The sequence below is a fragment of the Haliotis asinina genome, unplaced genomic scaffold, assembly GCF_037392515.1.
Source record: "Haliotis asinina isolate JCU_RB_2024 unplaced genomic scaffold, JCU_Hal_asi_v2 scaffold_17, whole genome shotgun sequence".
Classification (NCBI taxonomy): Eukaryota; Metazoa; Mollusca; class Gastropoda; order Lepetellida; family Haliotidae; genus Haliotis; species Haliotis asinina.
The window spans coordinates 819,203-963,381 of record NW_027133889.1 but is presented as its reverse complement, the minus strand read 5'-3'; the positions used below and the strand labels follow the sequence as shown (position 1 = coordinate 963,381).

At 39.6% G+C, this 144,179-nt stretch overlaps 4 protein-coding genes across 5 annotated transcripts; all 4 read left to right on the top strand.

The window, feature by feature from the left end:
• Positions 1-34,859: 34,859 nt before the first annotated feature.
• LOC137269773 (uncharacterized) lies at positions 34,860-69,876 on the top strand. Of its 2 annotated transcripts, none has more exons than XM_067803601.1 (3): positions 34,860-34,998; positions 68,253-68,365; positions 68,786-69,876. In XM_067803601.1, exons 2-3 carry the CDS (start codon positions 68,323-68,325, stop codon positions 69,874-69,876), a joined length of 1,134 nt encoding a protein of 377 aa, XP_067659702.1. In that variant the 5' UTR covers positions 34,860-34,998; positions 68,253-68,322. The 2 variants fall into 2 exon arrangements, with proteins under 2 accessions (XP_067659702.1, XP_067659701.1); XM_067803600.1 differs by lacking the exon at positions 34,860-34,998 and adding an exon at positions 57,958-58,109.
• A 12-nt stretch (positions 69,877-69,888) lies between these two features.
• LOC137269771 (uncharacterized) lies at positions 69,889-89,397 on the top strand. Its single transcript, XM_067803598.1, has 12 exons — positions 69,889-70,048; positions 70,134-70,217; positions 71,310-71,878; positions 72,275-72,443; positions 77,006-77,045; positions 77,948-78,975; positions 80,599-80,657; positions 81,437-81,532; positions 81,908-82,003; positions 83,028-83,088; positions 83,903-83,971; positions 85,875-89,397. The coding sequence occupies exons 1-12, from the start codon at positions 69,889-69,891 to the stop codon at positions 86,528-86,530; spliced, it is 3,087 nt and encodes a 1,028-aa protein (XP_067659699.1). The 3' UTR covers positions 86,531-89,397.
• Positions 89,398-92,232: 2,835 nt separating this feature from the next.
• LOC137269795 (uncharacterized) lies at positions 92,233-110,935 on the top strand. Its single transcript, XM_067803633.1, has 5 exons — positions 92,233-92,366; positions 108,424-108,522; positions 108,824-110,079; positions 110,165-110,254; positions 110,755-110,935. The coding sequence occupies exons 2-3, from the start codon at positions 108,483-108,485 to the stop codon at positions 109,921-109,923; spliced, it is 1,140 nt and encodes a 379-aa protein (XP_067659734.1). The 5' UTR covers positions 92,233-92,366; positions 108,424-108,482; the 3' UTR covers positions 109,924-110,079; positions 110,165-110,254; positions 110,755-110,935.
• A 15,052-nt stretch (positions 110,936-125,987) lies between these two features.
• Positions 125,988-137,613, top strand: LOC137269791 (uncharacterized). Its single transcript, XM_067803630.1, has 5 exons — positions 125,988-127,018; positions 127,359-127,417; positions 130,095-130,155; positions 132,009-132,077; positions 136,874-137,613. Exons 1-5 carry the CDS (start codon positions 126,109-126,111, stop codon positions 137,527-137,529), a joined length of 1,755 nt encoding a protein of 584 aa, XP_067659731.1. The 5' UTR covers positions 125,988-126,108; the 3' UTR covers positions 137,530-137,613.
• The last annotated feature ends 6,566 nt before the right edge of the window (positions 137,614-144,179 follow it).

The following is a 144,179-nucleotide window of genomic DNA, read 5'->3' as shown; positions in this document are numbered from 1 at the left end:
GAATGCTGATGGTGTAAGGTCTTGGACTAATAGGTGAAGCTCATTAAGATTAGTCGTTAGGCCCCTGCAATTCCACTGAATAATATATGAAGAAACTATTTCTTTGGGGGATTTATTGGGGATCTACCCCTTGATTTCCTAGAGGGCGACAAGCTATGTGCCCTACTTTGGATGTTTTCGGACATATCCATGTTTTCTAAGGATCCAAACTTATTAAAAAGTTTGATGGTGTCATTTGAACCTTTGGAGGTTCTGCTACTTTGACATTTTTGTATGTCATTTTTGATTTTGATTTTATTTTTGGTAATATCTTTCCCATTATTTTGTGATTGAGGCTTAGGCATAGGCTGTGATGATGAGGACGATTGTTCTTGAGAAGATGACCGTGATTGAAATGGAGCAAGTGTTTTTGGAAGTGATTTAGTGGTCTGGGTCGACTGGTTGGGTGTGTATATTTCAGGTTTCTCTGTATCCACCCATGTCAGATCAGTTTGGCACTCCATTGACGAAGTGGATACATTTGCTTTGTGACAGACGGCAGAGGGTATTCTCGTAACTGAGGCATAAGAAGTGGTCTGGTCTGTTGGGGAAAGAACAAGTTTCTTGGCATCAGCAAAACTAACATTTTGCGTGAACTTAATTTTGTTTATTTCCATTTGTTGAATCCAGATGGGACATTGTTTCGAGAAAGATGAATGTGTCCCAGAGCAGTTTGCACATTTTTTAATGTTGTTATTGCAATCCTCAGTAACATGAGTTTTCTCACTGCAATGAGCGCATGTTACCGAGTTAGTACATGTAGTGACACCGTGTCCATACTTTTGACATTTGAAACATCTCAGTGGATTGGGAATATAGGTATCAACACTGAGATTGCAATATCCTGCTCTAACTGATTTTGGAATGGTTGGTGAAGAAAAATGGAAAAGATAAATATTAGTAGGTTTTGTTTCAGAGTTTATTCGTGTTGTAAATCTTTTGACAAAAATCACTCCTTGCTCTTTCATTTCTGCAGCTATATCAAGTTCTGGCATATCAGAAAACAGTCGATCTCTGTCTCTGACAATCCCTTTGCTCGTATTCAGCGTCCTGTGAGGGGAAATTGAGACTGGAACTCCAACGAACAACTCGGTAGACATCATGTTGGTGGATTGCTGTTTCCGATTACACTCTATAAGGAGAGAGCCTGAACGTAATCGCCTGACATTTCTGACCTCACCCGCAATACCATGTATACCTTTTGATACTGCAAAAGGATTTAATTTAATAGGTGATTTGTCAAGAGTTTCCATAACGAGAAATCGTGGCCAATATTCGATTGAGCTGGACGGTCGAGGTTCATCATCATCATCATAGTCAAGGTGACGTTTGTTTCTTTTCAGGGGGGGTTGTGTAAGCCATGAGTAATTTAGTATGGTTCATCATCTGAGCTCCCCACCCACCACGGAGTATCACAAGGACAATGCTAAAAACAAGTGGGCCTCCGACTTGCAGCACCAAGGATACTCAGATGATATACTCCAGCAGAAGAATTATAAATAATTGATCTACCAGATTGGCCCATGAGCCACCGCCTTCGGGCATAAGACTCTAGGCAAAGTTTAAATACATATTAACATTTTTCCAATTCCAAATCATTGCACTGTAATAATAAGTCCAAGTCCGAAATCAAACAATTCCAAATACAATGTGTGCATTGACATGTAAACAGTCCATACACAGGACTTGGCATGACCAGCCGATTGGTTGAACCGGGCCCATTCAACCACCCGTCTAGGTGAAGTAAGGGTTGAAGGGGTGTGTTGAGCAAAGGGAACGCGCTTACAGGTCCCCAGTGCTCTCAACCCCCAGACTCCCGTCCTCCACCGACACAGGGCCGCAACCCACGGCAAACGGGTTGGTGGACCAAATATCCCCCCGGGTCCACTACGGGGGTGTCGGCGAGCTCTTGGCGTTACCCAGCACCCACCACGAGGAGGTGGCTCGCCACGGGTGCCTATAGCTGTTTGAACAACTTCACCTGATACGTGACTAATAGTCTGAGAGGCAGACGTTGTAAAAAAGCCCTGACTGCCAGAAGTACTATTCACATGAACAGGTTTCTCAGAAGCCACCCAGGTCAAATACGTTTGACACGAAGAAGATATTGTTTCTGGTCGTCGTGAGACAGCAGCAGAGTATGTCACTGTGGGAGAGGGATTATGTTGATTCTGGATAAGGACTTTGTTTTTAGCCTCCATGAAGGAAATATTTGTTTCATACTTTAATTTAAGTATCTTAGATTCCATTTGCCATTCAGGACAACATTTAGAAGATGAAAGATGACTGCTTCCACAATTGGCACATTTAATATCATTGCTGCAGTCAGAGTCCTGATGATGTTCACTACAACGATGACAACGAGGAGTGTTTCGACAGGACTTAGACCCGTGTCCAAACTTCTGACAGGAATAGCAGCGGAGTGGAGTGGGGATATACACCTCCACTCCGATATTGAAATAGCCGGCCTTGATTGATTTTGGCAGAGTGCACGATGAAAAGGTAAACATGTAAGTGAGGCCAGGTACAATGCTACCATCCTGCTTCTTAACAGGAAAGCGTTTCACGGAAGTTACATTCTGTTCCTTAAGTTCAGACACTATTTCATCCTCGGACATGTCCGCCAGACAATGGGCTCTATCCCTAACAATGCCTCTACTTGAGTTCAGAGATCTGTGAGCTGAGATAGCAACACTGCTGTTGGCAAATTGATGTTGTTGCAATAAATTTATGCATTGATGTCGTCGCGCACACTCAACAAGAAGTGTACCTCCTCTGAGACGTGAAACGTTCTTAACCTCTCCACAAATAGATTGTATTGTGTTTGAGACTAGAAATGGATTGATCTTGAGTGGTTCACCATTGGTAGATTCAATAACTATGAATTTTGGCCAAGGTTCTTGGTGTGGTGGACCTGAAACATCTTCATTACAAGAAAGATGATCAGCCTCTAAACGTCTTTTTTGTCATTTCTCGTGGAACCAGAAAGGGTGATTGACATGGTGATGATTATAGATTCAGCACTCCCGCTCCCCACCCGCCACCCGCCACCGAGTGTCAACGAGGACAGTGTTGTAATGCAGTGGAACTCCAGCCTGCAAACACTAGGGATACAGGAGTGGTATACTCCAGTAAATACGACATGAGTAGCTACATTTGTCTACCAATTCAAATGCTAGGCTGGTTCGGCTACTAACAAGAAATTGGAGACATATAGAACACAGAGGTCGACATCACCAGATAGGCCCATGAGCCACCGCCTTCTGGCATAGGACTCTAGGCAAGTAGGTATAGCAAAAAGGTATTACACACTAGACATCAAAAATGACAGATGCCCAATAAATCAAATGTGCGAAAATACTTTCTATGCACAGGGCATGGCGTGACCAGCCGATTGATAGAATCGGGCCGATTCTACCACCCGTCTAGGTGAAGTAAGGGCCGAAGTGGTGTGTTGAGCAATAGGAGCAAAATGGTTCAGTCTCCTGCTGCCCTCAACCACCAGGATCCCGTCCTCCACCGACACGGGACGCAACCCACGGCAAACAGGTTGCCCAATTTAGTCGCCTCTTACGACAAGCAATGGGGTGCTGTGGACACATTCTGTCCTGGGTCCACACGGGATGTTGTATATAAAGGACCCCATTCTTAATTTGTAAATAAAATATGATCATCATAAATCAAAATATATTTTCGATATATTCTCTCCTGAATATGCCGATTTTTTGTTTTTGATTTTAGTTTGGGGGATTTTTTTCTGCTTCCTACGGAGTAGACATGATAAGATTCCAGATCTTTGTCTAAGTCACCTGATTAAAATACCTGAATACGTCTCAGTCTGTTGGGGTACGGTCAAGATGTAATCAGTTTGAATGATTTGTATGTTTTCTTTCTTCTGCTTAGGTGAACAAAAGAACTCTATACCGGCAGTATGGCATTATGTTCGTGGTGTAGGTGCCTTTTCTACATAGATACGCATATGAGCAAGATATACGTTTGCGTAAGTTCAGTGTGTACATTCTTTTTTGGGCGGAGCTGATGTCAGCGTGTAAGGACAAAGGAGCCAGCGCACGGCAACAGTCTTGACTAGGGTACATGTGTCTGTGTGATGTTTGATGAACGGTTTTCAAGGATTACTACTGCAGTTTCAACCTAAAACAAAGTTGCTACCATAGAAAAAATTCATATGAAACAATACATTTTACAAAAATACACGCCTGTGCAAAGAAAAGAAAAGAAAAATACTGGTTAACCACATTCTCGAGCCAACATTTTCAAGGTCTGCTCCGAAACGACATCTGGAGTGAGTTAAGTGAGTGAGTTAATATTTAACGTCACATCGGCAATATTGCAGCCATATTGTGACGTGAACATGTTACATATTGAAATGAAGAGGAGCATATAGTAAAAACCTGTCAACGAAGGACAGTAAAATGACTAGATTATCACATTGAGAATATGAAACTAGCGTCGAAATCTAAAAAATAATAGAACAATACAAAACAATTTGGACATCACAATGTAAAATTGGGCTATAGATTGCTAACAACTGAAGGTAGATCACCATACTAGGGACCATGGGGACTTACAGTACCTCAGCTTCCTGCATGGACCCTAGCTGGATTTACACCATCCCTTCAGCCATTAGCAATTTGGACAATGCTAGCCATACATTAAAATAACAAATATACTACGATTAAAAACTGTTGGTAAATTTAAATTGACAATGAAAGTATCGGGACTTACGTACCTTCTCCGGGGGACAATAATTTTACACTGCTTCAACCCCCTTTGAGGGTACAGCCACAAACAATCAAAGTTACTAACATAAACTACCAAGCATTAAAATACAACTATATACAGAACATATTAATCAAAATTAATGATTAAAGGATAATTAACTGTGCTAAAAAGATCATGAAGTGTGTTCACATTGAAATATTTATCCCTTGTGATGGATAGTTCAACACAGTCAAGCAGGATATGCTTGACTGTAACTCTCTCATCACAAGGGATACAAAACGGAGGATCTTCACCTTTCAACAGGTACGCATGGGTATACCTTGTGTGGCCAATACGACATCGTCGCATGATGACCTCTTCAAATCTCGACTGACAACCCAAGTGGGTATATCCAATATACGGTTTTATGGCGTGTAATTTATTTCTTCCCACTTGGGTGTCCCACTTTTTCTGCATCAGATCACGGATGTAAGTTCTAATGCAAGCTTTGAAATCAGAGTAAGGGATAAGAAGTGGTGTAATAGATTTGTTGAGTGCTGCCTTGGCAGCAAGATCGGCCATTGTATTTCCAGAAATGCCCACGTGGCTGGGCAACCAACAAAAGACGATGTCGCATTGGCCAGTAGCAAGATCATTATACAATTCAATAATCTCAATTAAAGGTGGATGTTTACAAGACACATTTTTTATAGCCTGAAGGCAAGAAAGAGAATCAGAATAGATTACACACTGTTTATGTTTAGGAAGTTGTTGAATATGCTTAAGAGCCGTTAATATCGCGTTTGCTTCTGCAGTAAAAATAGAGCTTTTATCTGGTATTCTAGAAGATATTGTCCTGGATCCAATGACTGTGGCACAAGCCACTGTGCCACCGTCCTTGGATCCATCTGTAAATATGAATTTGTAATTGGTATATTTGTTTTTAAGTTGATAATATTCTTGTTTATATTGTAAGCCATTGGTTTCTGATTTTTTAAATGAGGTCAATGTTAGGTCGACTTGTGGTTTCACCAAGTGCCATGGAGGAGAAGAAAGAAGTCTGGAAGGAGCTATATTGTCCAGCTCAATACCAGCAGCAGCAACAAATGGCTTAATTCTGAGCCCAAGAGGCGGGACAAGAGAAGACTTTCTGTTATACAAATCCTCATAAAGAGAGTTAAAGACACAGTTAAATGCAGGATTTGACTCAGTAGAACATAATTTTGTAATATATTGTAAAGAGAGCTTTATACGGCGGTGGTTAAGAGACGGTTCATCGGCCTCAACGTACAGACTGTCAACAGGAGAAGTTCGAAAAGACCCAAGACAAAGTCTTAGGCCCTGGTGGTGGACGGAATCAAGTAATTTTAGGTTGATCTGACAAGCTCCACCATAGACGATGGAGCCATAATCAAGTTTCGATCGTACCAACGATCTATATAAGTGAAGGAGGGTAGTTTGATCCCCTCCCCATTTTGAATTAGAAACAACCATTAATAAATCTAGTGCCTTCATGCATTTTGCTTTTAGATATTCAATATGAGGCAAAAACGTCAAATGTGAATCGAAAATGAGACCTAAGAACTTAGCTTCCTTGACAACTTTGATGGGGGTGCCACTTAAAAACAGTTCTGGATCTTTATGGGGTTTGTATTGACGGCAAAAGTGTATACTATTGGTTTTTGATTTAGAAAATTTAAAGCCGTTTTCAAGACACCACTTATCTATTTTATTTAAACACATCTGCAGTTGCCGCTCAATAGTATGCATATTTTTTCCGCGACAAGAAATATTAAAATCATCCACGAAGAGTGATCCATCTATTGAATCATTTAAAACCTTGGATAAACTATTGATCTTTATACTAAACAATGTGACAGACAAAATACTACCTTGCGGGACACCCTGATCCTGACTGTAATAATCAGACAGGGTAGAGCCCACGCGGACTTGAAATTGCCTGTCATTTAAAAAGTTGGAGATAAATTGAGGCAAACGGCCTCTTAAACCAAAATCGTGTAAATCCTTGAGAATGCCATGCTTCCAAGTTGTATCGTAGGCTTTTTCGAGATCAAAGAATATCGATACTGCATGTTGTTTATTTATGAGAGCATTCTTAACAAAGGATTCTAATCGTACCAAATGATCAATGGTACTACGATGTTTCCTAAAGCCACATTGAATATCTGTGATAAGTTGATTGGTTTCAAGATACCAAGTTAATCGATTATTTACCATTCGCTCCATGGTTTTACACACACAACTCGTTAAAGAGATTGGTCTGTAATTAGATGGATCAGTATGATCTCGGCCAGGTTTTGGAATCGGGACGACAATGGCATTACGCCAGGAAGATGGGAAATTCCCTGAAGTCCATTTTGAATCAAAAATATTTAAAAGTGTTTCCAAACATGATTCCGGTAAATGTTTCAAGAGTTGATAGTGTATGTTATCGGCTCCTGCTGCTGTATCATGAGCTTGCTCAAGGGCAGTGTGGAGCTCATGTAATGAGAATAATTCATTATAGTCCTCACCATTGTCTGAGGTAAAATTTATTTTCTTCTTCTCCTGTTGTTTCAGATATTTTTGGAATTCCGGTACGTAATTAGACGAGGAAGAATGTTTGGAGAGAGTGTCACCAAGCTTGTTGGCAATGTCCTGTTTATCAGTTAAGTAACTGTCACCATCCCGCAGATGATGGACAGTAGATTTGGAACCTTTGCCTTTTATTCGTTGAATCATGTTCCACACCTTTGAAATAGGTGTACGTGAATTAATGTTAGAAATATAGTTCCTCCAAGACTGACGCTTATTTAGTTTAAACGTGCGTCGAGCCTTGGCATTTACAATTTTTACTTTATCTAAATTATGAACTGTAGGAAAATATTTTTCTGCTTTCTTCCTACTCTTCCTGGCCTGTTTGCAGTCATTAGTAAACCATGGTTTACGAATATGTGGAATTACAGAGGATTGGGGTATCGTTTGGTCAGCAATGGCATTGATTATATCGGAAAACAATTGTATAGGATCTTCGCTGTTCACAAATGCGTCATGTTTTAAGTTTTCAATACACATGGCCTCAAATGATAACCAGTCAGCCCTGGCAAAGTTTCTTCTTGACGAAGGTGGATCATCACGAGGGTTAATTGTTTTAAGAATGGTGGGGAAGTGGTCACTCCCACAGAGGTCATCATGAACCATCCATTCAAATTCATTATATAAGTTGGAATCAGAGAATGACAGATCCAGGGAAGAATATGCTCCCGTAGCTGGATGTAAATAAGTGGCTGAATCATCGTTAAATATACACAGGTTATTATCTGAAATAAAGTCTTCAAGAATTTTACCTTTGCTATTAGTATGGACACTTCCCCATAGCGGGTTGTGTCCGTTAAGATCACCCATGATGAGACATGGCTTCGGAAGCTGATCGTACAGATTTTGAAGATCTCTTAGTTGAATATTGGAAGAGGGAGGAATATACAAGCTGCACAGTGTCAGAGCAATGTGCAGTGTCAGACGAATAGCAACAGCTTGAAGATCCGTATTTAGGGTAACGAGGCTGTGAATGACACTCTGATGTACCAAAATAGAAGCACCTCCAGTGGCTTTAGTGCCAGGAGGAGAGAAGGAATGGTAATCACTAAATCGTCTTAAGGTGAAGGTATCAGTATTTTTAAGATATGTCTCTTGAGTGAGTGAGTGAGTTAACATTTAACGTCACATCGGCAATATTTCAGCCATATCGTGACGAGAACCATTAATGTCATACATAATAGAGAATGGTAAAAAATCTGTCAACAAAGGACAGTAAAACAACTAGACTATCACAGGAAAATATTTAAAACTAGTAATGAAATCTAAAACAATTCAACTATAGAGGACGATACAATATAAAAACAGGCTATAGACCGCCGACAACTGAAGGTAGATCACCATACCAGGGTCCATGGGGTCTTACAGTACCTTTGCTACCTGCATGGACCTTAGTTGGATTTACACCATCCCTTCAGCCGCTGGCGATTGTACGAATGTTTAGCCAACTTTTAAAAGAACAAATATACTACGTTTAAAATCGGGTAAGCGGAAATTAAACTGTGAAAGTTTTGGGACTTACGTACCCTCTCAGGAGGACAATAATTTTACGATACTTTAACCCCCTTTGAGGATACAGCCACTAACAATACCAGTTGCTAATTTACACTACCAATCATTAAAATATATCTATCTACAACAGTTATTAATCAAAATTCAATCATGAAATCAATTTCTTTTAAAAAACCAATAAGTAAATGAGAACTAACACTATTAAAAAGATCCTTGATGGTTTTGACATTGAAATATTTCTCCCTTGTGATGGAGAATTCAACACAGTCAAGCAGGATATGCTTGACCGTGACTCTCTCATCACAAGGGATACAAAACGGAAGATCTTCACCTTTTAACAGGTATGTATGAGTATATCTGGTATGGCCAATACGACATCGTCGCAAAATGACCTCTTGAAATCTTGACTGACAGCCCAAGTAGGTGTAACCAATATAGGGTTTTATTTCATGTAATTTATTTATACCTACTTGGGTGTCCCACCTCTTTTGCATAAGGTCACGGATGTAAGATCTAATACTAGCTTTGTAATCAGGATAAGGAATGAGAAGTGGTGTCACAGATTTGTTAAGTGCTGCCTTGGCGGCACGATCGGCCATTGCGTTCCCTGAAATTCCTACATGGCTGGGTAACCAACAAAAGACAATGTCGTATTGGCCAGTAGCAAGATCATTATACAATTCAATTATTTCTATTAAAAGTGGATGCTTGCAAGAAATGTTTTTAATCGCCTGAAGACAAGAAAGGGAGTCGGAATAGATTATATATTGTTTATGTTTGGGGTGTCTTTCAATATATTTAAGAGCGGTTAAGAGAGCGTTTGACTCTGCTGTGAAAATAGAGCTGTCAGCCGGTAATCTGGAAGAGATTGTCTTAGACCCAATGACTGTGGCACAAGCCACTGCCCCACCATCCTTGGATCCATCTGTGAATAAGGATTTATAGGTATTGTATTTACTTTTTAATTGATGGTATTCTTGTTTATATTGTGATTCATTAGTTTCTGATTTTTTAAATGTTGTCAGTGTAAGGTCAACTTGTGGCCTAACCAATTGCCAAGGAGGAGAAGAAAGTAAACGAGAAGGAGCTATATTTTCTAGCTCAATGCCAGCAGCAGAAAGGAAAGGTTTCACTCTGATACCAAGAGGCGGAACAAGTGAAGACTTCCTGCTGTACAAATCCTCATACAAGGGATGAAATACACAGTTATATGCAAGGTTTGATTCGTTGGAATATAATTTTGTTACATACTGTAAGGTCAATTTGGCACGGCGTTGGGTAAGAGATGGCTCATCAGCCTCGACATAGAGGCTGTCGACAGGTGATGTTCGAAAGGAGCCAAGGCAAAGTCTGAGACCTTGGTGGTGAACAGAATCCAAAAGTGTTAGGTTGCTCTTACAGGCTCCACCATATACAATTGAACCGTAATCAAGTTTCGAACGGATCAATGATCGATAGAGTTGTAGGAGGGTAGCTTGATCCCCTCCCCACTTACAATTTGAAACGACCTTCAACAGGTCAAGTGCCTTCAGGCATTTAGTTTTGAGGGATTTGATATGGGTAGAAACGTTAAATGTGAGTCAAAAATTAATCCCAAAAATTTGGCCTCCTTGACAACTTTGATGGGAGATCCATTTAGAAACAGTTCAGGATCTTTATGCGGTTTATATTTTCTACAAAAATGTATACAATTAGTCTTGGATTTAGAAAACCTAAAACCGTTTTCGAGACACCATTTATCAATTTTATTTGAACACAATTGTAGTTGCCGTTCAATAGTACGCATGTGTTTTCCACGACAAGAAATATTAAAATCATCCACAAAAAGAGATCCATCAAGTGAATCGCTTAAAACCTTTGACAAACTATTGATCTTAACACTAAACAATGTGACGGACAAAATACTGCCTTGTGGGACACCCTGATCCTGACTGTAATGATCAGACAGGGTAGACCCCACTCGGACTTGAAATTGTCTATCTTCTAAAAATTGTGATATCAAAAGGGGTAAACGACCCCTTAAACCAAAATCATGGAGATCTTTCAAAATGCCATACTTCCATGTAGTATCATATGCCTTTTCAAGATCGAAAAATATTGATACAGTATGTTGTTTATTTAGCATGGAATCTTTAATGAAAGATTCTAAGCGTACCAAATGATCGATCGTACTACGATTATTCCGGAAACCACATTGAATGTCAGTGATGAGGTTGTTGGTTTCCAGGTACTAGACTAGACGATTATTAACCATACGTTCCATTGTCTTGCAAACACAGCTAGTTAAAGAAATTGGTCTGTAATTAGATGGATCGGTATGATCTCGGCCAGGTTTAGGAATCGGGACGACAATGGCATTACGCCAGGAAGATGGGAAATTCCCTGAAGTCCATTTTGAATCAAAAATATTTAAAAGTGTTTCCAAACATGATTCCGGTAAATGTTTCAAGAGTTGATAGTGTATGTTATCGGCTCCTGCTGCTGTATCATGAGCTTGCTCAAGGGCAGTGTGGAGCTCATGTAATGAGAATAATTCATTATAGTCCTCACCATTGTCTGAGGTAAAATTTATTTTCTTCTTCTCCTGTTGTTTCAGATATTTTTGGAATTCCGGTACGTAATTAGACGAGGAAGAATGTTTGGAGAGAGTGTCACCAAGCTTGTTGGCAATGTCCTGTTTATCAGTTAAGTAACTGTCACCATCCCGCAGATGATGGACAGTAGATTTGGAACCTTTGCCTTTTATTCGTTGAATCATGTTCCACACCTTTGAAATAGGTGTACGTGAATTAATGTTAGAAATATAGTTCCTCCAAGACTGACGCTTATTTAGTTTAAACGTGCGTCGAGCCTTGGCATTTACAATTTTTACTTTATCTAAATTATGAACTGTAGGAAAATATTTTTCTGCTTTCTTCCTACTCTTCCTGGCCTGTTTGCAGTCATTAGTAAACCATGGTTTACGAATATGTGGAATTACAGAGGATTGGGGTATCGTTTGGTCAGCAATGGCATTGATTATATCGGAAAACAATTGTATAGGATCTTCGCTGTTCACAAATGCGTCATGTTTTAAGTTTTCAATACACATGGCCTCAAATGATAACCAGTCAGCCCTGGCAAAGTTTCTTCTTGACGAAGGTGGATCATCACGAGGGTTAATTGTTTTAAGAATGGTGGGGAAGTGGTCACTCCCACAGAGGTCATCATGAACCATCCATTCAAATTCATTATATAAGTTGGAATCAGAGAATGACAGATCCAGGGAAGAATATGCTCCCGTAGCTGGATGTAAATAAGTGGCTGAATCATCGTTAAATATACACAGGTTATTATCTGAAATAAAGTCTTCAAGAATTTTACCTTTGCTATTAGTATGGACACTTCCCCATAGCGGGTTGTGTCCGTTAAGATCACCCATGATGAGACATGGCTTCGGAAGCTGATCGTACAGATTTTGAAGATCTCTTAGTTGAATATTGGAAGAGGGAGGAATATACAAGCTGCACAGTGTCAGAGCAATGTGCAGTGTCAGACGAATAGCAACAGCTTGAAGATCCGTATTTAGGGTAACGAGGCTGTGAATGACACTCTGATGTACCAAAATAGAAGCACCTCCAGTGGCTTTAGTGCCAGGAGGAGAGAAGGAATGGTAATCACTAAATCGTCTTAAGGTGAAGGTATCAGTATTTTTAAGATATGTCTCTTGAGTGAGTGAGTGAGTTAACATTTAACGTCACATCGGCAATATTTCAGCCATATCGTGACGAGAACCATTAATGTCATACATAATAGAGAATGGTAAAAAATCTGTCAACGAAGGACAGTAAAACAACTAGACTATCACAGGAAAATATTTAAAACTAGTAATGAAATCTAAAACAATTCAACTATAGAGGACGATACAATATAAAAACAGGCTATAGACCGCCGACAACTGAAGGTGGATCACCATACCAGGGTCCATGGGGTCTTACAGTACCTTTGCTACCTGCATGGACCTTAGTTGGATTTACACCATCCCTTCAGCCGCTGGCGATTGTACGAATGTTTAGCCAACTTTTAAAAGAACAAATATACTACGTTTAAAATCGGGTAAGCGGAAATTAAACTGTGAAAGTTTTGGGACTTACGTACCCTCTCAGGAGGACAATAATTTTACGATACTTTAACCCCCTTTGAGGATACAGCCACTAACAATACCAGTTGCTAATTTACACTACCAATCATTAAAATATATCTATCTACAACAGTTATTAATCAAAATTCAATCATGAAATCAATTTCTTTTAAAAAACCAATAAGTAAATGAGAACTAACACTATTAAAAAGATCCTTGATGGTTTTGACATTGAAATATTTCTCCCTTGTGATGGAGAATTCAACACAGTCAAGCAGGATATGCTTGACCGTGACTCTCTCATCACAAGGGATACAAAACGGAAGATCTTCACCTTTTAACAGGTATGTATGAGTATATCTGGTATGGCCAATACGACATCGTCGCAAAATGACCTCTTGAAATCTGGACTGACAGCCCAAGTAGGTGTAACCAATATAGGGTTTTATTTCATGTAATTTATTTATACCTACTTGGGTGTCCCACCTCTTTTGCATAAGGTCACGGATGTAAGATCTAATACTAGCTTTGTAATCAGGATAAGGAATGAGAAGTGGTGTCACAGATTTGTTAAGTGCTGCCTTGGCGGCACGATCGGCCATTGCGTTCCCTGAAATTCCTACATGGCTGGGTAACCAACAAAAGACAATGTCGTATTGGCCAGTAGCAAGATCATTATACAATTCAATTATTTCTATTAAAAGTGGATGCTTGCAAGAAATGTTTTTAATCGCCTGAAGACAAGAAAGGGAGTCGGAATAGATTATATATTGTTTATGTTTGGGGTGTCTTTCAATATATTTAAGAGCGGTTAAGAGAGCGTTTGCTTCTGCTGTGAAAATAGAGCTGTCAGCCGGTAATCTGGAAGAGATTGTCTTAGACCCAATGACTGTGGCACAAGCCACTGCCCCACCATCCTTGGATCCATCTGTGAATAAGGATTTATAGGTATTGTATTTACTTTTTAATTGATGGTATTCTTGTTTATATTGTGATTCATTAGTTTCTGATTTTTTAAATGTTGTCAGTGTAAGGTCAACTTGTGGCCTAACCAATTGCCAAGGAGGAGAAGAAAGTAAACGAGAAGGAGCTATATTTTCTAGCTCAATGCCAGCAGCAGAAAGGAAAGGTTTCACTCTGATACCAAGAGGCGGAACAAGTGAAGACTTCCTGCTGTACAAATCCTCATACAAGGGATGAAATACACAGTTATATGCAAGGTTTGATTCGTTGGAATATAATTTTGTTACATACTGTAAGGTCAATTTGGCACGGCGTTGGGTAAGAGATGGCTCATCAGCCTCGACATAGAGGCTGTCGACAGGTGATGTTCGAAAGGAGCCAAGGCAAAGTCTGAGACCTTGGTGGTGAACAGAATCCAAAAGTGTTAGGTTGCTCTTACAGGCTCCACCATATACAATTGAACCGTAATCAAGTTTCGAACGGATCAATGATCGATAGAGTTGTAGGAGGGTAGCTTGATCCCCTCCCCACTTACAATTTGAAACGACCTTCAACAGGTCAAGTGCCTTCAGGCATTTAGTTTTGAGGGATTTGATATGGGTAGAAACGTTAAATGTGAGTCAAAAATTAATCCCAAAAATTTGGCCTCCTTGACAACTTTGATGGGAGATCCATTTAGAAACAGTTCAGGATCTTTATGCGGTTTATATTTTCTACAAAAATGTATACAATTAGTCTTGGATTTAGAAAACCTAAAACCGTTTTCGAGACACCATTTATCAATTTTATTTGAACACAATTGTAGTTGCCGTTCAATAGTACGCATGTGTTTTCCACGACAAGAAATATTAAAATCATCCACAAAAAGAGATCCATCAAGTGAATCGCTTAAAACCTTTGACAAACTATTGATCTTAACACTAAACAATGTGACGGACAAAAATACTGCCTTGTGGGACACCCTGATCCTGACTGTAATGATCAGACAGGGTAGACCCCACTCGGACTTGAAATTGTCTATCTTCTAAAAATTGTGATATCAAAAGGGGTAAACGACCCCTTAAACCAAAATCATGGAGATCTTTCAAAATGCCATACTTCCATGTAGTATCATATGCCTTTTCAAGATCGAAAAATATTGATACAGTATGTTGTTTATTTAGCATGGAATCTTTAATGAAAGATTCTAAGCGTACCAAATGATCGATCGTACTACGATTTTTCCGGAAACCACATTGAATGTCAGTGATGAGGTTGTTGGTTTCCAGGTACTAGACTAGACGATTATTAACCATACGTTCCATTGTCTTGCAAACACAGCTAGTTAAAGAAATTGGTCTGTAATTAGATGGATCGGTATGATCCCGGCCAGGTTTAGGAATAGGAATGATTATGGCATTGCGCCATGATGGTGGGAAGTTGCCAGATGTCCAGATACTGTCAAAGATATTCAATAATGTTTCTAAACACGATTCAGGGAGATGCTTTAGGAGCTGATAATGAATATTATCGGGTCCTGAAGCAGTGTCATGAGCTTGCCCAAGAGCAGCATTGAGCTCATGAATAGAAAATAGTTCATTATAATCCTCCCCATTATCTGAATTAAAATTAATAGTCTTTCTTTCTTGATGGTTTTTATATTTCTGAAAAGTCGGTGAATAATTGGATGAGGAGGAATGTTTAGCTAACGTTTCACCTAGTTTATTTGCAATATCAGCTTTTTCGGTTAAAAGAGTGTCACCCTCCTGAAGATGGTGCACACTACATTTGGAACCTTTACCTTTTTTCTTCTTCACCATATTCCATACCTTAGAAATAGGTGTTCGTGAGTAAATTCTGGAAACATAATTTCGCCATGACTGTCGTTTACTTTGTTTAAATGTACGACGAGCCTGGGCGTTTGAAATTTTAAACTGGTTTAAGTTATGGACGGTTGGATGTCGACGGAAATATTTTTCCGCCTTTTTTCTAGCCCTTCTAGCCTGTTTGCAATCAATAGTAAACCATGGCTTCCGAATATGTGGAACCATAGAGGACTTGGGAATACAATCATCGGCAATCATGTTTAATTCATCTGAAAACATTTGAATAGGATCAGACACATTGAGAAAGAATTCTGGTTTTAGTCTGTTAGTGCATAAGGTCTCGAATAAAGACCAATCTGCCTTGTTAAAGTTCCATCTAGTGGACGGTGCAGCGTCACTGGATAGATAGATAGATAGATAATTTAAGTTTTAATAGGTGTTCGGGCAACTAGGCCCATTTACACCTTGCCCATCACAAAGGTTTGCTAATTTAACAAACGTTTATAAAGTATTAAAACTGCCACAAGCTTTAATATAAGCAAGAAGTGCATTCTGAACATCAGTGCGGGCGATATTCTGTGAACACAACAGTCCAGTCAAAGAGATTTCAATATTGAGTGATGTAAGTGATTCAATCATCGCCTTACGTTGAGTGACATATTTTTGGCAATGCAATAAATAATGGGCAACATTATCTAGCTGAAGACACACAGTGCAATTTGGAGAAGTATCTTTATCAAGAATATTTAGATAGGCCCCAAGACCACAGTGCCCAAGACGAAGTCTGGTTAATAGCACCTCTTCTCTACGGTTACCTCTGGATAATTTTGACTTCGTTATAAAAGGCTCAATGCCATAGAGATGGCGTCCTTTTAAGGATGAGGACCATCTCTGTTGCCATTTCGTCTGAACAGAGAACTTACTTAAGGTGCATAATTCAGCAGGAGAGGGCAGTATGGACTCATCCTGTTCCGATCCATCAAAATCTAATGCAGCTTTTGCCAATCTGTCAGCTTTTTCATTTCCAAAAATCCCAACATGAGCCGGTATCCATGAAAATTCAACGTCTAAAAGATCTTTACTTAAGTCATTAAAGAGTTCAAGTATAATATTGATCAAATCTTGCCTTGCTGAGGAGGAGCCTGTCCGAATTGCTTGTAAAGCACTGACGGAATCACTAAAAATGACCGCTGATACAGGCTTAAAAAATTTAATCCAGCACAAAGCTTCAATGATGGCCGCAAGTTCAGCAGAAAATACTGACAAGTGATCAGCTAATCGGAGAGAAATCTCTCTTTGATCAGTAGCTATGAAGATACCTGCACCAACATGACCGGACACTGGGCACTTAGATCCATCAGTGTAAATCTGCATAGCATTAGCCCACTGTAAACTACGGATATGTTCCTCAGCAAGAGCTTTGATACGAGGAACTGGATCAGATTTAGATGTTTGGTCCAGAACATCAAGATACACGGATGGATGTTCCAGCAGCCAAGGTGGCTTCTTAGGCAGAACACTGACATCATCTACTGCAACATCACGTACTTGATGATGAAAAGCAGTTCTCTGACAACGCATCCCATAAGGCCCCATACCGTCCTTCCAAGGATCGAGAAAATACTCAACACAATCTCCCAATACAGCTGACGTCGGGTGTTTCAACCCAAAAGATTTCAACTTCAGCATGTATCTAACTTCGAACAGTTCACGTCTGAGATCTAAAGGCATTTCACCCGATTCAACATGTAGAGCTTCAACAGAAGTAGTTCTAAATGCTCCAAGACAGATTCTGAGGGCCTTTGACTGAACAACATCTAGTCTTGCCTTTTGTGTTACACATGCAGATCCATAAGCTTGACAGCCGAAATCAAGTCGTGATCTAATGAGGGCACGATATAACAGCAATAAACACTGCCTGTCTGCACCCCATTTGGTACTGGAAATACTTCTCAGAAGGTTCAAGACTTTAGTGCACTTCTGAATCAAATAATCTATATGAGGTTTCCAGGTAAGCCTCCTATCAAACCAGAGTCCTAAAAACCTCACCTTATCCACAAACTCCAAGGGAGAACCGCACAAAACCAATTTTGAATTTTGAGGAATCCTCTTCCTAGTAAAAATGATTGCAGACGATTTTGAAGCTGAAATCTTAAAACCCCAATGTATACACCAAGCGTGTACAAGATCGAGAGATTGTTGAAGACCATTGAAAACAACGTCAAAATTACGGGACCGTTTCCACAACGCTCCATCATCAGCAAACTGCGATGTTTCGACCAGGACATTGATATTCTCAAACAGGTCATTAATCATCACATTAAATAATGTCGGACTGATTACACTACCTTGGGGAGTTCCATTTTCTAACTTGAATATATGCGACAGAGAAGTTCCAATGCGAACTTGTATACTTCTGTCCCTCAAAAAATCCTTTATCCAATCAAGCATGCGTCCACAAACTCCAAGCTTATACAGTTTTATCACCAAACCATCCCTCCATAGCATGTCATAGGCTTTTTCAATGTCCATGAAAACAGCCATCAGATATTCAGTGCTTCCTAGTGCCTTCTTAATTTCGGTTTCAAGTCTCACTAAATGATCAACACAAGATCTGTTTTTCCGAAATCCTGATTGAACACCTGAATACAGATTGTTCTTTTCCATGAAGTAAACTAGTCAGTTATTTACCATTCTCTCCATTATCTTACACATGTTGGAGGTAAGAGCAATGGGCCTGTAGGATGTGGCTTGAGTAGGATCTTTACCAGGCTTAGGAATAGGAATTACAAATGCCTTTTTCCAAGAGATGGGAAGTTTGCTTTCAAACCAAATGTGATTAAAAAGTAAAAGCATCGTTTCAAGACTGATAAGCGGCAGATGTTTGAACATATCATTACACAAGGAATCATCACCTGGGGAGGTATTTTTCCGTCCAGAAATGGCGTTCCTTAATTCCTGGAAACAAAATAAGGAGTTGTAGTCAGCGATATGATGTGTTGGACAATGTAAGATATCTGAATACTCTGATTCAAGTGACTCCTTAATAATTCGAAAGTCTGAATTAAAGTTGTCTGTACTAGAGATTCTCTGAAAGGACTCAGCCAATGCATTACTTTTGTCAGTATTTGTTGTTGCTGGTGCATCTTTACCGATAGATGGAATTGCACGGGTAGAACATGAACCACCAGAAATAACTTTCACTTTTCGCCATACCTGAGAAAGAGGTGTATTTCTGTTGATGGAACTTGTGTACTTAGACCAGGACAAACGTTTGGCTTCAGTGACCGTTCGTTTGAGGAAAGCGGAAGCGCGTCGAAATTCAATTAAATCAGACGGTAAGGCAGACTTTTCAACCCTTTTCTTGGCCCTCTTCCTAGCATCATGAGCTGATTGACATGCATCTGTCCACCAACAAACTGGCGGTTTAAGAGGACGTTTACCTGAACTTCTCCCTATGGTTTTATCAGCTGCAGCAATAATGTGAGAAACAAAGCAGCTATGAAACTGTTCAATATCCATCGAAATTATAGCTGGGGTGATAGTGTCGGAGCACAAAGAGGTATATGCAGACCAGTCGGCTTTAGAGAAAATCCACCGCTGAGCTGTTTCTCTTGATTCAGTTATCGGGTCAAGTTGGAGGCTGGTAAACACAGGATAATGATCACTACCAAACGAATCCTGAAAATACACTTCCCAATCACAGTGTGGAGCTAGTTGTGGACTGACAATGGTCAAATCCAGGGCTGAAAATGAAGCAGAGGCCAAGTCATGCCGGGTCATAGAACCATCATTCAGAAGGAAAAGATTCTGTTCATCAAGGAGTGTCTCAATGACTTTGCCGCCAGCATCCAGCTTAACGGCCCCCCACAGCGGATTATGGCTATTGAAATCACCACATAAGACTTTAAGCGTGTCAGATACATTCAAAAGAGAAGCATAATCATCACTTGAAGCAAAAGCATGATTGTAGATATTAAAAATCGAGACCGATCTCATATTTTTCAAATGGATAGTGACTGCATTTGCTTCAATTTCGGATTGTGGCAATCTAATTTCACTAAAGGACAACGAATCCTTTATAAGTATAGCACAACCTCCTCTAGACCCAAACGGACGGTCTTTACGTAAACAGACATACCCTTCCCAACGGAATCGATGCGTGGGATTCAAAAACGTCTCTTGAAGACACACAACATCCGGCATGGGATCAAGACTGTTAACAAAAACTTTAAAGCCTGGACCATTTGCATTAATAGATCTAGCATTCCACTGAAGTATTAAGAGAGCCATAAAAAGAATTATGACTTCCATTGTTGACCCTTAAGCATGCTCATCAGATCATCAGATGACAACTTTAGACCCAGTAGAGAATGTGCAGCTGATGCTATCATCTGTAGGCCATCAGATTTGAATGCACGATTGGATCCCAGGTTGGCAACTATGCATATAACAAAATTGAGAAAATCAGCTGGAGAGACATTGTTGAATAGAGACGTACAAGAGGTTTCATGGATAAGGTCAGTAAGAGAATCAGTCTGACATTCAACCTCTTGGGTGTCAGTCTGTGTACTTGCAGTCACCATGACAGGACGAGATACCACAACAGGAATGGGAACAACTGGAGACTGTGGTTGAGCAGCGGGTGGTGTGGCATGAACGTGTGGGTCCTTAACAACATGAGAATCCCCACGCACCTGTCGGACAGCCTGAGAATAGGAAAGTTTCCCCTCAACTCTAACTTTCTGGATTTGAACCGCTTCTTGATACTTAATACAACCTCTGTAGGCAGCAGAGTGAGCTTCACCACAGTTTTTACATTTAAGGGAACTTTCAGTGCACTCCTCATACTTGTGCTTCCCTCCACATTTAGCACAAATATGATGAGTGCTCCTACACTTAGCAGAGACATGTCCAAAGGACTGACATTTAAAACATCGCAATGCAGGGGGAACATATAACCTGATAGGAAATCTCTGGAAGAAAATATCCACATGATCTGGTAAGGACTGACCAGCAAATGTAAGCAAAACAGATTTAGGAGGGATTTTATCAGGTCCACGAGTCAGGCGCACAGCGGAGCATAGTAAAGGTAAAGCAGGTTTTAGTTCTTCCTCAATTTCATTCATCTCAACATCCAGTTCAAGACCATAGATAACCCCGCGGGATCTCATGAGTGATTCAGGCTCGTAAGTGGTAACATAATGATCACCAAGTTCTGTAATTTGCATAAGTTTTTGGGCAGCCTCAACGGTTTTTGCTGTAACACTAACATCCCCCCTGGCCATCCTCTTAACACTGACTATTTCAGTAGTAACCTTAGCCAATGCTCTCGCCAAGGCCCGCTGGGTCATAAGTTGACAAAGAGTTGTTGAAACGTCATCATCAACGTCTGCCTTAATGATGACAGTGGTTGACTTCACCTGAACTGGCTCATCATAAATAAAAGAAAGATCAGACCAAGCAGGAGTAGCAGCAGGTGATTGCTTCACAACACAAGCTTTCTTAGAAGTACCATCCGGAATGCGACCGATTCGCTTCCTCCCAGAGGACACCACCTTGAAGTCGCCTTCACAGTCCATGCTGTTTTCAGCCATTGCCGAGGAAAACCCCAACAACTGACTGATTAATCCACGAAAAGGAATACAAGTGAAGTTTCACTACACAACAAGCGTGGAGAAAATGTAAACAACAACAAAAGGAAAATACATAAACAACCAAGTATGCTAGGATACTGTTCAGTTTGCACACAAGCAAAGCACGTCCGCACTCGACGGCAGTCAAGACCGAACTCCAGCGTCACTGGGGTTTATGGCTGAAAGTATAGTGGGAAAATGGTCACTTCCACAAAGATCGTCGTGGACTGACCATTCAAATTCATTGTATAAACTGGAATCAGCAACAGATAAATCAAGAGAGGAGTACGAACCTGTCGCGGGATGAAGATATGTATGAGAATTATCATTGAAAATGCATAAATCAGTATTCGTGAAGAAATCCTCAAGAATTCTTCCTTTCCCATTGGTGTTACTGCTACCCCAAAGGGGGTAATGACCGTTTAAGTCTCCCATGATAATACAAGGTTTTGGGAGTTGGTCATAAAGGATCTGAAGATCGGATTGCTGCAGAGTCGATGATGGCGGAATATACAATGAACACAAGGTAACAACAATATGCAGAGTAACACGGACTGCAACTGCCTGAAGAGGGGTAGTGAGAGGAACAAGACTGTGGATAGTTTCCTGCTTCACCAAGATAGAAGATCCCCCTGTAGCTTTATTACCGGGAGGTGAGAAACAGTGGTATGAATCACATTGTCTGATATGAAAGTTATCCGTGGGTTTTAGATATGTTTCTTGCAAACATACTGCTGCTGGCTTGAAGTCTTGAATTAATAGTTGCAAATCAGTGAAATTGTTTTGAAGGCCTCTACAGTTCCACTGAAGGATATTGAATGAACAGCTCATGGAGGCTGAACTGGAGATCGGGATCTTGAGGAAGATCCTCTCCGTTGAGTTGTCGGAGATGGAGTGACTTCCATGTCTAGAGGTTCAAAGTTGTTATGAACCTCTACAGGGGATGTTACTGGGGAAGGCACCTCTACATGTTTGAGGGTCCTAGGTCCTTTCTTCTTTGATTGTTTCTTTTCCTTGTTAGTAAGTTTTACACTATTTTGTGAGTTTTCCACTGTCTCGGGCTCTCGAGCAAGCGGAGGTCCAGATTGAATAACAGTCTGTGAAGCCAACGTTGATGATTTGTTGTCTTCAGGAGTAATTGATTGTTTATCAGTGACCCAGCAGATGTCTGTCTGACATGCTCTGTCAACTTTGCTCTGTGAAGAGGTAACAATAGCAGAATAAGAGTGAGAAAGTGACTGAGTTGTATGAGTCTGAGCTGTCAGTAATTTTGTTGCCTCCGAAAAAGAAATATTATTTGTATACTTCAGTTTGATAATCTGGGATTGCTTCTGAAAGAATGGACAGGATTTTGAAGAAGAGAAGTGGTCACCATTGCAGTTAGCACACCTAATATCATCTGTACAGGTATCCATACCTTCATGAGTTTTGCTACAACGACAGCATGTTGGAGATTTATTGCAGGACCTGGCCCCATGTCCAAACTTCTGACAGTTATAACAACGGAGTGGAGTCGGTATATACACATCGACTCCAATGTTGAAATAACCTGCCTTAATTGATGGTGGTACTTTTGGTAAGGCAAATGTAAGAAGATACGTGGTCGTTTGAACAATCCTGTCTTGCTCCTTCCTAGTAAATCTCTTCACAGATGTTACTCCTTGAGACTTCAGCTCTATCGCTATCTCATCCTCAGACATGTCAGACAGACATCTAGCACGATCACGGATTACACCTCTACAAGAATTGAGATATTTGTGTACCGAGACAGAAATTTCAGTGGTTCCAAAATGGCTTGCTTTGAGTAAATTGATAGACTGTTGACGTCTTAAACATTCAACTAGCAGGGATCCATTTCGTAAACGCGATACGTTCTTAACGTCTCCACAAATCTCTTCAACAGCCTTAGAAACAACAAAAGGATTAATCTTAAGGGGTGTACCATTAATTCCATCGACCACCAGAAACCGCGGCCATGAGTCAGCAGTAACCTGTGAGACACTGTCATCATCAGATGAAATGATTTCTGTATCTAGATGCCGTCTTTTACTTTTCGATCGTGAACCAGTGTATTGTAAGGTTGCCATGATAAGGAAAAAGATTCAACATCCCTGCTCCCCACCCACCATGGAGTGTCAACAAGGACGGTGTCGAAGTGGAAGCCAACTACAAGCACCAGGGTTACAGGGATGCTATACTCCAGCAAAAGAGACACAGGTAGCTACAATAGTCAAACAGAGTGAAAGTAAGGCTGGTTCCGCCCTAGACATTTACCTGATGACAAGTAGAACCCGGAGGTCAATAATGCCAGATTGGCCCATGAGCCACCGCCTTCTGGCATAGGACTCTGGGCAAATTTATGTTGCAATCATTTGTATACTAGAAATCAAGATGACCAATACCCAATAAGATAAACGTGCAAAACATAATTGCTATGCACAGGGCATGGCGTGACCAGCCGATTGATAGAATCGGGCCGATTCTACCACCCGTCTAGGTGAAGTAAGGGCCAAAGTGGTGTGTTGAGCAACAGATATGTCTCTTGAAGACATAATGCTGACGGTTTAAGATCTTGAATGAGTAATTGTATTTCGTTGAAGTTACTCTTTAATCCTCTGCAATTCCATTGAATTATATCAGACAAGTGAGTCATGGTGGCTCAATTGGAGATCTCGCTCGTGAATGGGAGGAAGAGCTATTCCTCCGCTTGTCCTCTGTTTGTGAGGACAATGTGACCTCCATGTCGAGAGGTCCAAAGGGGTTCTCCAGAGGAAGCTCTGAAGGTAAAGGGACGGAAGGCGTTTCTTTTCTGTTTAATTTTTTTCCTTTCGTTTTTGATGAATTAACCGAAGCTTGCTGTTTGGTGACAGTTTTAGACTGTGTCTAAGGCTGTTTCTCAGTCTGAGAATCAGACGTAGTCTGAACGACTGGGCTAGACGGTTTCACTACTGAGACTGAAACATGAGGTTGCCCAGACTTGACTGTCTCTGACAGGCAACAGAGGACGTTGACACAGAGCGAGTGACAGCTGCAGAATAAGAAACATTTAACGTGCTTGAGGTGTGAGTTTGGAAAAGTTTCTTTGCTTCCAGGTAAGAAACGTTTTTTTCACATTTCAGTCTCATTATAGAATTTTCCTTCTGCCACACAGGACAGGATTTTGATGAAGCGCCATGTGGACCATGGCAGTTCGCACATTTCAACTCCTTGTCACAATCTCTGTTGTCGTGGCTCTCACTACAACGATGACATATCACAGAACCACGACAAGAGTTTGATCCATGACCGAACTTCTGGCACTTATAGCACCGGAGTGGACTGGGGACATACACGTCCACTGCGATATTTAAGTATCCTGCTTTAATGGATTGAGGTATGGATGAGCGAGAAAATGTCAAGAGATATGTGTTAGTTTTTACGATGATGCCTTCTTTCTTGACGGTGAAACGTTTTACACCTGTCACACCTTGATCTACGAGCTCTGCTGCAATGTCCTCTTCTGACATGTCCGACAGACAACGCGACCTGTCACGGATGACGCCTTGACAAGAATTCAAAGTTCTGTGTGCGGACACAGTCACCTCAATATTGGCAAATGTTTTGACAGATAACAAATTAATAGATTGCTGTCTCCGAGCACATTCAACCAGAAGTGAACCACTGCGGAGACGGGTGATATTCTTAACTTCACCACAGATCCCGGATACGGCCTTAGAAATGGCGAAAGGGTTTAATTTTATCGGGAGAAAGTCAACAGCCTCAACTAAAAGAAAACGAGGCCAGGCGTCATCATTTGGAGTAGTTTTTGAAGATTCGTCAACTGTGTCATAACGCCTCTTCTTTTCATTTCTAGATGAACCAGATAGTTGTTGTGACATGGTGAAAGGAAAAGTATTCAGCACCCGTGCTCCCCACCCACCACGGAGTGTCTACAAGGACGATGTCCATATGCACTGGATCTCCAAGATGCTGACACCAGGGATACACGGGTGTTATACTCCAGAGAATATGACATGAATAGCTGTATTCATCTACCAATTTAATGTCAGACTGGTTCGGCCCTAGACAAGAAATCGGAGACATGCATTATTCAGAGGTCAGCATCTCCAGATTGGCCCATGAGCCACCGCCTTCTGGCGTAGGACTCGAGGCAAATTGATATATAAATACTCTGTACATTGAAAATCAGAAAGTCCAAGACCCAACAATACAATATGTGCAAGTACAAAAACTACGCAGAGGGCTTTGCGTGACCAGCCGATTGATAGAACCGGGCCAGTTCTACCACCCGTCTAGGTGAAGTCGGGGCCAAAGTGGTGTGTTGAGCAACAGGAACACGGTCCAACGCTCCTGTTACCCTCAACCACCAGGATCCCTTCCTCCACCGACACAGGGCCGCAACCCACGGCAAACAAGTTGGTGGACCAAATATGCCTCCGGATCCACACGGAGGTGATGGCGAGCTCTTAGCATTACCCAGCACCCACCACGAGGAGGTAGCTCGCCACGGGTGCCACGACATCTGGAACGGACGGTCTCTTTCATGAGCGAGCGCGACATATTCGTCAGCATTTTCGTCGATTCTGAAGAGGGATAAATTCGATTTTTAAAAAATCTATTCTGAAATGCTGCTGATGTGACTATAAATCGTAATTTACTCACAGTCATACCATTCAACTTAAGGGAGGATAATAGAGTTTGTGGTCGAATGAAAGCATGTGGAAATGTGCTGTAAATTTGGCGGTGAAATGATGTCTCTCTTGCGATTGTCTGAAGTCCACTTTAGCAATAGGTTTCTCTTTCCCATCCCATTAACCTGTCTGAGTTGTTTGTCACTAACATCAATGACTATAAACATCTCTGTTTTTGCCCACGTTTGTTAACGAAGTTGTGTGGCTCTCTGTAGCTTGATTTGGATGTATTTTTCACATCTTTGACAGGGGTTAGGCTTCAGCAGGAAATTGCCTGAGTTTCACATGTAATGTCTTTCATGTTGATACTGCCACCGGTAAATTCATCCATACAGTCAAGAATTAGTACCCAGTATATGGTAGCCTGAGAATTACTGTGGAAGCTGTAAAAGACGGCATCTACCCAATCCGGCAAGTTGTCAACACCGACATAAAATATCAGTCCCATCCACGGCTTGTACATTTGTCATCAGCTCCACAATCCGGCACATTGTCTAAACCAGATTATTCCTTCAGTCCCAATGAGTGCCGGTTCCGACAGCTTCCACTGTACGCCTAACTAAACATGTGTATTTGTGCTACACCGTTCCTAAACAAAATGATGAAAAGTTACTTAAGTCAACATAAGAAATGAGCCATTGATCAGCTGAATTATAAAAACAGAAATATTTTGAAGTTATCTCCCTTGGAATACTGAACACATATATGAATCATATCGTGAAACGGCTTGGATATTCAGACGAGATAATAGACTATCTTAATAACAGACGTTTCTCTCTATATCAGCCACTGAGAAATTAAAAACTAAACATGAAAACATGATGTAGATACCTCTCATGACAATTATTTCTTTAAGGAATAACACAACTGGCTATAGTTACCTACCTCTTGAAAGGTAGTGTGCAAGTTTCAAATTTACAAAATCTTATACACATGTAGATTTGGCAAAATCAGATTATTTGTGTATGAATGCAATGGCAACCTGGTGTGACAATTATGCCAATACCATACATCTTAAATACCATCCAGGTTACAGAGATAAGCTGGTTAAGTGATCGGGGTTCGCTTTGAACACCCTTATCACAACAGCATAAAGTAGCATTGCACGTTGTTAAGAATCCTTTTCTCTCTACATATTTATGGTGAAGCTGAGCAAGAACAATACCCAAATGATAGTGATCGGGGTTCGCTTTGAACGCCCTTATCACAACATCCCAAAGCAGTATGTAACATTCAATATATACATTGAAATGAAATTGTACAGATGAGTAAGATCCAGGTTATAATAACCAAACTATAGAGATGGGGTGGGGTAGCTTGAAGACAGTCCAAACAAGTATACAACATTTTTATATACATTTATAAGTTGTAACATGATCCAGATGCAGGCACAAATAGTCAAATTATGGTGATCGGGGTTCGCCTTGAACACCCTTATCACAGCAGTCCAGACGAGTATTGTACATGTCATGTATATACATATTCAATGATGTGGTGAAGACAATACTGATGTAAGTGAATCATAAGCAGGTTTATAAAGTGATCGGGGTTCGCCTTGAACATCCTTATCACACCAGTCCAAAAAGGTTTCACAACCACAGTCGATAATCTCAAGTGTATTTATCAGATCTAATTCTTCAGTGATCGAGGTTCGCCTTGAACACTCTTATCACAAGTGTCCAGACTAATTTGAAATAGTACCATGGCATCAGGAAAAGTGGCATTTGCTAAATAGCTTAACAGTCCATAACTACATCCAAAAGTCCCCACCCCAATACTCTCCTAAATATAGCATTCCAATAAGGATTGCGGGCAGAACAGATTCCTGTATATGTATGGAGTGGTCACATCATTCCATTGTTGGTGTCATTTACGGGGGTGGGGGGCGTGGGGGGTTGGGATGAAGTCTTAATGAGGGGGACAGGTCATTTCAGGATATCTGCAGTTCATCCTGGGGTTCTATACTGACAAGTAACTGCCGTGGGTCTCTGTAGCACTCTTCAATTACATCCAGGTGAAGCCGCCTCAACCACTGCTGTGACAGGAGCTCACCTGAATGTAAGCCGTCATACAGAATGTACCAAATGATCTTCTGTCGACCACGTGACCCAGTTACATGCGGACTTACCCTTCTATTACGGCGTTTGCCTCTGGGTTAAAGCAAGTCAGCATTAAACTGCAAAGTATTTTTGTGGAATTGCGTGTTCAGCAAGGTGATTCCCTCATTGATTGCATCAACCTGTTTTACCACCTCCTAATCATGATCTTCATAGCTACCTGGCATGGAACATCCCTTGTACCTGTTGTACTCCATGACAGAATAGTATGGTATACCGATAAACATAATGTGGCAGCCCAGGCTGAATGCATATCTACAAATGTCCTTGAAAGTACTTCTCACTTCCTCGGGATCTGAAGTGCCTGGAGTGCGTATGCCATTCATTTTGGTCTGTCCAATCTTTTTGGTTATATCACATGTGCCACTCCATACATATATAGTTGCATATTCCCCATGTTTCTGTATGAGCTTTGGCAGCTCCCTGCGTAACATTTGAAATAATGCAAGTGTTCTGCCCCCAGCCTTGCACAAGTATTCCACTGGAACACCATCAGCATCCTGGATCCTATCCAACCGGAAACCCTTGCTGTCAGATAGCAATAACGGAAAGTGGTGACACCAGTCCTGCGGGGGTTTCTGGACTGGATGGGATTCCAGATATCTGATGATATCAGTGGAGCAACTTTCGATACCACTCGTTTTATTGTAAACCTAATTATTCCAGAAAATAATGATTTAATAAAATTCCTCCTACTTTCACCTACAGGGTAATTACCTTAATGTGTGGTCATAAAATGTACACAATACTGGATCTGAAAAACAAAAGAAAATAGCAAATATATTTAAACGGCCAAGATTTTGTTTCATATTCAATACTACTATAAGTTACATTAAAGAACATTTACATTATTTACACTCACCTGTTATAATTTTTTTTAGTTCACAATATACCTGCAAACGAAAGCAGAGGCTGGTTATAGCACAGCATGAAATCATGTGAGGGTAGCCATAAATAAAACATTTAAACATAAATTGTCCTTAAGTTTGAAAGAGACGTTCTACATAATGTTCTACATAAATGTGTAGCAAATACCATGAGGATGCTTAAGTGGAACAATGAATTATGTCGTATTTGAGTAAAATGATAAATGCATCATTATTTAGTTTTGACAATACACACTTGTTCTATGAAAATACACTAAAAACCAATAGGGGAATGTGCTATTGTGTGGGGACATGAAAATTTAAAACAGCCATAAGGTACAAAAGAAACCATCCAACTGTTTAAGGTGAACATGTACAGTTAGCAACATAATGTCCTTCACCAAAAATATGTGCCCAAACAAATGTACCATCCACAGACATAGCATATGTGAAATGATAAGATTGTTCAGTTAGAGGAGGGGCGGTGGGATGGAAACCATTGCAAACACTTAGCTGTCTGATCAACACCACACAAGAGAAAGTGACAAGGTGAACCAATGACATTAGAGTGTTACCTACTGGGAATCAAATACCACATCTCCCTGGTGCCAGTCCTTTTCAATACGAATGGAGCTGATATCTTCATACCCATCATATTTAATGTCATAGAGCATGTATTTCCTTGCATCAGAATCATCATCATCTGCATAGGATGGTTTTGTACCTGGAGCAACCTCTGCTTATGAAGGTTTTGGTGACGTTGCTGCCAGATAACTTTGAAATCCTTCATATGCAGGCGGGCTTGTTCCAGTTTGAGGTGGCGATCTTCAGGAGACAGGGATTGCAACCAAGCATATGGCTTGTTGTACGCCCAGAGGATGTTGGATTCCAGGTGGGGAGTGCTCGCATTGGGTTTAAAACGACGGAGATGTTTGCGAAAAGCAAAGTGACTTTCTCCAATACTGTTTGATTTTGGTACAGATGATGACTCAGTTCTGAGTTGAGGATTATCATCTGCATGACATCCTGATGGCAACTGATTACCAACAAGACGAGTAAATCAATTAGACAATAAGTTGCCATAAGTCCAAGACATCCCAAGGTTAGATCAGTGTAAGGATGGTTTGCCGCAGATGCCAGTAGGAATGATTGATCTGGTGGTTTAAAGGATGGCTACACGATGAAATCCTGCTGAAGTATCATGGGTGGATTAGCTGACATCTGCTGGAGAAAATTCTGCATTCGTACAAAATATGGATTCAGATCAAGCATGTGCTTTGCTGTTTTTTTACTTAAAATCAGAGTGTAAAATGGGTGAGAGATGTGAACATGAAAGAAAGCAAGAGGAAGAACTTCAGAGAGGAGAATGTCATTAGATAGATCTTCTTTAACAGCTTCAATGAGTTGATTTTCATGTGTGATGCTGGCCAGGAACTGCCTGAGGTGATGTTTGTGATGAATTGTGGCGGCTGTATTATGGAAGATGATGTTAAAACGATTGTGCTGAAACTGTTTGAAATGAATATGTTGGTTAATGGATTTCATGAATGCTGTAAAATCTGCTGAGAGTCCTGCAGCGGGAAGGCCTAAAGTATTCACAAAATTACAGACAGATCTAATTACATCCTCAGCACGGCTACATTCAACTTTCTTGTCACTGCCAAAAGATCTTCTTAGTCCGTTTAAATTGCCATTGTCAGTTATAATATTTTCATACTGTGAAATGGCAAGATATGCTGCATTAGGTAAACCCAATAGCACATGGACAAAACCACTGGTTCACATTGGTGGTGTGAGCCTTTTCTATGTCACTCAATTTGCTCCATATGTTTTCGGATTTGGATAATACAGCGTGGCGCATTTCTTCCAATTTGGTTTTGAAGACTTTATTAACAATATGTTGGTCCGTCATGATATTCTTTTAACTGACCAACACTTTGCCATATAATTCTTCAGAATCCTCATTTTTTATGACAGTAGTTTGGCAAAATCATCCAGGACAGTGCACAGCTGGTTAATGTGTATTGTTGTGTCACCACATACAGTTTCTACCATGCACATGGCCACGCTGGGTAGAGAAGTAGTAGACACTTGATACCCACAGAAATGACGCTGGTGGTCAGTCGTGCCATCAACATGGAGACAACTATTTGGATGCTCCAGCAAACACATCAGCAACATGCCTTTTTCCAACAAGATTTGCTTCTTGAAGAATATTGCAGATTGTTGCATGACAAGGGAGTTTAGGACCATTTATATTGGCCAGGCCTTCAAGATTTGAAATGGTTTCAGTTTTAGAAGGACAACTGTGTTCCAATTTTTCAAAGTGTCAATTTCATCCTGTTGTCGTTTTTCGATACCGTTGTTAATATTTTGTTCATTCTTTAAAGAACTTTTTGTAATTGAAGGAGCAGCTGATGTATATGTTCTTTGGATTTTTTTGGGATTCCATGAGTTAATTTGATTTTCTTTATTAGACAGCCTGATATTCAAGGATTGAATTTTCTCTTGACAAGACAGATATTGATGGTTAATGAGTTGGAGCTTATTATTGAGGGTGTTAATTGTTAATGATTGTTGATGGTTTTCTTGCAGGATTTCACTGGCCCATGATGAAATAGTATCCAAGTCTTGTTGAAGCTGAATTGATTCTTGTTGTAACTCTTTCATTTCAGTGTAGTGTTCTTCAAGTTCTGATTGTGATGAAGGATGTGTTTGTGCAGGTGCAGCTGACAATGCAAAAGGTGCATTTTTGTATGAATTAATGTCATGTTTGTGATTTCTGATTTTTTCAGTTGTGAACCTGGTTGAGATGATATAAGCAGTTTTTCAGTTGTGAACCTGGCTGAGAGGAGTATTGCAGCTTTTTTTCACGGAATATTTGCAGTTTGTAAAGCCCGCTAATGGCGACCCGAGGATTCCCGTGACGTCATTAGGAAGCCTAGCTATACACACAAGCTAAACAACAGTATAATAACTCACTCTAATGCGAGTTACGATCTACACCAATGCAATAACAAAACTCAATATACTGTGAGTTACAATCACATAAACTATTTACATATAATGAAAAGTGAATGTTGAGATATTAACAATACTATAAACAATAGCCAATGTAGCCACCAACTATGAAACCCGCATAGAATACCACAAGAAATATATACAAGACTAGAGATTACCAACATTTATACACGAATCACAGTCAAGATCACCATGATCTCGATCCAAATGTAAAAAAGAAAAACAGCCTGTCTGATGATGACCACATAAGATACTGACATGGAAACTAGATCAAATACCTTGATACCTTACACGCTTGGATGAACACAGAGCAATAGAACTTACACACCAGCCTGAGCAAAGGACTGACTGGGATTGACAGTAGAAAAGCATGCAGTGCAAATGAGTGTTAGTGAAATAGACTACATTGAGACTAGATTGGTGTTTAGAGAGCTAGAGTTATGATATAAAATGTTGAACATAAAATAACTGATAAAATCTGGTTAGATTTAGGCTATTTAATGAGATAGTATATCTCCCTTCAAACAAATATTATGACAGAATACTTTAAAAGATTCGCATGCTTATTATATTTACAACAATAACTATATTAGTATATCTATTCAAAATAATATTATGACACAATACTTTAAAATATTCACATGTTTATTATATTTACAACAGTAACTATATACAAAGTTGACTTAGCCACATTTCATCAGCCCCAATGAGTGCCAGTTTTGACAGCTTCCACTGCATATATTTATGAATATTTTAAATGGGCTAAACACGCATGCAATTACAGTAATTTGTAGCTTAATTTATTTTTCACTTATGGATGTGTAAAATATCCTCAACATTTTCTTTGCACTTAAGTGGTCAATACACTTAACACGCACTTTCAAACTATCCATGCCAAATGATCATGCTGTGTTGTATACAGAACTCATGCCGTCTTGCATACAGAACTCATGCTGTCTTGCATACAGAGCGTTCCTTGCAGTGAAAAGCGGCTTCCGCGCGATGCTGGATAGGTGTCGCGGATAACTATTTCGTGAACAACAACACTTCAACAACAAGATATCAAGTGCCTTATGTTTCGTATACAGCTTAGATTAGTGTATGTTATAGATATTCGGTATGGAATAATAATGATAAGGCTAAATAAATAAAATGAAATGTTTCTCGGAAGTCAAGGCGTCATTATTATTTGTGCGCGTAACAATGTTTTATATTGCCATTTAAAAATAAAACGATCATCTGTTTGTCCACTATAATAATGAATGTCTGTAAGAACGGGAGGTACTGAATTTGCACCTTATTAATACACTCTTAACTTCCCACGCTGTATTTCTGACAAAACAAAAATAGGAATGTGTTCCTCCCTCGTGATTTTATTCTATCAAAAATTAAAAACAAAGGCCTACCGCCTTCGTCACTTTTGAAAACAATGTGCCCGAGAAACATTTAATTTTTATGCAGCCATTGTATTGCAGTCACTGTACAGTGCACATGCAGTAAGTGAATTGACTGTGAGTAATAGTATCATGTTTTAGGCAATTGTGTTAGCAATATGATAACCACTCAAATTGTGAATGAAACCTAGATTAATTCTGTACATGAATTCTACATGTACAAGTTTCAACCCAAGATCAATGAAATTTAAGCTTTAACGACAGTACCATGAAGTGACTATCTTAACATGTGATCTTAACATGACCATACCTTGGTGCTGACAAAACAACAATCATAATTAGGTACACGTTTCAACCCAAGATCAATGAAATTTAAGCTTTAACGACAACACCTTGAAGTGATTATCTTAACATGTGACTTTACCGTGGTCATGCCTTGGTGCTGACAAAACAAGGATCATAATCAAAGATTATGATTGAGTGAGTGAGTTAACATTTAACGTCACATCGACAATATTTTAGCCCTATCGTGACGATCAATGATTGTGTGTTCCTGGAATTCAAAGTGAATATGGTTTACGTCGCTTTCAGCAATATTCCAGAAACACCAGTAATGGTTTTCACACATTGTACCCGTGTGGGGAATCGAACCAGGGTATTCGGCGTGGCGTTCGAAACTTTAACCACAAGGCCATCCCGATGCACCAAGAAGGCATGCGAGGCGTCAGTTGAGTATAGGGAATTGTGTAGCTTTAGATGATTGAGTCAGGGAAGACTTAACAAAGATATATCGAGTGTCATGGATGCTGAACAATGATTCAAAAACACTAGCAATCAGCGGCAAAGGGTACACCGTGTGCAGATATTATACTTGGGGGAAAAAAGATTGGGGTTTCAAAGCAGCGACCCGGATATGGATTCAGAATAATAGAACTGAAGATAATACGATGACGCCATTTTGATTTTATGAACATATTTTTCTTTCTTGCAAGTCAGTGCGTCCTGTAGAGTACACTATAAACCAAGGAAAAGAAAATCCAATCCCAGGTGTTTTACATCGCATCGGTAATACTTCAGTCATAAAGATATGAGCACTATGATATAAGTTGACTATGTTTAGAACAGTGTGTCTTGCTGATAGAACAAGGCCTTTTAGGGTTTATAAATACGTTCGTCCTTGTTTGTCAGTGCTTCCTGTCTGATTTTGTTCATGTTATATCGCAGCGTGTGCTTCTCAATAGTTAAGTCATTCAGTGAATGACGCATTAGGGTCACGTGATGCTATTCAGCGTTTGACGTGCAGTCTACTTTAACTGTCATACTGTGTGTTCAATTTGAAGGTGTACATATCGGATATCGCAAAGATAGAGTCGAGTTGGGCGAGGTTCATACTAACAAGGGAGGATAAATTTAGTATGGCAATGCCAAGCCTTACACCATACCTACAAGGAAACGTCGACTGAATATTAACAGGACACCTGTAGATCTGTCTTCAAAACGTGGAGCTGTATAAAAGGGTAAGTTTGTAGAAAAAAAGTATGATTGTCGTTCAATGCGTCACTCACACGGTGGGGCAGGCAGTAGTATGTGCAGGGAGGGCAGTATGTAATGTCTGACAAAGACCCTGCCCTACACAGTTGGAGCAAAGAGAGTACAACTGTGTCTTTCTGTTATAAGGTGTTGTTGTTGCTGTTGTTGTTGCTGTTGTTGTTGATGATGATGATGATGATGATGATGATGATGATGATGATGTTTGTTGTTAAGAAATGTTTTGTCATCCACATTTGCGGATGAAATGCACGTACTTACATTTAGGCGGTCCAGGTACGGCCTCTCCTCATATCTTTGTGCAGAACTATGGTGTGCCCTAACGACTTTCTGAAGACATTATTGAAGGAATACAGTTTATATGTACTACTCGAAAGAAGTTAAGGATCGTAGGAAAAATTCCTTAGAACCTTTAATGTCTAATATTCCTTTGATATCATCATTGTGAACATTTTACAACAATGAAAAATGGAAATATCCCGATTCTCTGTGGCATTAAATGTTTTAATGTACAGATTCCATTTGATTCGTGACATTTTTTAGCAGTATGTGTAAGCAAAACAGAATTTGCAGACTATGTTTGGGTGTAAAGTCGTTGGGACATGATATACTGGTAAACAAAAGAATTGGAAAAGGCTTCACGAGCGGTCTCATTCTTTTTATTCCTTTTGACTATTGCCTTGGCATATCTGCAAAAAGCATTTGGTGTCAATCAAACTGTCAATGTATGTCAATTCTGGAAAGGAGAAGTCCATACAGGCTATCTCACGCCCGGGTCGTTCTTGTGCTCGCCAAGGAAGATTTGATATTTGAGCGAGTGAGTGAGTTTAGTTTTACGCCGTACTCAGCTGTATTCCAGCTATATGGCGGCGGTTTGTAAATAATCGAGTCTGGACCATACAATCCAGTGATCAACAACATGAGCATCGCTCTGCGCAACTGGGAACCGATGACATGTGTCAACCAAGTCAGCGAGCCTGACCACCCGATCCCGTTAGTCGCCTCTTACGACAAGCATATTTGATATATTCCTTGTGAAATATTTTTCTCTTAAGGCTCAGTCAAATGCACTGAAATTAATTAATGCAGTTAATTCTCAATATGGACTAAACACTTTCATTTAAATTACATTCACCGCCTTTGAATGTATTTCATGTTAACATAACGACCAGTTTCAAAAGCATTTTTAGCATTACTACATTTAGACAGCGAAAAAGCAGTTGGCAAGGAATATATACCCTTCAACGTCTAGAAGTGATTTAAAATGTTTTAAAGTTATTTCGGAGAGGCATTTACAGACGAGTGTCGACACTGAAGCAGACAACCACTGCTTAAACAGAATAATAAACATATTCGGATTGCCATCGTGATGAACTAAATAAACCCCAAACCATGAAAAACACACAATATTATCGGTTCCCTCCATGTTGTGCACCCACTGGTGTATAAACCTTTGACCAGGATATAATATTTTAATCTTTAATGTGGAAGTTGAATAAATCTACATAAATAATTGACAACACGTGTCATGAAGATGAGCAGAAATGAGAGACTGCCACACTTGCCCAAAGCCATAACATGGAAAACGATTTTTAATTATTAATTTTAACTATTAATCAATTTGAACGGATTCAGATAAAGACGCACCCGGTAACTCTCTGAACAATGCCAAAACGTAGGTGACAGTGTTGTAACTGCTTCTAATAATTTGAAAAGGTCATGGCAAGATACTCTTCCAAATCTTCTTTAAAAAACATTGTATTGCCTTTTTGGCATGTACTGATACACACGTTTGAGCTTCAGAAGAAATAAGGTTAGGTGTACACATTAGAACGAAATATGTTTTAAATTACAGTTTCACTTCGGTGCCCATTAAAATACTTGATTTCTTTCAAAATATTTCAAAAGCAATAATCTATTTCTGTAACTGGTAGTAGTACATTTCAATAGTAAATTGAAATAAACGTACATACGACATGAAATACACGCCATGACCGTGTTTATGTATGTTTGTAGATATTTCCTAACTTTGGGGATATATTTCATACAAATCTATACCTTTGAAACAAATGCTCATCGTACATTTTCGTATGCGCAAGCACCACGTTCATGTCTGTACTGACCGAATTTGTCAGGTAATTTCAAACGTTACATTAATTGCAAACAGATGCCCCGGTAAATACATGGTCATACAATATTTCCAAATACATTCCTTTGAATTTCAACGGGCGCTGAAATCTCCGATTTCCTTTACTCAGTTTGGATACATGTCAGTTTACTTAGGTGGAGAAACATATGTCAGTTTTCATTTTGCAAATGTTTACACCCCTTTGATATTTATATGAATGGTTCATACACCTTCATGTTGATCATAATTTTGTTTCCATCATGTGATATCTGAACGACATAAATATATGTATATGAAATGGGTTTATGTGTTTATGATTAACGTTATACGCTCAACATTAGAAATGACCCGCGATAAAGGTTATAAATGCATATTCTTCTCTGACGTCACACTTGGCGTTCATGTTAGTGTATTTACAAAATTATCCAGAACGATTCTAGGTCATTCATGCAAATAACAATTTTGTATTTAAACGACATCCGACAGAATATATTGTTTTGAAAATGTTGAGTGAGTGAGTGAGTGAGTGAGTGAGTGAGTGAGCTAAATATTTAACGTCACATCGACAATATCTCAGCCATATCGTGACGAGATCTTACCACTTAAATGGAATGTTTGTGTAATATGAAAACCTGTCGACAAAGGACAGTAAAAACACTAGAATATGACAGATATGGATATAAAACCAGCATGAAAAAACTAAAACATTGTAATTAAAGAAGACAATACATTATAAAACATGGGCTATAAATCGCAAACATCCGAAGGTAGATCACCATACTAGGGACCATGGGGACTTACAGTGCCTTTGCTACCTGCATGAACCCTAGCTGGATTTACACCATACTTTCAGCTGCTGGCGATTGTACGAAATGCTAGCCAAATTTTTTTAAATGTCACAGTAAATATCTCAGCTCCTTTTATGTGCAACCGATCCTACTTTTGACATTAACTCTACTTTTCATTTCGGCTGTCAGTCAGTTTTCGCCCAGTTTTTTAAAATAAGCAAATTCCGCTGTAGAAAAGTGATAAATTCTGCACAGATTCTGCAAGAAAATGTGTTTTCCGCGGACCAGACGTTATTCTGCATGGAAAGGTAAATTCCGCGTTTTTTTCTGCAACCGCGGAATCGCGGGACCCACGCTGTACTGTCATATCAAGCTATTACTTCCACTGCTGATGAGGTACAGTGACACCCAGGTAGGAAGAAATAACCTTCATGCATTGAAGCCAACAAACTGGTAATACCTACTTTTATTGCTAAGACGTAAAGAAGTGATTTTTCGAGGATGTCGTATTGACCACATTTGGTTTACTCATGACTATCTGCTAAATGAAGTGCGATGAAGTGCGCATTGTCAACCATATTTTTTAACTGCAAGTCTCGCATTATGACACGACAAATATGAAAGACATGAAGTTGACCTGTATCATATACTGTTGATAAGGTAATGTAAATAACGAATTGACTGCTTTTGAATCTGATGCTGTGACACTTTCGGTGTAAACTGTCAGTATATGGCTGGAATAATGCCGATCTATCTTAAAGCCCAACTCAGTCAACTCAGTGTTGAGACTAATGCAGCAATTTACTGGGACTCAGGTCACAAAAGGACTTGATGTTATCTCAAAAAGCAATAAAACAATGTGATGTGATTCACAGTTAACTAACTTAAAAAAACAATTGCATATCACTACACAGGTATTACAGTGGCAATACAACTTAAAGGAATAAGTGATTATCCACTAATTTTCTGACCCGTGAAGGTCCGGGGAAGAATAGGCCCTCAGCAACCCATGCTTGCCATAAAAGGCGACTATGCTTGTCGTAAGAGGCGACTAACGGGATCGGGTGGTCAGGCTCGCTGACTTGGTTGACACATGTCATCAGTTCCCAGTTGTACAGATCGATGCTCATGTTGTTGATCACTGGATTGTCTGGTCCAGACTCGATTATTTAGAGACCGCCGCCATATAGCTGGAATATTGCTGAGTGCGGTGTAAAACTCACCTCACTCACTCACTAATTTTCTTGACCAGGAAAGACGCAAATTAAGGGTAACGAGCAAAAGCTGTCGTAAATAGTTTATGTAAACATCTCCCGTGTTTCTGTATATTCACAGAACGTATTATGGCGGAATTGATAATTTAGTTTCAAGTGGTATTAATGCCATCAAGGGTTTGCTATATGTGTAAGTGTGCATGAGTGAGATGTGAAGTAATATCCGTTGAGTGTGGAGTTAAGAATTGACTTCTCACTATCACCTGTTTCTACATATCTCCGTTATGCACTGAACCATCAAGAGTGACAGGAAAGTTTTGCACTCCCGGCTTTGTGGGCGATTGCCTCAACATATAAAATAGTCCATGCACAATAAGATAAAAGGCATTCGTCAGATCCCGTCATTTGCGTTTATAACCACAGAGGAAAGATCAACATGCTCAGACACAGACGCTATACGACGATAGTGTTTGAATTGGTTGTCGTTACAACATGTAAACAGGGAGTGTTCGACAGCAATAACAGTCAGCAGTTGACAAACAGGATTCAAATAGGCAATGGTTCTCTTATATCCGCTATTATGTTTCAGTTAGCATGTATTATGTTGTAGAAACGGTACTTTTCAAAGGGTGATAAAGATTTATTTTTCCCGTTATTCCAACACGCAATGTCAATGTCATACCTGGGCGTGTGACAGGATGTGACTGAAAAGCAACAGTTTGGAATACACTGTGTGTTTCAAAGACAGCTTTTTACCATGAAAGACATGTAAATGTGACAGTAATTACTTTTCTAAATACGATTGATAAGGTTTGTCAAGTATTAGTGAGGATAGGTGAAACGGGAATTAACGTCTCACTTGACATTATTTCGCTCCTTTGACGAGTGAGTGAGTAATATTTAACGTCACATCGGCAATATCTCAGGCATATCGTGACGAGAACATTTAAATGAAATATATGAATGTGGTAAAATCTGTCAACGAAGGACAGAAAACAACTAGAATATCACAATTTCAATTAAAACCAGCGTGAAAAGTTAAAACTAATATTACTATTTAGACAATACAATATAAAAACAGACTATAGATCGCCAACAACAGAAGGTAGATCACCACACAAGAGACCATGGGGACTTACAGTACCTTTGCTACCTACATGGACCCTAGTTGGATTTACACCATGCCTTCAGCTGCTGGCGATTGTACGAAAAGTTAGCCAAAATTATAGGAACATGAATACTACGATTAAAAACCTGGTAGACTTAAATTTACTGTCAATATTTGTGGACTTACGTATCCTCTCAGGAGGACAATACTTTTCCAATACTTCAACCCCCTTTAAGGGTAACAATTCAAGTTACTAACAATTCAAGTTACTATTCTAAACTACCATGAATTAAAATGCAGCTATCTACAGAACATGATAATCAAAATTCAATGATGAAATCAATTTCCTTTAAAAATCCAAGAATTAAATGAGAACTTATGTGTTAAAAAGGTCCTTAATTGTTTTGACATTGAAATATTTATCCCTTGTTTCGAGAATTCAACACAGGCAAGCAGAATATGCCTGACCGTGGTTGTCGCATCACAAGGGATGCAAAACGGAGGATCCTCACCTTTCAGTGGGTATGAATGAGTGTACCTTGCATGGCCAAGACGACATCGCCCTATGATTACCTCTTCAAATCTGGACTGACAACCTAAGTAGGAATAACCAATATAGGGTTTTATTTCATGTAATTTATTGATGACTACCTGGGTGTTCCACTTCTTCTACATCAAATCACGGATATAAGATCTAATGTTAGCTTTATAATCAGTGTATGGAAAAAAAGTGGTGTCACAGATTTGTTGAGTGCTGCCTTGGCAGCAAGATCGGCCATTGCGTTGACGGAAATGCCGACGTTGCTTGGTAACCAACAGAAGACGATGTCGTATTGGCCAGTAGCACGATTATTATACAATTCAATAATTTCAATTAAAAGTGGATATTTTTAATAGCCCGAAGGAAAGAAAGAGAGTCGGAATAGATTATATACAGTTTATATTTAGGGTGTCTTTGGATATATTTAAGAGCCGTTAGTGTATCGTTAGCTTCAGCTGTAAAAATAGAACTGTTGTCTGGGGTGAGTGAGTGAGTGAGTTAACATTTAACGTCACATCGGCAGTATTGCAGCCATATCGTGACGAGAGCATTCTTTAAAAAGGAATTTATGTATATGATAAAAACCTGTCGACGACGGACAGGAAAACAACTAGAATATCACAATAAGAAATAAAACCAGCGTGAAAAGTTAAAACTAATATTCCTATTCAGACAATACAATATAAAAACAGGCTATATAGATCACCAACAACTGAAGGTAGATCACCATACTAGGGGCCATGGGGACTTACAGTACTTCTGCTACCTGCATGGTCCCTAGCTGGATTTACATCATCCCCTCAACTGATGGTGATTGTAAGCAAGATTAGCCACAAATTAAAATGACACATATTCTACGGCTAAGACAAAATGGAAGATCAAATTTGACTTCAAATGTTTTGGGACTTACGTACCCTCTCAGGAGGACAATAATTTTACAGTGCTTTAACCCCCCTCGAGGATACAGCCACTAACACTCTAAGTTACTAATTCAAACTTCCAAGCATAAAATATTTATCTATTTACAATTCATTTAGCAAATCTAATTCTTTTTAAAATGCTTGACTGTGATTCTTTCATCACAAGGGATACAAAACGGAGGATCTTCACCTTTTAATAAATACTCGTGGGTATACCTCGTATGGCCAATGCGACATCGTCACATAATGACCTCCTCAAATCTGGACTGACAATCCGAGTAAGTATAACTGATATAAGGTGTTATTTCATGTGATTTATTTATACCCACTTGGGTGTCCCACATCTTCTGCATCTGATCACGGATATAAGATCTTATTGCAGCTTTATAATCTGAGTATGGAATAAGAAGTGGTGTCACAGATTTGCTGAGTGCTGCTTTAGCAGCAAGATCGGCCATTGTGTTACCAGAAATGCCAACGTGACTAGGTAACCAACAAAGAACAATGTCGCACTGGCCAGTAGCAAGATTATTGTACAATTCAATAATTTCTATTAAAAGTGGATGTTTACAAGAAATATTTTTAATAGCCTGAAGGCAAGAGAGAGAGTCTGAATAGATTATATACAGTTTATGTTTAGGGTGTCTTTGAATATATTGAAGAGCAGTTAATATGGCGTTTGCTTCTGCAGTAAAAATAGAGCTGTTATCGGGAAGTCTAGAAGATATTGTTCTCGATCCAATGACAGTGGCACAAGCTACTGCACCACCGTCCTTGGATCCATCTGTAAATAAGGGTTTGTAATTGCTATATTTATGTTTTAATTGAGTATATTCTTGTTGATATTGTAATTCATTAGTTTCTGATTTTCTAAATGAAGTTAATGTTAGGTCAATTCCGGCCGAAGAAAGAAAGGGTTTAATTCTGTGTCCTAGAGGTGGAACAAGAGAAGACCTCTTGTCATACAAATTTTCATAAAGCGGATTGAACACACAGTCATAGGCTGGGTTAGATTTATTAGAATATAGTTTAGTAATGTATTGTAAAGACATTAAAGTTTTATACGGCGTTGTGAAAGAGATGATTCATTAGCCTCAACATAGAGACTGGCAACAGGTGAGGTTCTAAAAGATCCAAGACAAAGTCTCAGACCTTGGTGATGGACAGAATCTAATAGTTTGAGGTTGCTTTTACAGGCTCCACCATACACAATGGAGCCATAATCAAGTTTAGATCGTACCAATGATAAGTCACTTAGGATGCATTTACGACTGAGGAAGTACACAAGGTACGACATATTATCCGAAGAATGCACTTAGCAGATATGTAACTCTTCCGTTTCGTTTTTATGTTGGATGTTGAATTTCATATAACCAAGGGAAATCAGTCTATGTTGGTTAGCACTCGAACTTGACTCGAAGAAATGACCAAAATACCTGTTGTGGTTTGCCTGTGGTCCAGGAAGAGGACGTAAAATGGTGTTAGAATCCACCTCTGACATGGGTAGCCGCTGTCGCCGAGCAGATGACATCTTCCGGGAACATGGTTCCCCTCAAACAGCCGACATAACCCGCTTGCTGTCAATATGCGGGAGTCATGTGTTGAGCCAGGCCAACGTGCTACGATGTCGATCATCCGGTCGTCGCTGTCAGTCACTACCTGTGTATTAATACTGTGATAGTGGTGCCTGTTAATGAATTCATTCTCATTAACTGATGGGGCCTGAATTTGAACGTGCGTGCCATCAACGACACCAACTACACCGGGGAAGTTTGCGGTCTGATAGAATCGACGCTGGTGTCGTCTTATTTCTTGGGCATGCGTGGGAAAGGTGACAAATCTTCTGACCATATGCTGGCTTGTGAGTGAATTAAGCGTTTGTTCGACGACTCTTGCAATGGTGGGTTGGCTGAGTCCATGGTCATCGCCATTGCACATTTGAAATTTGCCAGTGGCAAAATAAAGTAACGAGAATGGTAAAGTAACGGGAACTTTTGTAATGCAGGACACTGCACAACTCCGATGCGTTACGGGACATAATCCGTGTAGTAGATCACAGATGTAAACAATACTGTTTCTGTCAAATCTGTACCTTTGGAGCAGCTCAGTATCATCTAATGTATGCAGAACGTCTGTTCCTTCATTACATGCTCTTGGATTACGCGTGGCAACCATTTTTCTTGTACATGACTTAAGTCAAAACATGTTGATTTAAGCCTAGCAAGGGGAGTGTTAAATAGTTAAGTAAAAAATGACAAATCTTAAGTCTAAATCTGTTGATAAATATGACTTAAGTTTTTACACAAAACTGAAGTCGAAAAACCGAGAAAACTAAGTTATTGAACATGCTTAAGTTTTTTTAATGAGTTGTTTGATAAATACGGCCCCTTATCAACACGGAGTCGGACACCAGACCTGCAGGGGAGGGGAGACTGGAGAAGCTCTGGGGCACAAACAGTACTGTCCCCCTCCTACAGGGTGGCTGTGGCCATTACTGGGAGGTGGAGAACAGGAGCAATCTGGACAAAGTACTCTCAGAGAACTGTCTCATCCTGGAGGTTTGAGTGTATAGGGAGGAGGAAAGGGACGTGCATCATTATATAGATGGACGTCCTTACTCCTAATGTATGAACGTCTCCCACTGTAATGTACACGACGGGATATGCAGGTGGATATGGAAGTAGGGGGAGTGTGTACTGCATCTACCTGACACGCTCCCCAACACAGCCGGGGCATCACACACACTACATTACGGTGTTGTCTATGATGACAGCAGGAAGAAGATTGCCTTCATTGATGTGAAGGAGGAGAAAGTCATGTCGATAGTAGACAATGTAGACTCTACTGAAGCACTATGGCCGATGTTCGGGGTGTATAACGCATATCTCCTCACTGTCAGCATGAGACTTGTAGCTGGCAGCGACATCAACATGACAGAGGAGAAGAAAGCAATGATTGTCACGGCACTGGAATTGGAATAACGGCACCACGAGTGATCCTCATTTGTCTATGCATTAAATTATTGATGGGTAGTAGTAGTAGTAGTAGTAGTAGTAGTAGTAGTAGTAGTAGTAGTAGTAGTAGTAGTAGTAGTAGTGTTGTGAACAGCGTGGAGTTCTGCCGGGTACAGCAAGTCGACTTCGAGTATGCAGGTGATGTTCGAATCTGGCGCAATGCTCATTATATCGATCTCATCGTCAAACAAATTCACAACTTCCTGTAGCTACCCACCCATAGCCCATCCATAGACATTCTTGGCATCGGGATAGAGGATGTGGTGGGAGGGTTGGTTCGGATTATAGTCCGCCTCTCGTCTTCAAAGTCAAGCAATCTCTCCTTGACGCAAGGTCTGCTGATCTCGTCTTCCGCTTGTTCGAGTGTTCTTTCATCGAAAGCAATGTGCTCATCGATATTCTTGAGTTAACTCACGTTGTTCACGGTTTTCAATGCTTCGTCTTGGCCATAAATGTCCCTGTTGGGAAACTGGAAACCGGGTAAGGGTCCGTTTCAGTACATGCCCAATATTTTTTTCAATGCCGTCCGACGTTTCTTGGCACATTGAGGCACGTCTTCCAGATAATCTCTGATGGTAACGTTGCCCAGTTCGGTCCTTGGACGACCTTGGATAGAAGTTGTTTGGGTCTAGAGGCGCCGTAATCCTGCAGGTTTAGTTCGTCACGAACAAAGTTGACACCAGGTTATCTAATCACAGTCGAGAGAGCGAGCGGTTTTCTCGAGCGGGTGTTCATGAGATACATCTTCATATTCTCTTTCAAATGACCGAGTGCCCTTGCTGTTGATTAAGAACTTGGAATAGTCTCGATACGGACTCTCGACGTGCTTTTTATCTCCCTTTAAAACAGCGTAATAATTCATCATCAGCTTCAAGAGTTCGTGGCTCAACGTGTCGCTCATGCACAAGGTCTCACAATCATGAGGCAAGAGAGTTTTATCACCACCCAAATCGTCCATTGGAATATCGTCACTACGGTTACAGTGGACCTATCTAAACTGGCACTCATTGGGACTGAATAAGTAATCCGCTTTAAGCAATGTGCCGGATTGTAGAGCTGATGAGAAACGTACAAGCCACGAACGGGAGTGAGATTTTACGCCAATGTTGACAACTTGCTGGATTAGACAGACGACTGTTTTCACAGTTTTCACTGTATTTCGCTTTACAACTGAGACATACATTACGTCAAATAGATCAGTGTAGTTACGCATAATACAGTACATTGATCACATCTGCCTTTTTCCATGTAAGCAGTCTGGAGCTATCACCACCTCAAGGTTGCAACACAGATAAGCTTTCAAGAACGGGTGATATTTTTGTTGTAACTGATACTCGGGAGGACTTAATTCCTTTAAGTCCTTTGGTATGTCGTACATGGACTAAAGGTGCCTCAGTCCATAAAAGTATTCCTGATTACCTTCCATAAGAAACGACATGTAATTATTGTAATTATTATTCCGTCAAGTAATTATTCTCCTGCCTGCACCGTATATATTTTACATAATGTTTCAGATGTTGATTTGCAAACTGGCTTGAAATACTTTTACACATTTGCAATGTTACATGTATTTCCTCATACCCGGCGCTTATTAAAGACCCGGCGTTTACTAAAATACCGCTAACCTACACCGTGAAATGTGGATGACAGGAAGTCCTCATTTAAGGGACCTTTCTTTAATATATGTATTTTTAGACCAAGGAAGAATACATTTGCAAAAAGATGCTTAGGTCTATACTCGGCGCTTATTTCTTAAATCACTACGATATATGTTGTCTTCTGTGTAACAGGTCTCACACTCTAATGATAACATACCTGACCACGTGTAAAGCACTGTACATGTAATTGACCTTTTAATATGTTTACTAGGGTAGCCTCCCGCGTACACACTTAAGGTCGAAGACCTGGTTTCAATTCCACACAAGAATACAATGTATTAGGTCTGCAAGTTCTGGTGTCACCCGCTTTGTTATTCCTGGAATATTGCTAAAGGATTTGTAAAACTGAAACTCGCTCAGTTTAATAGAAAGAGCGAGAATCTTCAATTATACCCCACCTTACAAATTCCCAATTTTCAAATGTGCGTCGTTTTAGTCAGTATGTTGTGTCTGACTAGCTCATATGCTGCATGAAGCATGGTATCACAAAGTGTTGGCGCAGTCTGAGTCCGCTCAAATACAAGCACCATGTAATACTCAAACTCTTCGATAAATCTCATCCACCTGCTTTGTTTCTAGGATCCAGTTTACATATCTCACAACTAAGTGAAATATCTTTCACATATCGTTGGACCTACACGTATATACAGTGGAAGTTGTCAAAACCGGCACTCATTGGGGCTGGAGAAATAATCTGGTTTAGACAATGTGCAGGATTGTAGAGCTGATGATAAATGTACAAGCCGTGGATGGGACTGAGATTTTGTGTCGGTTTCGACAACTTGCCGGATTGGACAGATGGCAGTTTTCACAGCTTCCACTGTATCAGTATCTCCCGTATATCACCCTCTCTTAGTTGGCCCCCTAAGATCCGAAGATTGGTCTTCAGTAACCTTTGCTTGTGGTAAAAAGCGACTAACGGGATCAGGTGGCCTGGATGCCTGACTTGCTTGACACATGTCATCGTATCCCAGATGCGTAGATCTATGCTCATGAGGCTGACTACTGGCCTGTCTGGTCCAGACCCGATTATTTACAGACCGATAACTTATACCCGAGTGTGGCATTAGACAATAACCAACGAAACAACCCTTGTTCCTGTGATGCAGTATTTCCTGTTACACCACTGGTAGTTTCACGTACGCTGAATAGTGTCACTGGTACTTAAACCTAAGGACCTAGATGCACTGACCAAAATGTATGAGTTGAAAGGACAAATGGTCGTACGGATTCGGTGCACTTGGTCGAGGGGGCCTGTGCATGTTTAACGACAACATGGTATTTGGCCCCACCAGTCTAAATAAGTCCCTAGTGTGGTGATCTACCTTCATGTGCTGGCACTCTATAGCCCATTTTTATATGGTATTGTCCTTTATAGTTAAAGTGTTTTAGAACTAATTACTAGTTTTACATTCTTCTCTGTGACATTCTAGTTCGTTTTACTGTCCTTCATTGACAGGTTTTTACAGTGTGACATTAATTAATATGTATTTTTGTAATTAATATGTAATTTTGTAAAAAGTTGGTAATAAATCGTATTCGTCACGATATGGCTGAAATATTGCCAATGTGACGATAAATTTTAACTCACTCACTCACTCAGTCTGAGTAAACTTAGCCCCAGTGACTTAGCTCCTCCACAAGGCCTAACAAAACCTAGTAGGAGGTCGCGTCAGGTAACCTTTGAGCGACCTATGACCGTCCAGTCAAATGCGTGACGGCTAAACGGATTTGACCAATCAGACAACGGTTACTATTTAAGGTTTGATGGGACAAAATACACCGGTCACTGACAATGATCTCTCAACAAACGAAAATCCTGATATTTGACCTGCAGTATATATGCTCTTTGGTTTCGGTTGACATGGTTACCATTACCTAACATTTCCGCAAGCTGACATCCTTAAATATTGCCAAAAACGCTATTTTCAGCGACAGTTTATTCACTGTTGTGGCGACCCAATCACTAGCAGCCGCAGACTACAGATTGAGTCTGAATTATTTTGCCTCCAAGAAAACCAAAATAAGCATGTCTATGAAACTCACTTCCAAACAAGAAAACGTCTATCACGTAATTGACTATGCTGTTTCCCACTATCACTGAAGTAATCCTTGGTTGACACATTACGTATTGTTGTTGAATTTGCATCAGTTTCCTTTGTTAGACTTGACGAATATTTGCATGTATTTGTAGCTTGGTTGCACAATTATATATACACTCATGGAAACAATTAAGGGAACACATGAAAGTACAAGTCTTCCTGTATTAATTTCCAGGTTCCTTCACATCATATGTATTGCACTGTGAGTGAAATTCTGGAAATAAATAAAGGAACACTTGTACTATCATGCGTTCCCTTATTTGTTTTCATGGGTATATTATGAAGTAAAATTAGTTGAAAATGCTTTGCTATTCTGTAGGCAGTTTGCAGTGTTTAAGTGCTTGATGCTCACAGAAGATAAACACAGGATATTTAGTTATCTCAATCTCGCTTGTAATGCTAGTGTTATCTTTAATGTGATTAAAACATTTCACACAGAATACACATCTTGTTGTTGGTAGAAATATATGTGAATCGTTCAATTTTTAGTTCAGAATCTTACTGTATTGTCCATATAACGATATCAGTTTTACCTTTCCACACTAGTTTTAATGCTAATTGTGATATCCTAGTTGTTTCACTGTCCTTCGTTGACAGGTTTTATAATGGACACAATAGTCGTTTTTATTGCTGAATGTTCTCGTCACGATATGGCTGAAATAGTGCCGATGTGACGTTAAATCGTAACTCACTCACTCACTCACTCACTAGTTCAGAATCTTGACCTTCGGTAAAGGCGGGGTAACCGTGTGTTTACAGTGTTCGGTCAGCAAACCGAAGTCCCGGGTTTGCTTCTTTACATGGGTACTAATGAATCACACTTCTGGTGTTCCAAGCCATGATATTGCTAGAATAAAAGTGGTAAAAGACATTCTCGGTCACTCGGTTGTGCTTGAGTGTCATCCAAGTCATAAACGTCTAAGATATGCATTACTTCATACGTCCAGCATCAAGATGACAATTTGTGATATATCACTGATATACTAGTGTGATATTTAGAAAGTTAACACACTTATATGTCATGACTTGACAGCATCCCATGTAGCATGCCATCATCGGGCCGACGTCGGCTGATGGTCGACACCGTCGGCTAAAATCGCTGAGCCGACAGGGGGCCACCGCTGTTCAACGATACTGATATAAATTTAGGAACAAATTCCCAGTAGTGACGATCTGAAAATTTTAGTGTTCACTTGAAATCCAGATTGTGTAAGTCATAGGTAACGGACAGTTACTTGACGCTAAAAATAAAAAAAGACATTTAAATTGACGCTAAACTAAAACCTTCTCTTTGAGCACGTGACAGTCACGTGACATATTCTGTCGTCTGCTTGTTTACACTGACAATTTCCGGTAGCATGGGGAAGAATAGTGAATTGTCAAAGTTCGTCAAAGATTTAATCGTAGCGACGTCCCAACAGCACAAAAATACAGTGAAATATCTAGTGATCCTTGTCTACCCAGGAATACGATTTCGAGAACGTGGAAGCCTAGAAAATCGGCGTAGAAATGGACGTCGCCGATCGCTGACCGAAACACTCGCCGACTTTTAAAGTTAGTGAAAAGCAGTCGCATTTCTCCATTATCAGAAAATACCTTAGCATTTCACCAGAATAGGATAAGAACTGTCTCCAAGCGTACAATTCAAAGGAAATTATTCGAATATGATTATCACAGACGTGTCGTTCGAAAGAACATCAGGATTAGAGAAGTGAATGTGAAAAACCGTCTTGCTTGGGCCAGAGGAAAAGTTCGATGGCGAGTTAATGAAGAGTGGATACGTGTCACATTCAGTGATGAATGTAAAATAGTTATTGGAGAAAATAAGCGTGTGTATGTGTGGAGAAGACCAGGTTAAGGACACTGACAGTTGTGGAAGGTAACGTAAATACTCAGAAATACACTGATATTCTTGACTCACACTCACAGTTATGGCCCGTTATTGTCCGCCATCTCCCGAATGGAAATTACATATTTCAAGTTGACAATGCTTCTGTCGACAGAGCCCTATCGTGGCAGAATATAAACAAAGAAATGACAGCAATGGCATGTTGTGGCCAGCACAGTCTCCAAATGCCAATACCATAGAGAATTGTTGGATACTACTGAAAAATCGATTGGGACAACATGTTGTTTACGTCCCGTGAGACTTGGAGCAAAAAATCGACGTGTGGGAAAATATAACTGTGAACTATATCAGAAACCTACATCTGTCTTTTCCACGTCGTCTGAGGAAAATATTTGCTGAGAAGGGATACATCACTAAATATTGAGGTAAGTACTAAAGTAATTTACTTTTTATGCGAGTTTGAATTTGACGCTACTGTGCATTTCGACAGTGACGTCAGCCATGTTTGTTCCTAAATATATGGTACACCGCTGTATGAGGGGTTCATACTTTGGTGTGCATTACAACAATGTGTATATTTCTAATGCTGACATCTGATGTAATGAAGCTTTTGAATGGTAGTCTAAAAGATAAGTATTTAGTCACCGGTTCGATTCCGGTCAAAGGCAAAAACATCAGGATTCCTTACTGCATGGATGTTTATTTAGTGAGTTCATATTCTTATTATATACATTACATAAATGTTGTGTATTCTCTAACAATACAATATTAGTAATAAGTGTATTATCATGAAATGCTGTGTCAGTATGCAGAGAATTAGGAAGGTCAGTGATCTGAACGCGTGATGGTAGAAATAAGTAATTCATTTTCACAATTGTTGTAAATGACCCTAAATGTTTTAGTAGTATAGGGAATGGGGGTTCTGGACCAGTGTTACCTCCTACCAACACACTGTAGTAGGGGTAATAGTAGCAAGAGCTAAGGGCCCAACCAAAGCCTTAGTTAGTAAATAAGGCGTTGTAGAGACTTTTTTTGAAAGTGGTCCAGAACCCCCATTCCCTATACTACTGTTTTGTGTATTTTTATAAAAAAAAGTGTTCATAAGATTACTAAAATTTCACGCAGTTGAAAATGATGAAGCTAGGAAAATGTAAGAAAAGAGCGAAAATGAGTATTGAGCATTCACTGCAAGCATCAAAGAATATTTTTTTCTTGAAATAGATGCTGAATAACACCTAATTCCCAGATGTTAGTGTTAATTGAATGTTACAATAATAGTGATAATGAATAACTGTGTGTTTATTTCACGGACGCTTTGCAATATAAATCACCTCTTCACCTACCACAACTGTCTCCATAAACTGTGAAGAAAAGGGATGGTGGGATAGCCTTGTGGTTCATGTGTTTGCTCCTTAGGCTGAAGACATTGGTTCGATTGCCTTCATGGTTACAGTGTGTGAAGCTCACTTATGGTGTGCCGTAATATTGCCGGTGTATCACTAAAGGTGTCGATCTAAAGAACATCATGTTCCTATTTTGTAAAGTAAAATTTTGAAACCTGAATTTGATATGTTGGTTTTTCACTTTTGCAATGCTGAAGGAAGACATGTTATGATCAAGCAAAATTGCTTGACAGTTGATACAAATTACCTACATTACATCTGCCATATTTAGTTGTTTTATATGGAAAACATCTATCTTTTCGATAGATAGATAAAATTATATTCTAAAATGCTGCTGATGTCACTATAAATCGTAATTTACTCCCAGTCATTCCATTCAAGGTAACGGAGGATAACAGTTTGTGGTTTAATAAAGGCATGTGGAAATGTGCCTTAAATTTGAATGATGTCTCCTTTGGGATTATCTGGAAGCAATGGGTTTCTTTTTCCCATCCCATTAACCTTTCTGAACTGTTTGTCTCTAACTTTCATGACTATTAACATCTCTGTCTTTGTTTCTGAACATGTTGCTAGTTTCACGTTATATTAATGAAGTAGTGTGGTTCTCTGCAGCTTAATTCGGATGCATTTTTCACATCTTTGACAGGGGTTAAGCTTCAGCAAACGTACTTTCTTTCATGTTGATACAAATCATCCATACAGTCAAGAATTATTATCCAGTATATGCTAGCTTGGGAATTACAGTGGAAGTTGTAAAAACCGGCATCTGCCCAATCCGACAAGTTGTCAACACAGACACAAAAGCTTAGCCCATCCATGGCTTGTACATTTGTCATCAGCTCCACAATCCGGCACATTGTCTACACCAGATTATTTCTTCAGTCCCAGTGAGTGTCGGTTTTGACAGTTTCCACTGTATGCCTAACTAAGCTTGTGTATTTGTGTCATGCCGTTCCTAAACAAAATGATAAAAAGTTACACAAGTCAACAAAGGAACCGAGCCATTGATCAGCCAAATTATAAAAGCAGAAATATTTTGAAGTTACCTCCCTTGGAATACTGAACACTTCTCAATGCACAAGATAATAGACTATCTTAATAACAGACGTTTTTCTCCGTATCAGTCACTGAGAAATTTCGGAACATTGAATGATCCCAGTAAATGTTGTTTTTCATTACTTGGTGTTGACGACAGGTTTATAAATCTTTTTGATTAGTTCAGTCAGTACCGCTGCGATCTGGCAAATACATTGTGTTGTGTGTAAATGATCATGTGTGTGACATGAAACAATAAGTAAAAATTTAATCATTTTTATTTATTCAGTACGCTGTGCATAACAAGAGTGAGTGAGTGAGTTAATATTTAACGTCACATCGGCAATATTGCAGCCATATCATGACGAGAACATTCTTGGAAAAAGACATTTATGCATATGGTAAAAACCTGTCAACGAAGGACAGTAAAACAACCGAGTATCACAATAAGAATTAAAGCTAGCGTGCAAAGTTAAAACCAATATCACTATTCAGACAATACAAGATAAAAACGGGCTATGGATCACCAACAAGTGAAGGTTGATCACCATGCTAGAGGCCATGGGGACTTACAGTACTTCTGATACCTGCATGGTCCCTAGCTGGATTTACACCATCCCTTCAGATGCTAGCGATTGTATGCAAGATTAGCCACAAATTAAAATGACAGAAATACTACGGCTAAAATAATGGAAGACTAAATTTGATTTCGAATGTTTTGGGACTTATGTACCCTCTCAGGAGGACAATAATTCTACGGTACTTCAACCCCCTTCGAGGATACAGCCACTAACAATCTCAGTTACTAATTCATCTTCCAATCATAAAATACTTATTTACTTACATGTCAGTCAATAAATTCAATTCTTTTAAAAATGCAATAATTAAATGAGAACTTACGTTACTAAAAAGGTCTTTCATAGTTCTTGATTTAAAATAATTGTCCCTTGTGATGGAATATTCAACACAGTCAAGCAAGACATGCTTAACCGTGATTATTTCATCACAAGGGATGCAGAACGGAGGATCCTCATCTTTCAAAAGATATTCATGCGTATACCTGGTGTGGCCCATACGACATCGTCGTATAATGACCTCTTCAAATCTGGATCGACAACACAAGTAGGTGTAACCAACATATGGTTTTATTGCATGTAATGTATTGATACCTACTTGGGTGTCCCACTTCATCTGCATCAGATCACGGATGTAAGATCTAATGGTAGCTCCATAATCAGTATAGGGAACAAGAAGTGGTGTTACAGATTTGTTGACCGCTGCCTTAGCAGCAAGATCAGCCAAAGTGTTGCCAGAGATTCCTACATGGCTGGGGAACCAACAGAAGACGATGTCGTATTGGCCAGTCGCAAGATAATTATAAAGTTCAATAATTTCTACTAAAAGTGGATGCTTACATGACAGGTTTTTAATAGACTGAAGGTGAAAAAGAGAGTCAGAAAAGATTATGTATTGTTTATGTTTAGGGTGAACATATTTAAGAGCTGTTAATATGACGTTAGCTTCTGCTGTAAAAATAGAACTATTGTCTGGTAAGCTGGTAGACATTGTTCTGGATCCAATGACAGTGGCACAAGCTACTGCGCCACCGTCCTTGGACCCATCTGTAAATAAGGATTTATAATTGCTATATTTATGTTTCAATTGATAACATTCTTGTTTATGCTGTAATTCATTCGTTTCTGTTTTTTTTAAATGTAGGTAATGTTAGGTCGACTTGTGGCCTGGCCAACTGCCAAGGAGGAGAAGAAAGAAAACGGGAATAAGCTTTTTTTCCAGCGCAATGCCGGCCGAAGAAAGAAAGGGTTTAATTCTGTGCCCGTAAGGTGGAACAAGAGAAGACTTTTTGTTGTACAAGTCCTCGTAGAGAGGATTGAAAACACAGCTACATGCAGGGTTAGATTCGTTAGAGTATAGCTTTGTTATATATTGTAAAGACAATTTTATACGGCGTTGTATAAGAGATGGTTCAGCGACTTCAACATATATACTGTCAACAGGAGAGGTTCTAAAGGACCCAAGACAAAGTCTTAGACCTTGATGATGAACAGAATCTAATAATTTTAAGTTGCTGTTGCAGGCTCCACCATACACGATGGAGCCATAATCAAATTTAGAACGGACAAGTGATCGATATAGATGGAGGAGGGTAGCTTGATCACCTCCCCATTTAGAATTGGACACCACTTTCAACAAATCAAGTGCTTTCAGGCATTTAGTTTTAAGTGATTTAATATGCGTTAAAAACGTTAATCCCAAGAACTTGGCCTCCTTGACAACTTTAACGGGAGTGCCATCTCGAGATAGTTCAGGGTCTTTATGTGGTTTATATTTACGACAAAAATGTATGCAATTAGTTTTCGATTTAGAAAATTAAAGCCGTTTTCAAGACACCATTTATTTTTTGTTTAAACACAACAGCAACTGCCGCTCTATGGTATTCATATTTTTACCACGACAAGAAATATTAAAATCATCCACAAATAACGAACCATCAATTGAATCATTTAAAACTTTCGATAAACTATTTATCTTTATACTGTGACAGACAAAATACTGCCTTATGGGACACCCCGATCCTGCTTGTAGTGATCAGACAGGGTAGAGCCCACGCGCACGTGAAATTGTCTATCATTTGAAAAGTTGGCGATGAATTGCGGCGAACAACCTCGCAAGCCGAAGTCATGTAAATCTCTTAAAATACCATATTTCCAGGTTGTGTCACATGCTTTTTCTAGATGAAACAAGATAGACACAGCGTGCTGTTTATTAATTAGTACATTTTTAACTAATGATTCCAAATGCACTAGGTGATCGACGGTATTTCTATTTTTACGGAAACCACATTGTATATCAGTGATAAGGTTATTTGTTTCCAGACCCGTGAAGGTCCCGGGGTAGAATAGGCCTTCAGCAACCCATGCTTGCCATAAAAGGCGACTCAGCTTGTCGTAAGAGGCGACTAACGGGATCGGGTGGTCAGACTAGCTGACTTGGTTGACACATGTCATCGGTTCCCCATTGCGCAGATCGATGCTCATGTTGTTGATCACTGGATTGTCTGGTCCAGACTCGATTATTTACAGACTAACTTTGTTTGATAGTTTCGTTGTTTTTCCGAGTTGAAAAGCGCTTGACATAAAGCACACATTGATCCTTCATTTCTGATACTATATCAAGGTCCGACATAACACCAAACAATCGATCACGATCTCTAACGACACCTTTACTTGTGAGACCGTGACCGGAATGCCCACGAAAGATTTCATGGTCATCAGGTTGGTTGATTGTTGCTTTTTCCGGCATTCAACTAGAAGCGCCCCCGAACGTAAACGTCTAATGTTTTTCACATCCCCAGCAATACCATGAATACCCTTGGATACAGCAAAAGGGGTTCAGCTTTAACGTTGTCTTGTCAGGAGTCTCAATCACAAGGAAACGCGGTCAATACTCAATCAATGCACACCGTCTGTGGTCAGTATCAGCAGGGTCAATTTCAAGTGGACGTTTTGGTTTTTTTGGTTGGAATTTTATAAGCCATGGTTAGTGGAATATGGTTCATCATCCGAGCGCCCCACCCACCACGGAGTATCACAAGGGCAATGCTAAAGCAAGCGGGCCTCCAGCTTGCAGCACCAAGGATGCCCGGATGATATTGTCCAGCAGAAGAGTTGTAAATAATTAATCCACCAGATTGGCCCATGAGCCACCGCCTTCTGGGCATAACACTCCAGGCTTTTCAAAATTAGAAAAGCTCGATGAACAAATAGGCCAAGACCAAAATTAAAAGCCCAAGTAAAATTTGTGCAATGACATATATATATATAATTATATATTCCGTGCACAGGGCATGGCATGACCAGCGGATTGGTTGAACCGGGCCCATTCAACCACCCGTCTAGACGAATTCAGGACCAAAGTGGTGTGTTGAGCAACAGGAACACGGTGACAGGTTCCTATTGCCCTCAACCACCAGGATCCCTTTCTCCGCCCACACAGGGCCGCAACCCACGGCAGACGGGCTGGTGGACCAAATATCCCCCGGGTCCACAACGGGGATGAACGGCTCTCAGCGTTACCCAGCACCCACCACGAGGAGGTGTCCGTTCACGGGTGCCCACTTACATGTGCAAGTTTCAGCCCAAGGCCAGTGAAACATATGCTTTAACGACAACATAATGAAGTGATTATCTTCACATGTGATCATAATGTGATCATGTGTTGGTGCTGCCAAAACAAGAATCATAATCAAAGACTATGATTGAGTGAGTGCGTTAATATTTAACGTCACATCGGCAATATTTCAGCCATATCATGACGATCAACGATTAGGTAGTCCTGGAATTCACGAGTGAGTGAATATAATTTACGTCGCTTTTAGCAACATCACAGCGGGGAACACCAGAAATGAGTTTCACACATTGTACCCAAGTGGGGAATCGAACCAGCACATTCGGCGTGGCGAGCGAAACTTTAACCACTAGGCTATCCCGATGCGCCAAGGACGCATGAGAGACGTCAGTTGCGTGTAGGGAATTGTGTAGCTTTACATGACTGGAGCCATGGGAGGCTAGACAGAGATATATCGAGTGTCTTGTTTGCTGAACAGTGGTTGAAAGGCAGTAGCAATCAGCGGCAAAGGGTACTCCGTGTGCAGATATTAAACTTGGGGAAAAAAAGCTTGGGGGTCACCGCAGTGACCCGGATATGGATTTAGAACAACAGAATTGTATATGATTTTCCTTCTTGCGGTTCAGTGCGTCTTGTGAATATACGCTGTAAACCAAGGCAAGGAAAATCCAATCCTGGGTGTTTTACATCGCATCGGTAATATTTCAGCCATAAAGAGATGAGCACAAGCTGACTACATTTAGAACAGTGTGTCTTGCTGATAGTACAAGGCCTTTTAGAGTTTATAAATACATTCGTCCTCCTTGTATGTCAGCGCGTCCTGTCTGATTTTGTTCATGTTATATCGCATCGTGAAACCTAAGAAATATTTTCGTTCTGCACTGTGCTTCTCAATAGTTAAGTAATCCAGTGAATTACGCATTAGGGTCACGTGATGCTATTCAGCATGTGACGTGCAGTCTACGTTTATTGTTATACAGCGTGTTCATTTTGAAGGTGAACATATCGGATATCGCAAAGATAGGGTCGGGTTGGGTGAGCTTCATACCAACAAGGGAGGATAAATTTACTATGGCAATGCCAAGCCTTATGCCATACGTGCAGGGCAAAGTCGACTGAATATTAACAGGACAACATCTGTAGATCTGTCTTCATAAAGGTGAAGAAAAGGGTAAGTTTGTAGAAAAACGTATGATTGTCCCTCAATGCGTCACACACACGGTGAGGAAGGCATCATTATGTGGAGGGAGGGTAATGTAATGTCTGCCAAAGACCCTGCCCTACACGGTTGGAGCAGAGAGAGTACAACTGTGTCTTTCTATAATAAGTTGTTGTTGTTGTTGATAATATTTGTTGTTAAGAATTGATATTTCATCCACATTTGCGGATGAAATTCACGTACATTTAGGCGGTCCAGGCAAGGCCTCTCCCCATATCGTTGTGCAGAACTATGGTATGCCCCAACCGCTTTCCGCAGACACATTATTGAAGGCACATAGTTTATATGTACTACTCGAAAGAAGTTCGTAGAAGGATCGTAGGAAAAATTCATTAACACCTTTAATGTCTAATATTCCTTTGATATCATCATTATGAACACTTTAGAACAATGCAAAATGGAAATATTCCGATTCTATGTGGTATTAAAAGTTTTAATGTACACATTCCATTTGATTCGTGACATTTTTTAGCAATATATTTAAAGCGAAAACAGAATCTGCAGACTATTTTTGAGTGTAAAGTCGTTCGGACATGAGATAGTGGTAAACAAGAGAATTGGTGAAGGCTCCACGAGCGGTCTCATCCTTTCTATTCCTTGTGACTATTGCCTTGGCGTGTCTGCAAAAAGTATTTAGTGTCAACCAAATTGTCAATGTATGTCAATTCTAGAAATAAGAAGTCCATACAGGCTAGCTAGCCCTGGTCGTCGTTATGCTCGCAAAGGAAGATTTGATATATGAAGAAGAATACCTTGTGAAATATTTTTCTCTTATGGCTCAGTAAAAATTGCACTGAAATTAATTAATGCATTTTATTCTCAATATGGACTAAACCCTTTCATTTAAATTACATTCACCGCCTTTGAATGTATTTCATGTTAACATAACGACCAGTTTCAACAGCAATTTTAGCATTACAACATTCAGACTGTGAAAAAGCAGTTTGCAAGGAATATATACCCTTCAACGTCTAGAAGTGATCTAAAATGTTTTAAAGATATTTACAGACGAGTGTCGACACTGAAGCAGACAACCACTGCTTAAACAGAATAATAAACATATTCGGATTGCCATCTTGATGAACTAACAGCAACCCCAAACCATGAAAAATGCACAATATTAACTATCGGTGTCCTCCATGTTGTGCACCCACTGGTGCATAAACCTTTGACCAGGATGTAATTCTGCAATCTTTCATGTGAAATAAATCTACACAAACAATTGACACAACATGTCATGAAGATGAGCAGAAACGAGAATCTATCACATTTGTCCAAAGTCATAACATGGAAAACGATTTTTAATTATTAATATAAATTATTTTCCTTACAAAATTCAAATTCAACTCATTCAGATAAAGAAGCAACCAGTAACTCTGTGAGCAATGCTACAAAGTAGGTGACACTGTTGTAACTGCATCTAATAATTTGAAAAGTTCACGGCAAGATACTCCTCCAAATCTTCTTTGAAAAACATTGTATTCCCTTTTTGGCATGTACTGATACACACGTATGAGCTTCAGAAGAAATAAGGTTAGGTGGAAACATTAGAAAGAAATATCTTTTAAATTACAGTTTCACTTCGTTCCCCATTAAAATACTTCCTTCCTTTCAAAATATTTCAAAAGCAATAATCTATTTCTGTAACTGGTAGTAGTACATTTCAATAGTAAATTGAAATAAACGTACATACGACATGACATGCACGTCATGACCCTGTTTATGTATGTTTGTAGATATTTTTCCTAACTTTGGGGATATATTTCATACAAATCTATACCTTTGAAACAAATGCTCATCGTACATTTTCGTATGCGCAAGCACCACGTTCATGTCTGTACTGAACGGATTGTCAGGTATTTTCAAACATGAATTGCGAGCAGATACCCCCGTAAATAGATGATCATACAATATTTCCAAACGCGTTCCTTTGAATTTCAACGGGCGCTGAGATTTCCGATTTTGTTTACTCGAGTTGGATACATGTCAGTTAACTTAGGTGGAGAAACATGTGTCAGTTTTCATTTTTGCAAATGTTTACACCCTTTTGATATTTTTATGAATGGTTCATACATGTTCATGTTATCTGTGCTCAAGCAAGTTTCATAATTATGTTTCCATCATGTGAATTACTTGGTTAATGTAATTTCATTTTGACATAGTTTAGTACGCTTGAGATCAACATTCACGTGACCTCATTGTTCTTATCACCGAATGAGCCTACCAAAGAAAGCTTATTAAGCTGCACTAGCCCTTGCAACCAGTATCAATTACGCATTGTCTGTAGTGTTGGCAATTCTTGTGAGGTGCATGTTTCGAGGGAGAAAGGTTCAGTGGTGAACAAAAGGCGATTTGTCCTTGCAAGTGTCCCCAGCTTTTCAGTGTAAATGCGCTTTAAAATATGTCTCTTTTTAACAATGTGTTTGACTCCCTGCTCCGAGTTACACAGAAATTACACAGAAATGTAGGATAATACATTTTTTATCTTTGGGTATAAATGTTAGTGCGACAACCTCGGCGGTTTGAGAAATAGACACTGCTAAATGTTGTCCAACATTTTGTTATGCTTTAGAAATAGTAACTTACTCAGCTTTCTATCGGTCACCGATGAACAGCATTTTGCTACGAATTTATAAGGCTGGCATCTTTACAGAAAGTGTGAGCAAAGAAAATACAGCTTGATATCAGAACGACATGAATAAATGTATATGAAATAGGTTTATGTGTTTATGCTTAACGTTATACGCCCAACATTAGAAATGACTTGCGATAAATGTCAAAAATTTCTTCTATGACGTCAATCTTATGTACAGATAAGTATAGCAGAGTTATGCCCCTTATCACTAAGTCAATGAAACTTCGATCACTTGGTTAAAGTAGTTATGAATTCAAACTTGATCTTCACTATATGAGTGAAGTAATGCCGACGTAAAACGTAAAATGACGTAAAACCCAACTTAACTCAATTGGGAATAATTTTCTCGTGGATAGGGACTCTTTATTTTTACTTATGTTGTTTTTCACGGTGAACCAATCTATTTCAGAACAAAGTTCCCTAATGTGAGCAGATACGTTTTTTGTTTTTTGTTTGTAGTTTCACAAATCATCAAAAAGACGACAATGTACTACATGAGAAAGCACGTAATAGCGATTTGGATGGCCCTATCCAATATATATGTTAGTTCTTAAATTCCCATAATCGAATGTTTCTGTAGACGTAATTTGCCTAGGTTTGCATCATGATCAACTGAGTACTAGAAATACCTTCACATGTATGAGATTGTTGACAATAACACAACAGTGTAGTTGACGTCATTACTTGTTTTATGAAATACCTTCACATGTATGGGATTGTTTACGATAACACAACAGTGTAGTTGACGTCATTACTTGTTTTATGAAATACCTTCACATGCATGGGATTGTTGACGATAACCCAACAGTGTAATTGACGTCATTACTTGTTTTATGAAATACCTTCACATGCATGGGATTGTTGACGATAACACAACAGTGTAGTTGACGTCATTACTTGTTTTATGAAATACCTTCACATGCATGGGATTGTTGACAATAACACAACAGTGTAGTTGACGTCATTACTTGTTTTATGAAATACCTTCACATGCATGGGATTGTTGACAATAACACAACAGTGTAGTTGACGTCATTACTTGTTTTATGAAATACCTTCACATGCATGGGATTGTTGACAATAACACAACAGTGTAGTTGACGTCATTACTTGTTTTATGAAATACCTTCACATGCATGGGATTGTTGACAATAACACAACAGTGTAGTTGACGTCATTACTTGTTTTATGAAATACCTTCACAATTTATGGGATTGTTTACAATAACACAACAGTGTAGTTGACGTCATTACTTGTTTTATGCATTTTGCGACGTCAGAATAAGACGATGTTTGGATGCCGAGCATATATCTCACCTAATTTCCGTTAATTGTAGAAAAGGTTCTAACACTCAAAATTTAACATGAATGATTTTAACATTTAATAGTGCCCTGGACATATCAACAATTAGACGGTATGACTGCGTATCGTATTATGAACAACACCCGTACTTGTTTGGCATCAGTTTTACGTAAATGAAAAATAACATTTAACACTGCCGAATAGTATTTTTACTCTTAGGATAAGAATTTCCTTGTTTTTGGTTATGTATTTCTTTTCATGGGCATACAAGGAAAGATGCAAAAAATTTTGAACTATTAGAACATGGATGTAAGATTGACATGCCATTGTTTTTGTATTTTAAACCAGTTTTGTACACGTATTGTTAGCGTCTCATATCTAGTCATCTCAATATTTTGTAATCTAATATGAATTGATTATATAATCGAAAAAAAGATAGTGAATCATAAAACGTGTCTGACAAACGCGCATCTGGCCAATCAATATACATCACTGTTTGTCAATAAAACGACACAAACAAATTTAACAAACAAGACAATCCTTTAAATGTGTGTGTACATCTACCGGTATATACACTTGTAGTGTAGAGGTCATTTCCATTAATACTGTCAGTATTATTTATACGTTTGAATTAAATCGTTGTTCATTACCTGTTCATATGAAACTGCAATATTAGTCCCAATGTGCTGAATATTGTAGATCATAGGGACTATTATATATATAGTACATGTTGCAGTTATGGGTACGTTTGATCTTATAACACGTGTGAAAACTTTATAACATATAGTGTACTACAGTAACTGTATAAATATAAATGTTATTCAAACAATCAAAAGATTTCAAAGAATAAAACACATGCCCTATTTCCACGTATGACGGTATTGAACAAGGCTAAATATAGATACTGAAACTTGTTTCATGGGAAAATATTTGAACCATATGCAAAACATATATCATAAGAAAGCCGATTCGGATAGATAGGGCGGTTGTGTTTACCCTTGTTCAACCGACCTTTTCCTTGAAGGAATAGCCTGATATGTACAACAGTCACTACCGATGACCGAATTTCTCACGAAGTGGCGGCTTCGATGACAAGGTTACACATGATTTTGCGACGCAACATCTTCCCGTGATTCAGGGAGCGTATGTACATAAATGTGAGAGGAATCTGACTATCTGTGTATTATGATATCTTTTTGTCGTTTACTTTGTCAGTAAGAGGAGGAACCAGAAATACTGATTCTTCGTGATTGCTGTCATGGTGTACATGAACACATCATATTACTGTATAATATTCATTCTAATTTGCCATTCCGTGCTACGATGCTCTTCCCATGCATAATGTTAAAGTATAATTGAACCAATTCATGCTTGGGTGTCTGTAAAGTGAGTGAGTGAGTGAGTTTAGTTTTAGGCCGCACTCAGCAATATTCCAGCTATATGGCGGCGGTCTGTAAATAATCGAGTCTGGACCAGACAATCCAGTGATCAACAACATGAGCATCGATCTGCACAATTGGGAACCGATGACATGTGTCAACCAAGTCAGCGAGTCTGACCACCCGATCCCGTTAGTCGCCTCTCACGACAAGCATAGTCGCCTTTTATGGCAAGCATGGGTTGCTGAAGGCCTATTCTACTCCGGGACCTTCACGGGTCCTGTAAATTTAAGAAAATGTTAGATCTATACAGTGTAAATTCTGATTTTTTTTGTTTACATTTCAAGCAAGAATATTCTTAATGCTGCCTTTCGAGCACAGTGTTCGTTTTCACACCCAATACGTTTCATTTCAGTTCATCAAGTCACTCAGTATTGCTGGCAAAGACCAGTTTTGATTTGATTCTAAAACGTACGAGGTATTCAGTGATGCATTCGTCGCAACAGAATATCAAGTATTTACGATGTAATACTAATGTAGGGGTATCAATACCGACCTTAGCGAAACGTGAATTTGTATACACTCTCCAATGTGGCGCAAACCGCACTTCGGCGTTCATGTTAGGAAAACATCCAAAACGATTCTAGCTTCATCGGCAGCGTTTCAGAAATAGAATTAATTATTTCTGAATTCTTATATCAGTCATCATTAATGTGTAATTTTCGAAATTCAGTTTTCCAGGTAATTTTCGATTTTACATTTCAAAATAAAGATGTACACAAAAGCACATGTATGTCCCTCTGGCAGCTTGGTGACTTGGTGTGTAAGGCTAGCTTGATCTTGCTGCTGGACACTCATGTAGGACTTGGCTGCAAGTTCACCCTGCTGACGCACCTGACCCAAAGATTTCGGCTCTGTTGTAGACCCATTGACTGTCGGGAGGGATCAGTCTGTTCACAGCTATAGCAACTAAGATGTCCGTTGAATTTGACTTCCTAGAGGTGGCCTGTCCTACTCTAGTGATGTATTCAGACACTGACTCAACAGGTTACTTATATATGGCTAGTAGTGAGAGATCAAATTGTCCCGATAGTTGAAAATGTAGAAATGAAAACTTGTTCCAACCTCACTTGTTATCGCCACGTAAGGTAAAATGCCACTGTTTTGCTGGTCCTTAAGAGCAAGCTCAACAATATACAAGCCCTGTTTTCATCACTTCCTTCGAGTTTCACAAATGTTTCCAGATTCGACCACCAGTTTATTACATCCTGCTTACCTGATTATTTAGGCAGCTGAACATTTCGAATTTGTTGAGTGAGGGATTATTAAACACTTTAACTTGTTGTTGTTGATGATGTTCTTGTTGGCGCTGATGTCGGTGCTGACATTGACGTTCTTGCTGTTGTCGTTGACATAGATAATGCTGCTGCTGATGATGATGATGTTCCAGCTGTTGGCATCGATGGTGTTGTATTTGGCTCAAAGTATTTTTGAAATGTGATCAACATAATATTGGCCAAATTATGTAAAGCTCAAGAGTCATGTGAGAGTGTAGTTGTCCATTATGACACTCGTCGTCCGTTAATCTTGGATTTTATTGCAGGCGACGAAAATCAGTTTACATTTCTGTGATGTATGAGATTATAGCGAAAAGACTTCATGAAGGTAAAGTGGTCAGAACTGTTTTTGTGACATAAAGCAAAGACATCGATATCATTTCTAAACCTTGTGAATCACTTTTGAACTGGTTTGTAAATTATTAAGAAAACAGATCACAAAAATTCGTCAAAAACGGCTACTGTATTGCATACCTCTACTTGCGTCACACAAGATTCCATATTGGGACCATCACATTTTTTATTCTATTTTTATATAAGTGATTTAGTAGATAGCATAAAAAGGCACAAACGTATATTTGCTGACGACTGCTCACTTTCTCAAGCGGTGAATTCAAATCTCTGCTTTAAATTCTGTTTAATTCAGCCAATTCTGTTTAATCTAGACTGTCGACTTTATCTCCGGTGTAGTGCTTTGAATGCAAATAAAGCAAATAGACTCATTTCTAGTTGTGCTTGTATATACTACAGTGAAGACACAGTTCATTATCTTTATATATGTAAGTTAAATACTGTTGTTAGAAATAATACCTATTCCCATGTACACGGCCATAGATTCCAACCTTTGTTATACGGAATACCTCCAGCTAACAACGGTGTCAGTACCACCACAAGAGTCCCTGCATCTGGATATGCTTAGGTCAAAACGACTTGATAAATTATGCTAGACAAATATGTGTACAATGGACGCTGTCAATACCGGCACTTGCCCAAGCCGGCAAGATGTCAATACTGGCATAAAATCTCAGTCCCATTGTTTCTTGTACATTTCTCATCAACTCTAAAATCCATTGTCTAAACTGGATTGTTTTTTCAGTCCCAATGAGTGCCGGTTTAGACAGCTTCCACTGTAAACAGTTAATGAAGTGTACCTGTAAGCAAAGGTTTATAAGCACCTACAACACACATATATAAATTAAATTGTCGTTTCGTTTTGCGTATCCAATTCATTTGTACAACGTGGAGATGATATATGTACTGGTGAGGTATTGATATAGGCCAATTTCTCCTTCTTTACCAAACCAAAAATGTTACATGCAGAGCCTCTTTGCTGTCAAGTGTTACCTAGATATGAAGAAGTGTATTTTTAAAAGTGTGCTTTGGGCGGTGGGGTGTGTCAGGTGCAGCACCATGGCACACCAGCTGCAAAGGTACAGCCATGGCCTTACTCTCGAAAGGGCTTGCGAAAGAATCCACACTGACTGCTGTCTTTCCGTGGTAATGAATAGTGACCATCGACCAAGACCATGACAAAAACCAAACCAATAAGCTGCATTAAACGGCCTCCTGAAAGAGGTTGTTCATGATAATGGACCCCAATTTATATCGGAGGACGTGAGACAGTTCTCTACTGCAAAATGGTATTAACCTCCACCGTATCATCCTCCGTCTAACGATGCCTCAGTGTCTGGGACAGGTCAACAGGCCATTTAAACAGGTGCTTGCAAACTTCACTTCACGTACCAAGCAACGTGACAGGTGAATCGAACGCCCAACCTTTGTCACGAGGAAAACCGTGAATATGTTTTTTGCGTGTCAACGTGTTCCCAATTTATCCCCATAATAGTCCAGATTGACAAACTGCTAAATATCTTTAAAGATGGACTCACAAGACCTGAGCAATTTTGCAAAATAGGTTTAAAAACTGTTCAGTGCATGCACTGGCAAAGGGACATAAATGGTGTGCAATGTTACAGGTTGCTCTGTATAGACTACTGTTCTGTTAGTGGCGTGTTAAAGTGTCCTTGAGTATTACATTTGTGTTAACGGATGACAAACTCCCCTGCAATTATGTTGCAAAGCATGTCAGCAGACATATATGGTCTGGTAGACACAGGTGATGAACAAGCGATAGTGCTTGCAGTCACTCGAAAGTGTTGAAACTGGTTTGTGCTGTTGTCGCTTTGTTCAATCTGCATTTCACTGAGTAATATGAAACATGTTCTAGTGCACTAAACAGATATACAAACGGAATGGATTGTACGGCCAATGAAAACTTTCTCGTAAAAATTTGGTTTGGTTAGCTACCCGGTATGTGTGATATATTTAAATTCACATTGTCTCTTTATTACGATGCTCCTATCAATATCAGCTCACTACAAATAGTGTTTGCACAATCAACAAGCAATGACTGTGCACATATTCTATAATGGACACAAGAAAATTGATAGAAGTGTACATATTATTAACACGGGGAATATGCATATGAAAGCCACTGAAAGCTACTGTTTCTTAACAAAGTTAAGTGTTTCTGACATATCTAAATCTTAACGCGAAACAATGTCTCAAAGCTGAAGTCATGTTTGTAGCTTAAAACTAAATGACGAAATAGATCAGAGAATATCTCATGACACATGTAATATGTAATATCGGAAATACAGCGGACTCAAATCGCTCCTGTCCAAGCCAGCAAGTTCTCAACACTTGTATAAAATGTCAGTGCCATTGTGGCTTGTTCATTTATCATCAGCTCTAAAATCCGGCACATTGTCTAAACCGGACTGTTTTTGAGTCCCAATGAATGCCGGTTTAGACAGCATCCACTGTATATACGTAACTGTGTGAATTAACTTTTGATCAGAAACTTTAATTTGAGAGAGGTTGATGTATATCTGTCAGAAACTCAGCTTATTACGGTTAAACTCAAATCAGCCCAGCTAGGCATTCTCAATGATACCCGTGAAGGATCGGGGTAGAATAGGCCTTCAGCAACCCATACTTGCCATAAAAGGAGGCAATGCTTGTCGTAAGAGGCGACTAACGGGATCGGGTGATCAGGCTTGCTGACTTGGTTGACACGTCATCGGTTCCCAATTGTACAGATCGATGCTCATGCTGTTGATCACTGGATTGTTTACAGACCGCCGACATAAAGCTGGGATATTGTTGAGTGTGGCGTAAAATACTGACATCGCAACGACATTAAAAAACGTCCAAGCAGGAGAAATAGATAAAACCTATCTAAATGTAACAAAAATTATAAGCATTGATGGGGTTGCCTTAAGACACTTTGGCAATCATTGTAATTATGAAATTTATATTTCAGTCTTTGTAAATCGTCAATTGTGTTTTCTTTATCGGGCAATTACCACACTGTGTACATTAATAAAGCCACGAAAATATGTTTTCTTTTTTATTTAATTCAGACATTGCATGTTTTCAGGATTTAGGGTGACTGACCATTTCATGGCCAACTGGTGCATCTTGGATGACATCGCTATGTTTGTGATGTCATGTCATCCTGTCATCCCTCTGAAGTGATTAAGAAGTATACAGGTAATACTATTAGTTCCTACTGCAAATTTAGTATCATTTATGCAGTTTTTCAAACGCTTTCTTAGGCTAAAGATAACCTGTTCGTCCTTCCAGCTATAGCAAACAGAAATATGTTGGGGTGGAGCCTGTGCCACAGTATTATTATTTGATGCGTATTAACCAGTGGGTTAGTGAGCGTATGTCTTCAACAAAACATCAGTAGTCCAACTAAACTATGGATACACGTAAAAATCCAAACATTTACAATTACTAAGCGTAATGTTCAAACCCATTCATATACGACAATATACCATCAGGACATTGAGCAGTTCTGGCTCAGATTTCTCGAAGTAAACATATGTTTTTACTGACGATGTCACTTGTTTTCACTTTGCCATGGACTCTTCCAAATATGTTTGCTGTCCTTTATAAATTTTCCAGATGGGTGCCAAAAATGTGAGGCGGTTGGAAAATCATACACGTCTTCATACAGCAGTATTAACATAATTTCTATCCACACAACCCGGTCTATCATCTGTGCTGGAAGGAAATCAGGGCCAGAGTTCGAAAAGAAAAGGAAAACTCTTCACAGACTCGGGAAGATAGTCTCAGCTTGGAGGAACAGCGGAGGAGGCCAAGTTCTGATTCATGTCGAGGGTCAACTACTGGAGGACAGGTGTCTGGAACCGTTTGATGAGTTCATAACCAGGACTCTCTCTAATCTCCTTGATGACGAAGAGTTATACGTGGACACATACGTGCGACATTGGCTCTCTGAGATTCATAACTTTCAATGCCATGCGGACTTCATTCTTCTGAATGTGAAGGAAACGAAGAGAGTAGCCACTGTTGATTTTAACACGAAAGCAAGGAACGATATTGAAATCGTACCAGTAACTCCCGCCAGTTTGTCTAAATGCATGATTAGTAGACAGACTAACACGGATTCTCAAAAATTCAAACGAAAGGGTTTATGTGAAAATATTCAGTGTCTCCATGAAAGCAGAAATACGGAGATCAAATGTTTCCATGTTGACAAATTAAGAAATCAAACAGGAAAGCAAGTTTCTAAAAGTCCGTCAGATTTCGTGGATTATCTATGGTATGATCTCAAGCTGAAAGATAACCTGACATCTATGTCCAAGATTGAAGGAGGCGGATCGTACTATGTTGGAATAAGTGAGAATACTCTGGACATTGAAAAGTACAGGACCAAACTTCCTTACATTGATGGGTTTTACCTGGAATTTGAAGCATCAGATATTATTAGAGACATTAAAGCTAAACTTCAAAGTGATTCAATAGCTTTGCAAACGGGAACATTTTGTAGTGTCCCTGACGATTTGATTGAAGTGTGTTTGCATTCAATTTCTGGAACTAAGAGGCGTGTTCTGGAAGTGGCTGTTCGTTGGTATGATGGTATCATCTTCAGTGACAAGGACGGACCGAGGGCGTATGAAGTGAAGAACAATGCTATACAGCGGATGGACAAAACTACCTGGTTAGAGCGATTTCAAGCTATCATAGTGTAATAGTCGTTCACCATGTATGAGCATTTATGGTTACCGGGACAGATGTATGATAGTGACGACAGTGATGACAACAGTATTTCCAGTCGGTACAGCTCGGAAGGAGAAATTCCCTTACCGACCTATGATGACCTGTCTGACGCTGATGATCCTGAACCACGATTCAAAACTTCTGGTAAGACTATATTGATTTGCAATATATACATATACATATATGTTTTGTTTCTGTATGATTTATTAATTTGATATGCCTGTTTCAGGTGATGCGCACCAATCCAGTATTGTCTCTACAAAGGAAAAAAGACAGATACTGAGAATTCTATCAGCAGAGTCGGAACGACCATGTGCGTATTAGATGTTTTGTTTGCTAAGCAAATTGTTTTGTCGGAATTGAATATCCACAGTAAGAAACAATAGCATCATGTTGCATACTCATTTATTCTTTATGTAGAGCAAACCTTATAGGACTTGTCTATGGTGTGTATAAACTGGGCCCAGAATGCTTGTGTTTTGTCTCAAATACACTTTGGCCAAACTGAAGATACGTCTAGGTGTTTATTTATTTTAAAGGGGCACGTCCTGTGGATAATTATCATAATAAGTATTTTTCTAGGTGCAACTCCGTCATTTGAAGCCACATTTAATATTATGATATCCACCGAATGATGCGTCAACAATTTACTTTTGTTGTCTTGTTCATCTAAGCAATGATATGAATCTGCTATTCCTTCCCAAGGCATGTTCAGATTGAATTATAACAGCTCGTGAAAGCTAAGTGTGAGTCAGGAATGGAAACTAACACATGGCCATAGCTTCGTGTTAGTTTCCATCACCGGAGCTTAGAGTATCCATTATGGATTCTATCTGGAAACTGAATTCACTGAATGGATACCAAATGGATGTCAGGATGGCAAACAATTACACAGTTTATGATACTTAGTTCAAAACAGCGCAATGGAAACCAACATGAACCTGGTTTTATGTTTGTTTCCATTTAGTGAGATCTGAGAATTGCAAATTCCAGATATGGAAACCAACAAGAAACCCCCGAATTTGGTTTCCATTTACAGAAATACCAAAATCACAGATTCCAAAATGGAATGTAGTTGGAAACTCAGTGAGTTTCAGGGAATGGAAACCAACTGGATTCCGCAATTACCCACATTACGGATGGTTTCCAGGTTTCTGGAAACCAAGTCATTTTTGTAGTGTTGCAGTGTAATACTGGAGCGCGATGTCAAACGGACCACTCACTCACTCTAGCTACAGCACATGCAAATGGCTCTCCAAAATAAAACCCAAAAAAAACAAAAAACAGTACACCTGTCTTTTGCTTACATGACCTATCTGATAGTGACTATTGAACCCTGAGTACGTGTTCCCTGATTTAATTCAATATATCATACTTTTTTGTTATTTTGTGATGGCTTTTTCAGCCTTTGGCATTTTCCCGATCAGTATTGAATCCACACCAAAAGAAGAGTATGCCCAAATTGTACGTAGACTGAGAGACCTACCAGACAGAGATTGTACAGTCATCATCGCAGGAGGCAGCTTAATGAAGATGATAGACCCATCTTGGGAGGGGCGAGTACCTGCGTCTGTCCTGTGTGATGTGTGTGTGTTCTCGCCAACACAGCCAGTCATGGTGCTGACATTCACAGCTGAGAATGGAGACAGCCTCAAGACCCTTCAATACAACACCAGTTTTGCGACGTTGTTTATTAGACATGTCAAGGAGGATACGAAGTTTGATTTCAGTGCTGTTCACGTCACTGTAGACAAGCTGTCATGGCAAGAGACACACAGCTTCCTGACAAGGATCAACCAAGGTGTGAATTCAACCAAACTCATTCGTTTTCCTACCGAACTGCGTATGGGCATGGACAAATGTACAACCATTATGAAGTCCTTCTTGAAACGCCTGTCCAAGGACACTGAGGCAGAGAGGATTTCTCCATCTTTGAAAGATACAGCAAATGTGACAACCATAATCAAACACGATGTACGTACACATTTTGTGTTTTCAAGTAAATTCACCAGTTGAATTGCAGTGACCTTTAGCGAGAAAGGTGGAAGTGTTTAAATAGTATTTGAATGTGCATGGCACAGGCTCAGCGAACAGTTTCAGACACTTTTTCAAAGTTAAAACGTATTTGATAGTTGTAGCCATATTTGTAGTTCAATTTGGCAATGTTGTAACCATCATAAAAACCAGGTTCATTACCTTTAAAATCTTGAAACGCAACAAAAGGAGAGAATGTATAGTCAACGGAATGTTGCTGGAATAATATCCCTAATGGAAACTGAAAAATCATGATACACGATATATATGGTTTTTCCTCCACAATCACATTTTGTTTTTTTTTCTTCTGCATATTTGTTTATTTTCCATTTTAAGGTAGCGGACGAATTACAACAGATACATGCAAAGGATGTCAACCATATCAACCATCAGAGTGTATATCCATATCATGAAGTGCGAACAGCCCTACTGAAATATCTGTCTGCTCAGCAGGAGAGACTGGAGAATGAATCATCCCCTCATATCATTCAAGACAAACCATCTGGTAAATATTTACTTTTGACACATCAACATAAATAAGCATCTGTCAAACCACTTATTAGAAAAATCCAACTTGGACAAAAAAAATAATGAAACATAATCGACTTGTATCTGACCTGTCTTTTTTTTGTTAAAGATACTTGAAACTTGCAGTTCTCCACAGTCTCTGTGAACTACAGTGTCCCCAGAGATTCTATTTTTGGACCTTTGTTATCTACCATGTGCACCAAGCACTTGGGGGAGGTAATCCAGTGCCACAATGTCCTACATCATGTGTATACAGATGACACTCAGATGACCATGTCAAGGCTTGGATGACCACCAGTCTCCTCAAGCCGAATGAGGACAAGACAGAGGTAATGCGAGTCGGCCCAGGAAGTTACTATCACATCAGAACCATTTGTTGTCTTCTGACTGAGGATTCTACAACAGCACTTATTTGATCTCTCATGCACTGATTGAACAGCCGTCTGCTCCATATCTCACAAGAACTCATAAATCGCCTCCCGAGAATTCAGAATACTGCAGCACACATTTTCAACAAACCCCCTACATTTGCAAGTATTATTCCGGTTTTGAAACGCCCACATTGGTATCTAGGAAAGCGCTGCTGCAAATGCTGTTGAAAACAATAACCATAACATCGAGTTCGATCAGTTTTCCCATGTTTTTCACAAATTCTCCATGAACGGTTCACAATGCCCTATCTAACCCCTTCTGTTCTCCAACAAGGAATTGAAAACCCAGGAAAGGCTCATTCCAGTACGTGTCCAACAGTTTTTCGATGCTGTCCGACGTTTCTTTGGCACGTTGGGGTACATCGCCTTTGATGTAGCCGAGTTTGATCCTGCAAATCCCGAACTACTTTGAGTGGAAGTTTAGGTTTTGCACCCCTGTAATCTAGATGGTTTAAGTCATCCGGAAGAAATTTAACGCAATGTTTTCCAGCCAGTATTAACAGAGAGAGCGTTTTTCTCATGCACGTGTTCACATGATCGATTTGTGGATGAGCTTTCAATCGCAGTGTGCCCTTGTCATCAATAACAAGCTTGGAATAGTCTCCATACAACGGCTCGATCTAATGTTTATCACGTTTTATAATGATAATAATTGTTGATGGTTTGTTTGACGAGTTCGTCGCTCAGGTTGGTAAACAAAGTGTCTTCCTCGTAATCCCCCTCATCGAGCACACCAACACCCAAATTATCCATCGGAATGTCAACCATTATATTTATTATATTAAATTCATATATTTTAATGTACATAATGTTACAGTATGGGAAAAATCTAGATCATTCCGAAGATTAAGAGAGCCTCTCAGTGACAGAGCCATGCATCAGTCTGTAACCATCCAAAACTCCTAGCAAGATAGATGCTATTGGTTCGATTCCCCAACCTGGGGACGAATAACTTCATCATTATTTCATCTAATTTTTCAGCGTTGGTTAGTTTATTTTCCCCAAGCAGTGTTTGTTGATATTCGGACCTCCAATTTGGGTTAACCATCAAACGTCTGGGGGTGAACAGGTAGCTGTTGTGTGAGTCGTGGAAATCCATGGGATTTTCCAAGATATTCGAATAAGCAGCCTTTGTTTGAACCTGGTGAGAGGCTCATCAAGAGAATCGTCTTAGGTGAGGAGACGCAAGTCCCCAGTGGGTAGATACTGGCCCATGGCCTAGCCATACTGGATGTTGGCGTTGAGGCAGAGGAGGTGTTTGGTCGGTTGATTCAGATTATAACCATTCACATACTTTTTGTTGGCTCTTGCGTAATGTTTGGATGCCAAAATCTCTCCTCGCAAGCCTCTTTTCAGTGAACAGGTGCTTGTCATAATCCATCGATAGTTTGAGTTTCACAGTCATTTTCTTGAGCAGAGCATCCCTAAAGAGACCAAGGGAGGAGAACTAACACGCAGGATCCAGGCCGTACTGTTTCGAGCACATTTTTCTGAGTATCTCAAACACGTCAACCAACAGGAGTACGTCTGCTTTCAAGTACAGGTCATGATATTCACCCAGCGTCTTCCAGGCCTGCGTCAGCCAAGTTGCAGTAAAATAAGTTGAATGGGGTGGGGGGGGGGGGGAGTCGTGACTCGTCGAACCTGGACCAGGGAACTGAATACTGTCTATGAATCTCAGACCATTTACCGAGAATGAGATATATTTTACCATGTGGTTTCAGGATGCATGTTAGGTTGCCATCAACCTTCACGATGACCTTCATTATCAGGTAAGAGTTGTACCCGCGGAGACTGTGAAACACAACAGGGACTTGGATGGTTTTGGTACTGATTTTGAGTTTGAGGTTGCATGCGCCTTGAGCAGCTCCTCTGTACTCACTGGTGATATGGCAGTGATCTCTCACAGAACCACTGTTCATCACATGCGTGACAATTCTTGACATTCTTGTGGGCTTGCTGGTTGGCTTGAGTCAGCTGCATAGGGGCGATAGCATACAACCTTTTTCCTGATGGCTTTCTCTTGCTGTTGCAAACATGTGAGAAATTTTTCGTTCCCATCAGGGCCTCTGTATACCACTGAAGTGTTGTTTTTTTCCGTTGCATTGGACGACTATGTATCCAAAACCACATGTGTCAAGTTCCTGTGTTTCATGCATAAAACTTCTAATGGGCTGATAGTGTCCACCATTTTAATGAGATCTTCGAAGTCGGCATAAATGACGTAAGGCACAAGCATTCGATTTTTGTGGTTGGAGAATTTTAAGATGTTGATGTTGTGGTTGGGCTTGTAGATTCATACAGTCATCTACCCCACACTTAGACAATCCTCCCAGTGTGATTCTAATAAATCTGCTCACATTAAGCAATGCAGGCATCATTCACTAAAGTGTTTTTCATCTTTCTGTTTTGTTTGGCCGTACAACAGCATGTTTGAGTGTTTTATCCATGCGTAGTGATACTTGTCACGTCGCTGAATCATGAATACATTGACAGTCTTGCGGCCCTCAGTCACCTGGCTGATCCTGTGCACAATCGTTTTGTTGCCTTCATGCCCAAATACGTTGATGGCTATGTGTTCATTCTGTTTTTCAATTATAGTGATCTGAGATAGTTTGTCTATACCATCCCAGTTGATTCTGTCATCTTCAGGATAGCTCAAAAGTCTGTCAGAATGCATGTTGGCTTGAAACAATGCAGATCTGATCTTTACCCTGAAACGATTATTACCTCTGTTTTTGACGTCTAGATAGACTTATACAGACCGATTTTTATCCACGACCAACCTGGAACCCCTGTGTGTGTAGCGATCCAGAGATTCTCATATTTTTGGCAATGAGGTGTTGATAGCAGGTTTTCACCAAGTTGGCCCGATTCTTGACGTAGAGTATTTAGAAATGTAGAACAGAATGATACATTCCAGAACATCTTCTCTGTATTAGCTGGCTTGTTATTAGACGCATTTGATGTATGGGTCATTTTGGGGGAACTACACGACAACTCGTGTAAAATTATTTGAGGCATAGTGTTCTCCCTTATTAAAGTGTTGAAAATATTGGAATAAGTCTGACGAGCAAATAAATTTGTCATTCACACTACAGCCTTTCTTCCTGCAGTATGTATACTCGCTATTTACGTTCCCATTCACTCTCTCATTAACTGTGAGTAAATGGAAGGCGTAACACATGTCGAGCAATATGCGACCAAATCAATTTACCATATTATCTTGCGATTTACGATTCTCGACTGGAGTGTCATCTTGGTCACAATATGAACCGAAGTTATGCGCGTCATCACTAGGATGTACAGATGGAATATTGAGTCGACAAGTTCTAGCGTTCATATCTCCACATAACATCAGATGTGAGCTACTGAACTCTATTACGTTATCAACTTGTAGTTGTTCAATACTGCAATTTGAATCATAATTGTCAAAGTAACGTGAACCCATGGTGGGTGCAAATCCAGTTAATATCTTTATCGATGACCCATCCAGTCAGAACAAACACGCATACAAATTCAGGTAACCCTACATATTCATCGATTTGCTGTTGAAATTCCCCGAATTGATATGTTTTACCAGTGGAGTGAGGCGGGCTGACAGCTTTTTCTTTACAGACTGAATCCTATTTTCTCATAGGTGAGGCTAGGGCTCAGCAGGGTGGTCGACCGTGAACTGGTTCAACATAGTCAACATACACCACAGCTTGGTCAACACAATTCTACAGAAATTCAGTTAACCGTGCAGTCCTTTTAAGAATCTTGTATATGTGATAGAAATGCATACAGAGTTGTCATGCCTATTTGATACACTACACACCAAGACTTATCGTATGCAATAATTACCGGATAATACACATTGTGTTTTTACACAAACTGTAGGCAGAAACTAGCCATGATGACATATCTTCCTGAATCTTCCACTTAATAAGCTGATGAGTTCAGTACAAGGTTACACACATACCACATAATGAAGTTATACACAGTTTAACCAAGTTCATCATTAAAATCATGTGGCATACAATAGCTTGATCTTAAACCTCACACTGACCTTCATTTTATCAGTTTTATTTGCATTTATTGATGCTTAAATGTGCTTTTTTCACAGAGGTGAAACATTGGGACGCTGGTGCAAGAACATCGACCACGTAAGACAGTTTTAACTCTTCCCCATTGTTATTCAGAGAACAATTGTTGACAAATGAGCATATACACATATACAGGAATGCTACAGGTAAGAAGACAAAAGAAAATGGTCATACACACTATTACATCTGAAAATGATAGAGAAGTTTCAGACATGGGTTATGAGCCACTAATAACCACTACTGGGTCACCTCACGTGGAACGTGCACTGTCGTAAAGTGCACACTCAGCGCTATTATTATTTTCTGAACACCACCATCACGAGCGTCGTCACCTTAGCAAGTGCCAAAGAGAGCCCAACTTCAGCCTTCCAGAAAGTGCGTTCAGAAACTCTGTTCATCAAAACATGAAACCAAATTCGAAAACAATCACGCCATAAGGTTTTACACACGCTTATGCTGCAAACAAACTGCTTTCAGGTAGATTAAGATGAAGTGCGGGTTCACATGGGTCAACAGACCTTTATGATGCCTTTTGTAGAAAGTGAATCTGTTTCTTATTTCCATGACAAAAGGTTTGAATTTGACTCTGTTAATACCGGTGTGCTTAACAATTGTAAATTTAAATTGAAGTATTATGGACTAATTATAATATTATTTAAACCTTTCCGATGTTTCTACAACATACTAGTCCACAAGTACCATAACAAGGCTGTTACCAACATGCCAAGGTCGGATCCTTGAATCAGAGGGGACAAGGGGCAGGGAGCAGTGAACCATTCATGTGAATTTGTTTATGCTAGCAAAGGTTTAATACTTAACAGGGGCTTTGGTATATAGGTATTGTATTCTCCATGTATGCTGAAGGATTCACCTTTTTCTAGAGCTACAACATGTTTCTGTCCAATGCCTATGTCACTACATTGCATGATTTTATTTACTCATTCAAGCTGTCTGTCTTTCAGAGTAGACATTTTCCCGACCTGTTCCATCTGTCAGCTGCAGTTGACACTGAAGGGCCCCGCCCCCTACCTACTGCCCTGTCTACACGTCGTGTGTGAGACATGTGTGACATCTGATGGCGTGATATCATGCCATACCTGTCAGAGGGAGGTCAACCTCACAGACACAACCCTCCAGAAGGATGCAGTGAGACAGAAAGAAATATTCCACCTGACGGCCAAACATCGACCCACAGAACTTCTCTGTACACATGAAGATGACGGCAACCAGGCCGTGTGTTGGTGTCAGGACTGTCAAGAGTTACTCTGTGAATACTGCCAGACTACGCACAGTAGCCTTAAAGTTTTCAGAAACCATGAACTTCAAAACATCAGCGACATGGTACCGACTGTCTCGAACATTCCAACATCTTGCAACATCCATGAACACGACTCTCTGTATCTCTTGGACAAAAGCTGCGAGAAGTTAATCTGTGCGAGATGTAGACTTAGCGATCACGCAAACCATGATGTTGAGGAGTTGGATGTGGTTGCTGATGCTGTAAGAAAACAGATGTACTCTCATAAGAATATTTTATCAACGATACAGGAGCAATTAAACATACAGCGCGTCAAACAAGGAATGGAATGCACTCAGAGAACGCACAGTATTTGGAAGAAAACGGTTGACCATACCTTCCAGATACTGAGATCACAACTTGATCAAAGTGAAAGGGAACTTATGATCGATCTCGAACGTCAATCAAATGAATCTAATGCAGGACAGCATGGCCTTCTCACAGCTTATGAAGACGATTTGAAAACATGCAAAGGTGTTGTTGACTACATCGACAAAGTCCTGCTCTATGGCTCAAAGTTAGACCTCCTGGCCGTGGAGAGTTCAGTAACAGGCATGACTAAGACATGTCAAGACACTCATAGACCAGAAACACACATCATTCCTCCAGCTCTCAACAACAGAAACATCATGTCAAAACTCAGGTCCATCATTTCAGGATTTGGCACCCTTTTGACACCTCAGCATGTTACAGGTATGCTTGCTGAAAAAAATAGTTCTTAAAATTATGAGATGTGTACAGTTAATGTATGTAGGTTTGAGTGCATTATATTAAGACTTCCTTCACGTGCTTCCATAACATCGACTTGCTCTTGTTTCGTATAATGGAATTTGCTGATTAATTTATATTCTCATAAAGAAAATAGATTTGACATAGGAACAATGTGTATTTTCAGGACAATATTTGACACAAACTAATCCAGGCTGAGTGAGTAAGTGAGTTGAGTTTTACGTCGCACTCGGCAATGTTCCAGTTATATGGCGGCGGTCTGGAAATAATCGAGTCTGGACCAGACAATCCAGTGACCAGCAACATGAACATCGATCTGCGCTATTGGGAACTGATCACATGTGCCAACCAAGTCAGTGAGCCTGACCACCTGATCCCGTTAGTCGCTTCTCACGACAAACATAGTCGCCTTTTATGGCAAGCATGGGATGCTGAAGACCTCTTCTACCCCGGGACCTTCACGGGTCCACAGAGTAAATCATTGGGAATCAAAACGTGGAGGATTGGTTATCGACGACAAAACGTTCAAAAACAAACGTTGAACAAAACCGTAACGTTACACTCACGTTTGTAGTGAATCGTTAAAACGTACATGAAATGCACGTGCATCATAAAACTGTGTATCAAAAAATCCACATCAAGGATACTCCAGATGTACTGCTTTAAGCCACTATAGACAACAAGAGAGTGGAATGACTGACACAAGTTCACCGACACAACACCATCGGCTGTTTGCAAGGACGGGAATTGCCGTATATAGTGGCAGGGGCTTCAGCTTGTCCAGACAGATCATCTCATACCTTCGGGCCCGATATAACACTACTGTTCATGTTAGTGACAGACCCAACCTAGAATTTCCACCTCTGTCTGATTGCTACATCCGGTTGAGACATCTTCGTTCAAACACCACGGCCGCATCATTGACAACAATCTAAATCTAAACGTGGACTGTGCGGAATCTCTGAACAGACGGTACGCAGGTAGTTATGGGAAGCCAAAACTTCACGTTGATCCCGTCATCAACGTCAACGTCAACGTCTGATCCTAGGGGCATGACCTCTACCTCACGTTGCAGCTGTTTGACAGGATTTCCTCCACCCAAACAATGTTCACGTGTTACCTTGGCCTACTCGAACACCTGTTTCGTCCCCCATTGAACGTATTTGGGGTACTTTGGCGCTTGCCCCAGCGTAAACTCCACATAGACTTACACACAGCACTTCACCGAGACTCAAAACATTCCTCAATTCAGTATTGAGCATCTTTTCTCTTCTATGGGTCACCGCGGTTAAGCTTTTATTGATGCTTGCCTTGATCACACCCGAGTCATATATTTTACTCTGACCAAGTGACTTTGACAGCCCTCTGTGGTTTTACCAAACACTGTCTTGATAACCATGTTTTGGAAATGTGTAAACTGACAATTTGACTGTAATTGAGCAATGATGTTATGTTTGAATCAGTTATATGCACTCAGTAAGTAAACTGCAAAACAGCATGTCAAGTTACTCCTTTTCTTTTTTGAAGAATATATATTCGATCAGAGCCCGCAAAGCCTGCATTCATGTTATGTTCATATGTGTTTAGACTCGAATACTCAGACTGATGATGACTTCATGGCCGACATAGAAATGAAACACAAGACGGTGAGTACAGTCAATGCAGTCATCATGATTCTTTCCTGTAACGTTGGTCGATAGTCGTTACCTTTTATATCAAGGAGCGACCTAGAGTATTTGTCGTTGTCTGAACGAGTTGATGAACACTTCACCCAAAACCTTATTGCAAACTATACTAGAACAAGAGGTGGACGATATAATGTCACATAAAATCTTGTTTGTAGCACTAAGTATTATTAGCACTAAAGGTGTCAACCATGGGTCAGATGTCGACCAGGCACCATAACATATGCCACTGTATGTCCTCCCCGAACGTAGTAGCAGGCCGATAGGTCATAAAAAGTCTCGTTCGATCTCCATATTGCTTTTACAAGGATACAGACGGCCTTTAATGACCGCCCAGGATGATCATCCTCTCTGTGTCAACAGCGAAGCGGGTAACATTGCAGCATATTTGCAGTAAGGCTTGACCAAAGTGCTCGATATTTTCTAATGTTAATCACGACACACCTATATCTTTTAGCTCATAACAATGTGTAGTTGAAGAGTGAGTGAGTTTAGTTTTATGCCGCACTCAGCAACGTTCCAACTATATGGTGGCGGTCTGGACCAAAGAATCCAGTGGTCAGCATGAGCATCTGTCTGCGCTATAGGGAACCGATGTGTGAACCAAGTCAGCGAGCCTGACCACCTGATCCCGTTAATCGCCTCTTACGACAAGCACTGTCTCCTTTTATCGCAAGCATGAAGGCCTACTCTACCCTGGGACCTTCACGGGTCTGTAGTTGATAAGATATTTGTTACAGGTCATTGCTGAACTGAAGACGAAGAATGATTCCGATGAGAAACGCATTGAAAGACTTACAGATGAATACAATGCTGAAATCAGAAGCTTGCAAACGGTTTGTTTCTTAACCTGCATATACTTACATCTTCATATGTTATACTCAAAAATGTTACCTGAGCAATATCATTAAGTCTAACTTCAGTATGAAGAATATTTAAGGTAAACGTTCAATTAAACCTCCTCCGCAATTCAATATTCTTCCTTTCGTATTGGGTTAATTTTCTCTTTTTACTGACAACACACGTCGACCTAACATTAACCAGTCCTTTGGACAGATTCACTGAACTCCCAGAAAGATCACATTTTCATGTTTCAAGTGGGTAACTCTGCAACATATGTGCAGTAAGGCTTGACCACTCAAATGCTCGATTACAAAAACACATGTATCTACTACCTCACAGCAATGTGTAGTTGGAGATATTTATTACAGGTCATCGCAGAACTGAAGACGAAGAATGATTCCGATGAGAAACGCATTGAAAGACTTACAGATGAATACAGTGCTGAAATCAGAAGCTTGCAAACGGTTTGTTTCTTAACCTGCGTGTACTTACATCTTCATACATTACATCGAAAAATGTTATCTAAGCAATCTCACTCGCGAGTGAATGAGTGAGTTAATGTTAACGTCACATCGGCAATATTTCAGACAGGAAATGTTGTACATACACTGTAAATACAAGGAGTTAAATAATCATCGTCGGAATGTAATGAGAATATCGCAAAAGTAGGGAAAACTATCAAGCATGTAAAATCGGTTGTTGAATGCCAACTTAAGATAGATCACCATACTAGGCAAGGTCTACCGCTGTTTTACCCTTTCCCTTCGGCTGCTGGCGATTGGAGGCATTTTTAGTAACTAATTAAAACGAGTGAGTGTTACAATACCCTGCCGTTATTGATCTGTGAGCATTGGCACCCCCCCCCCCCCCCCCCCCACACACACACACACAGCCCCCCAACCACCCCCCCAACCCCCACCACTGAGGGCATTTTTAATATGTATATACATTATAAATATAATTAGGTTTGATGTATAGATTGTTTAAGTTACAGTTTGACCGTGACGGTAAATATTAGCTCACTGACTAACTCGTTTTTTACAGAGATGTAAATGTGGCTTAACGCATTTGTGACGGCACACATGCAAACATGTTTTGGAAAGCCTATTGAAAGACATGTTATCGTATCCCACTTGTATAGATCGATGCTCATACTGTCTGGTCCAGCCCCGCTTATTTACAGACCGTGGCCATGTATCTGGTATATTGCCGAGTGAGGCAAAATACTGAACACACTCACCCATTGTTAGTCTATGATAGTGAGTGAGTGAGCAATATTCCAGCTATATGGCGGCGGTCTGTAAATAATCGAGTCTGGACCAGACAATCCCATGATTGTCCAACAACATGAGCATCGATCTGCGCAATTGGGAACCGATGACATGTGACATGTGTCAACCAAGTCAGCGAGCCGTTAGTCGCCTCTTACGACAAGCATAGTCGCCTTTTGTTAGTCTATGATAAGTAATTAGCTTGTTATAATTTCAGCGCATCAATGAGAAAGAACTCATCGAGAAGAGAGCGCCAACAACCATGGACTTCTTGCTCGGTAACTTAGTATTAGCTTTCTCCTTTGACCATTCCCAGTCACGTAATAGTTCTTGTATCAACAAGCCTGTTTGTCGTCATAATGGTAAAGGCAAGTGAACGGCTTCTCTCTCTCTGAAACCAAAATCAGAACCTCAGGACAAGAGAAATCTTATGGATAACAACTCCCTGACATAACTATCACAACGTATCTGGGCTATTCCTTGCCCTTTTGTCATGTGGATGATGATATAGTGAATAGTATATACTAATATAGAGAGAGTATGACTTTTTGGTGATACACCTGGCACAAGGGAGGTAACCACTTGATTTCTGTTGATCTCGGGCACTTATCTAATTTTCTCCTTATACTGATGATTGACTCATTAATTGTTCTTTTGCGCCAATTCCTGATGCTGTTATCCATTAGATTTGTCATGTATTACTACACCAACTTCTAAACACCTTTGAAGAATCTTACCTCAAGACAACTGACATTACATGAGACGGGGAGTACCTACTGATGCTACATCATTGGACACGATATAACCAATATAAATATAATCAATATCTTTATTTGAAAATCACGACAAAACCTGTGTTGTGAGGTGTGTCGTAATAACATTTTTAAAAGTGAAAACAAGACAAGAAAATTACACGAAATGCTCGGTTGTGTGTAAGGTCCTTTTCTTCGAAGAGCTAAGTGTAGATGAAGGAAGGCTGAACAGGCCGTTACAGACTAATTCTTATCGCGTTTAACCTTAACGTAATATGTATAACAGTGGAACCATATGTGTAACCTCCACAGTAATGGAGACGTAATATTTATGTCACAGGTGTGGCCAGGAAGTGTGCTGTCCATGAGCTGAAACCAGAACCTGTAAACAGATCTATGTTTCTGGAGTGTAAGTACATCTTGAATCTCCCATGTATACCTCATATTACTATTTGTCGGTTCCAGTATGCCCGTCTTTTAGTACAGGTGGTAGAGCTACTGGTCTTCGTCTCTCTTGGCTTACCACTCAGTCCACTCATTCTTTGGACACGTGTAAACCATGTGCTGGGAAAACTGAAAATAATGAGCGTGATGAAAGGGTATGAAGAGGTATACGGTGAAGGATAAGATGGCAACACGAACTAGCCACCTGAGGCTGTTGCTGTGCCAATATACTGCGGTGTAAAAGGGAAATCGGGCACTTGACGGACGAGGAACAGGAAGTACACAGTTGACCACTTCCCTGATTGGTACTTGGGGATGTGAAAAGTCGTTTCAACACAGTGAGATCACCACCAGCTAAGTTCATATGGTCCAACAACAAAGTTTAGCAAGGGCATAGTCGGACCCAGAGGGCACAACATCTTTCCCTTCCAGTTTTTTGTTGTCCTGAAAGTTTATCACACCACCATTGAAACTCGTCAACGCGGGTGAACATGAAGTGTGTACACCAAATTTAGTGCAGTGGCAAAGGGTGAAGATAGGTACTTTTTGGATTAAAGCATAAAACTTTCCAGAAGTGCCAATTTGTTGCAATAAGTGAAATATATTCACCGTTCAAAGAGTGAGTGAGTTTAGTTTTACGCCGCACTCAGCAATATTCCAGCTATATGGCGGCGGTCTGTAAATAATCGAGTCTGGACCAGACAATCCAGTGACCAACAACATGAGCATCGATCTGCACAATTGGAAACCGATGACATGTGTCAGCGAAGTCAGCGAGCTTGACCATCCGATCCCGTTAGTCGCCTCTTACGACAAGCATAGTCGCTTTTATGGCAAGCATGGGTTGCTGAAGGCCTATTCTACCCCGGGACCTTCACCGGTACCGTTCAAAGAAATCTAACAAACAAGATTAATGGCTAATAGTAAAAGATACAATCTATCATCCAGTTCTTGAAAGAGTTACCTTTTTGATCATACATAATGTTGTCAAACATTGATATCTGTGATTCCGAAATCACCCTTAACAGTTCCTTAACTCTCCTCTATGTGCATAGGAGTTGAGAAGACTTACATATGCACTTTTCGAACAAAAGTGAGGTTGAGACTTCAGGCCACATTTGATAATGTTGTTGATAATGGTTCCAGGAGAAAGTCTGTTTCCACATACATTATATTAAGCTCTTCTTAAACTGCTCTGTCAGTCACCTACTGTATAGCTTCAGAAATAGCCAGCAATGTGGAGACAGTTAATGTGCCTGGAACTCACCGGCATCATTAAGTCGAGGATAGCATCACTAAATCTAAATGATAATCTTGGGTCAAGCACTGCGTAGACCTTCTTCCTGAAGGATATTTGGAAAAAGGATGAAAGGAGTTTATTGCCTGGTCTATTGCATGCTTCTCGTCAAACTCAGGAACAGGTTGTAGCAGGAATAGGTTCTCTCCTCTTTAAGGACAAAGCTCCAAATCTTTCTATGGTTAGGCGTAGTATGTCTATCATCAAGATGCATCTGATAACATAGTGTTATTATTGTCTGTGGAGATATTGCTGTAGATTGTTTCTACCTCCCCCATTCACTCTCATTTTCATTGCTGACGAAAATGGTCGCATAACCCTTGTTTATTGAGTCGCTCTTCTTTACTCCTCTGTCAGGTTAACATATTATCAGATAACCGAATGATATGATAAACGTGTACCAGAAGAAGTCATCCATCACACTACAGCAAAGAGTTTCTGTTACACTATATGTAATGGGTTCTATTGTTCTTATTCAAATCTCACTTCGTACACTTTTCACTTTATCAATTTATCGTTACTAGTTGTGTCATGTTTTATTCACAATCCAACTACGTGTCCTATGCTGTAGGTACACCACTGAAGTATGACAAAGACAGAGTCAATCTCGACAAAGTCCACATCAACACAGAAGGAGACATGGTCAACAGAAAGTCGGACACCAGACCTGAAGGGGAGGGGAGACTAGAGAAGTACACCGGCACATGCAGTACTGTCCCCCTCCCACAGAGTGGCTGTCCCCAGTATTGGGAGGTAGAGAACAGGGTCAGTCTGAACAAACCACTCTCAGGTGTCTGGCTCATCCTGGAGATTGGAGTTTGTAGGCAGGAGGAGAGAGACGTGAGTCATTGTATAGGTGAACGTCCTCACTCCTACAGCATTACCGTCGCCCACTGTACTAAACACGGCGGGATATGCGGGTGCATATGTAAGGCGGGGAAGTGTGTACTGCATCTGCCTGACACTCTCCCCAACACAGCAGGGGTATCGCACACACTACATTACGGTGTTGTCTATGATGACGCCAGGAAGAAGATTGTCTTCATTGATGTGAAAGAGGAGAAGGTCATGTCAGCATTAGACAATGTAGACTCTTGTGAACCACTGTGGCCTATGTTCGGGCTGTATAACCCAGAGGACTGCGCTGTCAGCATGAGACTTGTAGAGGGCAACGACATCAACATGACTGAGGAGAAGAAAGCAATGATTGTCAATGCACTGTCGTGACGTAATGGGAGCAGAGAGATTTTGATGGTGTTGATGATGAACAAAAATAGATATGAAGTGTATCTGTGTAGTATATTATACATTTGTACTCAACTGACGGGCAAGACAATTGTCACTGACGATAGTTGATATTCAAAATCACAGAGATAGTACCATCCGTCGAAAAGGTAATCTGGGCAATAGCTGTTTTGCTGCATCACATATGCACGGTCATAAGGAAAATGCGTTGTTATTATATGAACGTTGAAATGAAATTTCCCTACACTTTTTTGAAGGTCAAATGTTGTGTCTCGGATGGTGATGCATCTGACATGCAATACTGTAAACCTGTCTTCACACATTTCATTGTCAACGATGCGGTCCAACGACATGTATGTTGTTGTAAATATGTTATGTTCAGTGTAGCCGCCCTCACACACAAACAAAACTCTGCCTGGAGTGACAGGGAGAGCGAAATGCAAATGCGATGGTCTGTTCCAAGTACTCGGCCTCGCCTCGAAATGATACAAATGCAGTTGTTTTAATGTTATATTTTTGTACAGATTATTGTGAACCTCACGCTAATTGGTTGTGCTATGTTCCAGCCTCACGATCCCCATTTTGTTTCACTTTTTATCGCGGTTCCTTTCGAAAATGCAAAATATGCTATAACTGCATCACAGACAATGTATGCTAGAAACTTTTGTGTGTTTGAGACTAGTATTTGCAGTAGTCTGCTAGAATCAAATTTAGATGATAAATTTCAGAAAAAAATCATTTGAAACTACAATTGATTGTTAAACAGGCCCTCCCCTACATGTTTACTGAAAGAGCTTGGAGACACTAACCATCATCCTTCAGTTGACGTAATGATAAGGACATAAGTTGTTCTGATGCTTTCACTTGTTCATACGTGATACCAAGGGTTCAAATGAAACACTGAATTTGATAGCTCTCAATATAATGTAAACAGCCCTATCTTCAATATGTGGGACCCAATGGTTTTGAAAGATTTAAATGAGTGTCTCAAGACCCCGTCTAAATATCAATCAAGCATTCTAAATCTTTCATTGTTGATTATGACAGGAAGTTCATGTACTCTACTGAACACATTTATTGGGTATAATCTGAAGACATACAATTACCGAAGAGGTACCCAATGACAGATCCTTTTTTTTTGTTTTCTCCATTTTGTTAGAAATAGTATATGCCAATGTGTTGTCATGACTAATATTTCGTTAACCACATATGAAATGCTGGATATGGTTTTGCGATTGATCCGTTCAAGATATAATGGAAGCTCATCAAACACAGAACATCGAGAATGACCGACTACTTTTGACCGTCTCGTACACTTTACAGTGCGAGAATACTGAGTGCTCAGCTCTCCTCATCACTTCTAAATTTAAAATTCTGTGCCCCGCTATATGTCAGTATGTTGTGTATGAGTGGGCTAGCACTATAAACACAGCCTAAGTCTGCTCATATACAACAAACGTCCAAAACTCAATCGCTTCGTTAATCATCACTCATCTGTCTTCATTCTATCTTTAATTCACTTTTCATGTCTCGCAAGTGTCTAACTGAAATATGAGGATGAAATGTTTGATCTACTCCAGTGTAGGGAAGATGGTCAGTCCAAACGAATTTTGTGGAGGACGGGTTAAAATACATTCTAGTCCGTCCTCACCTCGGGTCGGTTTTCAAATCTCGATGGAGATGTTGATGACTTGTCTGAAGACAAGTTTTGAAATGCTGCACCCAGATGATTCCATAAGAAGACTTTTAACAGTCCAAGCTCTATGTGTGCAAATTAAATGATAACTTATAATAAAACAGCCACTTTTAAGCCTTGAAATAATGTTTCATTTATATTTGGATGACAGATCAGAATATGGCAGGACTGGTAGAAGATTTGACCAGCCAGTCCTGTGGCCAGGCTAGATTTTCTACATCTTTCCTACACTGGTAGCCTACACATGTAACTGTATCTCCTGTTAATTGTCATTGTTCCTTTGTTGAATCATTTTGTGTTAACACCAGTACGTAGTTGTTATGTTACTAGTACTGTAACCAGTCAGGACTTATTTGTACTAACCTAACCCGTGACCGTTTACCTTTACTTTACTACTACACCCCATCTCTTGACTCCAAAACAAATAGAACTTTTAATGACAGATTACTAGATGACTTTGTCCCCATGTGACCATCAAAGCTGAAACTATTTTATTTTTCTTATTACGTCAAAGAGGATCATTAAGATGTAAGGTAATTGCATGTGGTCAGTTGGTGATATTTGGACGCAATCTATAGATGGGTAAAAAGACAAGTGGTCGTACGAACTCAGTTTTGTGGGTGGGAGTCCGTGTTAAACAGGTACATGGTATCTTGTCCCGACTAGACATAAGCAGTCACACACTTGCACTTACACACCGCGCTACAGCATTGCAACACACTCGGTACACAAAGTCACTTTCACTTCTGGACAAAATCAACAACGCAAAAATATACAGGCAAAACAAAACAGAAATACATATATACCAAATGTTTTTCCCTCACGAAAATACGCGTCACATTTGAGTTACGCATTTCTCACTATCATAATCGGATGTCTTATAACATCGCCAACGTAATCTGTTGTTGGGTGAAGCACATATTAATTTTCACATTGCGTATTTAACAAGTATTTGCACCAGTTTCCCCTTGTTAGAGATTCATTCCGTTTTCTTGTGTAGCTGCACAATAATGCATGAATTTAAACAAGCTGATAATACTTGTAACTAGCCAGAGTTTTCAGTTGGTTAACTCTTGATATACATAGTCATGATCCCATATACGCTTGTACCTTTTGTTTATTATCTGTGATTGAAATAAAAAATATTAAAATGTTTTGTGTCTTTTAATACTTAACTTGATGATAAGTCGCCTTCCCGTCAGTTGTCCTTTCCTTATCAGATGGTAAAACCACAAGTAGACATGGCGTTAACCAAATCCAAGAAGCTATATATTTAGAAATGGGCTTCACAAATTGTACTCATGTCCGGTAAGACGAGTGAACGCTCTGACCACAAGGCTATTACATCGTCCGCAGAACAAGAATATGAGCAGTTCTAGCAATACCTACATATCAATATTTAAGGATGGATCCGAGAGATACATCGTTGGATGACAGACTAGTTTACTTTTCCTTTTTGACAGCGGAATCAAAGGCAGTTTTAACAGTTCCATAGTATGTCACCAAGCGCAAGTTGTTACACATTCTGTCCTGAGTTCAGACTTTTTGTAGCAGCAATCAGTTTCACTGATGTCATAATCTTCCACCTGGACTGTACGACAACGTCTTTCGTTGGGTTTAAACTCAAGCTGGAATTGTCAGCAACACATAATGACTGACGCTACAAACATCATGTCTTATGTATATTGAAGCATGTCCTAGACTTGCTTGACGGTGTTGAGGTTTCCATTACAAAGGATAAATATTTCAATGGCCTTGAATGAATTCTGTGCTAGGTTTTTTAAATATAGAACCCTATTCTTAAGTCTCATTGCACAACCTTATGACCATTTCATACAAAATACATTTTCCATTGACTGCAGAATATAGGTATTTTTAATCACTGGATGAATTTGAAACGATCCTCACAAACCAAGGGAAAGCTGTAAATCAAGCTGTTGTACTATGAAAGTTGCAAAGGTTCCTTATATGTCTTGCTGGGGATCTGTATCATCACTAAGTGCTGTATCACTGTCTAACAGACAGATACTTCGATGTTCTACTACTGTTTAAATCCTTTTGATGTGTATTGCGTGATCGTATAATGTCCTTCTTTAACAAATTGTAAATATTTCAACACTATACAACATGGGAGCTCATTCGTGTCTCCAGGGGATCTGTTCGCAAGTGTGCCATTCAACGAGGGTGCACAAGGCCACGCCACTTACTTGATCAGATATTCTGTGAGCGTTTCCGTCTGTACATGTATATAGATATTCGTAATCAGTTCAAATGATTTCTGTATCCCGTTTCTTCTGTACGACGAACATAAGAATGTAGTACTCTGGTAGTGTAGCACTATGATTTGTGTCCCTTCTACTATATGGATGGAGACATTAACAACATTCACCTTTGAGGTTTCTTCTGTATGGGTGGACATATGAACAACATTCACCTTTGAGGTTTCTTCTGTATGGGTTGACATATCAACAACATTCACCTTGAGGTTTCTTCTGTATGGGTGGACATATCAACAACATTCACCTTTGAGGTTTCTTCTGTATGGGTGGACATATCAACAACATTCACCTTTGAGGTTTCTTCTGTATGGGTGGACATATCAACAACATTCACCTTTGAGGTTTCTTCTGTATGGGTGGACATATCAACAACATTCACCTTTGAGGTTTCTTCTGTATGGGTGGACATATCAACAACATTCACCTTTGAGATGTCATCAGTGTGTGTTCCCTGCTATATGGGCGAACAAATGAACAACATTCACCTTTCAGATGCGATATGTGTGTGTTCCATGTTACATGGGTTGACATATGAACAACATTTAATGAACAAGCAGTTAATGAACAGCATGCCAAGCTTAATATCTGCAGCATTTTGGGACACATCATTTTAGCAGAGTAACAATAACATCTCATAAGAAACTCTTACAAGAAACTGCATGGAATAAACAGTTGCCGAGAATAGTGATCCTGAATGTTGCAAAAGTAGCAAAGGTAATGTAAGTTCCCATGGTCCCTAGCGTGGTAACTAACGGCGAGTAACGGGATCGGGTGGTCAGGCTCGCTGACTTTGTTGACACATGTAATCGGTTCCCAATTGCGCAGATCGATGGTCATCTTGTTGATCACTGGATTGTCTGGTCCAGACTCGATTATTTACAGACCGCCGTCATATGGCTGGAATAATGTTGAGTGCGGCGTAAAACTAAACTCACTCACTCAATCGTTACAGTATTACTGTGTACTTTATACCGTTACCTGTATCTTACTCTGGGTGTGCACAATAGATATGTTTCACGGGACGCACATATCGGATTAACAGAACAAAATATACAAACAGAAGATTGTGAAAATCAATATCTTGTCCCTTGCAAGACTACACCATGTCATTTTGACCCAAAATTAGCTGTCAAGACAACTGTTGAATTTAACGTTCGTTTGTCGCTTTCTTCACCTTATCTCGACTATTAAAAAAATTCAGTGTTGCCAGCGTTTATGGTTAAATCAAAGTCCAAACAATCCTTGGAGTGAAAATCAATGTCGCCGAACCTCACAGTGCTAGCAGATAAGGAAAAAAAAACAAACAGCGACGTCCGTTAAGTGTACAATGTTGCCTGATGACAAAGTTACTACCAATCCACAGTCTGTGTGTGCGTGTTTGTGTGTGTGTGTGTGTGTGTGTGTGTGTGTGTGTGTGTACACAAACAATTATGTGTTAATAAATATTACACATATACTGATTTCCTCTCATTGACAATGACCATATAGCTACAACAGACGCTAAACAGAATATCACTCATTCACTCTCATTGCCCTCTATACCTGGTTTAATGAAGGACCAGGAAGTAACACACTTATCTAGGCGTAGAGTGTGCGGTATGCTTGTTTACACAAAAACAAGAGCACAGTTCACTGTCAGACCGCACCATGCATATTCCTAACATGTAAAGAGGCTCTACACTTGGTTACAAGTTGCAGCATGAGTTTCTTCTTGTACTGTGGACTTTCTGAGCCGCGGCAACGTAGCAGGGCAAAGTACCTGTGCTGACGTCATGTTTAGCTGAGCATTCAGAGGGAATCATTGTGTAGAAACAATGATTTGATGGTTACGGAGAATGCATCGGTGAGTATACATCCTTTCTGTAATTTGATACTGCATGTATCTTATATTTTCGGTTTGTTAAAAGTTAACAGGAACGATTCACATGTTTTGCTCGAATTTCAATGATCACTACCCTCGTCTTGTCTGCAATCAGTAGCCCCCTTGCCAGAATTTGAAACATCAATCACAGTTCATTGTATACAGCGGTACACTGTATATAAGTCGAATGAATATGCAGTGTACGAATCTACGGCACAATTATTTATGAAAGCAATGAACGTGAAGATCTTATCACATCATGATACACACAAACTTCCAGAAGTGACAGTTAATCAGTTAATTGTGGATTTGGGTTATTTAAACTGAATACATTATTTATTCACTTGCGGTAATTCAGAAACACAATCAGTATCTGAAAAATCACATTAAAACTTTCCGATCAGAGTTACTTATGGCTGGGAACATAAGGAATAGTATACGAATGAAATTCTGTCAACCCGTCCCGTTGAGGACATTTTGTTCGTATGACCTATGACCTATGACGACTGAGTAGTTCCTATAACAATAGCAGAGTGGAGTTTGATTTTAGTTTGTAGATTTTATATTTTAACTTTTAGAACTGATTTTGTTATTATGTTCGTTTGCCCTATACAAAAGCTAATAGGATTCTTTTCAGATTTAAGTGAAAGTTTTAATATTAGTGAAAGAGGTGTGGGTTTGAATATCTGAGACCATATCAGTTTCCTCGTGTTTTAACAAGTTTTGCGTTAATACCTGTGCTACCTATAACTTGGATGCTTTTCCCCAGTATTTATACCAATAGGAGAGGTGCAGTGCAAAGTTTAATAGAAATAAGTGACTCTTGTGAGATAGTTAGTACTGATTTATCAATTTTCAACTTAAAGAGTGTTTTACTTTCGACTCACAGTTATAGCAACGGATTCCGTAATAGTAAAACATAAGAAAGAAAGCTAACGACAGTCTTTTTATAACTCTTTGAGAATCATGATATGATCTTTTCCCCGAGAACTGACCTTTCTTGTATATGTCTAATTCAAGACAGACAACATCCAAATATTTCTGAAATCCCTAAAATGTGAAACCAAGCCATATTATTCAATATCTCTGTGTGTGTGTGTGCTTGCGTGCTTGCGTGCGTGCGTGCGTGCATGCGTGCGTGCTCATATCTGCATTCGGAGTGTGTGGAGTTGGAATACCGACTGTCTGTTAGGGACGACCGCGAGCAGGATTATGCCGCTCGCAGGAAAGGCCCAGGAGTTGAGCTGGAAGTCCGCTCACCTCATTCATGTGTACTTGTTTGTCATGTCTTGTGGAACCAACTAAAGAAGTTCGAACAAAACTATGCATTTGTTAACGCAGTCTTCATATAATTCCGAACAAATTCTCCAGTCGACGCACCAACCATATGCCACAGGTTGACACAGGTACATTTCTTGCATAGAATATGACAGGTCTTGTAAGTAATGTCACTGTTATATGTGACAAACGATACATAGTGTTAGATTATTTACAGACCAACGCCATATTGCTGGAATATTGCTGAGTGCGGAGTAAAACTAATCTAACTCACTCGTCTTCATGCAATCGCATTGCAATTTAAATATTACCTAGCTGACTAACTCACTAATACATATGTCAAGAACATGCTCCAGCATGGCCTGCATCGATCCGTGTTTGTATCCTTCTATGACATCACTTGCTGGGGCACGATTATACAGCTAAAACCATATAATGATACACACCAAACGTACCCACTGATTCATGAAACAAATCGACAGAATAAATACACAGTATGTGTTTGGGCACAACAGAGAGACCCAGAGCGACTACAGTACTCACACTTCAATATCGATGTTCGTTTTAAACTTGTTTAGTCTATGGTTAGCGTTATTTAATTTATCATGTAACATATGTCATTTATCATGCCAGATAAACCTGAACTGATTCTTATGCAAACAGTCCATGGTGCGTTCATGGCGTTCAGAGGGTCTTATTTAAACTGTCAAGGTGACCTTATAATTATAAACGCACATTATCACAGCCAAGTCTGAATGTAAATAATTCAGAATGTAAATCAGAATAGGTGGCATTTCTTTTTGATTATATCATGTCGGTTGTCTAGTAACTTGTCATTTCATCCTAACGGAATACATATATATTAAGTCTCTGGTGAGGGTGATATAGGATGGGCTAACCCTAAGTTCTCATAATGCATATATGTCGACTTGTGGTTAACGCCCGAGTACAAAGTGTGTAACTAATTTCTAGTGTCACCTGCCTTGGCATGGCTGGAATATAGCGGTGTAAATCTGTACTTCCTGACTCACTCATATACGACGTACCATCTGTAAGTGACCGTGTGTGTGTAAGATTCTTCTATTGCTTTGAAGACAGAAGTTGACGGCATGTTTAAGTGACAGATAAATATCTGAGGTTGTGCTTTATGGTACGGAATGTCCAATTGTATTTCAGAAGTGTGAGGAGACGCAATCTCTATTAAATGTAAACAAGGTAATGATACAAAAGTTCAGTTTTGTCTGAATACTTGTGGATGTTATTTCCTTCCAAGTGAGTGAGGCTATGCTTAACGTCACATCGGAAATATTTCATCAATATGGTGACGCGAAAGAAATTGACGTTGGTAATGAATATGTGCACATTACAAAACCGTCGTCAAGGGACAGTAAAAAACAAACTAGACAATCACAATTAAAACTAGCATCTCACGTTATAACTAATAGCACCTTCGGGCAATCCGTAATATAAAAACAGCCTTAAGTCGCCAACAAATGAAGGTAGATCACTATGCTGGGAACCACGAGGTCTTAAGTCATTTGCCACCTGCTACTAGCTGGATGTTCCGTCCAAGTATTGCAGAACTGCGTGCCCAGTTTACTCGCACCTGTCGCCTATTACCCACTTTCCAGAAAGACAAAAATGTATTGAAATCAAAACAACCCATGAATCTGAATATGAACTACCTTAACGTTGGTACAAAAAACGAATCCTATCATTTTAAATACCGACCCTTGGATCAATTCGCGTAAGGGAAACCACTGTGGATTTTATGAGTGCGAGTTGCAATGCTTCTACAGTTGGTAAACTCTGTGTCTTAACTATGTGTCAAAGTGTCAACATTTTCGTAAGGGTTCGGTAAACTGATTGCGAGGAAGCAATACAACAACGCTGGACTTCATTACGATCCAATATCGTATAATAATTGTCAAAAAGTCTTTTTTCCGTTACGTATGAATGTTGCCTGCTGAATTCTTATCGTATTCGTGGTTTAACCTGCGCTGAATGCCTCAAAACCACAAATATCTATCTGCAAAGGGAATTACTTGTCCATCAATGAACTCTCCTATTACATCGAACGATATCTTCCCTACAAACTTTGATAGCACACTTTTTTTGCAAGAGCGTCATACCACATTGTTTTTACATGAAACATTTGCATTTCATAACTGAAATGAGAACTACAGAAAATCAAATAATCAAAGGAAACACCATGAACTTGCTCTCACAATGCAGTTGCATAGTGAACAAAGTGGAAACAAAAAGAAAGTTGCATCCTGGGAAATCCCATTAGTCCCCAAGTTTTTAAATATGATTTATTTCAAAAATAGTTTGGCCATTATGAGCTCCAAGTATGTTATCAGTTTTAGCCAGTTCGTAGTAGATGTTCACACGTCACGGAGGCATTAAACATCAACTTGTCATGTTGTCAAGAGGTCATCAGTCGCATATACTGCTAGCCTCGTGAGGGCTTATTAGCTGCAGTGAGTGAGTTTAGTTTTATGCCCCCTTTAGCAACCCTATTAGTAGGGCTGATACATATGCTAACAACATCATGTTCAAAATCAAATTTGCAAAGATTACACATTAATCCTGGTGTTTACTAATATAATTGTGTTCAGGTTTGTTTTTAAACTTCAAGACCAGAATTGCGTGCATGGTCAGATAATATTTTTACTCAGTGTAAACGAACAGAAACTCACTGGATTCTGACTGGAAACTTTCAGTCCAGTTTCCTTCAGGTTTCCGCAATGTGGAAACCAAGTTATTTTTGCTGTGGTGGTCAGATAATAGTTTTGGCGAAATTATAATATTGCTGCATTTTCGGTCATGAAATCACAAAACACAGAGTACTGGTTACGGGAATGATTACAATCATTGCAAAATCAAACATTGTAAATCTATTGGATATTGTACAAGTAAACCACACTGAAGATACTATTTATAGGCAAAACATAGACATTTAACAATAGACAACTTCCAAATTTTAACACTGTCTCTGCTCAACATCCCAAATCCGCAGTCATAGTAGTTGTTCACACATGCTGGCTCATGATGATACCTCTGCAGCAAATATGCAATTACATGTTTCATTGAGCTCAAGGTGACATATCTCCCGTACATCATAGTTACAGAGGTGTAATCCCATATATACCATACGTTATAACGCTTCACAACAATTGAAATGTTAACCCGTCATACAAAATGTTAGGCTGTTTAGGGTCTCCAAAAGCAACAGAAAAAACAGAATGACAATTATATTTAGCACTATGTGTTACGAGTGTGTATTTTCTGTATATTTTGTTATTAATTCAGTAATAATTGTTATTTGGTCACAACATTTAGTGTTTTGAATATTAAATATGATGGGTCACATTTCGTTTTAATAGCTGGTCAACACTTTTAGGCTTCTGGTTTTCCAGAATTTATCTGGTCCTAGTTTTCTATGTGTTTACTTCCGGGAGACTTATTCGAGGGCATTCTACAGTGTTGACGATAGTCGTTTGCGCCCGAACTTTCGGGAAATGACATAGAATATGTAAAAGGCTAGTTGTCGTGTTGAGGAGGACACTCATTCATATTAACTGGAAGATGCATCACTGCCAACGCTTGAGCATCAACGCCTGACCTACATTATCTGCTGTCAGACCGATCGCTGTGTTTACATTCTGCCATAGTTGATTCTCCCTCGCACAAAGACTTTGGTGAGTTTGCTATATTGTATTTTGTGACCCACTGACTTAGATTTTGTCTCTCTTGAATTGTATTTGTAATCAGCATTGTGACTATTGAATTGTGACTTAGTATACCATGCTCTCGTTGCATAATAATTCATAATTTGAACGTTTATGACTTGTCTTTGTTCTGTTTTCCTGGTTCACAGGAGGATTTCTTACATAGTTTGTCAAAATTCTTAACTGTAACAAAATGGGGGGCTCGTCCAGGATGGAATTCATTTGACATTTGAGACCATTTGTGGAATATATTCCAAATTTCTGCAATTTTGCAACAAGTTCATTGTTGAATCAGCAAAATGGTGTTTGAATTTGATAAGTTTGTATTGTCCCCTGACTCTGAGACAATTAGTCAGTTGAGGAAATCAGATTTATTGCACATCTCAAACTTGATGGCAAACCTGCAATGAAGAAATTTCAGATTTTGAAAATTGTGTTGAATTATTATACTGATGGGGTTTTGAAGATGATGGTGCCAGAGGAAGGTTCAGATCAATTAGAAATAAAGAAACTTGAATTCAGTTTCAAATTCAAAAAGAGGGAAATAGAAAACAAGAAGAATTGAGAAGGATGGAAATGAAGTTTAAGATGGAGAAAGAAATACAATTGAAGAAACTTCAAATTGTCAAAGAAAATGCTCTGACAAAAAACTTGAAAACCCTTCTCAGACCTCAGATTCTTCCACTTTTGACATTGCAAGGCATGCTAGGCTTGTACCCCCTTTTCATGAAAAAGAAGTAGACAAACATTTTCTACATTCTGAGAAAGTTGCTGAGAATCTCAATGTCCTGGGGAATCATGGACTATGCTGTTGCAAACTGTTTTGAAGGGTAAAGCTCGGGATGCTTATTCAGCCTTTTCAGTACAACAAAGCTCAGATTATGATGTTGTCATGAGTACACTTTTGAAAGCTTATGAGTTAGTGCCTGAGGCATATCGTCAGAAATTCAGAAATCCTCAAAAAGAGACAATGAGACTTTTGTAGAGTTTGCTAGAGAAAGGGAAACATTGTTTGATAGCTGGTGTGGGTCTAAGGAAGTCACAGATTTTGATGGTTTGAGATAGTTAGTGTTGATGGAAGATTTCAAGCAGAGTGTTCATGCTGACCTTAAGACTTATTTGGATGAACAAAAGGTTGATGACTTACATAAGGCAGCAAAGTTGGCAGATGATTATTGTTTGACTCACAAGAGTTCTTTTAGGTCTCCGGATAATGTAAAGTTTTCAGGCCAGAAAAGCTATTTCCCAGTTAAAACTTCAGGACATGCTGGTTACAACATGCTGGTGTTACAACAGGTTCAAATTTTAGTGGCAAGCAGTCAGATACTTTTCAGTCTAAGCCTAAGACTACCAGTGGTTCTGATCCTGTTTCTGCATATCGTAAGAAGCCAGGTCATTTGATTTCTGCATGTTACAAACTCCAGTTTAGAAATCAGGCTACAGGTTTCCCAAATGCTTTGTGTCCATCGCACCTAAGCCTTTCTTTCCAGGTGGTCTGAGGAGAGTTTTGTTTGTGAGAGTAAGTCTCCAGATTCTGTAGTTCGGAAGGAGGTTCTGCCCTAGTGTCTAAGGGTTTTATGTCACTTATAGGAGATAATTCTAACCCCACTGCCCGTTATTATCTTGAGGGACACGGGAGCTCTTCAGTCTCTAATTTTGAAGGATATTTTGTAAATTCTTCTGCTCCTCTCCATTTTGTGAATTTGACGTCAGATCTGATTTCAGGTGAGGTGAAAGTTGGTGTTCTAGACTTTCTCCCAGTTCCGGGTGTCGATTTGTTGATTAGTAATGATCTTATGGGGGCTAAAGTTGGCGCTGATCCAATTGTCTCTATTTCGCCAGAGAGGTAAGATAGTACAGTGACTCGTTCAATGTTGAAAGGCATTTCTTCCAAGACGTCTTTGCAGAATGACACCATTTATGATTTGTCAGATACTTTTATGGATCATTCTTTGTGTGAGATGGAGACAGATAACTCATCTACAAAGAGTAGTAGCTCTTCAGGACTTCTTGATAAGTCAAATAGTTTGTCAGGTGGTGAACACATTCTTTCCAGAGAGCAGCTTATTAGCGCAAAGGGTCAGGATGTTGAAGTGCAGAAGATGGCTAGTAAGGCTGTTTCTTTTGAGGAGGTTAGCAAGGTTCCAGTTTGTTATCACTACAAGCAAGGTGTTCTGATGAGAAAATATAGGTCGCCGGATGTTCCTGCGGAGGATGAATGGAACTTGTACCATCAAATTGTGGTACCGAAATTATTTCGAAAACATGGACTTTCATTGGCACATGAAAGTCCCATTTCAGGTCATTTGGGTGTAAACAAAACTTGTGAGAAAATTTTAGCACATTTCTCTTGGCCCAATGTGATACAAGATGTGGCTGAATTTTGTAAGACCTGTCATGCATGCCATATTGTTGGGAAACCAAATCAGAAAATTCCTTCCGCTTTCCTTGAAACCTATACTGGCTTTTAAGGAACCTGTCCGTAGAGTTATTATTGATTGTGTTGGTCCACTGCCTAAGACGAAGTCTGGTAATCAGTATTTACTCACAATCATGTGTGCGTCTACCAGATTTCCTGAAGCAATTCCACTTCGTAGGATTGTTGCTCCTGTAATTGTCAAGGCTTTGATCAAGTTTTTCACCTTAGTTGGTTTGCCAGATGTAGTTCAGTCTGATCAGGGCTCAAACTTTATGTCTAAGGTGTTTCAACAAGCTATGTACCAGTTAGGTATTAAGCAAGTTAAGTCCAGTGCTTATCCTCCAGAGTCACAGGGAGCTTTAGAGAGGTTTCATCAAACTTTGAAGAATATGATCAAGGCATATTGTTCTGAGACAGAGAAAGATTGGGATGGGGGTGTGCATTTGTTGTTGTTTGCTGTCAGAGAGTCATTTCAGGGAAGTTTAGGGTTTAGCCCCTTTGAGTTTGTGTTTGGTCATAGTGTGTGTGGGCCACTAAAACACTTAAAAGAACAATGGCTCAATGACAGACCTGAGATCATGCTCTTAGACTATGTGTCTACATTTAGGGACAGACTATCAAAAGCAAGTGAATTGGCCAGACGACATTTGAACATTTCACAAGAAAAAATGAAGCAGAACTATGACAGAAAGTCAAAAGAGAGAAATTTTACTTGTTGTGAGAAAGTGTTAGTTTTGTTTCTCATTCCTGGTCAGCCACTGAGAGCAAAATATCATGGTCCTTGTGTTGTTGACAGAAAGGTTAGCGACACAGACTATGTCGTTCTGGCACGTGGTCGTCGTAAACAGAAGAGATTGTGTCATGTCAACATGATTAAGAAATATCATGACAGGTTAGAAACCAAACATGTCAATTGTATTACCACACTCTCCCCAGTCTCTGATTGTACTAACGACAATTGTGAAAATGTTGTCAACATTGCTGATTGTGTTAGCAATGTGACGTTTGATGATCTTCAGAAATTCTGATGTGTTAGCTCACCTTGATGACATAAATTCTCGAACGCCCATGTCCAAGGTATGGAACATGGTCCAGAAAATACAAGGCAAAGGTACTAAGTCTAGCATCCATCATCGTAAACATGGAGATCAATTACTTACCGATAAATCAGATATTGCCAACAGATTGGGTGAAACTCTCCCTAAACACTCTTCCTCTTCTAATTATGTACCTAACTTCCAACAATATTAAAAACAACAAGAAAAGAAAAGCATTAATTTCAACTCAGATAATGGAGAAGATTACAATGAACTATTTTCTATTCATGAGCTTCATACGTCTCTTGATCAAGCTCACAATACTGCTACAGGGGCTGATAACATACATTACCAACTCCTGTAGCACTTATCAGAATCCTGTCTGGAAACTCTTTTAACCATTTGTGATGATATTTGGATCTCGGGTAATTTTCATCCCTCATGGCGTGACGCTATAGTAGTACCAATACCTAGACATGGACGTCATCATACGGATCCATCCATTTATCTACCTATTTCACTCACAAACTGTGTTTGCAAAACCATGGAACGATGATAAGTAATCAACTTGTTTGGTACTTGGAAACCAATATCATTATAACAGATATACAATGTGGTTTCCGTAAAAACAGAAGTACTCTTGATCACTTAGTGCTTTTGGAATCATTTGTCAAAAACGTTCTAATAAATAAACAACACGCTGTGTCTATCTCTTTTTTGATCTTTAAAAGGCATATGACACGACGTGGAAATATGGTATTTTAAGAGATTTACATGGCTTCGGACGTTTGATCATTAAAGTCAGGATGAGGGTGTTCCACAAAGCAATATTTTATCTGTCACTCTAATTAGCATCGAGAGCAACAGTGTAACAAAAGTTTTAAACGATTCAATAGATGGGTCGTTATTTGTGGATGATTTTAATATTTCTTGTTAGAAAAATATGCATACTATTGAACGGCAACTGTTTAAACAAAATAACCAAATGGTGTCTTGAAAACGGCTTTAAAATTTCTAAATCAAAACCTAATTGTATACAGTTTTGCCGTAAATACGAACCAAATAAAGACCCTGAACTGTCTCTTGATGGCACTCCCATCAAAGTTGCCAAGTTCTTGGGATTAAGTTTTGACTCACACGTAACGTTTCTGCCTCATATTAAATCCCGTAAAACTAAATACCTGAAGGTACTTGATTTGTTAAAGGTTGTCTCAGATTCAAGCTATCCTCTTCCATCTATATCGATCACTCGTCCGTTCCCAACTTAATATGGCTCCATTGTCTATGGTGAAGCCTGCAAGAGCAACTTAAAATTGTCAGATTCTGTCCATCATCAAGGTCTATGACTTTGTCTTGGCTCCTTTCAAAATTCACCAGGCACCCATGGCAAGCCACCTCCTCGTGGTGGGTGCTGGGTAACGCTAAGAGCTCGCCGACACCCCAGTTCTGGACCCGGGGGGATATTTGGTCCACCAACCCGTTTGCCGTGGGTTCCAGCCCCGTGTCGGTGGAGGACGGGTGTCTGGGTGTTGAGGGCACTGGGAGCCTGTGACCGCGTTCGCTTCAACACACCCCTTCGACCCTTACTTCACCTACACGGGGGGTTGAATGGGCCCGGTTCAACCAATCGGCTGGCCAAGCCAAGCCCTGAGTGTTACATTATGTAATGTTAAAACGTATATCCTTGTAAGTCTTGGCGAATTTTTGGACCTTTGTAATTTCAAATGTACACTTTCATGTTTTTGCCTAGAGTCGTATGCCCAAAAGGCGGTGGCTCATGGGCCAATCTGGTGGAATGATTAAACTTTAATTTTTCTGCTGGAGTATATCATCCAGGTATCCTTCGTGCTGCAAGCTGGAGATCCGCTTGTTTTTAGCATTGTCCTTGTGACACTCCATGGTGGGTGGGGAGCCCGGATAATGAAAAATTACTCATTCACCATGGCTTATGAAACTCCCTCAAAAAAATTAACCGTCCACTTGACAACGATGATGAACAGCGACCTTCACAATCTATTGATTACTGGCCACGGTTTCTAGTGATTGAGACTATCGATAACACACCGTTGAAATTAAATCCTTTTGCGGTTTCTAAAGGCATTCAAGGCATTGCAGAAGACGTGAAAAACATTAGACGCTTACGTTCAGGTGCTTTGTTAATTGAATGCAGCAAACGACAGCAAGCATCCAACCTCCTTTCCATTGAGTCATATGTAGGTACACCTGTGTCCGTTTCTGCACACCGAACTCTTAACACAATTAAAGGTGTTGTAAGAGATCGGGATCGATTGTTCTCTGACATGACTGAATTGGATATAGTCTCAGAAATGAAAGACCAAGGTGTCACATTTGTCAAACGATTTACCACCCGTAAAAACTCAGAAATCCATCCAACAAATACCTATCTCTTTTCCTTTTCTTCTCCAACTGCTTCTCAATCAATAAAGGCTGGTTACTGCAATATCAGGGTTAAAACATACATTCCCAACCTTCTCAGATGTTTCAAATGTCAGAAGTTTGGCCACGGTATGAACACCTGTACATTGTCTGTCACATGCGCTCACTGCGTGAGAAGACGCATGTGACGGAAGATTGTGACAGCAACTTCAAAAAGTGTGCCAACTGCTTTGGTGCACACTCCTCGTCCTCTAAGGAGTGTATGGAAAAAAAACAAATGGAGATTAACAAAATTAAATTTACTAGAAACATCAGTTTTGCAGACTCTAAAAGTCTCGTACAATCTCCAGAACTAACCGAAACGTATGCATCAGTAACTAGACCATTATCAGATACAACCCTAAAACAGCCCAAAGTCAAAACTGCATCAATAACCTGGTAAAGAGACTTGACATGGGTCAAGACATACTACTCCCGAGAGGTTTTCACCAGAACATTCCGCACAAACAACAGTTTCAGCCAAAATACAATCTGAGTCATTGAGTAATCGTGACTCATCTACATCACAGGATAGCACCATCTCGGTCAACTGGAAATGTCAAACAGGTCGCTAAAAGTAAACCCAAACCAAGGCCTGATCTTTCTAAAAAAACTTCAAAGTGGCAGAGTATCCAAAGGATCAGAAAATCGAGTTGAACTTAATAAGTATGGTTCGCTTGAGGACATGGAAGTCACACACCCATCAAAGGGCATATAGTCTGTCGCCCACTAAAAAGTGCGGGGTAGATCCCCAATCAAACCCCCATTCCAAAACTATAGCACAGTGGAATTGTAGAGGGTTAAGGACCAATTTCAATGAGTTACAGCTACTATTCCAGGATTTTGCACCATCGGCCTTCTGTCTGCAGGAAACCTATTTGAAGCAGACAGATACTTTTGATTTACGTCAGATCATTTCTTATAATTATTTTTCACCTCCAGGTGATTGGGCATCTGGAGGGTCTTCAATCCTTTCAAAGCAGGATGTTATCCATAGTCCTGTAACACTCACAACAAATCTCCAAGCTGTTGCAGTGAGACTCATTCTTCACGTTACCTTTACACTATGCTCTTTGTATATTCCGCCTTCTTCAACACTCCAGCAGTCTGATCTTCAAGCTCTCTATGACCAGCTTCCTAAACCCTGTATCATAATGGGTGATCTCAATGGCCATAACCCAATTTGGGGTGGTACAAACACTAACAGTAAAGGTAAAATACTGGAAGATTTTATAACCAATAATGACTTGTGTATATACAATGATGATGTAAGCACTTATCTGCAACCTGCAACTGGCACCTGCTCTTGTCTAGATTTGTCTCTTGCAGACTCTAATGTACTTAATGAATGTGACTGGTCACTCCACAATGACCTCTGTGGAAGTGACCACTTTCCAACTATCTTATTCAGAAATACTCCATCTGACTCTCCATCATATACGAGGTGGAATTTTGCCAAGGCAGACTCGTCCTTGTTTCAAACTTTATGTGCATCTAAATTAAGACCCGAATGTCTCAGTGATATACCTGATCCTATTCAATTTTTTCTGACGTTTTAAATGAAATTGCTGATGAGTGTATACCCAAGTCCTTTACAAATCCACATGTACGGAAACCATGGTTTCATACAGATTGTAGGCAAGCCAGGAAAGCGAGGGGAAAGGCAGAAAATTATTTCCGCCATCACCCAACTGTCCATAATTTAAGTAAATTTAAGATACTCAATGCGAAGGCGCGTCGTACTTTTAAACAAAATAAACGGCAATCTTGGAGGAACTATGTCTCCAAAATTAACTCACGTACGCCAATGTCTAAGGTATGGAAGATGGTTCAAAGAATAAAAGGCAAAGGTTCAAAAGCTGCTGTTCACCATCTTAAAGATGGTGACAATTTAATTACTGATACACCTAAAATTGCAAATAAACTTGGCGAAACACTTGCCAAAAATTCATCATCGACAAAGTATGTTCCCGAATTTCAGACATATCAGAAGCAACAGGAAAAGACAAAACTTAATTTCGATTCAAATAATGGTGAAGACTACAACGAAGTGTTTTCATTACTTGAGCTACACACTGCTCAAGGTCATGACTCTGCAAATGACGATGATAATATACATTATCAGCTACTGAAACACTTAGCTGAACCATGTCTAATGGCACTTTTAGATATATTTGATCAAATATGGACGTCGGGGGAACTTCCCCCTTCACGGCGTAATGCCATTGTAGTCCCAATACCAAAACCTGGCAGAGATCATACAGATCCGTCGAAATACAGACCGATATCTCTAACCAGCTGTGTCTGTAAAACCATGGAACGTATGGTAAATAATAGATTAACTTGTTATCTTGAAACCAATAACCTGATCACAAATTAAATATTCAGTGTGGTTTCAGGAAAAATGGTAGTACCATCGATCATTTGGTACGTTTAGCATACTTCGCTACAAATGCTTTAGTTAATAAACAACATGCCGTATCGATTTTCTTTGATCTCAAGAAAGCTTATGACACGACCTGGAAGCATGGTATTTTGAAGGATTTACATGATTTTGGGCTGAGAGGCCGTTTGCCTCTTTTTATATCAGAGCTTTTAAAAGGCAGGCAAACGCTATATTAATAGTTTATCCAAGGTTTTAAATGAGTCAATTATGATGGATCACTTTTTGTAGATGATTTTAATATTTCCTGTTGTGGTAAAAAATACGTACTATTGAACGGCAATTACAGTTGTGTTTAAATAAAATAAATAGATGGTGTCTTGAAAACGGCTTTAAATTTTCTAAATCTAAAACAAAGTGTATACATTTTTGTAGAAAATATAAGCCACATAAGGACCCTGAACTGTTTTTAAATGGCACTCCCATCAAAGTTATCAAGGAGGCCAAGTTCTTAGGTTTAATTTTCGATTCTCATTAAACCTCTTACCCCATATTAACTCCCTTAAAGCTAAATGCCTGAAGGCATTAGATTTGTTGAAAGTTGTTTCCAACTCAAAGTGGGGAGGCGATCAAACCACCCTCTTACACTTATATCGATCACTGGTCCGTTGCAAACTCGATTATGGCTCCATCGTATATGGTGGAGCCTGTAAAAGCAACCTCAGACTTCTTGATGTTGTCCATCACCAAGGTATATGACTTTGTCTTGGGTCTTTTAGAACTTCACCTATTGACAGTCTTTACGTTGAGGCTGATGAACCATCTCTTACACAACGCCGGATCAAATCATCCTTACAATACATTACTAAATTATACTCTGATGAATCTAATCCTGCATATACTGTGTGTTCAATCCACTTTATGAGGATTTGTAAGACAAAAATCTTCTCTTGTTCCACCTCTAGGGCACAGAATTTAAACCCTTTCTTTCTTCTCCTCTTTGGCAGTTGACCTAACATTAACTTCATTTAAAAAATCAGAAACTAATGAATTACAATATAAACAAGAATATAATCAATTAGAACATAAATATAGCAATTATAAACCCTTATTTACAGATGGTTCCAAAGACGGTGGCGCAGTAGCTTGTGCCACCGTCATTGGATCGAGTACAATATCTTCTAGAATTCCAGATATCAGCTTTATTTTTACTGAAGAAGCAAACGCCATATTAACAGCTCTCAAATATATTCAAAAACACCCGAAACATAAGGAGTATATAAGCTTTTCCGACTCTCTTTCTTGCCTTCAGGCTATTAAAAAACTTCTTGCAAACATCCACTTTTAATAGAAATTATTGAATTGTATAATAATCTTGGTACTGGCCAATACCACATCGTCGTTTGTTGGTAACCCATCCACGTAGGCATTTCTGGTAACACAATGGCAGATCTTGCTGCCAAGGCATATTCTGATTACAAAGTTCCATATTCTGATTACAAGGTTAGCATTAGAACTTACATCCGTGATCTGATACAGAAGAAGTGGGACACTCGAGTAGCTAGTTACATGAAATAAAAAAAAGTATATTGGTTACACCTATTTCGGCTGTCAGTCCAGATTTGAAGAGGTTATTTTACGACGATGTCGTATTGGCCATACAAGATATACTCATGCATACCTGCTAAAAGGTGAGGATCCTCTGTTTTGTATCACTTGTGATCAGAGAGTCACGGTCAAGCATATCCTACATATTGAACTCTCCATCAGGTAGAGCACGTTTCCATTGCATACATTACATCAGCAAAACGTGCATTTCAACGGCAAAACTGTAACTCTTACATATACAACTCCAGACACGTCACAGCGAATTCAGAACCTAGATGCATCACAAACATTTATAAGACTGACCACATCACTCCTGCAGTGTAACCATGCACTTTCTTCACGCCAAGATTTTCAGGTTCTGCATTACCAACAATTATTTTATCAACAATGACGATCCGATCTTGCTGATTGACCAGTTTTCTTAGAGGCTCTACTTAACCAGCCTCTGTCTCCATCTACGACGCCTGTGTCACCTCTGTTTGCATCTCCCACCAACTCGGTCATCTAAACAAGGAAACAGCAAATAAAAGACATTTTAAGTCACTCCTTAAAACACATCCCTTCTGCTCAGCATTCAACTTTACTTTCAGGATCGGGTGCATACTTTGTGCATCGATTTAACTTTGTCACTACGCCAGTGAGCACCTCGCCGGATACGAGGCGCTAAAGCAATCGTTATATATTATGTAACATTGTTCTTATCATAATTAATATAAAACAGGAATGATGCAGACTGAGTAAATTATTGTTTATGATAAGATATGTTTATAGCGCATACCCACGAGACACTATTTGTTTCTCGTTCTTCACAGAGAACAGCAAATCGAAACAAATTTACACTAAAAGCGTTCTCCCTTTGCGTACGGTATTGTAGATATCGTTCATGCTATGACTTATTGTGTCAGGTCCGCATAAAAAGGGAAAGAAGAAACTGAAGGTAGTAAATCCAAAAACTATAAAGATTGCCCACATTTTGACACTTAAAGAGGCTGGTGACAATTTATAAATCATTGTAATTGTGATAAACTTTATGTTTGAAATGTTCTAAATCTTCGATTTTTTTCTTGTGTCTGCCACACGCCCCACCGTAAAATGGTGTCACATCACATGCATCTACTTCTTATCAAGCCATATTTTTTTCCAGGACTTACAGTGATTGGCCAGTGAACGTTAAACAAACGCATACTGAATGATGATCATGTCATGTCATCCTGCAGGTCAGAACTCGCTACGGATTATACAGGTACTAATATTACAAACTAGTTAATATTTAGTAGCATATAAATCCGATTTGACACTTTGAAAGGGTAAAGATAATGGTTTCAAATTAGGTGCTCGTCTCAATTAGGCTTTAGCAATGACTAATGTGTTTGGACACACTGTGTGTCACACAAATAATATATGTGCGTAATAGTCAGTTTGACAGTCCTGGCTAAGATTTCCAGTACTAAACACGTACTATTATATACATGGCATTTTCAATGCATGTTTTAGCATGTCACATATTCTTCCAAATATGTTTCTTGACATCTATACATTTCCAGATGGGTGCCAAAAATGTCAGGCGGTTGGACAATCATACATTTGTGAATATAACAATGTCAACATACTTACTCTTCATACAACGCATGCAATCATTTGTGCTGGAAAGAAATCAGGGCAACTTTTAGAAAAAAAGAAGAAAACTCTTGATAGATTTGGGAAGACGGTTTCAGCTTGGAGGAACAGCGGGGGAGGTCAAGTACTGATTCATGTTGAGGGTCAACTACCCGAGGACAGGTGTCTGGAACAGTTTGATGAGTTTATCACCAAGACTCTGACTGATCTCCTTGACGACGAAGAGTTATACGTGGAAGCGTATAGGAGGGGGTGGCTCTCTGAAATTCATGAGTTTCTGGGCAATACTGACTTCATCCTAGTAAACGTGAAAGAAACGAATGGGGTATCCACTGTGGATTTTAACACGAAAGCAAAGAACGACATTGAAAACGTGCCAGTAACCTCCGCCAGGTTGGCGAAGTGCATGAGCAGAGAGACTTACAAAAGTACACAGAAACCCAAAACAAAAGGTTTATGTGAAAACATTCAACAACTCCACGAAAGCAGAAATACTGAGGTCAAAAGTCTCCATCTTGCCAAATTAAAAAAGCAAATAGCACAACAAGTTTCGAAAAGTCCGGCAGATATAGTGGATTTTATATGGCATGAACTCAAACTGAAAGATAACCTGACCTCTTTATCGAAGGTTGAGGGAGGAGGATCGTACTATGTCGGGATAAGTGAATATACCCTAGAGTTTGAAAGTTACAGAACCAAGCTTCTTAACGTTGATGGGTTTCCGATTAATTTCCCAGAATTTGAGATCATCAATGCAATTAAATGTAAACTTCAAAGTGAGACAATAGCCTTACAAAAAGGAACATTCTGTAGCGTCCCTGACGATTTGATTGAAGTGAAGTTCCATGCAATTCCTGGAAAACAGGGACGTGTTCTCGAGGTAGCTGTGCGTTGGTTTGATGGTATCATCTTCAATGACAAGGACGGGCCGAGGGCGTATGAAGTGAAGAACAATGCTATACAGCGGATGGACAAAGAGGCCTGGTTAAAGCGATATCATCCACACAGACGTAGAAGTTTGCCATGAATGAGCATTCAGAGTTGCTCAGAAGGACGAGCGATACTGACGAGAGTGATGACTCCAGTGTTCCTAGCAGGTACAGTTCGGAAGGAGAAATCCCCTTACCGACCTTTGATGACCTGTCTGAAATTGATGATCCAGAACCAGGATTCCGAACTTCTGGTAAGGCTGTAATGTTACTGATATAATTTCCAATATTGTTTTTATTATTAATGACTTTGTATGCCTTAACCATTTGATGTACCAGTTTCAGGTGATATGCTCCAATCAAGTGTTCTATCTATAACCGAAAAACGAAAGATACTGAGAATACTTCCAGCTGAATCAAAACAATCATGTACGTATTACAGTATGTTTGGTTTGACAATGCTAAGCAACTTCTGTTAATAGTGTTTTAATCTACAGTGAGAAACTAATGGGATAATAGCGTGGATTTTTGTTTGTGTCAGTTTTATGTCTTTGTGTGCATGTACGTATGAATGTGATATTTGTGCAAAATTTATCACCGAGTTTAAAACACTTATTATACCATCTTTTTTTCAAATATATTCAATCTATTTTTTCAAAGATGTAAGTGGCAAACCCTTAAAGGTACGAGTTAGAATTCAGAAGCTCACGTTTGTAGTTAGAGGCGACTAATGAGATTATGTGGTCAGGCCTGCTGACTTGCTCATGTTGTTGATCTCTCGATTTCCTGGTCCAGACTCAATTTATTACAGACAACCATGGTACAGTTGGAGCATGGTGTTCCGTGTTAAACATAAAAACACACCACTTGGTAAATGATCACAGCAATGATGAGCATGCGTGACTCCATAAATTATACTGTTTTTTCAGTTTTCGGGGTTTTCCTGACCAATATTGAAGCCATACTGAATACAAAGTATGCCCAAATTGTACAGCGACTGAAAGACCTACCAGACAGAGACTGTACAGTCATCATCGCTGGAGGCAGCTTACTGAAAATGATAGACCCATCCTGGGAGGGGAAAGTACCTGCATCTGTCTTGTGTGATGTGTGTGTGTGTTTTCCCCTACACAGCCTGTCATGCTCCTGACATTCACAGGCAAAGATGGGAACATGAAGACGATCACCAAATACAACACCAGCTTAGCGATGCTGATTATTAATCACGTAAAGAAGGATACGAATCTTGATTTCAAAGTTGTCCACCTCGCTGTAGACTACCATGTGAGTCAGGAAAAAACAAACTTCCTGACAAGGGTAGACCGACGTGTGAATTCAACCAAATGTACCTCGTTCCCCACCGAGCTGGATATGGACAAGGGCAAGTGTACAGCCATTATGAAGTCCTTCCTGAAACACCTGTCTTGGAACACTGAGTCAGAGAGGCTTTACCCTTCTTTGCAAGACACAGCACATGCGACAGTCACACCCAGACAAGATGTATGTGCACATTTGGAGTTTTTAGACAAATTCACCAGTTGAAATGGAATGACGTCAGACACAAATGTAGCAGTCCTTATATATCGTTTCGATGTCATATGGAAATGAATGAAGAAAGGGATGTTTTGGCATTGCATAAATTCTCACTTGGGACTAAAGATAGCACTTGTTCATGAAAAAGGACACATATCATCAAAACGTGCGCGATATCGTTCTCATGCAATATCATCATAAAATTCTTAAATGAAAAAGAGTCTTAGTCACCCTCGGTATTCTGTAATCCATTACCGGTTCTGCTATTAGTTTTTGCACAGTGACAATTTTTAGTATAGTTCAAAGTGAAACTTGTATTTTGATAAAACAGTTAAATCCATGAAACGCAAAGGAAGGCACGAATATACAGGTGTGCCAACCAGAAAAGGTGTCATTTTCAAAGGGATGGTTTGAGTTTGAGTAATTTCCCACATAGAATCATGTTACACAATATATTCTGTTTGCCCTCCCTAGCCTTATTTTGTGTTCTTCCTTCTTCACACGTGTTTCTTTCCTATTTAAAGGCAGCGGATGAATTACAAAAGCAAATACATACAATGGAGGTCAATCCACATCACGAAGTGCAAACAGCCTTACTGAGATATCTCTCTGTTCAGCAGGAGAAACTGGAGAATGAATCATCCCCTCACTTTTGGAACACAACCCAAGAGAATCCTTTCAGTAAATATTAACTTTGGACACATCTACATAAATATGTATGGCTCTGTAATGGTGTGTAGTCTTTTAGCAAATGATGTTTCACTAAAACACCATCGTGTTCTATCTAATTGATTCCTGAATTATATTTGATTTGAATGAAAGTGCAGGAGCAGTGTCAGTTACTTTCTGCGTAGACAAATGTTTGCCTCAAATTCCCAATTGCTATTCTGTTTAACTGTTCCATCCAGATTTGGTCAGTTTTGCTTTTCAACAAATGAGCATTGTGTTAATGCAATAAGTGATTTTGTTTCTGTTCTTTGTACTTTCAAAGTTGATAAATACTTCTGCTTTCAATTCATTGAAGTATACATAGCATAACAAGTAGTACTTATGGTGGGGGTACGAGTGCCTCCTCTAGGGTATGCTACAGGTTAATTTCCATCCTATGGATGCAAGAACGACTGGAGAAAGACCAAGTGTTTTCCCAATTGTTTTTTATTTCCATTTTTTCTTTTAATTATTAAATTTTTAAGCTCAGTTGTCAGTTACATTCATTGAATATTTTTCTTATTGTAAATAAGTTGGTTTGTGGGCACATCTGTTCCATGGCAAACCCGAGCACAATGAAGAAGATCTCCTGACCAGGAGTTCCAGGTGAGTGTGTAATACTGCGAGAAGGTGGGTTCATCGTGGCGGTGTTCAAGTCGTTTGCAGATGAACTGGCAACATTCTTGCATGACATCAACGACGTTCTTGAACATTTTAAGAGCATGGTTTTTGCACGCAAATTGGGCATTGATGAAATAAATTCTTTGTTTGCCATTGCTCTAAGGACAAATTATGACATTTCTGCTCAGCTTTTAAGTTGGCCACGTTGGACATTCGTAAACTGGAGATGAGGTAATTGCTGCCAGGAAATGTGAGGACGATGACTAATGCCCTGCCGACCATCAAGGTAATCGTAGCCATTACCATGGGGCGTATGATTATCTTTCATCATTTCAGCACTGAATCAGGCTTCGTATGTTGAATACAGTTTATTGATGTCTCCATCTGACATGTTATAGATTTTATCGATGGTGATGTTATCATCCAAGTATTGTTTTCCCTATCCAACCCCGGACAGGACCACAAGTCTTTCTCGTTTCCGACATGGAAAGGCACATCTTTTCATCACATAATTCAGGTTTTATATCCCATATTATAAAATCTCACATAACCCACACAGAACGATATGATAGTGAGGTAAATAACCAGTGATAATTTCAAAGGTCGTCATGTTTTGTTTTTTCATATCAAGGTTATACATTTAATTTGTTAAGCAGAATGCTTGCTTTTCCTAAGCAGGTTGCCCGATTTTGCCACAGCATAATTCACGGGTTGGTCTGTTTTCAGCATCAGTCTAGAGTGTTTTTTGTTTTTTTGTTGTTGTTGTTTGTTTTGTTTTGTTTTGTTTTGTTTTTGTTTTGTTTTTTGCAGGCTGTTTTTACTTTACACGTGTTCTCACTTGGGTTTGGTTTGAATCAAGTCATTTTTTCATCAAATGAATCCCTATCTTTACAGTGAAATAAGGCAACCCATTTGTTCCCTGCAGTCTCTCAGGACCAAGTTGAATTTTTGTGTTACCACCCAAATGCTGTGTTTCTGTGCATCCCCAAAATGCTAAATACGATAACATGTCTATTTTTTGATGATTTCTTTATTCGTACTACAATCGTCTTGGATAAGCATCATCATCACACGCGCTCCGTGTAAGTTCGATTGACGTGAAAAGTAAGGCAAAGAATCAAGATATGATTGAACACATCTCAGTGATACCCTTCCAGCATATCTAATACCAACAGGGTCTTCCCACATTCCATCTGACCACACACGATAGCTCAATGTGGCTACAGGTGCAGGTAGGTCTCAATAGATAGATCTTGTATCTTAAGTTGTGCACCCATATTCACGTACAAAGTTATGTTTATTTTCTTGGTGAATTGTTGTTGTCCACTGCCGTGTAGTTGATCATCGTCCGTGAATAGCATGCCCAGGAATCATGTTACCAAGACCAAGATCCTTGATGATGACGTGATATTCCACAATGTATAGGTTTTAATCCATGACGTCTTATGATGATACAGCACGTGATCATACAGAATGGCTAACGTGCCTAAATACTGGTTGCGAATCTGATGGGTCAATTCGGGATGCTTGATAAACGTGAGTTTGTGAATTCGTATTTCAGTCTATTTCCGAGTGCAGCTTGGTGAAATGGCATGTGAACCTTTGGGTACGCGTAAGTATGCCCAAAATGGTGCTGAGTAGATTGAAAATCAGCTAGACAAATGCCCTGGTACTTCATGCTTTCCCGTTCACTCGTGGTTCTCCAGGGGTCCGTGTAACTGAAACACACGTTGCTGTCGTTGATTCTCAGGATCTCATTCTCGCTGATTTTGATGGTGGTTCTTTTCACGATGGCATGATTCTGGTTCGTCATGACTTTTCTTTTAGCATCATTTGAATTCCAACTGATCTGGTAAGACAGACGACCAGTCCTGGGTAAGATGATGTCATTCGCATCCAGGTTAGGTAGGCCCTAGAGCAGCGTTTGGTTTTCATCTATTGTGTTTGGATTGTTGGTGATGGTCACTGAGTGACACACAGATTTGATCCCCAGGGGTTCCATCAATCTTCAGAAAGGGTTGAGTTTTTGCCCGTATCGCTTATATATTGAAAGCATGTTTTGATATCTTTAATAGAACCATGGTCAAAGGTGGTGACAGTATTCCAGCTGTTGATTTGGGTGGCGATAGAGCACCCTTGGAACATGCACAAGACGATGACACCTTGTTCATGAATGAAAACATAGGTCATTTGCTGTTGAAGCCAACAGTGGATGATTATTATGACACCACAGAGGAAAAGGAAAACCTCACTCAATGTTCACGGGATACTACAACTGAAAATTGCACCGGACATCAATCTCATGCAGTCTCTCTGTCAAAGTGACGGATCTGGTGGCAGCAACAACAACAACCTAGGCAATTTCATCGATAATGGAGGAGAGGATAGCAACACACGGTACTACCTCATTCGATGTCGAATGAGGACGAATGAACGATATCCAAGATATGTGGAGGCAAGCTGTTCGGCCTGGACGATGTGGTGACCATGGGCATTGAGTAAAGCACGCACTACATGCTCGCCTTCACCGACAACAACACATGGGCACACATGCGATCTGAAATCAACATCACGCTCAGTTTTCCGTACGTGTTCATGGACAATAAAGACCACTACCTGATGAAAGTTGTTATATTAGTGAAACAGGGCATTGGAATGAAGATCAGCAAGCGATGTCACGTTCTCATCACGAATTGTTTGAAAGAATTATATGATTTTACGGATATTTAGAATTGTTAACAATAGTGTCAAGTCGTACCCTCTGCTAACACGACTTTTTTGTTACAATCAAAATTATATATATATATATATATATTTTTATAAATATATATATATAGCTATAGATATATATATATATAGATACATTTTCAGAGACAAAGGCATAGTCTAGTATACAGTCATGACTTCATTGCCTGTCATGTGATGCAATGTACAACTGTAGCTTTAAGTAGGTATTTTCAAACCTACACTGATATTTTACGAGTACAGTGCTTGATTTCTGACTGAGGAATAAATCTCCTAAAACCTCCTCTGCAAATGATGATGACTTTAATAAAACACAGAAAAGAACTTGATAGTATGCTGGTAACAGACAGAAGCAGTTACTTAACAGTTACTTATACAGTTTGTTACATTTCATTCCTATATAAACGGATTGTTGAGTCTGGTAGCAGGCTGACTAATATAGCTAGTCTAGGCGCTTTTATCCTACATTGACGGTTTACTGAATATCAAACATACTATGTGAAAAATCATGAGCCATCTTGACTATCCCTAGCAACGTCAGGAAAACGTCTCTCTTCGCTGTTAGGTTAGGCAGCCATCATGCATGGCCCTGGCAACGTCGGGAGAACATCTCTCGATACACCGACGTGATGACTCCACTCCTTCTGCTGAACTAGAGCGTTTACCCCGACGAATACATGAATGATTGTCTTTGAGAAGACACAATTACCAACCACAGACCGCATTTATAGTGGCCTAGCCAGCTCGAAAATGCCAAATGACGGTAACAAGCGCACCCTCAACGTTTGGGAAAAACTAGTCTGCCAACATTATTACGATCTCTACTTGAAAGCAGACGTACTCCTGCTGGCCGAGATCTTCAGATTATCAGAAAAACGTGTTTGAAACAGTGTCAACTGACTCCACATGGTACAAAACTAATGGATTATGACACGCACCTGTTTATCGAAAAAGGAATGTCTGGTATGATTTCCATGGTCTTCGAACTGTACGTGGAAGGCTATAATCTGAATCAACCCTCCAACCACATCCTCTATCTGTACGCCAACAGTCATGTGATGTAAATCCCCTTGCCCTAAGATGTAGCCTTCCTGAAAATGTGCATAGTTGTCAACAGCTAACTTTAGTTTCTGAATAGCAAAATGAAAGAATGAAACGTGTCTTACGTGTTTGATGTTCTTGCATCGCCTTCCAAATGTTTCACTTCTGTGAAAAAAGCACATTGAAGCATCAATAAAAAAAGGATCGAATGACGTTCCTTCTGAGACCAAAATTGTGTTATTGTTGGCTACATCAATGTTGCAAACCCTACACGCTTATTCAATTATTCAGAAATACATTCAAAAGTGACATGAAGTTTTGTTTCATTCAAATGTTTCTTTTCTGTATTCTTTTTGATTTCCTTTTGATCTAAATCCTTCCTTGGAAATAATTGTTTTTCGAATCTGTTGGTTTTAATTTCCTTTCCTCGACAATACACTGTCCCAACTCACTTTTTCGGGAAGTTGAGTGTTCCTAAGAAAACATCTCATAATCTGTGACATGGCACATTTGGCTACAACATTTGATCTATAGGGCTTTTAAGTACGTGAAATGGGGAAAGTTCGTCCCATTTTCCACTGATTTCGTTCTCTCCAGATTTGTATAATAAACAACTTTAACCATTCTGTTAGATACATCATGAAAGTAGACACACAAATTTCAGGTAACTGAAAGTTATTACTGTGTTGGCTTTAAGTTAGAAAAAAACATTCACGATTTTTTTCCAAATGACCTAGTTGTAGGCGCATTCTGTTTTGACAAGTTTTTTAAAAGTCACTCTGCAAAGTAGAACCAGGTGACTAATTTCAAAAGGTTACTCTAAAGCCAAATATTAATTTTTTATTCGCTTGTTTAAAATTGTAGGCACTTTCGGAAATTGCAATGAGCAGCTGTAAGGGAAAATGTGTATCGAGTACATTAAGTGTTAATTTTAGATTTGAAAACCGTTGTATCATTGCCTTGTGATAGGACAAAAAAACAGAATGCTACGACAAAAGAAACATTTCCAGTGGTATTTATGGTGGGAGAACGAGTACACTCCCCACTTGGGTACACCACAGGGTTACGCCCTTAGGGTATGAAATAAGATACAAAATTGAATGCAAAACGACCCTGTGTTTTCCCTGCCATTGTTTTCATTTTTTTAAATTTTAAATATTACTTTTCTTATTAAATGTAGCTGTGAAATTGAGAGACAATGTCTTGGGTGGTGTTTGCCATAAACACATCAAAGTCAGCTAAGGAGAATGGGGCAGTGTGTTGTTTGGTTTTAAGGCTATATTCGACTAAAGTATCCATGGGATATTTTAACCGTTTGGTACAGCACAAACTTTAACTATAATTGTAAAGAGTAATGAATTTCTCTCGACGAATCACTTGACGTAGGTCTGAGTAAATATCAAGTCCATCGATGTTAACCAAGACGCATCTGAACAACCATTTTTCAATTGGTTTCCACATGATGATGACAATTCGAATATTTAATAACAGGGTAAATGATGTTGAGGTGATACGTTTTCATTAGACCATATGTGATTGTTGGCATGTTTCCTGTTGTCCCTGTCTATTTACATGGCTGGTACATACTGGCCCAGTTTGGTAATTGTTTTTCTGATTGCTGCTGTCAATGCTTTGGCGGTGGTTGGTTTCATTATGATGGCTTCGATGGGTCTCTTGCACGAGTCTGGTGGCTTCATAGCTGATGACATCCACCACTTGCGGCAAGCTTACCACCCATTCAGTATTTCTTGTACATGTCTTTGGTACAGATTTCGATCAGCAGTGAAATCCATGTCTGTTTGTCAGCATATTGTGTCTTAAATTGATTATACACATGAGCATTAATTAAGGACCACCAAAAATAGATGTTGATTGTTACAAAAAGGGATCAAAACAGAGAAGTCAACCAGTTATATTTAAATACACATGCAGTTAGCATGAAATTCACGTGCTGACTCAAATGCATGCTTTTCATGCTAAAGTTCTGTCATGGTACAAGCGACAGAGGGGTATAAAAAGGTGAGATGAAGCATTCTCATTGCTTTCTTATCGACGCATCAATAAGAGAAAACGGTGCTGAAACATTTTTGGACATGCCAAGGCATAAGCTTTCTGAAAATACCAGATGGCAGATTATTGGTGTGCATGAAGTTGTTTTTCCTGTCGCAGCATTGGGTTCACATTGAATATCAATCGCAATGTCATTAGTCGCCACTCGCTGTGATGACTGTGCCCTAGTTCGCATAGTGACACGCAGGCTCATGACCATTACCAAAGATCTCAGAGAACAATGGAGAGTGGGTGTTCATCTCTCAAAGCACCACCCAAAGGAGGCTCAGGTCCAATGAAACGTCCCTTACTCACTGATAGTCACAAGGCTCAATGTTTGGCATGGTGTAATCAACGGCTAAACCACAATCTGAGGACACTGTGCAGGATCCATTGGTCCGATGAAAGCCGTTTTCTTCTTCTTGTTACTAATGGCTGTCGGCGAGTTTGGAGAAGTAATGAGGCTTGTCAACAGCGGATGATCCATGCAGCTGAACCCTTTGGCTGTGGATCTGTAATGGTGTGCTGGTGTATCTCCTATGACTGTAAGCTGAATCTTATCACCATTCAAGGGCCACTCAATGGTCACAGATACCAACAGGAAGCTGCTGTTGTCCTGCATTGACCCCTAGTATTTATGGACGATAGAGCTGCTATCGCATACTCTTGCAGAACAATGCAGTTGACAGATTACCTTGGCCTGCGAGAAACCCTGATCTCAACCCAATTGAGCATTTATGGGACCATCTGGGGCGCCCAGTTCAAGTACGGGATCCACCTATTCACAATCTACAGGAATTAGCCCAGGCACTTCATGAGGAATGGCATCGGATTCCAGTGATGCGCATTCGGCATTTGATTTCCAGCATGAGAAGGAGGGTTGCAAAGGTCATCCGTGCGAGGAGAGGATACACCAAATACTGATGTCTGTGTGACCATAGTTTTGGACATGATTATTGATAACGTTTCAGTGCCCCCATATGACCGTCAATAAATTACAGCCGAAAGTAGCAGCAGTGTTTGTAATTCAATTTGATGGATTGACACTTTAGATGGTTCAGTTAATGAAATCATGACCACGTGTTTGGTTTCCATATCATGAATGACCAGTGTGTTGTTGTGTTAAATACAATCTTATAGCATTGAAATATGGGCGGTGCTTAATGGTGTTTGGACAAGTCCAGGATGCACATCCTTCCAGTATGTAGCCGACGTTACAATCTGGTGTGATGCCCAAGACATCGATCTCACAGTCAACCCATCCGAAACTTCCTGTCAGTAGAGACTCACTCACAGACCAAACTTAGATGTTGTTGGCGTACAGATAGAGGATGTGGTTGGAGGGTTGATTCAGATTATAGCCTTCCACGTACAGTTCGAAGACCATGGAAATCATACCAGACATTCCTTTTTCGATAAACAGGTGCGTGTCATAATCCATTAGTTTTGTACCATGTGGAGTCAGTTGACACTGTTTCAAACACGTTTTTCTGATAATCTGAAGATCTCGGCCAGCAGGAGTACGTCTGCTTTCAAGTAGAGATCGTAATAATGTTGGCAGACTAGTTTTTCCCAAACGTTGAGGGTGCGCTTGTTACCGTCATTTGGCATTTTCGAGCTGGCTAGGCCACTATAAATGCGGTCTGTGGTTGGTAATTGTGTCTTCTCAAAGACAATCATTCATGTATTCGTCGGGGTAAACGCTCTAGTTCAGCAGAAGGAGTGGAGTCATCACGTCGGTGTATCGAGAGATGTTCTCCCGACGTTGCCAGGGCCATGCATGATGGCTGCCTAACCTAACAGCGAAGAGAGACGTTTTCCTGACGTTGCTAGGGATAGTCAAGATGGCTCATGATTTTTCACATAGTATGTTTGATATTCAGTAAACCGTCAATGTAGGATAAAAGCGCCTAGACTAGCTATATTAGTCAGCCTGCTACCAGACTCAACAATCCGTTTATATAGGAATGAAATGTAACAAACTGTATAAGTAACTGTTAAGTAACTGCTTCTGTCTGTTACCAGCATACTATCAAGTTCTTTTCTGTGTTTTATTAAAGTCATCATCATTTGCAGAGGAGGTTTTAGGAGATTTATTCCTCAGTCAGAAATCAAGCACTGTACTCGTAAAATATCAGTGTAGGTTTGAAAATACCTACTTAAAGCTACAGTTGTACATTGCATCACATGACAGGCAATGAAGTCATGACTGTATACTAGACTATGCCTTTGTCTCTGAAAATGTATCTATATATATATATATCTATAGCTATATATATATATTTATAAAAATATATATATATATATATATAATTTTGATTGTAACAAAAAAGTCGTGTTAGCAGAGGGTACGACTTGACACTATTGTTAACAATTCTAAATATCCGTAAAATCATATAATTCTTTCAAACAATTCGTGATGAGAACGTGACATCGCTTGCTGATCTTCATTCCAATGCCCTGTTTCACTAATATAACAACTTTCATCAGGTAGTGGTCTTTATTGTCCATGAACACGTACGGAAAACTGAGCGTGATGTTGATTTCAGATCGCATGTGTGCCCATGTGTTGTTGTCGGTGAAGGCGAGCATGTAGTGCGTGCTTTACTCAATGCCCATGGTCACCACATCGTCCAGGCCGAACAGCTTGCCTCCACATATCTTGGATATCGTTCATTCGTCCTCATTCGACATCGAATGAGGTAGTACCGTGTGTTGCTATCCTCTCCTCCATTATCGATGAAATTGCCTAGGTTGTTGTTGTTGCTGCCACCAGATCCGTCACTTTGACAGAGAGACTGCATGAGATTGATGTCCGGTGCAATTTTCAGTTGTAGTATCCCGTGAACATTGAGTGAGGTTTTCCTTTTCCTCTGTGGTGTCATAATAATCATCCACTGTTGGCTTCAACAGCAAATGACCTATGTTTTCATTCATGAACAAGGTGTCATCGTCTTGTGCATGTTCCAAGGGTGCTCTATCGCCACCCAAATCAACAGCTGGAATACTGTCACCACCTTTGACCATGGTTCTATTAAAGATATCAAAACATGCTTTCAATATATAAGCGATACGGGCAAAAACTCAACCCTTTCTGAAGATTGATGGAACCCCTGGGGATCAAATCTGTGTGTCACTCAGTGACCATCACCAACAATCCAAACACAATAGATGAAAACCAAACGCTGCTCTAGGGCCTACCTAACCTGGATGCGAATGACATCATCTTACCCAGGACTGGTCGTCTGTCTTACCAGATCAGTTGGAATTCAAATGATGCTAAAAGAAAAGTCATGACGAACCAGAATCATGCCATCGTGAAAAGAACCACCATCAAAATCAGCGAGAATGAGATCCTGAGAATCAACGACAGCAACGTGTGTTTCAGTTACACGGACCCCTGGAGAACCACGAGTGAACGGGAAAGCATGAAGTACCAGGGCATTTGTCTAGCTGATTTTCAATCTACTCAGCACCATTTTGGGCATACTTACGCGTACCCAAAGGTTCACATGCCATTTCACCAAGCTGCACTCGGAAATAGACTGAAATACGAATTCACAAACTCACGTTTATCAAGCATCCCGAATTGACCCATCAGATTCGCAACCAGTATTTAGGCACGTTAGCCATTCTGTATGATCACGTGCTGTATCATCATAAGACGTCATGGATTAAAACCTATACATTGTGGAATATCACGTCATCATCAAGGATCTTGGTCTTGGTAACATGATTCCTGGGCATGCTATTCACGGACGATGATCAACTACACGGCAGTGGACAACAACAATTCACCAAGAAAATAAACATAACTTTGTACGTGAATATGGGTGCACAACTTAAGATACAAGATCTATCTATTGAGACCTACCTGCACCTGTAGCCACATTGAGCTATCGTGTGTGGTCAGATGGAATGTGGGAAGACCCTGTTGGTATTAGATATGCTGGAAGGGTATCACTGAGATGTGTTCAATCATATCTTGATTCTTTGCCTTACTTTTCACGTCAATCGAACTTACACGGAGCGCGTGTGATGATGATGCTTATCCAAGACGATTGTAGTACGAATAAAGAAATCATCAAAAAATAGACATGTTATCGTATTTAGCATTTTGGGGATGCACAGAAACACAGCATTTGGGTGGTAACACAAAAATTCAACTTGGTCCTGAGAGACTGCAGGGAACAAATGGGTTGCCTTATTTCACTGTAAAGATAGGGATTCATTTGATGAAAAAATGACTTGATTCAAACCAAACCCAAGTGAGAACACGTGTAAAGTAAAAACAGCCTGCAAAAAACAAAACAAAAACAAAACAAAACAAAACAAAACAAACAACAACAACAAAAAAACAAAAAACACTCTAGACTGATGCTGAAAACAGACCAACCCGTGAATTATGCTGTGGCAAAATCGGGCAACCTGCTTAGGAAAAGCAAGCATTCTGCTTAACAAATTAAATGTATAACCTTGATATGAAAAAACAAAACATGACGACCTTTGAAATTATCACTGGTTATTTACCTCACTATCATATCGTTCTGTGTGGGTTATGTGAGATTTTATAATATGGGATATAAAACCTGAATTATGTGATGAAAAGATGTGCCTTTCCATGTCGGAAACGAGAAAGACTTGTGGTCCTGTCCGGGGTTGGATAGGGAAAACAATACTTGGATGATAACATCACCATCGATAAAATCTATAACATGTCAGATGGAGACATCAATAAACTGTATTCAACATACGAAGCCTGATTCAGTGCTGAAATGATGAAAGATAATCATACGCCCCATGGTAATGGCTACGATTACCTTGATGGTCGGCAGGGCATTAGTCATCGTCCTCACATTTCCTGGCAGCAATTACCTCATCTCCAGTTTACGAATGTCCAACGTGGCCAACTTAAAAGCTGAGCAGAAATGTCATAATTTGTCCTTAGAGCAATGGCAAACAAAGAATTTATTTCATCAATGCCCAATTTGCGTGCAAAAACCATGCTCTTAAAATGTTCAAGAACGTCGTTGATGTCATGCAAGAATGTTGCCAGTTCATCTGCAAACGACTTGAACACCGCCACGATGAACCCACCTTCTCGCAGTATTACACACTCACCTGGAACTCCTGATCAGGAGATCTTCTTCATTGTGCTCGGGTTTGCCATGGAACAGATGTGCCCACAAACCAACTTATTTACAATAAGAAAAATATTCAATGAATGTAACTGACAACTGAGCTTAAAAATTTAATAATTAAAAGAAAAAATGGAAATAAAAAACAATTGGGAAAACACTTGGTCTTTCTCCAGTCGTTCTTGCATCCATAGGATGGAAATTAACCTGTAGCATACCCTAGAGGAGGCACTCGTACCCCCACCATAAGTACTACTTGTTATGCTATGTATACTTCAATGAATTGAAAGCAGAAGTATTTATCAACTTTGAAAGTACAAAGAACAGAAACAAAATCACTTATTGCATTAACACAATGCTCATTTGTTGAAAAGCAAAACTGACCAAATCTGGATGGAACAGTTAAACAGAATAGCAATTGGGAATTTGAGGCAAACATTTGTCTACGCAGAAAGTAACTGACACTGCTCCTGCACTTTCATTCAAATCAAATATAATTCAGGAATCAATTAGATAGAACACGATGGTGTTTTAGTGAAACATCATTTGCTAAAAGACTACACACCATTACAGAGCCATACATATTTATGTAGATGTGTCCAAAGTTAATATTTACTGAAAGGATTCTCTTGGGTTGTGTTCCAAAAGTGAGGGGATGATTCATTCTCCAGTTTCTCCTGCTGAACAGAGAGATATCTCAGTAAGGCTGTTTGCACTTCGTGATGTGGATTGACCTCCATTGTATGTATTTGCTTTTGTAATTCATCCGCTGCCTTTAAATAGGAAAGAAACACGTGTGAAGAAGGAAGAACACAAAATAAGGCTAGGGAGGGCAAACAGAATATATTGTGTAACATGATTCTATGTGGGAAATTACTCAAACTCAAACCATCCCTTTGAAAATGACACCTTTTCTGGTTGGCACACCTGTATATTCGTGCCTTCCTTTGCGTTTCATGGATTTAACTGTTTTATCAAAATACAAGTTTCACTTTGAACTATACTAAAAATTGTCACTGTGCAAAAACTAATAGCAGAACCGGTAATGGATTACAGAATACCGAGGGTGACTAAGACTCTTTTTCATTTAAGAATTTTATGATGATATTGCATGAGAACGATATCGCGCACGTTTTGATGATATGTGTCCTTTTTCATGAACAAGTGCTATCTTTAGTCCCAAGTGAGAATTTATGCAATGCCAAAACATCCCTTTCTTCATTCATTTCCATATGACATCGAAACGATATATAAGGACTGCTACATTTGTGTCTGACGTCATTCCATTTCAACTGGTGAATTTGTCTAAAAACTCCAAATGTGCACATACATCTTGTCTGGGTGTGACTGTCGCATGTGCTGTGTCTTGCAAAGAAGGGTAAAGCCTCTCTGACTCAGTGTTCCAAGACAGGTGTTTCAGGAAGGACTTCATAATGGCTGTACACTTGCCCTTGTCCATATCCAGCTCGGTGGGGAACGAGGTACATTTGGTTGAATTCACACGTCGGTCTACCCTTGTCAGGAAGTTTGTTTTTTCCTGACTCACATGGTAGTCTACAGCGAGGTGGACAACTTTGAAATCAAGATTCGTATCCTTCTTTACGTGATTAATAATCAGCATCGCTAAGCTGGTGTTGTATTTGGTGATCGTCTTCATGTTCCCATCTTTGCCTGTGAATGTCAGGAGCATGACAGGCTGTGTAGGGGAAAACACACACACACATCACACAAGACAGATGCAGGTACTTTCCCCTCCCAGGATGGGTCTATCATTTTCAGTAAGCTGCCTCCAGCGATGATTTACATCAGTTCTACTAAACAACCCTGAGCGCTTCACCAGCAAGCGTCATGTCACCACCTGATGAAACGGCTGTCATTCATAGAATATTGCCTCCAGTACTTTGTTACCTATTTCCCGAAACTGGTTTCTTAGAGGTGACTTAGATATATGTTTTAAGTCCGAGACCTGTGTAGTCTGTCCACCTTGTCGTTCAGCAAACGCTACCGAGGGGAGATAGTTCCCCTTGAACCAGCGTCAAAACCTCATACATTTTCTTCCCCTTAAAAACTTCACAATCATTTTGCATGTCCAGTACATAATGACCTATGTACAGTAGTGGGGGGGTTCCACATCGTCTGATGAATCTTGTTTGTATAAAGTCATGTACTTTAATATTAAGGACTTTAATTGTTTACTGAGACTGTTCATGGCTGTGTCCATGGTGTTTAGTTGATTAAAAACCTCAGGGTAGCTCTGTCGTATCATATTTTAGTATACCCACGGTGCTCTCATGTGCTAATTTAAGCTTCCTGTGTTTCAGAAGGCACGTCTTCCCGACGTGTTCTGTCTGCCAGCAGCAGTTTTCCCTGAAAGGCCCCGCCCCCTACCTACTGCCCTGCCTACACGCTGTATGTGAGACGTGTGTAACACCTAGAACTGATGGTGTAATGTCATGCTCTACTTGTCAGAGGCAGGTCGATCTCGAAGGCACAAGACTCCAGAAGGATGCAGTGAGACAGAAGGAAATATTTTATCTGACAGCCAAACATCGCCCCACAGAGCTTCTCTGTACACATGAAGATGACGGCAACCAGGCTGTGTGTTGGTGTCAGCAGTGTGAAGAGTTTCTCTGTGAATACTGCCAGACTATGCACAGTAGCCTTAAGGTTTTCAGAGAGCATGTACTTCAAAACATTAGTGACTTGGTACCGACTGTCTCCAACATTCCAACATTTTGCAGCACCCATAAACACGATTCACTTTATCTGTTTGATAAAAGCTGCCAGAAGTTAATCTGTGCGAGATGTAGGCTTGGCGATCACGCACAACATGACGTTGAGGAGCTGGATGTGGTTGCCGATGCTGTAACAAAACAGCTGCACCTTCATAAGGATGTTTTATCAACGCTACAGGATCACCGTGAGTTAAATATAAATAGCGTCATGAATGAAAGGAAATCTACTCAGAGAATGCACAGCATTTGGAAAGAAACGATTGACTATACATTCCAGACACTGGGATCAGAACTTGATCAAAGTGAGAAGAAATTTCTTTTCGATCTTGAACGTCAGTCAAAGAAAGCTAATGCAACACAACATGCTCTTCTCTCCACTTATGAAAACGACTGGCAGATATGCACAGGAGTTTTAGACTACATCAACAAAGTCCTTCTCTATGGCTCAAAGTTAGATATCCTGGCCGTTGAGAGTTCTGTAAGGAACATGACTCAGACATTCCAAGACACTGCTATACCCGAAATACATGACAATCCTCTTACTCTCTGCAACAACAGCATGTCAAAACTCAAGGCCATCACATCAGGATTTGCCTCTCTTTTAACAAGTCAGTCTGTTAAAGGTATGCATGTTGGCAAAACGTAATTGTTTGAATAATTACAGGATGTGTACAGATGGTTTGAGTGCATTATATCAAGACTGATATTTATGTAGCCCTATCATTTGAGTGTCTCGTCCAGACTCGATTATTCACAGACCGCCGCCACAAAGCTGGAATATTGTTGTTTCTTTTATTGTTCGTAAAACTAAACCCACTCACTCCCTCACTCGATGCCCTCACTTCAAGCTCACTGGATCACTGGCATGGCGCTTTACATTACATGCTTTTTAACACGGACTTTGTCTTATTGAAATTCGTGTAATATTTCTATTTATCTCTTGTCTTGTTTGTACATTTGTAGACGCAGATGCTCAAACTGATGATGTTTACAAGGCCGACATGGAAATGAAACACAACATTGTGAGTATTATCAATGTTGGTATTATCATGAGTCTTACCTGCGAAGTTGACTAAATAGTCATGATTTGTTTTAACAAGCAAACTAAAATATATAGTGCAAACTAAAATATATAGTTTTTGTTGAAGTATGATTTATCGGAGCTGATGAACACTTCCTGCAAACGCCATTGCAAAAGAAGTACATGGCCACACAAGATCAAAGACTTTACGTAGCAATGTGACAAATATCACATCACCCAGTCTAAGTATTAGAAGGGAGTCCATGCAATGGTAGACTAACAACTAGTCTCTGAAATTAAGATATATCATGTACAAATGCTCATAGTACAAAAAATACAATACAATGAAAAGAAGCCCTGTGACCTTAATTTCTAGACTTGCCACATTTCCAAGACTTGTGTGGGCTTTCTTGGATATATCTGCTTTAAGGTATGTGCAACAGACTAATGCAGTGGGTCATATTAGAAGCAGGTCATGCAACATATGTCAGTTTATTTCCTCCCAAAACAACAGGTAATAAAAGTCTCTTCTGATGTACATGTTGTTTTAACAAGAATACAGACAGCCTAATGGTCACATTATTGATCATCCTTGTGATCAGTCTTGTTTGTTTACAACAAAACGGGTCACTTCTAACTCAGTAGCATACTTGCGGTGAAGGTTGGCCATCAAAAAGCTAGAAATTTCCGAATCATGATCACGAAAACCATGTATGTACTACCTAACAACAATGTGTAGTTGAAGACATTTGTTGCAGATCATTGCACAACTGAGGACGAAAACTGATTCAGATGAGAAACATTGAAAGGCTCAACGCTGAAATCAGAACCTTACCTTTGCATGTACTCTCATCTTCATATATTATATTACACATGTGATATAAACAATATCATTAAATGTGCTTTCAATTTGAAAAATGCTTTAAGGCAGAAGCCCATTAAAATTTTCTTCTCACTTTGATAATTTTTCCTGTAGTTTCTGTTCAACTTCTCCTTTTTTTTACTAAGGACAAGCATTAACTACATTTACGAAAGTCAGAAACAAATGAATTATAAACATGAATTAATTAAGAAACAGTTTAAATACACATACATCCTTATTCATCAATCGATAGTGTTCTGACTAACGAACGACCGATGATTATGAGACAGTGACGTCATATCGTTTCTTAAGAGTGAGTGAGTTTAGTTTTAGGCCTGTTTTAGCAATATTCCAGCAATATCACGGCGGGGTACACCAGAAAATGGGCTTCACACATTGTACCCATGTGGGGAATCGAACGCGGGTCTTCGGCGTGACGAGCGAACGCTTTAACCACGAAGCTGTCCCACCGCCTCCGTTTCTTAAGGGATCGGTTCAACTGAGTTGAGTTGAGGTGAGACAGAGTGTAACTATAAACAGAACATATATTGATAAACAGCAGTAATGTCAAATGTTTACTACAGTACATAACTGAGTCATAACTTACAGACTGCATAGATTTCATATATTTACTTACAACAATAACTCACATAATTCCCAAATCATTGCAGACATATTAGACTGGGACCGACTGTGGATAAAAGTATGGTATCCTGGATATTTTACCTATTTAAAGGGTGATGATCACGAACACATACAGTACCAGGTTGAAAAATGTATTTTGACACTCAAAATTAAAAAAATAAAATGGTCGCCAAATTCGCCTAAAATAGTGGTAGGTGTGCACGTTAATTTCGCCAGTGATTGTATCTCCACCTCCTATATTTTGAAAACTCCACTTTTAAAGACATTGAAAGGGTGCCTTTCGTGAATAAATAGGATTCCAAGCTGAAAAAATGTTTTTGGACTTCAAATCATGAAAACAATATGGCCGTCATAGTCGTCTGACGTAGTGGTAGGTATGTACAGTACATCATCACCTAACGTCGGCGGAAGTCATTTGTGGTGTGTAGGGTTGAATGTTGTGAATAGAAATTGAATAGCAGAATGCTTGCGCATGTTAAGTATATAAACATAAGTGAGAAAAGTATGTGGATCAATAGTCTGTCTTCTGAGGAGTAAACTCTATTTTCTATCCGTTTTCTTAAATGAAACCAATGCGCCTCGTTTTACGAACAGTTAATCGCTCAAAGGCACGGCGTGTGTTTACTGGCATGTCTCTGGGACCATGGATGAGTGCAAGTGATGACATGTGAACATGTTGGACCGAGATACGTCTTGATATTCCTCACTATACTGAACAATATCTTGATCTTGATGTTGATGTCTCTGCCACAGAGGTTAATTGCCGAAAGCATTAAGTGTACGGCACGTGCTTAAAGTGCATAATGACAGGTACGGTAGTGGTGATCTCACCCAGTGACCTGTTTTATATTGCATCGTTGTCTGTAGCAATACATGTTATGAAAACATGTTGTTTCTATCCTAAATAAGTGATACACTGGTGTTTTTACTGTCCTTTTGGTGTTTATGGTATGTGGTATCCAAATTTTACGTATATATTGTTCTAGATCTCGTCACAGTATGGCTGCAATACTGTAGTTGTGGCGTTAACTATTAACTGAATCACTCAGTCGTTTTGACACAGATGTAAATGTTCTTTTCTGCAGTGTAAAAGCACACATGCGTACATATTATGAATAGACTGTCTTTGGGGAATAGTACATGACAAGTAAATAGTTTCGTATGTTTTCAGCGCCTTGAAGAGAAAGAAGTAATCAAGGAGAGAGCTGCAAGAACCATCGACTTCCTGCTCTGTAAGATAGTACTAGCCTTCTCCTCTGATGATCCGTAATCATATATATACAGTATGGTTCAAAATTATTGAGAATAGCTAAAGCATTTCATATTATTAAACGAGAACAAATCAGATAAAATTGAATGTATTGTGAAAGTGAACTGACCTTTTCATGTTGTGTAGGTAACAATTTAATATTTTATCAAGTCTCCTTGAGCTTCACGGCACAGTCTAAGACGGGTAGGCATACTTCCTATCAGAGAGGTTAGTGTCTCGTGAGTTATGCTGTCCCAGTATCGGACCACTTCTCTCTTCATGTCTTCAATTTTTGTCAACCCCTTTTGATTCACACATTCCTTCATCATCCCCCAAATGTTCTCAATGGGATTTAAGTCAGGACTATATGCAGGAAATGGTAATGCAGTCACATTTTTCTCCTGAAACCACTGCTTGGCATGTTTTGCGGTGTGTTTAGGATCATTATCTTGCTGCAAAATCCAGTCATTTCCATAAAACACATGTGCACTTGGAAGGAGAAAATGATCTAATATGTTAGTGTAGCGTTGACTTGTCAGATTTCCCTCAAACACACACAGCGGGGTCGTTCCTAATAAGGATATCCCTCCCCATACATGAAACTTTGGGCTGTATTTAGGTCGTCGATACAACGGTGCTGACGCAGACTTTGTCCATATTTTCACATTATTGGGATATACCCATATTGAGCTTTCATCAGTAAAAATCACATTTTCCCAGTCAAAGTTTTCATGTGCCAAACACCACTCAACACGCCTGTCTTTATGTTCTTGTTTCATGAGAGGAGAAGGAATTCCAGTCTTTTTCTCCCATCCAAGATCAATCAAATTTCTTCTAACTGTAGATTTTGATACAACTGTTGATCCCCTTTCTATCATTTCATACCTGATGTTGGAGATGCTTGCCCTTTGCTTTTTAGACGCTAAAATTCCCAGCCGGACGCGATCTGAGAAGTCCAATTTTCTGGGTCTCCCTGCTCCTTTCTGGTGCCCCAAATCCTTTCCCTCTTTAAACTTCTTCCTAATCCTATACACAGTAGAAAGAGGAGTTCCTGTTCTCTCTGCCAATGTATTTACATCATCAATTCCTTGATTACACAACTCAAAAATCAACCTTCTTTTATCTTCAGCAGACATTGTTGACAGTGCTGAGGAAAATGACGTCTGCTACAAATTCAGGGGAGGTAACCCTAATTGTACTATACTCAGTAGGCCAAGATGAGCTACCTCCCTTATACCATTACTTAGTTTTAAGTATCAGTGAATCAGTTGAGGTGTTAGGATAGCTCAAAGTAAGAAGAAAAATTCTCAATAATTATGAACCAGACTATATATAAACCTCAGCCCGACTACTTCACATTTGCATCAATAAGTCCGTTTCTGTCATCATGATAGTAAACACATGCCTCAGGACAACTGACATAACACGAAACGTGGTGTACGGATTGGTGCTACATGATTGGACACAATAAAAAAGATTAATCAATACATTTATTCTTGAATTAATATAACCTGTGTTGCGTTGTGCGTCGTAACCACAGTTTAAAAACTGAAAACAAGACAAGAAGATTACATGAAATCCCTGCTCGCTCAATCTGTACTTTTCTTCCAAGTGGTTAATGTGGACGAATGAAGGATCAGCTGTCTTTATCACATACTAAATCCTTCCGTATTTTACTATGATCTAATGTTCTCGTCACGATATGGCTGAACACGATATGGCTGAAATATTGCCGATGTGACGTTAAATATTCACTCACTCACTCACTCACTCGTATAACCAAGAGGCCCCTTGTCTAATCTCGCAGTAAAGGAAATGTACACATTTATGTCACAGGTGAGGCCAGAGAGTGGGGTGTTCATAAACTGAACTCAGGACCTGTAGACAGATCTATGCTGCTGAAGTGTGAGTACATCTATCATCTACCTTATATCTTATATTATATACCTTATATATCATTTGTCAGATCCAGTATGTGAGCGGTTGAGTTCGTTCGGTAGAATCATTGGTCTTCGTCTATCCTGGCTTTATCCACTCAGTCCTTTGGACACGTGTAAATCGTGTGCTGGGAATACTGAAACTAATGAGCGTGATAACAAAAGACACAGTATGTATGCCATACCTCCATTAGTATGACGGACACAAAAGTAGACGAACATTATGACAGAAAGTCAGCCGCCTAGCCTAGTCTTGTGTGCTGGCGATTAGGTGCCTGACTCTGAGGGTGGGGGGCTCGAATCCCCGATGGGACTCAACCGAAAGAGTAGACGAATTTGTACTTTACTGAGAAAGTGAAATCCCAAATATGACATATGTTGCAATATTGCGGCCATATCGTGAAGAGAACATGTTTGATACTGAAATGAAAGATGTTTATATTATAAAAAAATGTCGTCAAGGGACAGTAAAACAACTAGGATATCACAATACAATTAAACTTCATGTAGAAAGTTAACACTAATAGGACAAAACAATATATAACAGGGACTACATATCGCCAACAACGGGATGTAGATCACCGTACTAGGGACTTACTTACTTATCTTACCTGTATGGACCCTAGCTGGATTTACATCGTCCATTCAGCCTTTGGCAGTGGTAGGAAGATGTAGCTAAAATTTAAGAGAACGAAAATGGTATGGTTGAGCAAAATTGACTGAGAGTTTTGGGCACTTACGTACCCAATCGCAAAGACAATAGTTTTACACTACTTCAAACCCCCTTTAAGGGTACAGGCACTTATATAAATCGCAGTTGCTAATTTATACCACCATATGTTTAAAATACAAATCATCCTTTTACAAAATGCGTTCCAAATCTATGCTATAATTCTATTCCCTTTAAACATTCAATTATTTAATGATGACTAGAAGTATTAAAAAGTCCTTAACAGCCGTCACAATGAAATATTTATCCCTTAGCAAAATCAATGCAATCAAGCAAAAAATCTAGTCTCTAAAATTTAATTCAAAGTAATTTTGAGATTCTGCTGAGTGTTTCAATGATTTCAAACTGATTCAGAGAAATAGCGTTAACAGTTTCATCGGGCTATAGATTTACAGACATAATTGCGCTTGGTAAAAATGACAGAGAATAGCTTTGTCCTCTACAGTTAATAGATTAACATTGAATGGTACTTGGAAGGACTGTGTCCAATTTTCAAAACAAACAACCTGCACTATCAGTTCATAAAGCTTTGTTACCTCCAAATATCTAAACAAACAATATATGACCACAAGATCTCTGATTCATTTAGTTTCTAATCACTGATGTACAATAGACAACATGAAACTGAGCTGTCAGAGAAGAAGAAAAAAAAACTTTACTGAAAATGCCCGAGCACATAAAAAACACACGTGGAACAGTGCAATCATGCAGTATGAAAAAGAACATTACAGAAAGGCTGAGACTTTAACAAGCCGAACGGGAGAGAGCTAACTGTATGGAAAAAATGGGAACTTCATAACGAGAGAGTTCTGTTTGCAGACTAGAATCGTTTCAACACGTTCCGAGTTCGTGTATACAGACGTAGGGGTGAGCGACTGGCACCAAAGTGTGTCCAAGAGGTGCACCATTTTGGTGAAAACCGTGTCATGGTATGCGACGGGATTTATGGTCAGGAGAGGACACGACTTGTAATCCTTCATGGAAATTTGACTGTTCAAAGGTACAGAGACGAAGTCTTTGGACCAGCTGCGTTACCATTTGTACGTCAACAGCCGAGAGGTTTGATCTTGCAGCAGGACAATGCATGTTCGCATACTGCCAGGCGTGAACGTCAAAGTATTGCCCTGGCCAGATCGATCTCTGAATGCGAATCCGACAGAGCATCTCTTGGATCATCTTTATAGACAGCTGAAACGACGTCAGCCTCCACCAGCAAATCGACAGCAGCTGGAACAAGTTCTCTGTGGCACAGAATGTGTATACTATGGCCAGAAATTAATGAGAATAAAATGCTCCATTTGGATTTCTAGTATAAACATCCTTGACAAGCTATCAAGTGCTTGGCTTCTTTCAAGAGACGACTGCGTTAATCCATTTTCATTAGTTTGTGAAGAGTTATCCCCCCTTGCTTACTTGCTGGCAGACGATATTTTTAGTGATCCTCGCTATGGGCGAATTAGAGAAGAGTAAGTTGATTTTAGAATATTATAACTAGGATATCAGATCAGCTAAAGCGATTTTAAGTAGAACAGGCATCTCGTTGTCCACTGTTTATCGTGTTTTGAAAAGAAATACAAATGGATATGGCACTGAGCACTAGGGAGACGTAGGTAGGCCTGTCGGTGACAGGAGGCAGCTCCGAATTCTAAAAACAAACAAAGGAGTGTAGAAAACGTAAGGCTGGATATGATTGACAGATGAAGTGTGGTTGTCTGTAAGGAAACCATTAGAACGGAGCTGCAGGCAATGTGTTGGCAGAAAAGTCAGGACAACAACCCAAACATCGTTCAAAGCATTCACGACCCGTGATGGTCCCGGGATAGAATAGGCCTTCAGCAACCCATGCTTGCCATAAAGGGCGACTACGCTTGTCGTAAGAGGCGACTATCGGGATCGGGTGGTCAGCCTCGCTGAACATGTCATCGGTTCCCAATTGCGCAGATCAATGCTCATGCTGTTGATCACTGGATTGTCTGGTCCAAACTCGATTATTTACATACCACCGCCATATAGCTGGAATATTGCTGGGTGCGGCGTAAAACTAGACTCACTCACTCACTCAAAGTATTCACAGGCCTGGTTTCGGACACAAATATGACATCATTACATTGGCTAGGCTATAGCCCTGACCTAAATCCAAAAGAAATTGTTTGGAGGCTTATGAAGGAAAGTGTCAATAAGAAAAATCTGACAAATATTGCTGAAATGAAAGAAGAGGTGGCCCGATTTTGGGACAGCATGACCCACTACTTTGTATTTTCTTTGATCAGTAGTGTGCCCCGCTGCGTTGATGCCTGCGCTGCTGCCCATGGTGACTTTACAAAATACTAACTGTTCACCTATCTTTGAATCTAGAGTTATGTTCTGCTAATATTCACATTTAATACGTGGGTATTGAGTGAAATTAATGCAGTCTCATTTCCACATGACCAATGGCGATTGCAATAGCTAGTTAGTCAGATCCAGGGACTTCGGGTTCACTGGTGGATGGGTAAAAAACACCCTCGTAATTTTTTTCCATACCGGAAACCTGACATTATACTTAACTTGTAATTCAGAATAACCCCGAAGAAACACACAGACATTGAGGCAACCGTGCCGATGCGAATTTTAACAAAGAAAGTACGAAAGTACCTGGCAATGAAATATCGCTTCATCCTTATTTTCACGTGCTGGAGAGGTGTCCTATTTCGCACGCAATTTCTATTCACTACAAGGCATGTGCAGCTGTTATGTGATCAATTATCCAAGTTCCACTTGTTTTACCGACAACTTGCCTATCAGCAAGTTTCTCATTATACCACATTTGTCCGTTTATTCATTAAATGACAGCGTATGGGAGCAGAAACTCCTCTTTCGTTTGCCCTCGGTGTGTTTACCCGCTCACCAGCACCTAGCTGATAGAGTAACCTAGAATTTCATTTTCAAATGTATGGGATAAGATAGCATTATTATCGTCTGTGGATATATTGCTGCACATTGTTTCTACCTCTTCGATCCACACTCATCACTTTCTAGAAATAGTCGCCTAACAATAGCTTACTGAATCGCTCTACTCTACATTCAGGATAAATATTATCAGATAACCGAACTCCACCTCCTGTACTGTGTGTGTATGTGTGTGTGTGTGTGCGTGTGTGCGTATGTGTGTGTGTGTGTGTGTGTGTGTGTGTGTGTGTGTACTAGATGAATGCACCCATCTCACAGCAACAAAGTGTTTGTGTTATACTATTTGTAATCGGTTACATTGTAGTTATTCAAATATCGCTTCGTATACTTATCACTTTATAAATTTATTATTGTAACTTGTGTCATGTTTTGTTCACAATCCAACTATATGTCTTATTTTGTAGATATAACACTGAAAATGGGCTATATATACAAACCTAAAGTGTGCTTCTCAATATATATCAGGTCATCTCTTGTTTTCCCAGAACAACCGCATTTGAGGCTTTTGTTTTGGAAGGACAGTTTTACTTTTCGCTAGAAAGACCTCTTCCCAGATTTTACTTTTCCTAACTTAAAAAATCAACATCAACATTTTAATGATACATGAGTGTTTAAAATCAATTTAAAAATATCGTTCAAGATTAAGCTACCAATACAATTGTTCTCCGAAGCAGGATTGGAACCACATATCTCATGTCTATAAACAGAAGCGCTACCGCACGACCACCGGGTCGACGAAGGTGGAGGGGTTAAATTATCTACTCATTGTCACTGTCATTAAATTGATTTTACGCACGCTTCTGTTATTGTTATGTAGCTTCATTAAATGATCAGCTACATTGTAATTACCCATCACTGACGGTATATGTGTTAGAGAAAACACTTCTCCTCGGTTTGGGTAGACAATGTAAAACCATCGGAGTTGGGGAATTTCCCTCCCTCTCCGGTTTTACATTGTCTACCCAAACCTCTGAGGCTTGTTTTCTCCTATACATCACCAACAACTGAAGGTAGCTGTGCACATAGATATCAGTATGAAACTTAACGGCTTATGTCTTATTTACGTCTAAATTCATATGTTGTAGGTACACCGCTGAAGTATGACAAAGACAGAGCCAATCTCGACAAAGTCCACATCAACACAGATGGAGACCTAGTCAACAGGAAGTCGGACACCAGACCTGCAGGGGAGGGGAGACTGATGAATTACATGGGTACATGCAGTACCGTTCCCCTCCTCCAGGATGGCTGTCCTCAGTACTGGGAGGTGGAGAACAGGGTCCGTCTGTACAAACCACTCTCAAACAACAATCTCATCCTGGAGGTTGGAGTGTGTAGGGAGGAGGAGAAGGACATGCGTCGTTTTATAGCTGCACGTCCTCACTCCTACTGCATGGGCGTCGCCTACTGTGCTGTACATGGAGGGATATGCAGGAGGATATATAAGGAGAGGGAGTGCGTGTTGCATCTGCCTAACACTCTCCCCAACACAGCAGGGACATCACACACACTACATTACGGTGTTGTCTATGATGACGCCAGGAAGAGGATTGTTTTCATTGATGTGGAGGAGGAGAAAGTCATGTCGACTTTAGACAATGTAGACGCTAGTGAACCACTGTGGCCGATGTTCGGGGTGTATAACCCAAGTGTCCTCACTGTCAGCATGAGACTTGTAGCTGGCACCGACATCAACATCACAGAGGTGACGAAAGCAATGATTGTCAAGGCACTGTCGTGATGTCATACCTTAACAGAGTTTGTATGATGATGACGATAGATCAACACAGATATGTAGATATTTACTTTACAAAAAAAAAAGAAATATATGTGCACCAAACGCCCACATATCACTGCACAATTCCATGCATGACAGGAGGATTTCAGGATGGAATAACGGCATATGCGATCCTTGTATTCGAATTCAGTAACCATGTATTCTACTGAGGAGCAAATACAGCAGTCATGGTGAAAACTAGAAATTACACAGACAATATTTCTCAGATGTCAACAGTCCGTGTGGTACGAGCACGGGCCTTATGAAACTATATAAATGAGAAATGAAATGAGCATTAATTGCATATACTGTTTGAGTATATAATTATGATTATCATAGCTTGCAGTGATGTAGGTAACTACTTGACATGAAACTGTCAAGTTCTCGTGGTTGCCTCCTTTCACAAAGCACTAAGGTGATCGTAAGTCACCAAGGTAACCTTAGTGTAATGTTAAAGAATGGGAGTTAAGTGAAACCTTAGTAAATGTTGTTTCGTAAAGGAGCGCCAATACAGTTCCTTACAATTATTAATTACAGTGCATCGAGTATATTTGTACATTTTCATTGTGGTCGTGTCCGGAACTAGCACCAAGCAGATAAGTTTTAATTCTGCTGAATTTCTGTTGATTTTGATATTGGAGCCGACACTCAGAAGGACTTAACGTAGCATGCTAAGTTGTTCCAAGAACTGTGGCTATGATTACCTTCCATAAGGTAATGAATTCTGTCAAGTAACTCTTCTGCTGGATTGAATATAACCACAAACAAAAAGTCAGGGAACACCCTAAAATTGTGTAGTCTTATATAAAGTTAAACGTGACGAGGCCATTTATACTATACAGGTGAATGCAACTGTTAGTGTGCTTAACGGGCACTTTAAATGACATGCTCGAGTATACAGTGAAGCAACTGATAAAATATTCGTTGAGTTTAAGAGAAATGAAACACTGTCCTCAGATAGCACATCATCTTGAATGTTCCTTAGTCATGTGGCGTGCCTCCCTGCTCCCTCATTCCGTGTCTCCCACAAACAGTCTGTATGATGCAGCAAATATCCTTCGCCATGTCCCCAAGTTCCATCGTTCTTGGCAAAAGGCATAACGGCAGCTTATGCCTTGATGAGTGTACCTATAATTGGTCGTCTTGCTCTAAATCCTACAGAATTTAGGCGTTGTCTGAGTGAGTGAGTTTAGTTTTACGCCACATTCAGCAATATTTAAGCTGTATGGGGGCGGTCAGTAAATAATCGAGTCTGGGCCAGACAATCCAGTGATCAACAGGATGAACATCGATCTGCGCATCTGGGAACCGATGACATGTGCCAACCAAGTCAGCGATCCTGACCACTTGATTCCGATAGCCGCCTCTTACGACATGCTGACTCGCTTTTTATGGCAAACATGGGTTGCTGAAGGCCTGTTCTACCCCGGGACCTTCACGGGTCTGATGGTGCTGATGGACACTTAGTTGTATGGTAACGATGACCCATGTTACTATATGTAAACACTCTGTTACTGGCACTTGTGTTGCAGACCCTGAAACTACTATCCAAGAGCACCAGTGCATGCAAATCTAGAATATATGGATGTATATTTAGAATAGAAGTCGAGATCACCACAGTTTCAGTACCAATCACAACATAGCATATATGTACCTACAAGTAGAGTTAATAAGAAGTACTGCAGGAAAGGAATTAGGTTTGGTTTGCTGGAACTTGTTGTTCAACGCCGCGCTCGTATACAGGGATGGTCTGTAAATAATCGACACTGGATCAGAAATTAAAGTGATCAACCTCATGACACAGAAATAAAATGAAGACAGTTTCTGTGTTCCATTTCATTATATTTTATTATTTTAATTTATTAACTGTCCCTTTCTGTAAAATATGTTAATTTCGTAGACGATATGTCAGCCTAACTGACTTTGGCATTGAGTCGCCTAGTGGTTAAATCGTTCATTCGTGACGCAGAAGACCCGTGTTCGAGATCACTCATGGGTGAAGTGAATTACTGGAATAATAGTCTCTTAAAACTAAAACTCACCTACTAATTAGTAGAACAATGTCCCAAGGCACACACAAATGCAAACGCATGCACGCACGGGCTCGCGAGAGCACACACACACAGACAGACACACGCACACACACCACATAATCTGACACACCTAAATACAATACAATTGAAAGTGCAAGAAATTTCAGCTCACCTCATCAGTTTTGATTCTAAAATTCTCTGCTTCGATGTCTAATTGCCCTTCTCCCTGGGCACGTGAACACAGGTTAGAATTCAACATATGCTTGTCGTAAACGCAAGTATCGCGGTGGGGTAGTCGCGCTCGCTGACGTGGTTGATAGATGCCGTCGTATCCCAGTTTAGTAGATCGATGCACATGAAGTTGATTGCAGGCTTGTCTAGGAAAGACTCGATTACTTTCTAACCGGGTGAGGTGTTAAACAATAACCAAGAAGCGAACCCCTGTTCAAGTGTTGCAGCATTTCCTGTTAACACTACTAGTAGCTACGTGTATGTTAAATAGTTGTGATTGGTACTGAAACCTGTCAGGACTTTGATGCACTGACCAAAATAAATGGATTGAAAGAACGGCATGGTATTCAGCCTAACACGCCGATACATTGCGACTCCCGACTACAACATTTTAACATTAGTGACACACTTGCATGCCCTTTGCAATATAGTTTATATCGCAATAACGATTACGTGATACACACATAAAGTTTGAATTTGCATCCGCTTAAATGGAACGCATATACGAGAAACGTTTTTACACACACGAAAACAACAGCCTCCTAATTGAGTTAAATGTTTGGGTGTTTTTGTCTTAATGTGATGTATATAAAAAGAGCCACAGTAATCTTCTGTTGGGAGAAGCACTTGTGAATTTTAACATTGCGTATTTTTGCTGTATTTGCACCATTTTGCTTGTTTGCTTAGTTGCACATTACACAGAAGTATAATATGCTGAAAATGCACTTTTAACTTGTAAACTAATCAGAGGTTGCGGTGTGTAATGCTTGATGTTAATAGAGAGATCAACACAGTATATTCAGTTATATCACATACGTTTGTACTTTCGGTGTTATCTTTAATGTGATTAAAACATCTTATATAAAAAAGTATATTCCTGGATGCTTTTAGAAATATTTATGTATCATAGACGTTTGTTCTTTTCGTTTCTTCCACCGTGCGGTAGCCTTGTAATTTGACCACATGCGCATAGGTTATCGCATTTAATATCTCCAAAAGTGCACCTACACATAAATGACTTTCTACGGACACTCCATACAGTTACCATAACGGATAAAACCAACCGACGGGTGTAACAAACTGCTGACTATGGGTGGACATATGAAGAAGAGCGTTGACTTGACCTTTGAAATTGGATTTTTGTGTCAGTTCCCTTCTATATGGGTAGACATGTGAACACCATTGACCTTTTGGTTATGCTGTTTGTGTCCGTTCCCTTCTATATGGGTAGGCATGTGGACATCATTGACCTTTGGGGGTTATGATGTTTGTGTCCATTCCCTTCGATATGGGTAGACATGTGAAGGTCACTGGCCTTTAGGTTGTGATGTTTGTGTCCGTTTCCTTCCGTATGGGTACACATGTGAACATCGGCCTTTGAATTGTGCCCGCTGCCCCCTATATGGGTGGATATGTGAACATAACTGGCCATTGAATTATGGCCTTTGTATCCCTTGCAGTGGACATATCATCATCATTGACCATCAGTATGATCCATGTGTCATCAGTATGATCCATGTGTCATCAGTATGATCCATGAGTCATGGAAGGACATCAATGAAGCAAAAGATGAAACAAACAAACATCTTCATCTGATTCAGAATAGTCATTAACTGTCTCTGTATTTCATCCTAAAATACACATAATTAACAATAATATATCTCAGTTAACCACAACAATCATCCTACAATACAACAAACACCAATGCATACAGTGCCAGCATTTGCATACATAAAATTCTTGCTGAAATAATAACAAGTTGCAACAAAAACGTTGCTTAAAAATAAACCTATACTACACATTAACCTGTCTAGACACCTATGATAGTCTTAAAATAATCACACAAAAGTCAAACATTTCACAAACGTATCACAGGGTTAACAAAAGTCACAGTTTGTAACAGCAATATGTTTTTTCAATTACTTGGTTTCCTAGTGTGATGACGAAAGTCATTAACAAAGAAGAAATAATATGAAAAAAATTGTTTTCATTACTGGAGCGTGTGCTAAATGCTTTCAGTTCTGAATGTGAGTGGGTTGATTTGATTTTGTAATGATATACATGTCAATTAGTGTATTCAGGATATGTTGTTTTGTCCATGGGGAAATATTTCTCAACCATGACCATGAAATGAACTTCCAGTCAGACAAGTCAATGATCCTGACCTCCCTTTAACCATTTCAACTTTTGCCTAAGGTCTTTATGAGTACATTGAATCAATTCTAATCACTGATCTCAAAACGGGGAAGGGATGAAAGAAAAATTGAAGTATACCAATAGTGCAAAGCATTTCTGTTCATATTTTAACTCATGCTCAAATTTGAAGAGAACAGTTTAGTTGAATCTGTTTCAAAACAAATAAACCAAGTAATGAAAAATAGCCACAATTTGTTACACCTGCTATTATTGCATTTGATTTCAACTAATCTCATAAAATAACTTGCTGTAAAATTTTGAGCATGTGATTATAACACACACCATGTGTGAAATGGCAGTGATATAAAGAAGGGCTAATACATACACACATAAATGAAATATGAAAGGACATGCCAAGCTTAATATATGCAGCATTTTGGGACTTTTTAGCAGAATAACATTAACATCTCAAAAGAAACTCTTACAAGAAGCTGTATGGAATAAACAGTTGCCGAGAAAAGTGATCCTGAAACAATATAGCGTATTTTGAACTCTGTATCCAATATTTGTAGAAGAGCCAGAGTTCTGTTTGATTGGCATTCTAGGTGATGGATAATATGAAAGATATGGTAGTTTATTGATAACAACTTCTTTATTATATTATCATGCAACATTTTTGTATGTATTCTTAAACTGTGGTTTTACTTTTGCTTGGCAGTGGTATGAGAATTTGTATTGAAATGTTGCATCATAACGAAGTAAAGGGCTTGTTATCCATAAAGTATCATATCTTTGTAAAAAGCCAGTGGATAATTAACAATATGCCACGCAGTCTTCTAAAAGAGTCTGTTTCTACATGACATGTGTTATCTGAACATGTTTACTAACAAGAAGAAAGGGCTATGACAAGCATTTCTTCTGGAACAAAATAACAGCAAGTCTGTCACAAAGAAATTGCCTTGTGTGTAATAATACCTTGAAGGAAAATCTATCTGACTGTTACATTTTCATGTCATTGAAGAAACTTAAGATTCCTATGATGCATCAATTAAGGTGACAACTGTGTCCACATCTTTCGTGATGAATTAATATACTGAGGATATCATGTTTAAGACTGATGTAAGCATTTGAATTAGTCAACATCAGAACATGGTTTCAGCATGGTTCAGTCCATGTACCGTACAATATTCTTAATTTTACAGTTTATAATCACTACTTGTAGCATCTGAGAATAGTGAAAACATTAGCCTTCAACATTACAGTGTGACCTTCAAACATTGCAAGTACATCGTACCATCTAATGTTCATAGGGTCCTAGGATCCATGACATCTAGCTTAGAACCCATGTTTGACATAAGCAGTGACTAAGGGAATCGGATTGTCATATTGGCTAAGTAGGTTGACCACATTTCATCCTATCCCAATTGCGTTGATCACTGGATTGTCTGGTCCAGACTTCATTACTCACAGACCACCATCATATAGTTGGAACATGGCTGAGTGCTGCCTTAAACAAACACAAAACCAAACCAAATCACAGGATAAAATGGGCTCGTGCAAATAACAAATATTTCGGAAATAAGTTTTGCTGGCTAAGGCTCATAGCATTTCTGTGTAGGTTGGTGTAGATATGTTTTGTTTCCTAGCTTGTTTCCATTGCAGACAATTATACTGACATGTTCTAACATGACATCATGTCATGTCAGAGTGAGATTCCGACAACAAATGCTTAACTGGTCACATATGATCAACCCGTGATTAGGACAGTTAAAATACATCACAGTATGTAAACATCTAGGCAAAGGCAGTCAGAGGCCTTGTTAAAATAGTAAGATACATCTGTGAATCTTACATAAAATATGAGTTCTGCTTATTTTGTGAAAATAAAAAATTACACTGATTAGCAAAAGCATGAGAGGTATTATATCAGTCATATCAGCTACAGTTCCACCTTTCAGTCCTTAAGACTTCCAATGCTTTCATGTCCATTTTGACCCAAGTCACTCATGTTGTACACTGTCACTGCTTGAGTCCAGGCATCGAAGCAGTAGACTATCAATGCTTCAATACCGATTCCATATCCAAGCTCATGTAGTGTGCTCATTAGTATCGATACTGTGTCTTGTGGCTAGTGCAGTAGACTATCAATGCTTCAATACCAATTACATATCTAAGCACATGTAGTGTGCTCATTAGTATCGATACTGTGTCTTG

What these genes read in the sequence shown, in the direction of transcription:
- LOC137269773 (XM_067803601.1), top strand. Translation starts at nt 68,323, where the DNA reads ATGTCATCCTGTCATCCCTCTGAAGTGATTAAGAAGTATACAG. An exon ending in AGTGATTAAGAAGTATACAG is followed by an intron (nt 68,366 to 68,785) that starts GTAATACTATTA and finishes TAAATTTTCCAG; the next exon opens with ATGGGTGCCAAAAATGTGAG.
- LOC137269771 (XM_067803598.1), top strand. Translation starts at nt 69,889, where the DNA reads ATGTATGAGCATTTATGGTTACCGGGACAGATGTATGATAGTGACGAC. An exon ending in CAACCATAATCAAACACGAT is followed by an intron (nt 71,879 to 72,274) that starts GTACGTACACAT and finishes TTCCATTTTAAG; the next exon opens with GTAGCGGACGAATTACAACA. An exon ending in AAATCAGAAGCTTGCAAACG is followed by an intron (nt 82,004 to 83,027) that starts GTTTGTTTCTTA and finishes TTATAATTTCAG; the next exon opens with CGCATCAATGAGAAAGAACT.
- LOC137269795 (XM_067803633.1), top strand. Translation starts at nt 108,483, where the DNA reads ATGTCATCCTGCAGGTCAGAACTCGCTACGGATTATACAG. An exon ending in ACTCGCTACGGATTATACAG is followed by an intron (nt 108,523 to 108,823) that starts GTACTAATATTA and finishes ATACATTTCCAG; the next exon opens with ATGGGTGCCAAAAATGTCAG.
- LOC137269791 (XM_067803630.1), top strand. Translation starts at nt 126,109, where the DNA reads ATGTCATGCTCTACTTGTCAGAGGCAGGTCGATCTCGAAGGCACAAGA. An exon ending in AACAAGTCAGTCTGTTAAAG is followed by an intron (nt 127,019 to 127,358) that starts GTATGCATGTTG and finishes GTACATTTGTAG; the next exon opens with ACGCAGATGCTCAAACTGAT. An exon ending in AACCATCGACTTCCTGCTCT is followed by an intron (nt 130,156 to 132,008) that starts GTAAGATAGTAC and finishes TTTATGTCACAG; the next exon opens with GTGAGGCCAGAGAGTGGGGT.